The 144,179-nt window shown below is 45.9% G+C and overlaps 2 protein-coding genes across 4 annotated transcripts; one reads left to right on the plus strand and one right to left on the minus strand.

The window, feature by feature from the left end:
* Nucleotides 1-17,031: 17,031 nt before the first annotated feature.
* Nucleotides 17,032-28,618, minus strand: LOC137537030 (zinc finger protein 391-like). The gene is made up of 5 exons (XM_068259185.1): nt 28,583-28,618; nt 24,951-25,029; nt 24,730-24,827; nt 22,866-23,199; nt 17,032-17,968 (listed from the first exon to the last, which is right to left on the minus strand). The coding sequence occupies exons 1-5, from the start codon at nt 28,616-28,618 to the stop codon at nt 17,058-17,060; spliced, it is 1,458 nt and encodes a 485-aa protein (XP_068115286.1). The 3' UTR covers nt 17,032-17,057.
* Nucleotides 28,619-45,761: 17,143 nt separating this feature from the next.
* LOC137535120 (zinc finger protein 135-like) lies at nt 45,762-93,847 on the plus strand. 3 transcript variants are annotated; one of them, XM_068256929.1, is made up of 3 exons: nt 45,762-45,812; nt 74,790-74,922; nt 90,357-93,847. In XM_068256929.1, the coding sequence occupies exons 2-3, from the start codon at nt 74,802-74,804 to the stop codon at nt 91,955-91,957; spliced, it is 1,722 nt and encodes a 573-aa protein (XP_068113030.1). In that variant the 5' UTR covers nt 45,762-45,812; nt 74,790-74,801; the 3' UTR covers nt 91,958-93,847. The 3 variants fall into 3 exon arrangements, with proteins under 3 accessions (XP_068113030.1, XP_068113028.1, XP_068113029.1); XM_068256927.1 differs by lacking the exon at nt 45,762-45,812 and adding an exon at nt 54,213-54,321; XM_068256928.1 differs by lacking the exon at nt 45,762-45,812 and adding an exon at nt 54,213-54,321 and having other exon boundaries at nt 90,360-93,847.
* The last annotated feature ends 50,332 nt before the right edge of the window (nt 93,848-144,179 follow it).

Here is a 144,179-nt window from a genome sequence, read left to right on the forward strand (position 1 = left end):
GTATCTCCTCCTCATGTGTTGGTACTATGATGTTACACTGAGGAATGGAGATGGGCCTTTCATATGGTGTACAGTATCTCCTCCTCATTTGTTGGCACTATGATGTTATACTAAGTAAAGGAGATGGGCCTTTCATATGGTGTACAGTATCTCCTCATTTGTTGGCACTATGATGTGATACTGAGCAACGGGGTAGCTAGAAATCAATGGGCTCCCCTGCAAAATTTTTGGATGAAGCCCCCCATACCCAGCATTATGTAGGCAATATAGGTCACCACATGATATATTTAATATCATGCGGTGACCTACAGTGGGATGTGAAAGTTTGGGCAACCTTGTTAATTGTCATGATTTTCCTGTATAAATCGTTGGTTGTTACGATAAAAATTGTCAGTTAAATATATCATATAGGAGACAAACACAGTGATATTTGCGAAGTGAAATTAAGTTTATGGGATTCACAAAAAGTGCAGAATAATTGTTGAAATAAAATTAGGCAAGTGCATATGGGCACTGTTGTCATTTTATTGATTCCAAAAGCGTTAGAACTAATTACTGAAACTCAAATTGGCTTGGTAAGCCCAGTGACCCCTGACCTACATACACAGGTGAATCCAATTATAAGAAAGCGTATTTAAGGAGGTCAATTATATGTTTCCCTCCTCTTTTAATTTTTTCTGAAGAGTAGCAACATGGGGGTCTCAAAACAACTCTCAAATGACCTGAAGACAAAGATTGTTCACCATCATGGTTTAGGGGTAGGATACAGAAACCTGTTGCAGAGATTTCAGCTGTCTGTTTCCACAGTTAGGAACATATTAAGAAAATGTAAGACCACAGGCTCAGTTAAAGTTAAGGCTCAAAGTGGCAGACCAAGACCATCTCGGATAAACAGAAGCGATGAATGGTGAGAACAGTCAGAGTCAACCCACAGACCAGCGCCAAAAAATACATCATCATCTTGCTGCAGATGGAGTCACTGCGCATCGTTCAACCATTCGGCGCACTTTACACAGGGAGATGCTGTATGAGAGAGTGATGCAGAGGAAGCCCACAGCAGAAACAGAGCCGCTTGAGGTATACTAAAGAACATTTGGACAAGCCAGCTTCATTTTGGAATAAGGTGCTGTGGACTGATGAAACTAAAATTGATTTGTAGGTAGAGAGATGAAGCCGGCACCATCAATAGTATTAATGCTCTTTTAATGGATGAAAAACATGCTGACAGTCAATATGCGACGTTTCAAGGCCCGCAGCCTCTTTCTCAAGCTAGACTGTGCATGACAAATGACTAAAATTAATTTGTGCATAACGGGGCGTTATGCATGGAGGAAAAACAACACAGCATTCCAACAAAAACACCTACTACCTACAGTAAAATATGGTGGTGGTTCCATCATAATGTGGGGCTGTGTGGCCAATGCAAGGACTGGGAATATTGTCAAAGTTGAGGGACACATGGATTCCACTCAGTATCAGCAGATTCTGGAGACCAATGTCCAGGAATCGGTGACAAAGCTGAAGCTGTGCCGGGGCTGGATCTTTCAACAAGACAACAACCCTAAACACAGCTCAAAATCCACTAAAGCATTCATGCAGAGAAACAAGTACAATGTTCTGGAATGGCCATCTCAGTCCTCAGACTTGAATATAACTGAAAATCTGTGGTGTGAGTAGAGAGCTGTCCATGCTCGGAAGCCATCAAAACTGAATGAACTAGAGATGTTTTGTAAAGAGGAATGGTCCAAAATACCTTCAACCAGAATCCAGACTCTTATTAGAACCTACAGGAAGTGTTTAGAGGCTGTAATTTCTGCAAAAGGAGGATCTACTAAATATTGATTTCATTTCTTTTTTGTGGTTCCCAAATTTATGCACCTGCCTAATTTTGTTTAAACAATTATTGCACACTTTCTGTAAATCCAATAAACTTCATTTCACTTCTCAAATATCACTGTGTGTATATGATACATTTAACTGACATTTTAATCATAATAACCAAATATTTATACAGGAAAATCATGACAACTAACAAGGTTGCCCAAACTTTTGCATCCCACTGTATATCATATACAGTGCATCCAAAAAGTATTCACAGCACTTCACTTTTCAACATCATGTTATGTTACAGCCTTACTACAAAATTGTAGTAGGGGTGGATGAACACCCTGTAGAAAAAGTCACAGGAGACAAAAAACGGGAGCCCAGTAGTGCAATATGTCAATGACCACAATAAAAGAAAATAAATTAAAAGCACTACTCACAAAGGGAGGTTGCTTGGGGCAACCAACCACAGGAAGCAGGTGGAGACAATAAACCCGACTCCACTCGGGGTGGTCCTAGCCAGAACCGGAAGGATGGTCGCTCTCTTAGTGGAAAAAAGGGGACAGAGTCCACTGTGGGGACTCCACTGGTGGTCTGCCACCTCCCCTCGGACAGGATGTGTTCGGGGGTATACTTAGCACGTAAAAGGAAAAGAGGCGCCCTGATGTAATAAAAGCATCTAAAATCAGCTTAAAATCGAAAAGTGATATGAGGTAGCTTACCTCAATGACGAAACCTCTGTAGTTAATACAAGGGATTTTTATTAGCACAGGCAACGCGTTTCGCGGGTCTCAGCCCGCTTCATGAGAGGCTCCCTATGCTAGATGATCTTTTCTATTTGGCACTTTTACTGGCCTGATGAAGCGGGCTGAGACCCGCGAAACGCGTTGCCTGTGCTAATAAAAATCCCTTGTATTAACTACAGAGGTTTCGTCATTGAGGTAAGCTACCTCATATCACTTTTCGATTTTAAGCTGATTTTAGATGCTTTTATTACATCAGGGCGCCTCTTTCCCTTTTACGTTACTACAAAATTGATTAAATTCATTTTTTCCCTCAGAATTCTACTCACAACACCCCATAATGACAACGTGGAAAACATGTACTCAAGGTTTTGGCAAATTTATTACATAAACTGAGAAATCCGAGGGGGGGCGGTACCGGAAGCCGTCTGAGCTACACATATGTGAGAGAGCTCCCGCTCTGAAACTAGCTACTACACGAATCCTGCAGAGAATTTGGGCATTTGAACCCGCTGAACTGGGGTACCTGACTACCTACACCTGCGCTGATATCTCTCACATCATCCGAGATGAACACTCGGCAGACAGCAGTGGAGAAACTCAAAGAGTTTGCTCACGTGGATAACCAAGATGGCGCCCGCAAGACGGGGAAGGCCGCGGCGAGTCCTTCTGAAGTTCCTCCTGGCGCCTCTGTCATTCCGGAGAAGGACGCTACACTGCCTCCGAGGACATCTACCAAGCACGGTCAGTCTAAGGGCACTAAGACGGGGGACAGGAGCCAGAACAAAAGTAATGCGTCAGAGCCAGACGCGGAAAAAAACACGGAACTCGCTACCGGACAGTCAGCGGGGGAGGAGTGGGGAATGGCTGCTACCTACGGAGATGACTCTCCTAAAACAAGCGAGGGGGAACAGGAGGCCTCAGAGCCTACTTTAAAACAAGTGGCAGACCAGCTATTAGGAGCCATATCAACCCTCCAGACAGATCTCACGGGGCGGCTGGAAGAGGTGAAAGTCGACATGGGCCTAATCCGTCAGGATTTGCAGAATATCAGATCCAGGGTCACAGATACAGAACGCAGAATTTCTGCACTAGAGGACACTGTCAGCCCTTTACCAGGTAACCACAAAGCATTAGCTAAAACAGTTGAACTCTGGCGACAAAAAGGTGACGACTTGGAAAATCGCTCGCGTCGCAATAACATCCGGATTATAGGCCTTCCTGAGAGAGCAGAGGGTAATGACCCGTCTGAATTTATCGAGGACTGGCTAATTAAGGAATTCGGCAGAGAGAACTTCTCCCGAGCATACGCAGTAGAAAGAGCACACCGTGTACCTGCATCCCCCCTCCCCCCGGGAGCCCCCCCTCGCCCCTTTCTTGCTAGACTCCTGAACTGCAAGGACCGGGACAAAATCCTACAAATGGCTAGGCAGAAGCAAACCATCACTTTTGAAAACGTGTCATTAAGCATATACCCTGACTTCTCCGTTGAACTTCAAAAGATTCGAGCTTCCTTTATTGCTGTCAAGAAACTCCTGAGAGCCAAGGAGTATAAATACTCCATGGCTTATCCTGCCCGTCTCAGGGTCATAGACGGAAGCAAAATCCAATTCTTTGCCACTCCAAAGGAAGCTGCAGATTGGCTGGCAACGAAAGGTACTTTGCCCAGTTCGGAATAAACATTATCGCCTGATACTATGGTTTACCCTGCTGCAGAAAAGCAAATCTTGATTTGTTTTTCCACGCGCGCTTGATCAATAGACCCGAATTATAAGAACAGTCTTTATATATCATCTGATGTAGCTGTTTGCAACTCCAGCATACGTGTGTCTCTGTTTTTGATCCATCTGGGCTAGAAATTGCCTGGGATATTATCCTAAAGGCAATTCCCCCATCTGATCTGCTGCAGGAATCTGCGCTACTTCTTTTTCTTTATAAGTTCCCTCATGTTGAGGAGATGTTTATTTGTTAAATATGCTAAGTTGTCTGCACTGTGGACTCGGGTGGGGAGGGGTCTCTTGAGGTACCAAAATGCCTCTTCTATCCCTTTTAGTCAGTCGCAATATAGAGTTAGTAGGTTTTACCATGGCTGAAATGCTAAGAATAATATCATGGAATGTGAGGGGGCTGGGCGCTGCACAAAAGAGGAGTGCAGTTGTATCACAAATCAAAAGCTATAGTCCTCACATAGTAATCCTTCAGGAAACACACTTCACCAAGGACACCTGCAATAGAATGACAAAATCCTGGGTGCAATGGGCTAGGCATTCCTGTCATACCTCTTTCTCAAGAGGTGTAACGGTTTTGATCCATAAGCGGATAAGATGGGAGGCGCATCGGGTACTCCTGGATAACGAAGGTAGATTTATTTTTATCAACGCGGCTATTAATGGGAAACTATTTAATTTACTATGTATCTATAACCCCCCAGGGACAACCACAGGTATATTGACTAAAGCTTTGGCCTTTGCCACTATGTATCCTAATGCAATTACTATATGTGCTGGCGACCTTAATCTAATGCTTGATCCTAAGTTAGATAAGATGCCATACTCCGGAGGTACTGGGGACGGGCATCTACAGTCTTTTCTGACTGGCGCAGGTTGGTTGGACATCTGGAGGTTTAGAAATCCAACCATACGAGCTTATACTTGTTGTGCCTCCCATAATAACACACTCTCCAGAATAGATTACATACTGGGCTGCCCTGGGCTGGCTACAATAATTCAGAAGGTGGAATTTAAGGTGAGGGGAGTATCTGATCACTCACCTATATATTGTGAGCTGTCCTGTGCGGGTCCTCCAAGACAATTCAGTTATTCAATTCACCCATTCTGGTTATCCCTGTTTGGCAAAAATGACAGAATCCCTGACCAATTGATGCAGTATATTACTGCCAATAACGCTACTGAAGATAAATTAATATTATGGGACTCATTTAAGTCCTACCTCAGGGGATGTGTCAAATCATCTATTTCCTTTATAAAGAAGGACTCGCACAGAATAGAATTGCATCTTGTACAAAATTTAGAGCAAGCTGAAAATCTGTATGCCTCCTCCCCATCTGAAACCAATAAACAACAATGGCTTCAGGCACAACGCTTGTATAAAATTCACACTGACGAGAAATCTAAGCGAAAACTTTTCTTTACCAAGCAACACTTCTTCGAAATGGGGAATCAATCAAGCAGTCTTTTAGCACATATGGTAAAGCAAGATAGGGGGGGGTACAAATGTACTACGTATCAGAGATAAGGATGGCAACTGTGTTACAGATATAACAAGTATTAATGCCAGATTTCTTGACTTTTACACTAACCTGTATTCTTCCTCCCTTAGGGTACCTCAGTCTGAGATTGATGAATATTTAGCCAAAATTGAATTCCCTACTTTACAACAGGACATGGTTAAATTATTAAACAACCCCATTACAATTGAGGAATTGGAGGTTGCCCTCGCAGACATGCCTAACCAGAAATCCCCAGGCCCAGACGGAATTCCCGCTGAGTTATATAAAAAATACTCGGGAATTATACTGCCCTTCTTTAATGAAACACTTCTGCACTGTGTACAGACTAATAACTTACCAGACTCCATGAATGAGGCCACAATAGCTGTAATCCTAAAACCTGGGAAGGATCCAGAAGATTGTGCCTCATATAGGCCAATCTCACTTCTAAATTCTGACTACAAACTCCTCACAAAGGTGCTAGCTAACAGGCTTAAGAAGGTAATACTAAACCTGGTGAACGAGGACCAAACGGGGTTCATGCCAGGACGATCAACCTCAATCAATCTCAGACGGGTACAGGTGGTTGCCCAGATGGCTGGGCAGGAGCAGAGGGAATGGGCCTTTGCCGCATTAGATGCGGCAAAGGCCTTTGACTCTATTGAATGGCCATTCCTGTTCAGATGTCTGGAGAAATTTCAATTAGGGGACAACTTCATACAATGGGTCAAGATGATATATAATCACCCGGTAGCAAACATTAAACTTAATAACCAGCAAACACGAACATTTTCATTAGCCAGGGGCACACGTCAGGGCTGCCCGTTATCACCTATGTTATTTGCCCTTGCCATAGAAGTCTTTGCTATTGTTATTCGAAACGATTCGATATACCAGGGAATAGTCATTGGGGAATTGGAGGAACGCATAGGCCTATATGCAGACGACATGATTCTATTCTTGGATAGACTGGAAATGTCTCTGCGAAGGGCTATTAGGCTACTTGAGGTTTTCGGAAAATACTCAGGCCTACTTATTAACTGGGACAAATCTGTCATAATGTATTTCGGATCTACCCCAATTAATACCCACAGATTGGGGTGCCCCGGCCCCTTAGTTGAAGAATTTAAATACCTTGGAATAATTATAACAAAAAACCCTTCAGATATCCTCTTAAAAAATGTATTCCCATTATTAGATCTAGTGAAGCTTAAATTCAAGATGTGGTCTAAGCTACCACTCTCTGTGGCCGGACGTATAAATTTGATCAAAATGATCCTCCTCCCCAAAATATTGTACATACTGGAACATGTTGCGGTCACTGTACCTGTCAAATTCTTCAAGGACCTTAACTCTTTGATGTCTCCTTTCATTTGGGGCAACACTAGACCCAAACTTAAACTGGCCACATTACAAAAACCAAAAGACTCCGGTGGTTTGGCACTCCCGGATTTTTATCTCTATTATTTAGCTGGACAATTAAGATATATGAAACCCTGGTTTGATGGAACCCCAATGCCGAAATCTGAACGCCACATTGCATATTGCCTGGCCAACTGCCCTCTTTTGGGGTTTCTCGAGGCAAAATCACTTGGGGGTAGAGGAGGCCTTTTAGTCCACAGGCTCAGCCATAAAATTTGGGCACAAATCAAACAGGTGGCAAAATTTTCAAACACTATCCCAGATACCCCTTTATGGTTTAACCCTGCTCTCTCGGAGCTTGTGGCATCTCAGGAAGCCAGATGGTGGATAGCTAAAGGAGTGCAGTATATTCACCAGGTGTATGACGCTAACACCGTCAAAGCTTTTGAGCAGATGCAGCTGCAGTTTAACCTTCCCAGAAACAGCTTTTATAAATATTTACAGTTACGACATGCGCTTAATACGCAATTTACGGGAGAATGCCCATCCCTCTCTGATTTCCCGCTAATAGGCATATTTAAAACGCAGGGCCCTGCTGGACTTACTTCTATCCTATATTCATATGCAGTAATGGCCAAAATTGGTAATGATCTCTCCTATGATAGGTGGCGGGAGGCATTCCCAACCTTAACTAATGAAGAATGGGAAGGGGTATGGGATTTACCTGCACAAATCTCCGTTTCTGCAAATGATAGACTCATTCAAACCTACTTAATACACCAAGTATACCTTACCCCTAAAAGAATGGTAAAAATGGGAAATTCTCAATCAGACTCCTGTCCCAGGTGTAAGTTATATGCAGCAGATTACCTACATATGGTGTGGATTTGCCCGCGCCTTAAAAACTACTGGAAAGATATCTTCACAATAATTTCGCAGGTTATAGAAATACAGGTAGACCCCTCCCCCCAAATTGCCCTTCTTGGTATACTAGATGAAGAAGTATGGACCAAACAGAACAGGGCCTTAATTAGGAAAACCTGCTACTTTGCCAATAAAGCCATTGTCCTGCATTGGATGAACCCTAGACCACCCAATATCGCAAAATGGAAGAGCCTTATAAATGCCAATTTGTTATTAGAGCAGATCACTTACAAAAACCGTGGCTGTATCGGTAAATTCTTACTTACCTGGACACCTTGGATAGACAGTCCTCTCACTGTTGATGTTCACTGAGACCCGTAATACTTGCTAACATTTTGTTAAAATGCAACGCCCCCCCTACAACTGGATAGATATAATAATACGAGAGAGGGTGCCCACCCCGCTTGATTGTAATCTCTATGCTTCATTATCCTGATCACGTACTATAAGGCCCACGGTGCAGATAGATCGTAGATGTTGTTGTTTTAGTTAATGGTTATATTGTATTCCTTCACTATTTTCTACAGGATAGACCTGGTTACAGTGTTTTCTCACACCATTTGATTACAGTGGACACGATCCTACTGAGAAGACGCTTTTGACTTGGTCAATACGCAACCACAAATCTGTCAGTCTCATAAGAATCTTGGTATAAATCTATAATCTATGTCCTCTCTGTTGACCTACACTGTACTGATGGTTGATAATTTGCAATGTACCCTGTAATCTTGTTAGTTTTATATCTTCTGAAGTGGCTTTGTTATATAAATGTGATATAGAACTTTGTTCTGAACGCAATGTTGTAAATTTTTTGATACATTCTTCAATAAAAAGAGTTTAAAAAAAAAAAAAAAAAACTGAGAAATTCCATGTTCATAGAGCCTTTGCTCTATACTTTGTCGATGCGATGCACCTTTGGTAGCAATTACAGCCTTAAAGGGACCCTAAGCAGTGCCAAAAAAGAAAATCTGTACTTACCTGGGTCTTCCTCCAGGTGCCGTTGCCCGCAATGTTTCCCGGCATCCTCTTGGTCCCTTCCGTGGTCCCGCTGGCGGCTCGGGTAATGTGGCGAGTTTGGTTGAAGTTGCATGTGCACGCCCCGGCACGTTATCACGCCAGTCAATAGAAGTGTCCTGGGCATGTGCGTTTCTCTACAGACTGAACCGCGCATGCGCAGGACACTTACAGTGACCGGCATGGTGACGCGTTGGGGCACACACGCATGACTACAGCCAAAGTCACCAGATTACCAATGCTGCCAGCAGGACCACGGATATGACCAAGAGGGTGCCAGGGACCCCTCGCAGGCTACGGGAGGCTGGAGGATGCCCCAGATAAGTCTAGGTTTTTTTTTTGCACTGCTTAGGATCCCTTTAAGTCTTTTTCAATATGATGTTACCAGCTTGCACACCTATCCTTGGCCAGTTTCTCCCATTCCTCTTTACAGCACCTCTCAAGTTCCATCAGGTTGGATGGGAAGCGTCAGTGCACAGCCATTTTAAGTCTCTCCAGAGATGTTCAGTCGGATTCAAGTCTGGGTTCTGGATACTCACAGAGTTGTCCTGAATCCACTCTTCATATCTTGGTTGTGTGCTTAAAGTCATTGTCCTGCTGAAAGATGAACTGTCATTCCAGTCTGAGTTTAAGAGCTCTCTGGAGCAGGTTTTCATCCCAGGATGTCTCCGTACATTGCTGCAGTCTTCTTTCCCTTTATCTTGTCTAATCTCCCAGTTCACACAGCTAAATCAACATACCTACAGCATAATGCTACCATCATGCTTCACTGTAGGTATGGCATTGGCCTGGGTGATGACGGGTGCCTAGTTTTCTCCAAACATGATGCCTGGCATTCGCACCAAAGAGTTAAATTTTTCTCTCATCAGACCAGAGAATTTTGTTTTCTTTCATCTAAGAGTCCTTCAAGTGTCTTTTGGCAAACTCCAAGTGGGCTGCTTTGTGCCTTTTACTAAGGAGTAGCTTTCGTCTGGCCACTGTACTATACAGGCCTGATTGGTGGATTGCTGCAGAGATGGATGTCCTTCAGTAAGGTTCTCCTCTCTGACAGAGTGACCATCAGGTTCTTGGTCACCTCTCTAAGGCCCTTCTTCACCAATTGCTCAGTTTAGATGGCCGGCCAGCTCTAGGAAGAGTCCAGGTGGTTTTAAACCTCTTCCACTTACGGATGATGGAGGCCACAGTGCTCATTTGGACATTCAAAGCAGCAGATTTTTTTTCTGTAAAGTTTCCCCAGATTTGTGCATCAAGACAATCCTGTCTCAGAGGTGTACAGACAGTCCCTTTGATTTCATGCATGGTTTTTGCTCCAACTATCAACTGTAGGACTTTATATAGACAGGTGCGTGCCTTTCCAAATCCTATTCAATCAACTGAATATACCACAGATGGACTCCAATTGCGCTTCAGAAACATCTCTAGGATGATCAGAGGAAACAAGATGCACCTGAGCTCAGTTTTGAGCTTCATGGCAAAGGCCGTGAATCTTATGTATATGTGCTTTCTCAATTTTTTTATTTTTAATACATTTGCCAAAACCTCAAGGAAACGTTTTCACGTTGTCATTATGGGGTGTTGTGTGTAGTACTCTGAGGAAAGAAAATGTATTTGTATTTAATCCATTTTGGAATAAGGCTGTAACATAACAAAATGTGGAAAAAGTGATGCACTGTGAATACTTTCCGGATGCACTATATATTTCATGCAACTACCACCACTACCACTTGCACTCAATGTTTAATCAATGATGCACTGACCCATCATATGGATCTCCGCATTATTGTTCACTGAATATTGAGTACAAAACGCAGGGGGCATATTTGAATCAAATACTGTATATATGATATAGGTTGCGGCATTACATGAACATTGAGTGCAGAGGGAATGCAGCAGGGGGCATATTTTAATAAATTATACATGATGGGTGTCTCAGGCCAGGGGCATATTTTAATACAATACACTTCTGTGTGTCTCTCTCCCCTGGCATCACCGGGTGCCTAAAGGTGCGTACACCGCCGGCAACGCTCAGCGGATCGTTCAGAAACAGCCTTATCAGTCCGCCGACAGCGTGTAGACACGTGCTACTGTCGGCTGAACGTCCGCCCAACGGGAGGGTCCAGCGAACCTGTCGTTGCCGGCGGTAGTGCGTGTGTACGCACCTTCAGGCTAAGTTTCTGCTGAAAGCACTGTGTCAGCATCTCTGAAGCCATGCAGACTCCGCACTTTTTGTTAAGGAATGGCAATGCAAGCAATAGTGTAGCAGCAGATTGCCAATACACTGAATAGTACATTTCCATGGCAACAGAGACTAAACCTAGCTGTAGGCACCCTCCCCCGGTACCCTAATGCATCAGTTTTCTGTATAATAGCCCTAAATCCCTAAAACAGTCCTAACTTTGACTCCTGAATTACAGCTAAAATGGCCGGCAACTGTATAGAACAGAAGGGGATGTTCCTGCTCATTTGACAGAAGAAAACACAATACATTCCACAGCAATTCACCTGGCCGGTGAGATGCTGGCATTTCTGGAAAATGCAAGAAAGTAAATCAGGGTGAGGTAAGATTTTACAATGGGCGAACACTGACTAAATAGTTTATAGTTGTACAACCAATTTTATCCACTTAAGTACATGCAGTACAGTTCCTTTTTAAAGTGGATCTCTTGTTAAAATCCAGCAGCCTTCCCGTAAAAGAAAGATTTTGGCAGTTAAACTGCTGTTCAGAAAATGCTGTTGAAAACAAAGAAAACCCTGAGAATCCCCCATGAGGACATGGACTGGCCCAAAACCTGTCAGTTCTGTCAGATTTTAACTGCCTACTTTTTTCACGATAGTGGTCCTTTAAAGAGACTCCGTAACAAAAATTGCATCCTGTTTTTTATCATCCTACAAGTTCCAAAAGCTATTCTAATGTGTTCTGGCTTACTGCAGCACTTTGTACTATCACAGTCTCTGTAATAAATCAACTTATCTCTCTCTTGTCAGACTTGTCAGCCTGTGTCTGGAAGGCTGCCAAGTTCTTCAGTGTTGTGGTTCTGCTATAAACTCCCCCTTCCAGGCCCCTCTCTGCACACTGCCTGTGTATTATTTAGGATTAGAGCAGCTTCTCTCTTCTCTCTTATCTTTTACAAGCTGGATAAATCGTCCTCTGAGCTGGCTGGGCTTTCACATAGTGAGGAATTACAGACAAGGGCAAAGCTGTTTGCAGGAAGAAAAGAGCAGCCTGAAACTTCAGTGCATGAGAACTGCAGGGGGAAAGAAACACACAAATGATCTCTTGAGATTCAAAAGGAAGGCTGTATACAGCCTGCTTGTGTATGGATGTATTTTCTATGTGTGGACATGCTGTACATCAACCTACTTCCTGTTTTGGTGGCCATTTTGTTTGTTTATAAACAAACTTTTTAAAACTGTTTTTAACCACTTTTAATGCGGCGGGGAGCTGCGAAATTGTGACAGAGGGTAATAGGAGATGTCCCCTAACGCACTGGTATGTTTACTTTTGTGTGATTTTAACAATACAGATTCTCTTTAAGTGATGTATTCTGAAGTGTATTTCTGACAGCCAGCATTGACTTACAGGCTGGTACTCTCATGGCAATGAATGAAAAGGCTGTCAGTTACAGCTAGCAGTACTGGAATTGGTGACCAGAGGGATGACTGCTGGGGATATCATCACCTGTGATGGTTATCTTATATTCTCACTTGTGCTGTAAATACTGCCCAGCCAGCCGGGAGATCTTAGTGCAGGCGGGGCTGAGGGTAGAGGAGGCACACAGAGTAATGGCAGAAGTCAGGTACAAAAGCAGAACACAGATCCATTCATTTATTATTGTTTCATCTTTCTCATACAACAGAATAACCAAGCTAAATGATCCAGAGGAGAAGAGCACACATATTATACGAGAGAACAATAAGAGGTAAAAGAAATAATCATTACAGCCATATAATTAACAATCAACACTCTTTACAGGAGGCATTCGGCCTCCCCCAGATGCCTTTCTCTATGTCTCCTACCCTGCTCCCTGCTCTGCTACCCCAACAGTCCTCACTGGAATTACATCCATGTTCTCTGCACTCTCCTACTGCAGTCTGACATTCCAGCCTGATATTTCTGGCAGGTCTCTTACAAACCCCTGACCGCAATCACTCTATTTTCTACCCATAGAATTAATACCACCACTAATATGTCAGAGGCATTGGCTCAGGAGCGGCGGCGTCAGATGGAGAGGTGTCCTAATTCCTTAAAGTTAACTGAGCACCATTTTTAGCACCCAGGGCGTCTTGAAGGATACCCGAAGTGACATGTGACGTGATAAGATAAACATGTGTATGTACAGTGTCTAGCACACAAATTACTATGCTGTGTTCCATTTTTTCTTTCTCTGTCTGAAAGAGTTAAATATCAGATATGTAAGTGGCTGACTCAGTCCTGACTCAGACAGGAACTGACTACAGTGTGACCCTCACTGATAAGAAATTCCAACTATAAAACACTTTCCTAGCAGAAAATGGCTTCTGAGAGCAAGAAAGAGATAAAAAGGGGAATTCCTTATCAGTGAGGGTTACACTGTAGTCACTTCCTGTCTGAGTCTGGACTGAGTCAGCCACTTACTTACCTGATATTTAACTCTTTCAGGCAGAGAAAGAAAAAAGGAACACAGCATAGTTATTTGTGTGTTAGGCACTGTGCATACCCATGTCTATCTCACCATGTCACATGTCACTTCGGGTATCCTTTAATAACACTTTAAAAAAGTCAAAAACTTCCATTTTACTTTTTACATTTTACATTGAAAGTTTAGCACAGGTTTTATTAGCCTACTTCAGCAGGCCTGCCCATCCGCAGAGATTTCAGGCAGCTAAGGACTTAATTGCATAATTGTGTTCCTTTCATATAGTTCATAGGGCATTCCTCAAGCCAAATACTTTTGTTTTTGTTTTAATACTTTAATTCCCTATAAACTAAACAAGCCTTGCCCACAGCTTTTCAGAGTGCCTTGGCATTTTCAGACAGTAGCAAGCACTTATGGGAGCTCAGTCTGGGCAGGAGAAGGGGGAGGTGTTACTAGCCAGAGATTTCAGAGGCAGAGGGGAGAAGGGGGAATTAGGTTTTCACAGGCTGAGGGCTGGAGATGCAGATCATCTTGCCTGTATGTAATGTTTACAAACAGAACATGGCTGCTCTTATTGTATCACAGGAAGAAATAATAATATTCTGTTGAAGCTGTTTGCAGCTAGATTTGCTGTGTAAACTATCTAAACTTTAGATAAGATATATAGACAAGTTACTTGTTATAGTTAGTTTTTCTTCTTGGATCCGCTTTAAAGAGACTCTGTAACAAATTGTTTATCTTTATTTCTTCTATGCTATAAGTTCCTATGCCTTTTCTAATGTGGTCTGGCTTACTGCAGCTTTTCCTAATTGCACAGTAGCTGTGTTATCTCTGTTATATGATCTAATCTTCTCTCTATAGTCGGCACAGTCAGGCTGAGGCAGTCAGACTGGAATGTGCAGGGCTGCTTGTGATTAGCTAGAAGCTGTACACACCCCCTGCAGGCTCTGTGTGACTAACACACTCTGCTTAGCTGAGCCTATTAGAAGCTGGTTAGTTTGTTTGTAAACACTGCCTAAAACTGGCAATTACAAGCCAGGTTTGCAGCAGAGAATGGCAGAAACAGCACAGAGGGGACCAGGAGCACATAATGAATAGAATGGTATGCTTTTTATTGTAAGAATTTCAGAGTACAGATTCTCTTTAAGTAATTGTTTTATTGCACTCATTACCAAGAAGTAAACAATACCTTTTCATCAACAGAGGGGGGAGGGTAATTAGGATAACCTCTTCAAAAAGCTTATCCAGAGGGAATTTGTGAAGATAGCATCTGTGACTACTGTAAATAAGGAAGGGGGGGCATGGCAGCTCCTATAGCTATTATAAAAAGGAGAAATTCCAGGGAAAGAAAGGGTGCATAGTTCCCTTTAAAGACCAAACAAACCCAAAACTGATCAAGGAAAATTCTCAAAGTAATAATGTTAGAGAGTGTAACTCCTAAAGATTACCTTTGAAACCGAGTTTCTCCATTTCAAAAATACCCCTAGCATAGCTCTGGTAGCTTGGGGCTGTGCACCTCTTCATACAGGCTTATGACTTTTCCTGCCTGGTTAGCTTCCTCTGCTGTACCCCATCTACTTTCTGTGAACCACAAGCCTGTCTGCTCCTGTAGAGGAACAGTTTCTATTGTAATGCAGGGATGCTGGGGAATGTAATCATACCTAACTGGCTTACCCAGAGGAAATAAACTGTACTACAGTGGTAAGCCCATGAAACAGGTGTTCTAGCCATTACTTCACTTCTATACACTGTTTATGTTCACCTGATTATTAGAATATGCCTTGCTTGATTTTGGGTTGAAGAGGGAATCAGCCTTAGCGTTATGGAACATGCATTCATCCTTAAAGGACAACGGTAGTGAAAGGGAGATGGAGGCTGCCATATTTCCTTTTAAGCAAAACCAGTTTACCAGTTGCCTGGCTGTCCTGCTGATCATCTGCCTCTAATATTTTTAGCAAAGACCCTGGAGAAGCATGCAGCAGATCAGAGTTTTCTGACATTATCGTCAGATCTGACAAGATTAGCTGCATGCTTGTTTCTGGAGTGATTCAGACACTACTGCAGCCAAATAGATCAGCAGGACTGCCAGGTAACTGGTATTGTTTAAAAGGAAATAAATATGGCCGCCTCCATATTCTTTTCACTTTAGTTGTCTGAGACTCCGCATTTCTTCTTTGCTCTAAAAGATTATTTACAGCCTACAAACCTAATGCCAGAATAAATTGGTAGCAGAATAGCACTCAAACAGTTAAAGCGGATCCGAGATGAAAAACTAACTAATGTCTATATATCTTATCTAAAGTTTAGATAGTTTACACAGCAAATATAGCTGCATACAGTTTTAATAGAAAATGATTATTTCTTCCTGTGATACAATGACAGCAGCCATGTTGTTTGTAAACATTACACACAGGCAGGCTTATCTGTATCTTGATCACTACGTCTGTGAAAAAAACGTAATCCCCCCTCCTCCCTCCTTTCCTCTGCCTCTGAAATCAATGGCTAGTAACACCTCCTCCACCTCCTGCCCAGACTGGGCTCCCATAAGCCCTTGCTACTGCCAAGGCTCTCTGAAAACCTGTGGGCGTGGTTTATTTAGTTTATAGGGAATTTGAGTATTAAAACAAAAACAAAAAAGTATTTGGCTTGAGGAATGCTCTATAAAAAATAGGAAAGGAACAATTATGCAATAAGTAAAAGTTCACCTCTGATCCACTTTAAGGCCCATTTTCACTGGGAGCCACAGGTGTTTCCGATTTGACTGCGGCTCCCATCCTGCTGAGTTGCTTTAGACCGAATCGCTAGCCGTGCCATGCAAGGTTAAGTTGTTTGGCTGCGTGCTGCAGAAATCTGCACTGAAGTGTGATCTGCATGGCAAGCTATGCTACAGATAGGCAGCATTTCCCTGTGCAGCTTGCCATATCTGCCGCTAGTGGAAACGGGTACTAAAACACAGCAATTTCTTCTTCAGTGGGAAGCTTATTGCCAAAGTTAGTTCTGAACTCAAGTGATTACATGATTTTCTTTGTGTTTGCTTATCAGCTATATAGCCACTAGTAGTAAACATTGCTGTGCAATATTTCAGCTTGCAGGGATAACAGAAGGTAAAAACAGCACAGAAAACTCACTAGGTACATTACAATATACAAATGCAGCAGCTATGCAATAAAATACAATGGCAGCTTTTATAGCAGATAAACTGTACTTTGGGAACTTGAATTCTATAAACAGACAATAATACTTGTGCACAAAAGCAAATATAGTAACTGTATTAGTAATAAAAAGTAGAAAACACATTTTTTATTAAATATTATGTCAGAGTTTAATCTCGCTTTCATACATATGTCAGTGGGCATGCTTTTTCTGATGTGAAATTAGATTTCCTTTCTGGGTAAAACATTTCCCGCATTCTGAACATAAAAAAGGACGCTCTCCACTGTGAGTCCTCTGGTGCACAAAGAGGGCCTGCTTATGAATAAAACCTTTCCCACACTCTGAACACAAGAAAGGTCGGTCGCCTGTGTGAATTTTTTGGTGCCGATGCAGGTGTGAACTGCGAAGAAAATGTTTGCCACACTGCGAACACGAGTAAGTACGCTCATCTGTGTGGATTTTCTGGTGTCGGCAAAGGCATTTACTACGGGGAAAACTTTGCCCACACTCTGAACACGAAAATGGGTGCTCAGCAGTGTGATTTCTCTGGTGCACAAGAAGAGACTGTTTATACATGAAGCATTTCCCACACTCTGAACATGAATAAGGACGCTCCCCTGTGTGAGTTCTTTGGTGTCTAACAAAGTCTTCTCTCTGGATGAAACCTTTTCCGCAATCTGAACATGAAAAACTGTACTTGCCTGTATGGATTTTCTGATGTTTTTGAAGGCTTCCCATCTGACTGAAAGCTTTCCCACACTCAGAACAGGAGAAGGGCCGCTCACCTGTGTGACTTTTCTGGTGCGTAAGAAGGTTTCTCTTCTGTAGGAAGCCTTTCCCACACTCGGAACATGAAAAAGGACGGTCAGTTGTGTGACTTCTCTGGTGTTTAAGAAAGTCGTCATAAGTCGTAAAAGATTTACCACAGACCGAACAAATCTGATCACTTCCAACTCTTCCAGTATCTGAGGTGGTGGAAGATTGAGGAGAATTACACCGATTACTTGATCCATCAGCGGTGGGAAATCTTGAATGGTTATTTGAGGTAAGAGGAAGTGATCTAACAGAAGATTCATCACAATTGGAGAGATCTGATGATCTATCTGCAGGTGAAACCAAGAACATTAAAAGTACACACATTTTGCAATCTTGTGTCAGGAATGTTGCTCCCAAAACCAAATGAAATGTAAATAGACAGGCCTATCATATGGAGTATAGTATATCTACTGCATTTGTTGGGACTATGATGTAATACTGAGGAATGGAGATGGGCCTTTCATATGGTGCACAGTATTTCCTCCTCATTTGTTGGTGCTATGATGTTATACTGAGGAATGGAGATGGACCTTTCATATGGTGTACAGTATCTCCCCTTCATTTGTAGGTGCTATGATGTTATACTGAGGAATGGAGATGGGCCTTTCATATGGTGTACAGTATCTCCTCCTCATTTGTTGGTACTATGATGTTATACTGAGGAATGGAGATGGGACTTTCATATGGTGTACAGTATCTCCTCCTCATTTGTTGGTACTATGATGTTATACTGAGGAATGGAGATGGGCCTTTCATATGGTGTACAGTATCTCCTCCTCATTTGTTGGTACTATGATGTTATACTGAGGAATGGAGATGGGTCTTTCATATGGTGTACAGTATCTCCTCCTCATTTGTTGGTACTGTGATGTTATACTGAGGGATGGAGATGGGCCTTTCATATGGTGTACAGTATCTCCACCTCATTTGTTGGCACTATGATGTTATACTGAGGAATGGAGATGGGCCTTTCATATGGTGTACAGTATCTCCTTCTCATTTGTTGGTGCTATGATGTTATACTGAGGAATGGAGATGGGCCTTTCATATGGTGTACAGTATTTCCTCCTCATTTGTTGGCACTATGATGTTATACTGAGGAATGGAGATGGGCCTTTCATATGGTGTACAGTATCTCCTCCTCATTTGTTGGTACTATGATGTTATACTGAGGAATGGAGATGGGTCTTTCATATGGTGTACAGTATCTCCTCCTCATTTGTTGGTACTATGATGTTATACTGAGGAATGGAGATGGGCCTTTCATATAATGTACAGTATCTCCTCATTTGTTGGTACTATGATGTTATACTGAGGAATGTAGATGAGCCTTTCATATGGTGTACAGTATCTCCTCCTCATTTGTTGGTGCTGTGATGTTATTATGAGGAATGCAGATGGACCTTTCATATGGTGTACAGCATCTCCTCCTCATTTGTTGGTACTATGATGTTATACTGAGGAATGGAGATGGGCCTTTCATATGGTGTACAGTATCTCCTCCTCATTTGTTGCTACTATGATGTTATACTGAGGAATGGAGATGGGCCTTTCATATGGTGTACAGTATCTCCTCCTCATTTGTTGGTACTATGATGTTATACTGAGGAATGGAGATGGGCCTTTCATATGGTGTACAGTATCTCCTCCTCATTTGTTGGTACTATGATGTTATACTGAGGAATGGAGATGGGCCTTTCATATAATGTACAGTATCTCCTCATTTGTTGGTACTATGATGTTATACTGAGGAATGTAGATGAGCCTTTCATATGGTGTACAGTATCTCCTCCTCATTTGTTGGTGCTGTGATGTTATTATGAGGAATGCAGATAGACCTTTCATATGGTGTACAGCATCTCCTCCTCATTTGTTGGCACTATGATGTTATACTGAGGAATGGAGATGGGCCTTTCATATGGTGTACAGTATCTCCTCCTCATGTGTTGGTACTATGATGTTATACTGAGGACTGGAGGTGGGCCTTTCATATGGTGTACAGTATCTCCTCCCCATTTGTTGGTACTATGATGTTATACTGAGGAATGGAGATGGGCCTTTCATATGGTGTACAGTATCTCCTCCTCATGTGTTGGTACTATGATGTTATACTGAGGAATGGAGATGGGCCTTTCATATGGTGTACAGTATCTCCTCCCCATTTGTTGGTACTATGATGTTATACTGAGGAATGGAGATGGGCCTTTCATATGGTGTACCGTATCTCCTCCCCATTTGTTGGCACTATGATGTTATACTGAGGAATGGAGATGGGCCTTTCATATGGTGTACAGCATCTCCTCCACATTTGTTGGCACTATGATGTTATACTGAGAAATGGAGATGGGCCTTTCATATGGTGTACAGTATCTCCTCCTCATTTGTTGGTGATAAGGCAGATTGACGTTTGATGAGTTGCGCAGTATCTATTCCTCATGTATACTGTATTTTTTGGACTATAACACTCACTTTTTCTCCCCCAAAAGTGGAGAAAAAAAGTCATTGCGTCTTATAGTCCAAATGCAGAGAGTTCCTGACTTGTGAATGCATGCCAATACGAGCCTCCAACCTGCCGGCATGTCGGGTCTCCCTGTACTGTGCCCATGCAGAGGAGGACACGGGGACAAATGGAGGACACAGGGGGGCACAAAGGGGCATAGAGTAGGACACAAAGAGGACAGAGGCGGACACATGGGGGACACAGGAGGATACAAGGGGTCTGAGGAGGGCTTAGGGAGACACAAGAGGTACAAGGGGGCATGAGGTACATCCACAAGATGCCCCTTAACCATGGGTGCACCAGGTTTAGTATATATGTTTCCCCCTGGTTTTGTCCTCTAAACTTAGGTGCGTCTTATGGTCAGGAGCGTCTTATAGTCCGAAAAATACGGGTAATACAGGAGTCCAGAATTAAAGTGGACCTGAACTTAGAATGTCCTCTCTGTTCTAAGGCTTCTTGCACACCAAGACGTTGTGTTAGGTGCCACGTTAAGGTCGCATAACGTGCACCTAACACAACGTATGGTGCTGCAAAAGCCGACGGTAGAGTGAGCCGCGTTCGGCGGCTCGATTCCTATAATGTCTCCCAGAGTGGCGCTGATTGGCCAGCGGGACCACGTGATGCGGAGCGAGACACTCCGCATCACGTGGTCCCGCCGGCCAATCAGCTGCCGCCAGTGCAGTGAATATTAAGTAGCCATGTGCGTGGCTACTGTAGCTGGCTCTCCCCGCCTCCTCTCCGCCCCCCACTGCGCATGTGCAAACAGTCTAACGCGGCTATAGCCGCTCCAACGCCGTAGCATGCTGCACTTTGCACCGAACGTGCAGCATTACATGTAACGCAACGTGGGCTGTGTGAACAGCCCACTTGTGTTACATTGCTGTGCGTTGGGGGAGTGTTACAGGCGCACTAACGTGCGCCTGTAACGTCTTGGTGTGTAAGCAGCCTAAAAGAACAGCATAACCGTTAATCAAAAAACATTTCTTTGTTACAGTTAAAAAAAATCCTAAAATATATCTGCACTGTTTCTACTTCCTGATTCATGGAAGCAGACATATTGTTAACATCCTGGACTTTCAAATGAGCTTATCTGCCGTGACAGTCATGTGACACAGGGGAGAGGTCAAATTACAATCACAAACAACTTGTGATTAGACACAAATGAGGGTGAATTAAACAAGATAAACTCTCAAAATACATACAGGGTACATTTCTCTATATTTTCCTTCTGCCCTGTGCAAGAGTTCAGGTCCACCCTATCCACAAAACTCAACTCTCCTGACCTCACCTACCAACCCACCTCCACACCTCTCCTACCCTTCATTAACACACCCAGCCACCTCTCATCTATCCTTACCAACTGTGTAGCCTCTTCTCACACTCCCCTATTCTCTGAGACACCCAGCAATCTCTCATTCATCTTTCTTAACTGTGTAACCTCTTCTGACACTCAGCTATCTACCCAACCCTTATCTATCTTGGCACCATGAAAAGTCTTCTGAACCTTAATAGCCCACCCACAGTCATCTATCCTTTCACCCTCCTCACCACCTCTTCTGATCCTCTACTACACACACACCTCCTAAAGAGAAACTGTCACAAAAATCTTAAAATTTAAAACACGTACAAATAAGAAGTACGTTTCTTCCAGAGTAAAATGAGCCATAAATTACTTTTCTCCTATGTTGCTGTCACTTACAGTAGGTAGTAGAAATCTGACATTACCGACAGGTTGCTAGTCCATCTCTTCATGGGGGATTCTCAGCATGGCCTTTATTCTTTAAAAAGACATTCCCTGAAAATGATTAACACAAAGATGCTGGCCAGCCTTCTTGCTCGCTGCACACTATTTTGGCAGTTGGACGGAGCAACTGCCATTTACTAAGTGCTTTTAAAAATAAAGAAAACCCTGAGAACTCCCCTATGAGAAGATGGGCTAGTCCAAAACCTGTCGGCAATGTCAGATTTCTACTACTTACTGTAAGTGACAGCAAAATAGGAGAAAAGCAATTTATGACTCATTTTAATCTGGAAGAAATGTACTTCTTATGTGTATGCATTGTAAATTGTAAGATTTTGGCGACAGTTCCTCTTTATGCATTATTGCACCTCCTACTCTCCCCCCCCCCCCCCCCCCTGCACTCTTGATACTCTCTTGGCAACTCAGCTTTAGAGTATTCCTCCAATCCTGTCATCACCACCACCCTCTCATCTACCCTAGGATGCCCCATCACCTCTGCAGAACTACATTCCTCCTCTGCCTTTCCACCCCATAAAGCCACCTCTTCTGATCCTAAGCTACCCAGCCACAGTTACATATTGTGCAAACTCTTATCAAAAGCTATGCATTCCTCACTTCCTAACACTTCAATATGTCTACCTCCTCGCTCATTTTACCCATTCTACAGTATGTCTCTTCACTTCTCCTACAGCCTTCAAAACCCCCCAACCTCACCACATTCTTTGGCCACCCTCCTAGTGTCAGCCGGCACTACCCATCCCAACCATCTGACCTGGGCTGTGCCCAACAGGCACATATATTCAAGCTATCCTAAAAGCACAGCATTCTTTCTCCTAGATGTGAAGAAGCTGGCTCGGCCATTTCCTGTCACACTATATATGACACTTACTGAAGAAAAATGAACATGTGAAACACTAAATGTAAGTAGTATTTCGTTACTCACCTGGGCTGCTATCTGGAGAAGAGATCTCTACTTTAATAATCCTCATAATATCATCCTCCTCCACTACTTCTTCTTCCTCTTTAATTTTGACCATAACATCACCCTCCTTCATAGCCTGCTGACCACCTTTCACATATGTCTCTTCTTTTTCCTCTTTAATTTTCCCCATCGTGTCACACTCCTGCAAGCACTGCTGATCACTCCTCACATATGTCTCCTCTTCTTCCTCTTTACTAGTCCTCGTCATGTCACCCTGTTCCGTAGACTGCTGATCACCCCATATGTAAGTCTCTTCTTCTTCCTCTTTAATTTTTATATCAAACTGTTCTTCATGCTAAACAAAAAACACAAATAAGGGTACCTTTAAAAGTGCACCGGAGACGGAAGGATATAATACAAATTATCCATATCTGGGGCTTCCTCCAGGATGATCTCTCCCTTACTGTCCTCCTATGCAACATAGATCCTCCACAATTCAGCCTGGAAAGTCCTTGAGTTGAGGCCAGTCGGCGCAGGAGCAGTTCGGGCGCACACTCCCCCGTTGCTCTCTTTGGCTGGGTGGGTTCTGCACAATACTACTGCACAGGTACAGAATGCTCCGGGAGAATAGATGGGGGAGAGCATGTGGCTGGGCCACGCATGCACAATATGCCCCAGACCAAAGGACTTTCCTTGCCAAATTGCCCCGAAGCTCCTATACGAGAAAAAGCATGGCTGCGCTGAACAGGTGCATGAGGGCTTGTGCATGCGCAGTAGCACAGGGCTGTCGCTTGGGCTCGGTGGAAAAAGCCAAGCCCAGTCAGCTCCGTGCTACTGCACATGCGTGAGCCATGGGCACCTGTACAGTGCAGCTTTGGGGGTCCCAGTGATAGACTGGCGACAAGGAAGCAGACGGGTAAAGCCTTTGGGTTATCCAGAGGCTTCCCTCTACTAAGCTGAGTACCCAAATTGTGCACTTTTTCCCAGGGCTGTGGAGTTGGTACAAGAATCTTCTGACTCCTCAGTTTATGGAACCACGGACTCCGACTTGTGACTCCAGGTACGCAAAATTTGTCATACACCTTGACTCCAGCTCCTCAGTTTAAAGGACTTCCGAGGCCAAAATCCGGGCCCAAAACATAAAAAAAGTTAGCTACCTTCATGACTTTGTAAGGCACGGAGGACGCCGTCCGCGCCCTCCGTGCCGTTCCGCCTGGTCCCCTCTGCTGAATAGCCCCCCGAAAGGCTGCGACCCCACGGTCCGGGTCGGCATCTTCTGCCTCCATAAAGATGGCTGCCGGAAATGGCCACGGCTGCGCAGTCCGCATAGCCGCTACTGCGGCTGCGCAGCTCAAGGGCCAACCCTCCGATCCACGCTGCCTGTTACGTGATCGGGGGGTTAGCCCTAGAGCTGCGCAGCCGCAGTAGCGGCTATGCAGACTGCGCAGCTGTGGCCAGCTCCGGCGGCCATCTTTATGGAGGCAGAAGATGCCGACCCGGACCGTGGGGTCGTAGCCTTTCGGGGGGCTATTCAGCAGAGGGGACCAGGCGGAACGGCACGGAGGGCGCGGACGGCGTCCTCCGTGCCTTACAAAGTCATGAAGGTAGCTTAGAAGGTAGTTTTGGGCCCGGATTTTGGCCTCGGAAGTCCTTTAATACTTCCCAGGGCCATGGAGCTGGTACAAAAATCATCCAACTCCAACCCCTCAGTTTATGAAACCACCAACTCTGACTCAGGTATCCAAAAACTGCTCCGACTCCTCAACTCCAACTCCACAGCCTCTCTTTTTTCCTTCAGGTACACATTAACACATACATATAAATGAATATTTAATATCAATATTGTACAGTTTCTTAACAGTGTTGCACCTTCAACTCCACCTACCTGATAATGGTGGGGGATGGTGGAATCTTCCTGTGTGCAATTCCATTTATGAAGAGGACCTGTACATCTCTCTGTTGGGTTTCTGTGACTGGATCCATCTGTAGGAAGCACACACACTGAGTGAATATATATTATCTCTATGCATCTATCAGATGATGGGGGATCTAGGCGGACCCTCTGTACGGCTCTCTCCTCTACAATAAATGAAAGTCTCCTCTTACCTGGTGATGTGAGGGGCGGCTGATTCTCCATCATGGCATCCTTGTAGAGGTACTTGTGTCCTTCTGTATACAGCCACTCCTGCATGGAGACAGGGACATACTGACACCTTATAGGAACCTGACACATTATGGTACCAACACCATTCAGACACACACCATACACTCTACACACACATACAGACCCTTCACCACTGATGGTCAGCTTGCTTGGTACAGAGGGCATCAGTTGTAACTCCTCAGATACCTAGAGGGTCAAACTAAAACCAAAACATTGGGAAGGAGTGACTAGTATGTGTCATGCACACATACTAGTATAAGTGTTTGTCGTAGGTATTGATAGAGAAATAGGGAGGACTGCTGAAATAGCAGATACCTTGATTAACTATACCTACACATGCAGGCTTCATGAAATTTTGGGATGCAATTTTAGAGATCGAGCGACCTTCTGAACGTTTGGATAGCATTGATGGAGCAGATCGTGAAAAGTCAATTGATTCTATTTAAAATAATTGTATTTTTTCCATCGTATCTATGGGTTTGATTGTTTCCTTCCCATCTCAATTATCGGATTGGAAGGTCAATTTTTCAAAATTAGGTGCCCGTGCTTGTGACTGAAAGCTATATAGGCACTTGTATTGACCTGAAGAAGCGGGCAAGAACCCATGAAACGTGTTGCCTTGTGCATGAATGAATAAATATTTATTTTTCCATTACTTATCGTTTGTCCTTCTGAGAAGGTGAGAAACCACACGTCTCATTAAAAACATGCTCAGTAATAATATATCATCTGACCCCTGTCTACAGAAAGCCTGTCTGCATGTTACTGGAGACGCACTGACCACTGTCTACAGAAAACCCGTCTGCATATTACAAGACACAGACTGACAACCATCTACAGAAATCCTATGTGCATTTTGCAGGAGATGGACTGACCACTATCTAAAGAAAGCCAGTGTCTGCATGTTGGAAACACACTGACCACTGTCTACAGAAAGCCTGTCCACATGTTACAGAAGACAGGCTGACCGCTACCTACAGAAATACTGTCTGCGTGTTACAGGAGACAGGCTCACCACTTTCTACAGAAAGCCTGTCTGCGTGTTACAGGAGAAAGACTAACCGCTGTCTACAGAAAGCCTATCTGCATGTTACAGGAGATGCACTGACTGCTGTCTACATAAAAACTGTTTGCATATTGCAGGAGACAAACTGACCCATGTCTATAGATAGCTTGTCTGCATGTTACAAGAGACAGACTGACCGCTGTCTATGTAAAGCCTGTCTGCATGTTACAGGGACAGACCGACCGCTGTCTACATAAAGCCTGTCTGCATGTTACATTGACAGACTGACCACTGTGCACAGAAAGCCTATCTGCATGTTACACGATACACTGACTGCTGTCTACAGAAAGCCTGTCTGCATGTTACAGAGACAGACTGACAGCTGTGTACAGAAAGCCTGTCTGCATATTACAGGAGATGGAAGGACCACTGTCTACAGAGAGCCTGTCTGCATGTTACAGGAGATGCACTGACAGCTGTCTACATAAAAACTGTTTGCATATTGCAGGAGACAAACTGACCCATGTCTATAGACAGATTGTCTGCATGTTACAGGAGACAGACTGACTGCTGTCTACATAAAGCATATCTGCATGTTACAGGATACACTGACTGCTGTCTACAGAAAGCCTTTCTGCATGTTACAGGAGACAGACTGATCACTGTCTGCAAAAAGCCTGTCTGCATGTTACAGAGACAGACTGACAGCTGTGTACAGAAAGCCTGTCTGCATATTACAGGAGATGGAAGGACCACTGTCTACAGAGAGCCTGTCTGCATGTTACAGGAGACAGACTGACCACTGTCTACAGAAAGCCTGTCTGTATGTTACAGGAGATGGAATGACCGTTGTCTTCAGAAAGCCTGTCTGCATGTTGGAGACACACTGTCCACAGAAAGCCTGTCTGCATATTATAGGAGACAGACTGACCGCTACCTACAGAAACAGTATGCATGTTACAGGAAACAGTCTCACCGCTTTCTACAGAAAGCCTGTCTGTGTGTTACAGGAGACAGACTAACCGCTGTTTACATAAAGCCTGTCTGCATGATACAGGAGATGCACTGACTGCTGTCTACATAAAACCTGTCTGCATGTTGCAGTATACAGACTGACCAATGTCTACAGAAAGCATGTCTGCATATTACAGGAGATGGATTGACCGCTGTCTACAAAGACCCTGTCTGCATGTTACAGGAGACATACTGACCTCTGTCTACAGAAATCCTATGTGCATTTTACAGGAGATGGACTGACCACTATCTAAAGAAAGCCAGTGTCTGCATGTTGGAAACACACTGACCACTGTCTACAGAAAACCTGTCCGCATGTTACAGAAGACAGACTGACCGCTACCTACAGAAATACTGTCTGCATATTACAGGAGATGCCTGAGGGCCCTTTCACACTGAGGCGGTGCAGCATGGTAAATTTACTGCACCCAACTGCTGCCTAATTAAAGTCTATGGGGGAGTTTACACTATCTCACGCATTTCCAAACATGTTACCGTGCGGTTCCTGTGGTGACCTGAGTCGGACCAGAAGTCATGTAAGTCTATGGCAATGCGCATACATTTAAAAAACCTGCTGCAGTTTTCAGCGTTGTGCATGCCTGGAAGCGTATTTTAGCAATACGCTTTCGTGCACGTCATCGGTTGCCCAATAGGAAGTGTGCATCACTTCCTGCTTGGCCAGATGCCAGGCGGGAATTACAGCATACTAATGCTGTAATCCCTGAAGGCCTGTCTGCGGTGTGAAGCCGGCCTCACATTACCATATTAAGTATACTCCTATTTCGTTAAATGGGCAGACGATAGTCTACTTTAAGGGACCCAGCCGGAATTGTCATAAGGAAATTCTGCCAACGTGATTGGGTGAACGGCACCTCCTCAAACTTTTAGGCTAGGGTCACACTAGCCAAAAATCAGGCATTTTCCACAATGAGAAAACGCCCGCAACAACGTACATAATGCTTCCCATAATGCACCATCGCAGTGCACTTGGATCAACGTGCGGTTTTTCACAGCGGGGAAAAAAAACTTGACACTGTTGCTTTTTATCACACAATGGGGTTGATTCACTAAGCTGCGCTGCTACAGCAGTGTTATAATCCCCTGTGCACACTATTCAGCCATACAGTGCGCAGTTAAATTACGCTCGGCTCAAATAGTTTAAAGAGCGCTTCATTATACTCAACGAGTGCTCCACTGAACCTGCCCGGAGCCCAACGGGTCAGTAGCTTCAAAGTACAATATTCCTGATTGCCCCAATAGTCTGACTGTCAAGTGACAGGCCCCATGTGTGTGATTCCCCTTTGCTGACAGTCAGCTCTTCTTGCCTGGCTGCTGGTCAAGAGTGCAGCCGCAAGTGTGACCCTACCTGTAGGTTTCAGATAGGTTGTAGTAAACTACGCTCACACTATTCGGCCAATCACAATGCTTCATGCTGTAGAGGGTGCTGTGATTGGAGAATTGATTCCTATGAGGTTTCCTCCGGGGTCCCCTAAAGCAGACTAGCGCCCACATTTTTTGCCACAGGTCTCATGTACCCCATAAATATGTGCATACCTCTTCAGATAAGCCCCACAGTAATCCTCTAAACATGCCCCAGACAGACCCAACTCCACCCCCCAGATGGCAGTGACCAATAAACATACATGGGGCAGTGATGACATAAGACACATGGAGAATGATGATGACACAAGATACATGGGGAATGATAATGATGGACGCATCACTTTGCTATGTGCAGAGAGGACCATTGACAGGGCTGCAGATATTCCCTTTAGGGGCAGCCAGAGCTGTGATGTTTAATTGGAAGAAGTAGGAGTAATGCCTGTAAATATACAATAATAATATCTTTCTTTAATAAATAATACCTGACATTACCTCCCCTGCTGCCAGTTCCAGCAATGTCTCCTAACTTCTTCCTCCCTTTTCCCCTACAGCTTCCTGTATGTGCGTTCCACCTGTGTTATCTGTGCGTTCCACTGATTATCACTCCGTGTGATCAGATTACTCCACCTAGTGGAGAATTCAGGAACTGCGTGGTTTTTGTCAGACTGCATCATCTTCTACTTCGTTTCAATCAATACACAGCTGAAACCTCACTATTAGTTGCCCGTTGGTGCTAAGAGGTGGGTAGAAGGTGGGTTGCATTTTATATTCCAAGGCTCATGACATGGTGACCTCTATAAATTAGCCAAGTGTCCTATGTTTTGGGAAAGAAGGGGTCTCTAGCTTATCTTCCTCTCCTCTAGTTTCTTTGATGCAGCTCTTCTCTGCCATTCCCTCCACTGGTGGCTACCAATCACCCGAAGGATTCATTTCAAACTCCTAACATTATCATACAAAGCTCTACATAAGTTATCCCCTCCATACATTTCCTTATTATTCTCCAGATATCATCCATGATAGACCCTTCGCTCCTCCAGCTTGGTTACCTCCTCTCACTCTCTCAACCAGGACTTCTTATGAGTTCTTACCTCTCCTTTGGAACTCTCTCCCACAGCTTGTCATAATCCAAGCCTGGAAATTTTTAAATTAACCCTTAAATGAGGCAAAGTTAATAAAGAAAATCTTTACTTACCTGGGGCTTCTTCTAGCCCCTAAAGTCTACCAGGTCCCACACCAAAGTTCTGTTCTGTGTAGCACACTTCACGTGATTGCGCTCCCCTAGCCTGGACCTGGAGCACTCTGTGCAGTTCAAGTCTTTGATCACTAGAGGCATATGCCGCACCTATGCAGAAGACTACAACCCAGCCGCCAGTCTCAATCTTATGGATGGGACAGCGGCGGCCTGGAGCAGAGCGGAACTTTTGCGGGGGAACGGTTATACTTCTAGGGGCTGGAAGAAGTCCCAGGTGAGTAAAACTTTATTCTAAGCTTTGCCTCATCAATCCTTTAACCACTTAAGGACCACAGGCTTACACCCCCAAGTATAAACCAAGAGTTAATGGATGGCATTTTAGGAGCAAAAAATAAATTCAGTTTGTAAAATATATGGTAATTGCTAGGTCACCATAGACTTTTCTGAAAACCAGGTCTGCTATGAGTATGTATTGTAGTGAACAGTCAAGGGGAAATCTGCTCAACCTCTGCAACTGAGGCATTGTGGAGACCAGGCGACTTGGACCCAAAAGACTTTAAGAAAAAAGTGGGTGCCGCACAATGCGGTTCCAAATTACAAATGCTTATATTAAGTTAAGTGTGTGTTTTATATTTAACTTAACAAAAGGTGTTTGTAATTTGGAACAGCATTGTGTGGAATAAACAGCGGTCTTGGCTCTCTGAGTCTCCATCTAAAAGAAAACTCTAGAGACTCTGGCCAGATAGTATAAGTTAGAGGGGAACTCTGTCAGTTATGCATGTCAGCCATGACAGAGGGAGTCATCACTTATGTGCAGTATGAGCTGGGGGCCAATCAGAACTTTGCTTTGATATGTAGCGAGACGTCTGACATCAGCAGGTAACATGTACTTTCACTCTTCTCCCAGCAGGTGGAGACAATTAGTGTTGGGCGAACATCTAGATGTTCGGGTTCGGGCCGAACAGGCCGAACATGGCCGCGATGTTCGGGTGTTCGACCCGAACTCCGAACATAATGGAAGTCAATGGGGACCCGAACTTTTGTGCTTTGTAAAGCCTCCTTATATGCTACATACCCCAAATTTACAGGGTATGTGCACCTTGGGAGTGGGTACAAGAGGAAAAAAAAATTTAGCAAAAAGAGCTTATAGTTTTTGAGAAAATCGATTTTAAAGTTTCAAAGGGAAAACTGTCTTTTAAATGCGGGAAATGTCTGTTTTCTTTGCACAGGTAACATGCTTTTTGTCGGCATGCAGTCATAAATGTAATACATATAAGAGGTTCCAGGAAAAGGGACCGGTAATGCTAACCCAGCAGCAGCACACGTGATGGAACAGGAGGAGGGTGGCGCAGGAGGAGAAGGCCACGCTTTGAGACACAACAACCCAGGCCTTGCATGAGGACAAGAAGCGTGCGGATAGCATGCTTTGTACCACCATGCAGTCATAAATGTAATAAAGATAAGTGGTTCAATAAACAGGGACCACGCGGCAACGCTAACCCAGCAGCAGCACACGTGATGGAACAGGAGGAGGCGCAGGAGGAGAAGGCCACGCTTTGTGAGACACAACAACCCAGGCCTTGCATGAGGACAAAAAGCGTGCGGATAGCATGCTTTGTACCGCCATGTAGTCATAAATGTAATAAAGATAAGAGGTTCAATAAACAGGGACCACGCGGCAACGCTAACCCAGCAGCAGCAGCAGCAGCAGCACACGTGATGGAACAGGAGGAGGCGCAGGAGGAGAAGGCCACGCTTTGTGAGACACAACAACCCAGGCCTTGCATGAGGACAAAAAGCGTGCGGATATAGCAGCAATGCTTTTTGCCGCCATGCAGTCATAAATGTAATACAGATGAGAGGTTCAATAAACAGGGACCGGAAACGCTAAACCATCCCAGATGTTCATCGGTCATGTTACTTGGTTGGGGTCCAGGAGTGTTGCGTAGTCGTTTCCAATCCAGGATTGATTCATTTTAATTTGAGTCAGACGGTCTGCATTTTCTGTGGAGAGGCGGATACGCCGATCTGTGATGATGCCTCCGGCAGCACTGAAACAGCGTTCCGACATAACGCTGGCTGCCGGGCAAGCCAGCACCTCTATTGCGTACATTGCCAGTTCGTGCCAGGTGTCTAGCTTCATGCCCGGTTTCAGGTCCAGCGGTGCCAGCCACAAATCCGTCTGTTCCTTTATTCCCCTCCAAATTTCCTCCCCTGTGTGCTGCTTATCCCCAAGGCAGATCAGCTTCAGCAACGCTTGCTGACGCATGCCAACAGCTGTGCTGCACTGCTTCCACGATCCTACTGCTGCTGGTGCTGGGTTAGCATTTCCGGATGAGGTACAGCTTTGAGATGCGTTGGAGGAGAAGGAGTCAGAGAGGTAGGTGCTGCTGTTGTTATCCAGCTGTTTGCGGCGTGGGCAACACCCGCGCCGTAGCAGGTGAGGAATCGCTGCCAGGCTCCACAAGGTTCACCCAGTGCGCGGTAAGGGAGATGTATCGACCCTGGCCGAACGCACTCGTCCAGGTGTCAGTGGTGAGGTGAACCTTGCAGGCAACGGCATTCTTCAAGCTTCGGGTTATTTAGCTGACCACGTGCTCATGCAACTCAGGCACTGCAGAGCGCGCAAAGTGGTAGCGGCTGGGAACCACGTAACGTGGGATGGCCACTGACATCATGCCCTTGAAGCTGTTTGTCTCCACCACTCGATATGGCAGCATTTCGCAGGCCAGAAGCTTGGCTATGCTGGCTGGCTGTTACTGCCACGGCCCGGGGGTCATTTGCTGGCAATTTCCTCTTGTGCTCAAACATCTCAGAAACAGACAACTCAACCGTAGCGCTGCACACCGAAGGGCTGTTGGTTGTTGTGTTTGATGAACACTGGGAGACCTCAAGAGCACTAGTCCGGAAAGTGACAGTGTCAGCATCGTCTGATGTTTGTGAATGTTGTGAACCACGCAATGGCTGGGCTACTGCTGCTGCTGAGGCGGGTCTGGTGGTGAGTCTGGTGAACCCAAGGGAGGCAGTGTTGCTGGTGGTACCCTGTCCTGCCGCGTTTGCCCACAGAGTGGGATGTTTGGATAGAATGTGGCGGCTCATGCTGGTGGTGGAGAGGTTGTTAATACTTTTCCCCCTGCTCAGGCGGGTCTTGCACACCTTGCAAATCGCCATGGTAACATCCTCAGTGCAGTCTTCAAAGAAAGCCCAGACTTTAACTGGCTGAGGACTCGGACCTCGTGCGTGATGTGCTGGTGCTGCTTAACCCACTGCTGGACGCTTGAGAGGTCATCCAAGTAATTATCTGGTCCTGTTCTTTTGGATCTGTGAGGGTTGTTGTCCTGGACAACATGGGCAGTATTGAGTGGGTTTTCTTGGGTGCTCCCCTGTGGCCTGTACGTGAACCGTCAGGGGAAACACCTCTTCCCTTGCCCCTCCCTCTTTCACCGGATTTCTTCCTCATTTCACTTATCCTTAAAGTACACGCTGACTGGCAGCAGTACAGTGGCAGTACAGAAATGCTATACAGTGGTGGGTGAGCGGTGTACCACTATTGTCAGCAGTGACACAGAGCACAATGCTATACAGTGGCGGGTGAGCGGTGTACTACTGTTCCCAGCAGACACAGAGTGGAAGTAAACACAATGCTATATAGTGTGGCTGAGCCGTGTACACAGAGTGGCATTAAACACAATGCTATATAGTCTGCTATATAGTCACCCCGAACAGGGTGATGTTCTGCAGAACCCGAACAGTGGCAAACACTGTTCGCCCAACACTACTGGGAGGGAACGCAGATTTTAGTACCTAAACACACGATACAACATGTTTTCCGGGGTCGGACTCTGAGGCACATACAGATGGTCCCGATCATCATCCTCATCATACAACTCTTCTCCTGAGTCTGACCCACCCACCACCTCTGCCACCCCAACATCCCCAGACACAGACCCCTCATCGTCCTCAACATTAACTTGGGATGCTGGCCTGAGCCAGACCTCCTCCTCCACATCAGGCCCCATCATCTCCTCAATGGCAGCCCTCATTAATCGCTCTGGCGACGGACTGATGGACACAACGTTCTCCTCCGGGGAGGGCTGCTGCTGACCACTGGCTGCTGGGGTGGATGTTATAGCTTGCGTGGGGCGTTGGCTGTTGCTGTTGTTGGGAGTGCTGCTCACAGCGGAGGTCTCTGGGGAACTCATGTTGAGCTCATATAGTGGTTGACGGTGAGTGGAGTATTACTGATCCCAGCAATATACACACTGACTGGCAGAGTACGCAATGCTATATAGTGTGGCTGAGCGAGGTACACAGAGTGGCAGTAAACAGAATGCTATATAGTGTGGCTGAGCGAGCGGTGTACCACTATTCCCAGCAGACACAGAACAGTGAACAGAATGCTATATAGTGTGGCTGAGCGAGCGGTGTACCACTATTCCCAGCAGACACAGAACAGTGAACAGAATGCTATATAGTGTGGATGAGCGAGCGGTGTACCACTATTCCCAGCAGACACAGAACAGTAAACAGAATGCTATATAGTGTGGCTGAGCGAGCGGTGTACCACTATTCCCAGCAGACACAGAACAGTGAACAGAATGCTATATAGTGTGGCTGAGCGAGCGGTGTACCACTATTCCCAGCAGACACAGAACAGTGAACAGAATGCTATATAGTGTGGCTGAGCGAGCGGTGTACTACTGTTCCCAGCAGACACAGAACAGTACACAGAATGCTATATAGTGTGGCTGAACGAGCGGTGTACTACTGTTCCCAGCAGACACAGAACAGTACACAGAATGCTATATAGTGTGGCTGAACGAGCGGTGTACCACTATTCCAAGCAGACACAGAACAGTGAACAGAATGCTATATAGTGTGGCTGAGCGAGCGGTGTACCACTATTCCCAGCAGACACAGAGTGGCAGTAAACAGAATGCTATATAGTGTGGCTGAGCGAGGTACACAGAGTGGCAGTAAACAGAATGCTATATAGTGTGGCTGTGCAAGCGGTGTACTACTATTCCCAGCAGACACAGAGTGGCAGTAAACAGAATGCTATATAGTGTGGCTGAGCGAGGTACACAGAGTGGCAGTAAACAGAATGCTGAGCGAGCGGTGTACTACTATTCCCAGCAGCGACACACAATGACTGGGGGGGACCCTGGCTAGCGTGGCTGGAGCGCGAACTACCCTGCCTGCCTACCCAAAGCTAAACCCACAGACAAATGGCGGAGATATGACGTGGTTCGGGTATTTATTTACCCGAACCACGTGACAGTTCGGCCAATCAGAGCGCGTTCGGGTCCGAACCACGTGACCCGTTCGGCCAATCACAGCGCTAGCCGAACGTTCGGGGAACGTTCGGCCATGCGCTCTTAGTTCGGCCATATGGCCGAACGGTTTGGCCGAGCACCGTCAGGTGTTCGGCCGAACTCGAACATCACCCGAACAGGGTGATGTTCTGCAGAACCCGAACAGTGGCGAACACTGTTCGCCCAACACTAGAGACAATATTGGGAACAGGTCAGAGGGACACCTTCTTGTACCTTCTCCTTGTAATGTAGAAGATAATGGCGTCACACAGATTCCTCCAGGAATTTCCACCATTCCCTCCAATCATCAGGAAGCTTCTGGAGGGTCACATCCTGTTACCCCAAATATCCCTCCAGGTGTTCACACTGCTGGCAGAGCTAATGATTGGGGTAATTCTCAGGAATCTTCCAGTATGACCAGGTCCAGATTCACCATAAGGCACTTGCCTACAGGCACCTGATGATGGAAAAGTGGCTAACTCCTCTCCCTGAGTGCCTCCCTCTTCTCTTCCCTGTGTAGAGGCCCAAGTTGAGTTTAAATGAGAGGCTACTCACCTGACTCTCGCCATTCCACTGATGAGATTTACCTTCAACTGGGGAAACCTCTAGCTACCTAATACTGAGAGAACCTCTGGCTACCCTAATACTAAATGGCATCGGTAGCTACCTACACCAGGAAAGGGAAGTAAGGGAGAAGTGACAGCTGAGGCAGCCAGCACACTTGCGGTGCAGTTTAATGGGGGTTTGTAGGTTCATGGAGGACAAAATCTAGGGTGCCAGGAGATCTGTGCCTATAGGCTCATGTGATGTAAATCTGGGCCCGAGTACGGCAGATACTGTAACAGGTGACGGCGACAAGAAACATTCATGTCTGCTTTGTGATAAATGTTTTACATCTTTTTTTTTTTTTTTTTTAAATTCTTTATTTTTAGAAAATTTTTTTTTTTATATATAATAACAATACAAATCACATTCACTATATATCAGTCATACCCCACAACAGGGTGAACTTGTTATACATCAAAATAAAAACAAACTCCACAGTACAAATCGCATTTACTTATTATTTCATCCACCTATTCTAACAAGGCCTCTCTCCCTAGAAACTAGTTTTACTGTTCATTTCTGACCCCTCTTTTTCTTTTTTTTTCTTTTTTTCCTTCCCTTTTTTTTTTTTTTTCCCATCTGCTGTGGTCGTTCAAACATCTCCTATTGTCTCTTCCATTCATTCTACTTACATACCCTCTTTCACACTTACTTCCCTTCTCTTCTCTTTTACTTCCATCCTGTGTCATTCTTATCTTTACCATCATAATCTTTTAAATAGCTTGATCAATTTACTGTCCAACATCCGTAGTCACAAATACCCCATTACTTGTCCATACTCCGAAGTTTCACTAAACCTTTCCCATTTCTCCCATATCAATCTAAATTGTTCCTCTTTCTTATTTATTGAGTAGGTCAAACTCTCCATACGCTGGATATAGTGTATCTCCTGGAGCCACTCAACAACCCGAGGAGTCTGATAAGATTTCCAATGTCTCCCGATCAATATCCTAGCTGCATTTATCAAATGACAGCACAAAGTCTTCCTATATTTATTTACGCTCATTTCATTAAAATGTAAGAGATAAAAGGCTGGGTCATCTATAGGTCTCTCCTCTGTTATTTTACTAATATAATTTTTTACCTCCTCCCAATACCCTCTTATCCTTGAGCAGCTCCAGAAGATATGAAAGAATGTACCCTCTTTCTCCCCACACCTCCAGCACATCCCATCAGTGTCTCTATACATCCTCTTTAATTTAACAGGTGTAAGATACCATCTAGTGAGTATCTTATACCCAGACTCATAGATCCTTGCTGAGATCGATGATCTATATGACAATTCTATTATCCTCCCCCATTGAACATCTGTAAAGGAATACTTCAAGTCCTCCTGCCATTCTTGCCTAAATTGGTTAGTTACATCTTCGCAACCCAGTAGTTCTCTGTATATTCTTGTTAGGGCCTTCTTAGTCCCAAAATCGGAGTCACACATTTTCTCAAACCCTGAGAGCTCTCGGGAGAAATCTTCCTTCCTTCCTTTAGATTGTACAAAGTATTGAAATTGCATTAGGTTCCACCACTTAATAGCTGATTCCCCATATTCTTCCCCTATTTCTTTCACAGATTTCCATTCCTCCCCCTTCACTAGGTTCCTAGCTCTTATCCCCTTCCCTCTTCTTAATTCACCATTCTCTTTTTTCTGGCATCCCATCTTAAATTCTGGATTATCCAGAATTGGCATGAGAGGGGACGGAGCTGGCGAGAGAGATTTCTTGTCCCGATGTTTGCTAAATATCTTAAGTGTCTGGTTCACTAGTATACTTGCTGGATGTTTACTCTTATAGGGCCAGGTAAGCCATAACACATTATATAACGGGATTTCCATCATATTCTGTTCAATATCTACCCATAATTTCACCGACCCGCCCCGATGCCAATCCGCGGCCCTTGTCAGGACCGCCGCACTATAATATAGATATGGGTCTGGGACAGCTAGTCCCCCCCTATTTTTTGGTTGCGTTAATTTAGAGAATTTTTGTCTCGAGGGTTTATCCTTCCATATGAAGCGGGTAAACTCCCTTCTAAGCTGTTCAAAATACTTCATGGGTACTGGGATTGGCACCGTTTGAAATATATATAAAAGCCTTGGAATAACATTCATCTTTAGGATATTAATCCTACCTATCATTGAAACCCTAATCTTTCTCCATTTTAATAGATCCTTTTTTAATTTAGCCAAAATTGGGCAATAGTTTAATTGGTAGGTTTTTTGAATATCCCCTGGTACATTTATCCCCAAATACGTAATGGCCTCTTCTACCCATCGAAATCTAAAGTTAACTTTTATCTTCTCTATATCCGTTTGCGTCATATTAAGAAATGTTTTACATCTTATTGGGACCTTGTTAACTACTTTCGGACTGCGCTGAATGAAATCTACACCCTGTTTTGATCCCCTTAGCGCTGCCAGGGCATAGATTTCAATCATCCCACTGTGCGCTCTACCTCCGATCGCTCAGCTCTCTCCCCGCTGCAGATCACTCGCCCTGCTGTCTATATAACGGCAGAACTGTGTGAGCCGTTCAGGATCCGATTTCGATTGGCTCCTTACCCTGTCATTACTGTAAGCCCACCTCATTGGCTTACATTGATAGACAGTGTCAGGAGCCAATGAAAATGGCTCCTGACCTGCTCATACAGCTCTGCTGTCATAGAGACAGCAGAGACGACTGCCTGCGGGGATGGAGGAGCGGCATGATCATTGGTAGCAGCGGGTATGTGTGGCGATTCGTCGGGAGGTGCTGTTCTTCAGTACCAGCGGTCTCTGATCCTTAAGGGCCAGAGACTGCTGGTGCATGAGTGGTTAAGCACCAAAGAAGTCACAAAGAGCTGCAGCCTTTTTCATGTTCAGGGTGGGAAGTGTTTCAATAGTTATAAATTATTTTGTAAACACTGAAAGGATAGATGGGCCTTAGGCCTGTCAGTCAAGTTGCTACATAGCATCTATTTTTATGAACTCTCATTCTCCATCTTGTTATACATCATTCCAGGGCTGGCCCGCTCATGAGGCGGGGTGAAACTTTTGTCTCAGGTGGCACATTTCTAGGGGCAGCATCCGCCCGTCCGTGGGTGCGGGGAGCCGGCCGCCGAGCTGGAGGGGTAGCGGGCAGGACGGGGGTATTGGGCCTAGCGGCGGGGAGGGGGGTCGGACCCCCCCCCTCCCTCGCCTGGGTCCCCCGTCCTCCGCTCCCCTCCAGCCTTAAATAGATCAGAAGCGCTACTCGTAAGAGGCAGTGGGCGGGGAGGACTCACCTCTTCCTTGATCCAGCGTGCGCTCCACTGACGTCACTTCCTGCAACACCGCCCACTGTATTGTAAGTGGACAGCGTTGCAGGAAGTGACGTCAGTGGAGCGCACGCTGGATCGAGGAAGAGGTGAGTCTTCCCCGCCCACTGCCTCTTACGAGTAGCGCTTCTGATCTATTTAAGGCTGGAGGGGAGCGGAGGACGGGGGACCCAGGCGAGGGTCCGACCCCCCTCCCCGCCGCTAGGCCCAATACCCCCGTCCTGCCCGCTACCCCTCCAGCTCGGCGGCGCCCAGCCCCACCCCCCCCCTCCCCACCCCCACTGGGGGAGAGGGCAACAATAATTTTTTCAAAATTTGCCTCAGGCGGCAAAAAGTCTAGGGCCGGCCCTGCATCATTCAGCTTAAGTTACAGAGATATATATTACAGCTTCAAGTTTCTATGCAAGATAAGTTTTTTGTTATTGTAGCCTTTTGCTGTAAATGTTCCAGGTGCCAGAAAATCATAATAGCGTACATTGCTTCAGTTTGAACAAGCTTGCCGCTAGATGGCTAACCATACATTCTGGGCATACTGCCAACATAGGAACTAGCTTAACCACAGCAGCACGACACCAGTGTATCATATTATTCCTTCTCTTCTTAGTAGCAGTAGGGTATTGTACCGTGTTAGCCATCAGTAAAAGCAAGACGTTTTAAATCAGGATGATACCAATAAATGGGTATCATCCTGGGTAAATGGGTGCACCAGGTGCAGGGGTAGGTGAGGGTGACAGGTGAGGAGGCGGGGAGGACAGCGTGAGCCAGCGCTATGCGTCGGCAGGACCCATTCTAAGGTATAGTGTATAAGCATGGATGGGGTGGGGGATGGGCTATATGGTGGGATTTTTTATCTTGTAGTTTTTAATAATGAGCATATGTTTGAATAAAGTTTTGTACTTTTGAATAAGACTGATTTGTATTCAATCAGGTCTCACTCCTCCTTTACTCTATCTCATAGTTTGTAATAGTGTATAAGTAATTGCCGTGGGAGATTTTCAATCAAGGTAATTGAAGATCGCAAGATAGAGGATACTGTATTCGTTGGATCGTTGGTCGTGGGAACAGGTAAGTATTTAGAAGGTACAGGTAAGTATTTCTGGTTAATTAAGAATATTAAAATACTTTTTCGTGGTTGTGTTTTTATTTCATTTAACCTTTTGGGGAAATGGGTAAGGGGTACTTTTTACCCCTATACTCATTCTCCTTGGGAGGGGGGTGGGCATCTGGGGTCCCCTTCTTAAAGGGGACTCCCAGATGCCACCATGAAACCCCCCCCCCCCCAGGGAGTCGTTGCCCCCACCTCCTCCTGAGGCACCGGAGGTGGGGAAGAGCCCCTTGTCCATGGATTGGACAAGGGCTTGGGGGGGGGGGGGGGGGAGAGGGGAAGGCTTGGCCGCCCTCTCCCCCGGAGACCATGCGGGCTGGTATAGCTCAGGGTGCGAAGCCCCAGTCGGCCGGGGCTCCGCATTCTGGCTATCCCAGCCTGCATGGGGGACAAAAGGTTACAGAGGCTTGGGAAGGGGGACCCCGCGTAATTTTTGTTTTTCAGATTTTTTTTTTTAAATATTGTTTCCCACTATATTTTTAACATATCCTGCAAATTTGGTGTTGCTAGGATATAAGGGGGCTTTGCTATTAACTGCTCGGAAATATTTCCCACGATCTGTCACTGACCGGCGTTTAAATGTACTGTTTTTTTCTTGAACTTTTAAAGTCCATTTTCTCAAAAAGTATAAGGTCTTTTTGCTCCCACTTTTCTTAAAGGGATACTGTAGGAGGGTCGGGGGAAAATGAGCTGAACTTACCCGGGGCTTCTAATGGTCCCCCGCAGACATCCTGTGCCTGCGCAGCCGCTCACCGATGCTCCGGCCCCGTCTCCAGTTCACTTCTGGAATTTCTGACTTTAAAGTCAGAAAACCACTGCGCCTGCGTTGCCGTGTCCTCGATCCCGCTGATGTCATCAAAAGCGCACAGCGCAGGCCCAGTATGGTCTGTGTCTGCGCAGTACACTCCTGGTGACATCAGCGGGAGCGAGGACACGGCAACGCAGGCGCAGTGGTTTTCTGACTTTAAAGTCAGAAATTCCAGAAGTGAACCGGAGGCGGGGCCGGAGCATTGGGGAGTGGCTGCGCCAATACAGGATGTCTGCAGGGGACCATTAGAAGCCCCGGGTAAGTTCAGCTCATTTTCCCCCGACCCCCCTACAGTATCCCTTTAACAGAACCTGCAAATTTGGTGATTCTGGCATTTAAGGGGGCTTTGCAATTAACCCTTAGGGCTGGAAGCCACAAGGGCGATTTTGAGAGCATTTTTGGAGCGTTACAGAACGCTAGCGTTTTGCCAAAACGCTCAGCTAATGTAAATGGATGGGGCAACTTCCACTGGAGCGTTTGTGATTCCTCAAATCACAAACGTAGGACATGCAGCATTTTGGGAGCGTTAGCGCTTCAATGTAAAGTATATAAACGCTGGTGTAATCGCTCATCAAAACCTGCACGGAGCGATTTTGCTAGTGTTTTAAGGTTACCACACACTGTAACTAAATTAAAATTAATTGAAAGGACCAATCAGACTTTAAAATGATAATTGCTAATCGCTACACAATCGCTGGCAAATTGATACACTTTGTAAAATCACTTCTTAAAACGCTCAGGAAATCGCTGACAAACTGCTCATACAAAATGCTATTAGCGATAGCATTTGCAGTGGGTTCCAGGCCTTAAAGTCGTCGGGTTTTGAATCATGAATTCGTGATCACGGCCGAATTTTCCCCTGACCCGGATTCGAATCCACTCAAATCGAATTAGAGTCCATTCAAACCAGCCGAATTTGACCCAGATCCGAATTTGAATGTACTCAAATCGAATTTGGGTACATTCGAGCATGCCTGGCAGAGAGGCAGTGGCAGACAAAGACAACAGTGGGCCCATGTGCAGAGTCCAGTAAATGAAGGGGCCATGTCAGTGGCCATAATCAGAACAGATTATGGTTGGCTCCAAATAATGCTGATAACATTAAAGTACATGAATCTAGGTTACATTCTGTAGGCACTGTGTGAATGTAGCACACATTTCATACTTGTGTATGGCTGGGTCACAAGCAAATATCAATTGCATGACGGCCTGGTACAACAGCTGCACCAAGGCTACTCGAGAAGCCCTGCAGCAAGTTGTTAAAACAGCAGAAGCCATTATTGGCACTGAACTACCATCACTGGGACTCTTGTATAATACTCGCAGCATGAGAAGGGCTAAAAACATTATCAAGGACAACACTCACCCTGGAAATGCCTTGTTTGAGCTCCTTCCATCAGGTAAATGTTTTAGATCAATCCGCACACACACAAACACACTGGAAGACAGCTTTTCCCATCCGCCATAAACTTGATGAACTCTGAATCCTCTCTGAAATAATTAACACTGTGTACACATTGATTAAATATCTGTAATACCTGGCATACTTGTATACAGTGGCGTACCTACTGGGGATGCAACCCCATCGGCTGCAGGGGGGCCCGGGGCCCTCTGGGGCCCGCCAGCCGTGTGCGAGGGATGCGCTGCCGCCCCCCGATTGTGGGACCCCCAGCCAGGTGTGGAACTGGCCGCAGCGTCTAATAGACGCTGCACCAGTTCATTCCCCGCAGCCCGCAGTCTCCCGGGAGGCAGAGCCGGGCTACGGCAAGATGGCTGCCGAAGACCTGCACTGGAGACTATTTGTGTCTCCAGTACAGGGCTTCGGGCGCCATCTTGTCATAGCACTGCACACTGCCTGTCAGCACGGGAGATGTGCTGCTGGAGGATCGTCGGGGAGCTGCGCGCCAGATGCCGGGAGAGGAGACTTCTGCCAGGTGAGTGATTTGTTTTTTTTCTTCACAGATGCAATTGTTTTTTCTGGTGCCTGCTGCCCACATTACAATTTTCTGGTGACTGCTGCCCACATTGTGTTTTTTTCTGGTGCCTGCTGCCCACATTATGATTTTCTGGTAACTGCTGCCCACATTGTGTTTTTTCTGGTGCCTGCTGCCCACATTACGATTTTCTGGTAACTGCTGTCCACATTGTGATTTTCTGGTAATTGCTGCCCACATTACGATTTTCTGGTAACTGCTGCCCACATTGCGATTTTCTGGTCTCTGCTGCCCACATTGTGATTTTTTGGTGTCTGCTGCCCACATTGCGATTTTTTTGGTGTCTGCTGCCCATATTATGATTTTCTGGTAACTGCTGTCCACATTGCAATTTTCTGGTAACTGCTGCCCACATTGTGATTTTCTGGTAACTGCTGCCCGCATTGCAATTTTCTGGTAACTGCTGCCCACATTGCAGTTTTCTGGTGCCTGCTGCCCACATTGCGATTATTTTCTGATGACTGCTGGCTGCTGCCCACATTACAATTATTTTCTGATGACTGCTGCCCACATTACGATTATTTTATGGTGACTGCTGCCCACTTTACGATTATTTTATGGGGAAATGTTGCTCACTTTACAATTATTTTATAGGGAAACGCTGCCCAATTTGCAATTAATTTCTGGTGAAATGCTGCCCAATTTACGATTAATTTCTGGTGAAATGCTGCCCAATTTACGATTAATTTCTGGTGAAATGCTGCCCAATTTTTGATTAATTTCTGGTGAAATGCTGCCCACTTTACGATTATTTTATGGTGAAATGCTGCCCACTTTATGATTATTTTATGGTGAAATGCTGCCCACTTTACGATTATTTAATGGTGAAATGCTGCCCAATTTACGATTCATTTCTGGTAAAACATTGCTGCATTAGGATTATTTTATAGTGAAACGCTGCCCCATTACGATTATTTGGCGCCTATGGGGGGGGGTCCCATCCTCATTTTCGCAGGGGGGCCCAGTGATTTCTAGTTACGCCCCTGCTTGTATAATTTCTTCTCTTCCTTGTTACTATCACTATGTTCCCTATATGCACCGTGGAGTTGTCATGAAAAGTAATTTCGTTGTGTTACACAATGACAATAAAGTGAATTGAATTGAATTGTCCCTCCTGGGTTTCAGAGAGGAATACACAGAGAAGAGCCTACAGAATAATCATGCCCTAACTGTGGTGCAGCTGTATGGGCCCTAGAGGCCATCGGGCCCCTGTGTGGCTACAAAGCCTGCACCGGCCTATGTCCGCCTCTGCAGAGAGTAATGTAAACATTCCCTGACAGTTCTGGATACATTAGAATAAGTTTCTGCACAGATACACAGCTCAGAAATCATTACTGGGTACATTACAATATGAATACACCAGTTATGAATAAAATGCAATGGCAGCTTTCAGAGCAAATAAAACTATACTTTGGGAACTTACAATTTCTAAATGAATAATAATACTTATGCACAAAAGCAAATATGATAACTGTATGGGATATAAAAAGCAAGAAAACACATTTTTATTGAAAATTATGTCAGAGTTTAATACCGCTTTAAGTCATATAAATCACACTATTTTTCTTATATAGGTTTTTATTATCTCTGCATACTGATATATACTTCTACGCATGTGCAAAAGATCACATTCTGAAAATATAAGACACTACTCAGCATTCATTAAAGGGAAGGTTCAGGCAGTTTGATAAAAAAAAATCCATATCCACTTACCTGGGGCTTCCTCCAGCCCGTGGCAGGCAGGAGGTGCCCTCGCCGCCGCTCCAGAGGCTCCCGGTCATCTCCGGTGGCCGACCCGACCTGGCCCTCTTCTGCGCTCCAATCTGCGCCTCACGGGGGAGCGCTGACGTCATCGGACGTCCTCCGGGCTGTACTGCGCAGGCGCAGTAGTTCTGCGCCTACGCAGTACAGCCCGGAGGACGTCCGATGACGTCAATGTGCCCGCGTGGGATGCAGAAGAGCCCGTCGTTGGAGCGCAGAAGAGCCCGACCTGGCAGCCGGGCCTGGCCAGGTCGGGTCGGCCACCGGAGACGACTGGGAGCCTATGGAGCGGCGGCGAGGGCACCTCCTGCCTGCCACGGGCTGGAGGAAGCCCCAGGTAAGTGGATATGGATTTTTATTTTTTTTTCAAACTGCATGAGCCTTCCCTTTAAACAGTATGTCTGTCAAGTAACACCATATTGGTTGTTTGTGTGTTTTTTTCTTGGAATACCAAAGAACAAAGGCTGAACACCACTGACCAGTCCTTGGGTTGTCTAATAAAAGGCTCTACTTCCTTTCAAACTTTCCTTGTCAAGTGACAGGCAGCCTATTGGGCGAATCAGAGTGAGGATCCTGTCCTTTATAGTGATTGGACCCGAAGGGGCTCAGGGCGGGAGGAGAAGAGCGCTCCTTATTATCAGTAAGGAGGTTTAAGTTAATAACGTTCACCATGCTGCAATAACCGCAGCATAGCCTGCGCTCCTGTGATTGTGTGCGCTACGCGGCCAATAGCTCGTGTAACATCCAGCACATTACATTTAAAGCACACTGTGGAAATAGCGCGAGTAACCTACCGGTAGTTTCTTTAGTGAATCAACCCCAAAATGTTTTACCAAGAAAGGGAATCTAGTCTCACATAAGATGCACTCCAGGTGACATATACGGATGCATTTCTCAGGATTGATGGGGGTGCCTAACACTAAGAGACTCCGTAACAAAAATGTCATCCTTTGTTCTACCATCCTACAAGTTCCTAAACCTATTCTAATGTGCTCTGGCTTACTGCAGCACTTTCTACTATCACAGTCTCTGTAATAATTCAGCTTATCTTTCCCCTGTCGGACTTGTCGTCCTGTGTCTGGAAGGCTGCCAACTCTTCAGTGTTGTGGTTCTGCTATGCACGCCCCCCTCTATGCACACTCCAGTGTGTGTTATTTACATAAGCCAGCAGCTTCTCTGCTTATCAGTGAAAGAGAGCTGGATAAACATCCTCCTCTGTTAGGCTGTGAAAGGAGCTGGGCTGTAACATACTGAGGAATTACAAAGATACGGGCAGAGCTGTCTGCAGGAAGCCTGTCACTTCAGTGTGAGAGAGCTGCAGGGGGACAGAAGGTAAACACACAAATGATCTCTTGATATTCAAAAGGAAGGCTGTATACAGCCTGCTTGTGTATGGATGTATTTTCTATGTGTGGACATACTGTACATCAACCTACTTCCTGTTTTGGTGACCCTTTTGTTTGTTTATAAACAAACTTTTTAAACTGTTTTTGACTACTTTTAATGTGGCGGGGAGCGACAAAATTGTGATAGAGGGTAATAGGAGATGTTCCCTAACACACTGGTATGTTTACTTTTGTGCGATTTTAACAATACAGATTCTCTTTAAAGGACCACAGCACTGTGAAATGTTAATTAACATAGTAGCGGTTGCGCTAGTAAAGTATTGCAGTCATGTTACAAGTACAGCGTGCAGCACTTAAACAATTGCGCATAACTTAAGAAAAGTACGCTGCACAGACCACACGTAGTGTGCACTGCAATTAACTTGTGCCATGTGAGCGTGATAATGTCAGTGAATAAACCCCAAAATGGGATACTTACCTAAAGAGAGGGAAGCTTTAGGATCCTATTAAAGAGACTCTGTAACATGAAAAACATCCCCTGGGGGGTACTCACCTCGGGTGGGGGAAGCCTCCGGATTCTAATGAGGCTTCCCACGCCGTCCTCTGTCCCATGGGGGTTTCACTGCAGCCCTCCGAACAGCCGGCGACAGACCCGACTGTCAGTTCAATATTTACCTTTGCTGGCTCCAGCGGGGGCACTGTGGCTGCTTTCGGCTCCGAACTACATGGAAATACCCGATCTCAGTCGGGTCCACTCTACTGCGCAGGCGCCGGAAACTTGCGCCTGCGCAGTAGAGCAGACCCGATGGCGATCGGGTATTTCCGTGTAGTTCGGAGCCGACAGCCGTCAGAGCGCCTGAGCAGGAGCCAGGAAGGTAAATATTGACGTCATCTTTCACGGAGGGCTGCAGCGAGACCCCTGAGGGAAGGAGGATGGTGTGGGAAGCCTCATTAGGACTTGGAGGCTTCCCCCACCCGAGGTGAGTACCCCCCAGCGGATCTTGGTGCTCTGATGTCCCCGGTCACAGAGAGCGCCCCCCCCCGAAGATTAGTGACATGGCATATCGATGCCATGCAGCTCCTCTCCCTGCAGCGTGGATGCGCAGCAGCTGCAGAAGCCCGCCTATGCATGCTCACGCTCAGAGACGCGGACATCAGACAACTGAGGAAAGCCTCAATAGGATCCTGAGTCTTCGCTCTCTTCAGGTTAGGTTACTGTTTTTTTTTTTTTAACCCGAGCTTCGGCTCGGGATTGCTTTAAGAAATGTATTATGCAAAATTTAAAGGTGGTTCTTATTAGAGATGGCCCGAACCGCAATAGACTTCAATGGGGAGGCGAACTTTGAAAACTAGAAATATTTCTGCTGGCCACAAAAGTGATGGAAAAGATGTTTCAAGGGGTCTAACACCTGAGTTTTTGCATGGATGAGTGGGATACACGCCAAAAGTCCCTGGAAAAAATCTGGATGTGACGCAAAGCAGCGTTTTAAGGGCAGAAATCACATTGCATTGCTAAATTGGAGGCCTAAAGGGCTTTAAAACATCTTGCATGTGTATACATCAATCAGGGAGTGTAATTAGTGTACTGCTTAACACTGACAGACCAAACTCACTGTGTAACGCACCGCAAACAGCTGTTTGTGTAGTAACGGCCATGCTGGACTGGTGTGCACCATGGCCAGAGTGCAGGCCATGGCGGTTTTTAAGCCCATATGATGGCCGGGCTCTGGTAGCTGAATGATAGAACAGTGACTGAGTGTCCAGCTGATCGAATTTGGTCTGTCCACAATGAAGCAACTACCTTATTATCTAATTTCTTAGGTCAGGTGTGCCCTCCAACCCCAACACACTCATATAGCCGTCGGTCATTGCTTCATTGTGATACGCAAGCCCCTTCACCGCGGCAAGGTAATGATCACGAAGGAGAATTGGCACATGTACATGCCTTTTGTTTTGTTGTTGCAGCTGCAGTGCAGCCAGAAAATTAGGGAGGCATGTACATACACCAGAAAAATTATTGCAGTGGCCTTAAAAATTCAGGAATCTTCCTGGAGTCCTGGTGGACCCTGTTGGTAGTGGAGGAGATGGCAGTCAAGTGGCCTGCAGGCAGAGATGCTGTGTGGGGACCAACTTAGTCTTGGGGCAGGCAGTCACACGGCCTGCAGGCAGAGATGCTGTGTGTGGGGACTGACTTAGTCTTCGGGCAGGCCTGAGCGTGCTTTGCAGACCAGGCATCCGTGGTCAGATGGACCCTTGACCCAACGCTGTGTGCCAGAGATGTCACCACTTGCCTTTCAACATCATGGTACAGTTTAGGTATCGCCTTTGAGAAATAATTGCGGCCTGGTATCTCCCACTGCGGTGTGTGGCTTTGCTTTTGTGTGCTGCTTTTCCTCAGGTGGTCATCCCATTGCAGTTTGTGCTTTGTAATCATGTGCCTTCGGAAGGTAGTTGTCCCTACGTGGGTCTTGGTCTTTCCACGGCTCAATTTTCAGTGGCAGAGAGTACAGATAACATTGCTCTCATCTGAGGCAGACACAAAAAAAATTTCCACACCGCTGAGCCCTGGGGTGATGGCACTTTGGTGGTGGCGGCCGACTGAGTGTTAAGAGGGGTGCCAGAATCAGAGCAGGAGGAAGATATGTCACGCTTCCATGCGGAAGCTGAGAAAGATGAGGTGTTCTGTGTTAAATAGTCAACTACGTCCTGACAATATTGGGGGTTGATGATGGCACGTGCCTTCTTCTGAATACTGTACTTTGGTCGAGAGCCGCACAAAATCATGACAGCGTGACCTCGAACAGACCTGCCAGATGGCCTGCCTCTGGCTCTGCCTTTTGTTTTGTCCATATTGGGGGGATGAAGTGAAAGGTATGCACTGCCTTGACGAATACAATGTACGGTTACACAGGTGCAGTGAACAGATTGCAGTGACTGCTGGTACAACAATGTGCGGTTACACAGGTGCAGTTAACAGGTATGCACGGACTGGTATATAAAACAGCGTGCGGTCACACAGGTGCAGTGAACAGGTATGCAGTGACTGCTGGTACAACAATGGTCAATCTGAGAACAATTTTATGTAATCAATGTTTGACGTGTTTGACTTCAGGCCTCTGCTGTACGGGGTTAAACCCGTGATAGGTCTTTTGTGAGCTGAAAAATCTTGTAAGTGCAAAGAGAGCAGGGGTAAATGCACCTTTAAGGAAGCACACTGCTTTTCTGCCTTTTTTGTTTCTAACCAGCCACCTTACCCAGAGCTGTGAGGTCACCTGACCACAGCAGAGTGTAAACCGTTAGGAAACAGAGTCAAGGACAGGGCAGAGGAAAGTGATGGGAAGTTTGGAACACACACACACACACACACACACACACACACACACACACACACACACACACACACACACACACACACACACACACACACACACACACACACACACACACACACACACACACACACACACACACACACACACACACACACACACACACACACACACACACACACACACACACACACACACACACCTTCCTGATGCTAATTGGCCAATCAGCAGTGAGTGGGGGGCTTGTGAGTTCTAGGAAAGAAGTACTTGCTTTGCTAGTTACACAGTAAGTAGTAGTTCAAAAGAATAGTTCATAGAAGGATTTGAATCTTTTCTACTGTGATAGCATTGCTGCTGTAGGATAATAAGAGGGAGAGGGGGCAGGGCTGCCATCAGAAATTTTGGGGCCCCTCACACATCATTGGGCCTGCCCCCCCCCCCTCTGGGCCCACCCACTGGTTGCTGTACCCGCCCACTAGCCACCCCACCCCAGTATCTGTGCGCGAGGTCGCAGCGGCAAAAAATGTGCATGGCTCTGACACTGAATAAAGCGGCATGCACAGCGTGATGCGGCAAAAAGTGGGCATGACCATGACATGTTGTAGGTGGAGCCAAATACTAGCAAAATACAGGTAGTCCCCGGTTAACAAATGAGATAGGGACTTGTAGGTCAGTTCTTATCCTTTATCCATTCTCTTTTGTCCCCCTCTTTTCATCCTGTGCCTCTTTTGTCCCCCTCTGTCTCACCTTAGTTTGTGCCTCTTTTGTGTCCCTCTGTGTGACCTCATGTTCCCGTCTCATCTCTTTTCTCCCTGTGCCTCTTTTGTCTGCCTCTGTTCCCCCTTTGCCTCTTTTATACCTCTGTGCCTCTTTTATCCCCCTGTGCCTCTTTTATCCCCCTGTGCCTCTTTTATCCCCCTGTGTTACCTCTTTTATCCCCCTGTGTTACCTCTTGTCCCCTTCTGTCTCAGATCGTCTACCTGCCCTAGCCAGGTATAGGTGCCCCTATAGTGCTGGAACGCTGTGTGCTGGATAGTGAGCCACAGGCCCGCAGCCAGTACATGCAGCCTTTCCAGCGCTTGGGGGCAGAGGTGGCCTTAGAGTACGCGGGGCCTGGGGCGAGTGTCATATGCGGGGCCTAGAGACATACAGTGGTGTGAAAAACTATTTGCCCCCTTCCTGATTTCTCATTCTTTTGCATGTTTGTCACACTTAAATGTTTCTGCTCATCAAAAACCTTTAACCATTAGTTAAAGATAACATAATTGAACACAAAATGCAGTTTTAAATGATGGTTTTTATTATTTAGTGAGGAAATAAAACTCAAAACCTACATGGCCCTGTGTGAAAAAGAAATTGCCCCCTGAACCTAATAACTGGTTGGGCCACCCTTAGCAGCAATAACTGCAATCAAGTGTTTGTGATAACTTGCAACAAGTCTTTTACAGCGCTCTGGAGGAATTTTGGCCCACTCATCTTCGCAGAATTGTTGTAATTCAGCTTTATTTGAGGGTTTTCTAGCATGAACTGCATTTTTAAGGTCATGCCACAACATCTCAATAGGATTCAGGTCAGGGCTTTGACTAGGCCACTCCAAAGTCTTCATTTTGTTTTTCTTCAGCCATTCAGAGGTGGATTTGCTGGTGTCTTTCGGGTCATTGTCCTGCTGCAGCACCCAAGATCGCTTCAGCTTGAGTTGACGAACAAATGGCCGGACATTCTCCTTCAGGATTTTTTGGTAGACAGTAGAATTAATGGTTCCATCTATCACAGCAAGCCTTCCAGGTCCTGAAGCAGCAAAACAACCCCAGACCATCACACTACCAACACCATATTTTACTGTTGGTATGATGTTCTTTTGCTGAAATGCTGTGTTACTTCTACGACAGATTTAACAGGACACGCACCTTCCAAAAAGTTAAACTTTTGTCTCGGCGGTCCACAAGGTATTTTCCGACAAGTCTTGGAAATCATTGAGATGTTTTTTTTAGCAAAATTGAGATGAGCCTTAATGTACTTTTTGCTTAAAAGTGGTTTGCACCTTGGATATCTGCCATGCAGCTCGTTTTTGCCCAGTCTCTTTCTTATGGTGGAGTTGTGAACACTGACCTTAATTGAGGCAAGTGAGGCCTGCAGTTCTTTAGATGTTGTCCTGGGGTCTTTTGTGGCCTCTCGGATGAGTTTTCTCTGCGCTCTTGGGGTAATTTTGGTCGGCCAGCCGCTCCTGGGAAGGTTCATCACTGCATCACTGTTCCATGTTTTTGCCATTTGTGGATAATGGCTCTCACTGTGGTTCGCTGGAGTCCCAAAGCTTTAGAAATGGCTTTATAACCTTTTACCAGACTGATAGATCTCAATTACAGTACTTTTGTTCTCATTTGTTCCTGAATTTCTTTGGATCTTGGCATGATGTCTAGCTTTTGAGGTGCTTTTGGTCTACTTCTCTGTGTCAGATAGCTCCTATTTAAGTGATTTCTTGATTGAAACAGGTGTGGCAGTAATCAGGCCTGGGGGTGACTACAGAAATTGAACTCCGGTGTGATAAACCACAGTTAAGTTATTTTTTAACAAAGGGGGCAATCACTTTTTCACACAGGGCCATGTAGGTTTTGAGTTTTTTTTCCTCACTAAATAATAAAAACCATCATTTAAAACTGCATTTTGTGTTCAATTATGTTATCTTTGACTAATAGTTAACAGTTTTTGATGAGCAGAAAAATTTAAGTGTGACACACATGCAAAAGAATAAGAAATCAGGAAGGGGGCAAATAGTTTTTCACACCACTGTATGCTGTGGATACACGTTGTGGAAGCACACACTGTATAGGTTAGATAGGTAGGTGCCCCGCAGTATAGATTAGATAGGTAGGTGCCAGCAGTATAGATTAGATAGGTAGGTGCCCTGCAGTACAGATTAGATAGCTAGGTGCCTGCAGTATAGATTAGACAGGTAGGTGCCCTGCAGTACAGATTAGATAGGTGTCTGCAGTATAGATTAGTTAGGTAGGTACCCCGCAGTATATATTAGATAGGTGCCTGCAGTATAGATTAGATAGGGTGGTGCCCTACAGTACAGATTAGATAGGTGCCTGCAGTATAGATTAGACAGGTAGGTGCCCTGCAGTACAGATTAGATAGGTAGGTAGGTACCCTGCAATATAGATTAGATAGGTGCCTGCAGTATAGATTAGTCAGGTATGTGCCCCGCAGTATATATAATGCTGGATACACACCATGAGTTTCCGCGTCGCACGCGGCCGTCGATACGCGTCGATTCGATTATTTACGAACATTTCCGAACGAATTTCGATGATTTTTAGGTCGAATGCCATGTAAAGTATGGCAAATCGACCTAACGATCTATCGAAGCTTGAATCGGACATGTCGGAAATAATCGAATCGATGCGTATCGACGGCCGCATCGAACGCGGAAACGCATGGTGTGTATCCAGCATTAGATAGGTGCCTGCAGTATAGATTAGATAGGGTGGTGCCCTACAGTACAGATTAGATAGGTGCCTGCAGTATAGATTAGACAGGTAGGTGCCCTGCAGTACAGATTAGATAGGTAGGTAGGTGCCCTGCAGTATAGATTAGATAGGTGCCTGCAGTATAGATTAGTCAGGTAGGTGCCCCGCAGTATATATTAGATAGGTGCCTGCAGTATAGATTAGATAGGGTGGTGCCCTGCAGTACAGATTAGATAGGTGCCTGCAGTATAGATTAGACAGGTAGGTGCCCTGCAATACAGATTAGATAGGTAGGTAGGTGCCCTGCAGTACAGATTAGATAGGAAGGTGCCTGCAGTATAGATTAGTTAGGTAGGTACCCCACAGTATATATTAGATAGGTGCCTGCAGTATTGATTAGGTAGGGTGGTGCCCTGCAGTACAGATTAGATAGGTGCCCTGCAGTATAGATTAGATAGGTGCCAGCCTGCAGTATAGATTAGATAGGTGCCTGCCTGCAGTATAGATTAGATAGGTGCCTGCAGTATAGATTAGATAGGTGCCAGCCTGCAGTATAGATTAGATAGGTGCCAGCCTGCAGTATAGATTAGATAGGAAGGTGGCTGCAGTATAGATTAGATAGGAAGGTGGCTGTAGTATAGATTAGGTGGGTGCCCGCAGTATAGATTAGATAGGTGCCAGCCTGCAGTATAGGTTAGATAGGTGCCTGCAGTATAGGTTAGATAGGTGCCAGCCTGCAGTATAGATTAGATAGGTGCCAGCCTGCAGTATATGTTAGATAGGTGCCAGCCTGCAGTATAGGTTAGATAGGTGCCTGCAGTATAGATTAGGTAGGTGCCCAGCAGTATAGATTAGATAGGTGCCAGCCTGCAGTATAGGTTAGATAGGTGCCAGCCTGCAGTATAGATTAGATAGGTGCCAGCCTGTAGTGTAGGTTAGATAGGTGCATGCAGTATAGATTAGATAGGTGCCAGCCTGCAGCATAGGTTAGATAGGTAGGTGCCCCGCAGTATAACTATAAATTATATAGGTGCCAGCCTGCAGTATAGGTTAGATAGGTAGGTGCCCCGCAGTATAGATTATATAGGTAGGTGCCCTGCAGTATAGATTATATAGGTAGAAGCCCTGCAGTATAGATTAGATAGGTAAGTGCCCCGCAGTACAGGTTAGATAAGGTTGCTGCAGTGCTGGGGAGAGCAGGCATAGTTGTTAAAACTCAGGTGTCTTCACCGATGCTCACAGCTACCATCTAGTTCCTCTCCCAGCATCTGTGTATTGGTAACAGTGCCCCCCTGTAATCTGATCCCTGAGTGAGCTGTGAGTAGTTCCCTTCTCTCACTCACTCACTCACTCACTCACTCACTCACTCACTCACTCTTTACAGCTCAGCAGCTGCAGTTCCCGATTCATCCACTGAACTGAATCGTATCACTCAACTCACAAGGAAGAACAGTTCAAATGAACCTATCTTTCATGAACTGGACAACCTTTGATCTGACAGGGAATGGCTAATAGCCAGATTAACACACATCTGGGGGCAGGACCAAAAAGAAGGAAGTAGCGTTCTAAGGGACACCAGAGTGTCTTTGAACTGCCCTTCAGGTGACACCACTCAGGAAATAGAGCCTTATTCGGGCAGTACCGATATTCCAGCAGTGACCGCGTGTTGATGAATCCTCTGAAAGCTTTGGCCAGGGTAAGCCAGGAACTTAAGCTGTTCTAGGAGTGTAGGGGGAGCTCCAGAACCTTTGTGTGACTGTAACTATTTGTAATATTTGTTTAAATTGATACTATTGTGATTGTAACTATTGTTTAAGATTGCTGGTTTTCTGTAACGATCGGTGTCAACACGCAGAGAGAATCTGATTATTGGTAATCTGCAGAATCACCAGTAATACAGATATACACCAGATTATGGATGATCTGCAGAATCACCAATAATCCACGTATGTCTAACCTCTGGACACCTGAGATATGTGAGTGTAGAATAACTAAACACTTTGAGCGAGACCCACCAGAGGAACTGGAGGTCGGTAGATAAAGGGAGTTCACCCCAGGCTGTTGGTGAATCCCTATAAGCCAAAGGCTCCCTAGGAGAGGGGCCTAGGCTAGGTTGCAGGAAGCCCTGCTGCTAATTGAACAAACTGACCCTACTGGATGAGAGATCCTGGCTCTCTACACCCTAGTGGCGGGCTAAAGTAGAACAGATACACAGTGCTAGTTTTGGGTGTGAGGTTCGTAGTTACAGCACCCTGGAACTAGCATACATAACACTGATACAGTTTCCTAGTCTTGGGTGTGAGGTCCGTAGTCACAACACCCTGGAACTAGTCTATAGTATAACATAGCATTGAGACAGTTCCCTAGTCTTGGGTGTAAGGTCCGTAGTCACAACACCCTGGAACTAGTCTAAAGCATAACATAGCATTGAGACAGTTTCCTAGTCTTGGGTGTGAGGTCCGTAGTCACAACACCCTGGAACTAGTCTAAAGCATAATATAGCATTGAGACAGTTTCCTAGTCTTGGGTGTGAGGTCCGTAGTCACAACACCCTGGAACTAGTCTAAAGCATAACCCGCCGGACTAGACGCGGAAACAGCCGCCACGCCGTCAGAGCACGCGGCGGCTATTCCGCTATCCTTCACATTTTCACCATAAAAGTAGATTGGATAGAAAACTCTGGTAAAGTGGTTTACTCTGTAAAGGACATCTGTAACGAAAGGGATATGGAGGCTGCCATATTTATTTCCTTTTAAACAATTCTAGTTGCCTGGCTCTCCTGCTGATCCTCTGCCTCTAATTCTTTTAGCCATAGCCCCTGAACAAGCATGCAGCAGATCAGATGCTTCTGACATTGTCAGATCTGACAGAATTAGCTACATGCTTGTTTCTGGTGTGATTCAAACACTACTACAGCCTAATAGATCAGGTTGGCTGCCAGGCATCTGGTATCGTGTAAAAGTAATAAATATGGCAGCCTCCATATCTCTCACTTTAAGGGGCACAATTGAGAATGTGAAGGGTTTTTATCACTGCAGAAAATGTGTAGCCTGTGGGCATAGGGGATGCAAGGCACCCTGTGACAAAATGTAACCACTTTAGCCTCAGCTACAGTATATCTATGTGCGCTGTGATTTCATCTGAGCCACAAGGATGCAGATATACACAGGCTATCATTCACAAAGCATTCCCGCATGCGGAAATGCTTAATACCGCTGACTTTACCGACCACATTGCAAAATGTCCATTCATAAAGGCTCTTTCCGCATGCGGAGCTGACATTCCTGTGCAGAGTGATAACTTACCGCCTGGTGCGGTGTTGATACGCAGTTATCCCGAAAAAGTAGCAAAATGTCCATTCATAAACATTACCGCATAGCGGTATGCGGACGGGGATTACCGATCCCCTGGATGTAGGGGGAATCTTGCGGAGTACTTGTAAGTGAATGGGACGGACCTCCCAAGCAGCAGAAGAGAGAGCAGCGCTCAGAGGGAATCGGGCAGCTTTTCTGTTTCCGCATGCCTACCGCCCGCCTACCGACACCATTCTCCAGAAAACCTCCGCACTGCTATCGCACCAGGCACAATTTTTATGAATGACCACCCAGAAGGCTAAACTACCGACGGCGGTATTCTCCCGCACGGGTTCTCCTTACCGCCAGCAAGTTTATGAATGATAGCCATAGTGTACCTGAAGCACAGCTGTGCACGATTGGGCTTGCTTCTGTGCGCACATCCGGGACTATCTGCTGCAGCACTAATTAGTGAAAGGGAATATATGTTCCCTGAGCCAATAAGATTGATTTTCACCATTAAAAATACTTTTATTTTCTCAGTTCATCATGAAAAACACACACTGTAGCTTTCTTTCAGAATCAAATATCCTCACCATAAATTGTGACAGGAACATAATCTTTTTGTGATAAACCGTGGATAAGGCCAAACAAAATTAGATTTTTTTTTTCTACAGTAGCATTTTTATTTTTAAACTAAAATAGGTAAAAACTGAGAAATAATGTGTTTTTTTTCTCTTTTATTGTCTTTCTCCTATTAAAATTCATAAAAACAAAATTGTTCTAAAAAAAAAAAAAGCTGTACAATTGAAGTCTAGTTTATCTTGAAAGAAAACAATATATATTTAATTTGATTGTTATAAGTAGGGATACAATTATTGCTGATAGGGAGATGAATTTTCAGGACTTCATCATATGCAAAACTAAACATGTGGTGTACATGTTAGAATGCCTGTGTGGCCGGGGGGGGGGGGGGGGGGTCTTGGAAAGATGGCGGAGTGAGAAGACGTGTGACGCTGAGCTCTTCCACACCAAATCCTGATGCTGCCATCCTGCTGTATGGTTGCGGGTTATCTTAACCCAGGGAAGCTCCGGACTGCACCCGGGACCCCCCCCCCCCCCAGTATGACTGGTAGATTAAAACGAGCACAAGAACGTGATTTAAAAGCAGCATCGCAGACAAAGGATTGCTACCACGTGACCCGGCCCGTGCAGCTCAAGCATAAGGGGATACAAACTATGGCGGCAGCTTTAGAGGAGGGAGAGGCCCCAGGCTATGAGGCGCTTATGCTGGCCTTTAAGAGCTGCCAGGAGCAACTCACAATGAAGATCGATCATATACACACCGGAGTAGAGCTTATCCGGCAGGATCTCGACCGCATCCGTGAGCGGCTCACAGACAACGAACACCGCATCTCGGTGGTAGAAGGTACTTCAGCACAGCAAACTGCAACCGTGCAAAACCTGAAGCAACGGGTGCTCAAACTGGAAGTGCCGGCGGAAGACGCCGAGAATAGAAACCACCGCTGTAATATCAGAATACTTGACCTGCTGGAGGATGAGGAGGGGCGCTCACCCACTGAATTTACTGAAGACCTTATTAAACAGGTCCTGCCACAAGCTGCCCTATCCCCTTTCTTTGCGGTGGAGCGTGCTCACCACATCCCGGGCCGTCCTTTGCCGGTGGGATCCCTACCTCTTCCTTTCATCCTCAAGTTGTTGAGCTTTCGGGATCGAGATGCCATTTTGTTGGAGGCAAGGAAGGTTGGGCCCATAGATCGAGGTGGCTCTAAACTCCTCTTTTTTCCAGATTATTAGGTGGAAACGCAGAAACAGTGCAAATCCTTTGATGGAATGAGGGCTCGTCTGAGAAACAAGAACATTAAATACTCTACTATCTTTCCCACCAAGCTGCCTGTCCAGGACAGAGAGACACTCCGCATTTTTACCAGCCCGGGAGAAGCCTCTGCTTGGCTGGACACGCTGCCATAGATCCTTTGGATATGGGATTATTCTTATTCACAATGGTGCCTTTTGCTCTCCTCGACGTTGGCGTAAGACTGTCACGGTCTTAGGTTCCCTTCTGAGTTGGGCGCAAGACTGTTGTCCGTCCATCTCGCCGGGTTCCGCATACACGCCGGTGGCGCTATGTCTGACGTCACAAAGGCACATAGCAGCTGACGTCAGACGCTATGCGCCGCTAGCGTGTATGTGGCTTACCCGGCGAGATGGACGGATGGACCCGGCGAGGTGCTACAGGACAGGTAATGTATAAATGCACTACACAACATACAGGTCCTCAAAAAATTAGCATATTGTGATAAAGTTCATTATTTTCTGTAATGTACTGATAAACATTAGACTTTTGTGAAGGATTGCGGAATGGCCGCCGCGTGCTATGGCGGCCGTTTCCGCGTCTGCTCCGGCGGTTTACACGCGGCGACATGTGTCTGATGCTATACAGCCTTCCTGTGCACATAGGCTGCGGAATACACGCGGGCGCGGCAAGACAGAGACTTTATGGGAAGCAGAGAGGGATCAGCTGACCCCGCCGGTCAGCTGATCCAAGGATGGATTCGGATTGGCTGGAAGGGACTGGGCGGCGCTGACCAGCGCTGCACTATATAACCACTTGTCCCTCAGTCTCACATCATCTGCCGTTGCAAATGCTTAACGTGTTAGCACACAGACCTCAGTCAGATCCTACAGTGTGGTTGAACCAGGACGGACCTGGGAATCCACACTGAGCTAGATTACCTTCTCATGTTATGTTATTCTATGTTATGCTTTAGACCAGTTCCAGGGTGTTGTGACTACGGACCTCACACCCAAGACTAGGATACTGTGTCAGTTCTATGTTATGCTTTAGACCAGTTCCAGGGTGTTGTGACTACGGACCTCACACCCAAGACTAGGATACTGTGTCAGTTCTATGTTATGCTTTAGACCAGTTCCAGGATGTTGTGACTACGGACCTCACACCCAAGACTAGGATACTGTGTCAGTTCTATGTTATGCTTTAGACCAGTTCCAGGGTGTTGTGACTACGGACCTCACACCCAAGACTAGGATACTGTGTCAGTTCTATGTTATGCTTTAGACCAGTTCCAGGGTGTTGTGACTACGGACCTCACACCCAAGACTAGGATACTGTGTCAGTTCTATGTTATGCTTTAGACCAGTTCCAGGGTGTTGTGACTACGGACCTCACACCCAAGACTAGGATACTGTGTCAGTTCTATGTTATGCTTTAGACCAGTTCCAGGGTGTTTTGACTACGGACCTCACACCCAAGACTAGGATACTGTGTCAGTTCTATGTTATGCTTTAGACTAGTTCCGGGGTGTTGTAACTACGCACCACACACCCAAGACTAGCACTGTATATCTGTACTTCCTTGGTTCGCTACTAGGCTGTAGTGAGATAGGATCTCACAACCAGATAGGACAAATCTGTTCATATTAGCAGCAGGGCTTCCTGCAACCAGGCCTAGGTCCCTCTCCTAGGGAGCCTTTGGCCTAAGAGAATTCACCCACATCTAGGGGTGAATTTCCTTCTCCTCACTGCCTCCAGTCTTCCTGGCAGTTCCCTCTCAAAGTGTTACTGTGATACTGTACACTCACGTCTCAGGTGTCCAGAGGTTAGACATAGCTGGATTATTAGTGATTCTGCAGATCATTCATAATCCGGTGTATATCTGCATTATTGGTGAGTCTGCATAATCAGATTCTCTCTGCGTGTTGACACCGATCGTTACAACTTTCATATATTTTAGATTCATTACACACAACTGAAGTAGTTCAAGCCTTTTATTGCTTTAATATTGATGATTTTGGCATACAGCTCATGAAAACCCCAAATTCTTATCTCAAAAATTAGCATATTTCATCCGACCAATAAAAGAAAAGTGTTTTTAAAACAAAAAAAAAGTCAACCTTCAAATAATTATGTTCAGTTATGCACTCAATACTTGGTCGGGAATCCTTTTGCAGAAATGACTGCTTCAATGCGGCGTGGCATGGAGGCAGTCAGCCTGTGGAACTGCTCAGGTGTTATGGAGGCCCAGGATGCTTCGATATCGGCCTTAAGCTCATCCAGAGTGTTGGGTCTTGCGTCTCTCAACTTTCTCTTCACAATATCCCACAGATTCTCTATGGGGTTCAGGTCAGGAGAGTTGGCAGGCCAATTGAGCACAGTAATGCCATGGTCAGTAAACCATTTACCAGTAAACCATTTACTGTGAGCAGGTGCCAGGTCGTGCAGAAAAATGAAATCTTCATCTCCATAAAGCTTTTCAGCAGATGGAAGCATGAAGTGCTCCAAAATCTCCTGATAGCTGGCTGCATTGACCCTGCCCTTGATAAAACACAGTGGACCAACACCAGCAGCTGACATGGCACCCCAGACCATCACTGACTGTGGGTACTTGACACTGGACTTAAAGGGAAGGTCCAAGCATAATAAAAAAATGAGTTTCACTTACCTGGGGCTTCTCCCAGCCCCCTGCAGCCATCCTGTGCCCTCGCAGTCACTCACTGCTGCTCCAGTCCCCCGCTGGCAGCTTGCCGACCTCGGAGGTCGGCGGGACGCATTGCGTACATTTTTACGCATTCCAGCTAGTGCAGAAACATTAACACATACATTTTTACGCATTACTAGTTTAATGCGTATTTTTTTACGCATTAAACCAGTAATGCGTAAATTGTATGTGTTAATGTTCCTGCACTAGCTGGAATGCGTAAAAATGTACGCAATGCGTCCCGCCGACCTCCGAGATCGGCAAGCTGCCAGCGGGGGACTGGAGCAGCAGTGAGTGACTGCGAGGGCACAGGATGGCTGCAGGGGGCTGGGAGAAGCCCCAGGTAAGTGAAACTCATTTTTTTATTTTGCTTGAACCTTCCCTTTAAGGCATTTTGGCATTTCCCTCTCCCTAGTCTTCCTCCAGACTCTGGCACCTTGATTTCCGAATGACATGCAAGTTGCTTTCATGCAGATCTTCATACACACCTTGTTTAACCACTTGAGGACCACAGTCTTTTCGCCCCTTAAGGACCAGAGCCTTTTTTTCCATTCAGACCACTGCAGCTTTCACGGTTTATTGCTCAGTCATACAACCTACCACCTAAATGAATTTTACCTCCTTTTCTTGTCACTAATACAGCTTTCTTTTGGTGCTTTTTGATTGCTGCTGCGAGTTTTACTTTTTATTATATTCATCAAAAAAGACATGAATTTTGTCAAAAAAATGACGTTTTTAACTTTCTGTGCGGACATTTTTCAAATAAAGTTAGATTTCCTATACATTTGAGCGCGAAAGTTATTCTGCTACATGTCTTTGATAAAAAAAAACCATTCAGTGTATATTTATTGGATTGGGTAAAAGTTATAGCGTTTACAAACTATGGTGCCAAAAGTGAATTTTCCCATTTTGAAGCATCTCTGCCTTTTCTAACCACCTGTCATGTTTCATGGGGTGCTAAAATTCCAGGATAGTATAAATACCCCCCAAATGACCCCATTTTGGAAAGAAGACATCCCAAAGTATTCAGTGAGAGGCATGGTGAGTTCATAGAAGATTTTATTTTTTGTCACAAGTTAGCGGAAAATGACACTTTGTGACAAAAAAAAAAGTTTCCATTGCTTCTAACTTGCGACAAAAAAAAAAAATGAAATCTGCCACGGACTCACCATGCCCCTCTCTGAATACCTTGAAGTGTCTACTTTCCAAAATGGGGTCATTTGTGGGGTGTGTTCACTGTCCTGGCATTTTGGGGGGTGCCTAATTGTAAGCACCCCTGTAAAGCCTAAAGATGCTCATTGGACTTTGGGCCCCTTAGCGCAGTTAGGCTGCAAAAAAGTGCCACACATGTGGTATTGCCGTACTCAGGAGAAGTAGTATAATGTGTTTTGGGGTGTATTTTTACACATACCCATGCTGGGTGGGAGAAATATCTCCGTAAATGACAATTTTTTATTTTTTTACACACAATTGTCTATTTACAGAGATATTTCTCCCACTCAGCATGGGTATGTGTAAAAATACACCCCAAAACTTGAAAAAAATAACTAAACATAAAGTGAGACTATACCTGACACTTACACATAACCTCGTATTCTTGTCGTTGGCAAGAGTGTATTATGCATTTGTGTCTGTATCTACCCATCCAATTTGCACAGGGAAAGAGTAGGACTGAAAAATAGAGAGAGGAAAGGTGAGAAGGCGAGTGAAAATGTAAAAACGGTGGAAGGTCAATCAAAGAGAAAAGTCAGAAGCATATTTACTTACAGCAGTGTAAAAATACAACAGGATCTCAGGTTACATTTATGGTCAGGAGTAGACCTTAGATTCCAACGTCCAGACAACCCAAGTCTCCAGCAATGTGTTTAGATAGTCTTCTTTCTAAAATGGGGTCATTTGTGGGGTTCCTATACTGCCCTGGCATTTTAGGGGCCCTAAAGGAGTAGTCTTGAAACCAAATGTCGCAAAATGACCTGTGAAATCCTAAAGGTACTCATTGGACTTTGGACCCCTTAGCGCACTTAGGGTGCAAAAAAGTGCCACATATGTGGTACCGCCGTACTCAGGAGAAGTAGTATAATGTGTTTTGTGGTGTATTTTTACACATACAGATGCTGGGTGGGAGAAATATCTCTGTAAATGACAATTGTTTGACTTTTTTTTACACACAATTGTCCATTTACAGAGAGATTTCTCCCACCCAGCATGGGTATGTATAAAAATACACCCCAAAACACATTATACTACTTCTCCTGAGTACGGCGATACCATATGTGTGACACTTTTTTGCACCCTAGGTGCGCTAAGGGGCCTAATGTCCTATTCAAAGGTCATTTTGAGGCATTTGGATTCTAGACTACTCCTCACGGTTTAGGGCCCCTAAAATGCCAGGGCAGTATAGGAACCCTACAAGTGACCCCATTTTAGAAAGAAGACACCCCAAGGTATTCTGTTAGGAGTATGGTGAGTTCATAGAAGATTTTTTTTTTGTCACAAGTTAGCGGAAAATGACACTTTGTGAAAAAAAAACAATACAAATCAATTTCCGCTAACTTGTGACAAAAAATAAAATCTTCTATGAACTCATCATACACCTAACAGAATACCTTGGGGTGTCTTCTTTCTAAAATGGGGTCACTTGTGGGGTTCCTATACTGCCCTGGCATTTTAGGGGCCCTAAACCGTGAGGAGTAGTCTGGAAACCAAATGCCGCAAAATGACCCTTGAAATCCTAAAGGTACTCATTGGACTTTGAGCCCCTTAGCGCAGTTAGGGTGCAAAAAAGTGTCACACATGTGGTATCGCCCTACTCAGGAGAAGTAGTATAATGTGTTTTGTGGTGTATTTTTACATATAACCATGCTGGGTGGGAGAAATATCTCTATAAATGACACATTTTTGATTTTTTTTAAACACAATTGTCCATTTACAGAGAGATTTCTCCAACCCAGCATGGGTATTTGTAAAAATACACCACAAAACACATTATACTACTTCTCCTGAGTATGGCGATACCACATGTGTGACACTTTTTTGCAGCCTAGGTGCGCTAAGGGGCCTAACGTCCTATTCACAGGCCATTTTGAGGCATTTGTTTTCTAGACTACTCCTCACGGTTTAGGGCCCCTAAAATGCCAGGGCAGTATAGGAACCCCACAAGTGACCCCATTTTATAAAGAAGACACCCCAAGGTATTCCATTAGGTGTATGGTGAGCAGTGGTGCTCAAATACCCCTTTTTAAAATTCGAGTTTGGTCGAATTCGAATAGTAAATTATTCGAGGTCAGTCAAATATTCGAGTCGAATAATTTTTACTATTCGATTCGACCTCGGAATTCGAGCTCACTATTCGAGTCGGTATTCGAGCTCATTATTCGAGCTGACTATTCGAAATGGCCTTAAATAGCTTCCAACACTTGTTTTGAGGGTGAATGATGCAAGAAACCTCTTTTTTTCCAAGTAACAACAGCAAGTGATTATGTGGGGATGTTCCTTTAAAAAAAAAAAGGTGAAAAGAGAAGTTGTGTCCAGAATTTTGTTCAGTACTGTATATACTTCTTCTTCTTCTTCTTCTTCTTCTTCTTCTTCTTCTTTATCTTCTATATCTTCTTCTTCTTCTTCTATATCTTCTTCTTCTATATCTTCTTCTTCTATATCTTCTTCTATATCTTCTTCTTCTTTTATATTGTCTTCTTCTTCTTCATCTTCTTCATCTTCTTCATCATCATCATCTTCTTCTTCTTCATCTTCTTTTTCTTCATCTTCTTCATCTTCTTCTTCATCTTCTTCATCTTCTTCTTCATCTTCTTCATCTTCTTCATCTTCTTCTTCTTCATCTTCTTCATCTTCATCTTCTTCATCTTCTTCATCTTCTTCTTCATCTTCTTCATCTTCTTCATCTTCTTCTTCTTCTTCATCTTCTTCATCTTCTTCTTCTTCATCTTCTTCATCTTCTTCATCTTCTTCTTCATCTTCTTCATCTTCTTCATCTTCTTCATCTTCTTCTTCTTCATCTTCTTCTTCTTCATCTTCTTCATCTTCTTCATCTTCATCTTCTTCATCTTCTTCTTCATCTTCTTCTTCATCTTCTTCATCTTCTTCATCTTCTTCATCTTCATCTTCTTCTCCTTCTTCTTCTTCTTCTTCATCTTCTTCTTCTTCATCTTCTTCATCTTCTTCTTCTTCATCTTCTTCTTCATCTTCTTCATCTTCTTCATCTTCTTCTTCTTCATCTTCTTCTTCTTCATCTTCTTCTTCTTCATCTTCTTCATCTTCATCTTCTTCATCTTCTTCTTCATCTTCTTCTTCATCTTCTTCATCTTCTTCATCTTCTTCATCTTCTTCATCTTCTTCTCCTTCTTCTTCTTCTTCTTCTTCTTCTTCTTCTTCATCTTTTTCTTCTTCATCTTCTTCTATATCGTCTTCTTCTTCACTTATTTCTCTTTTCAATTTTTTTTTTTAAAGAAATGCAGCTATTTTTGAGCGTAACAAATAGCTGGTGGCGCACGCATGTTGGAAGCGCCATTGTATGTGCTCCCTGGCAGGGGAAACACACAGACAGCAGGAGGTAAATTCAGCAGCAGGAGGAGGAGGATGAGTGTGTGGCAGCAGGCAGTCAATGAGGCAGGCAGCGTGACATAATAGCCCTGGTACCTAGCGGTGATACCAGGGCTGTAAATAAACACAGCAGGCAGGAGGTCCCAGACAGCGGTCGTGCAGCCCACATTGTGTCCAATACACAACTGGGACAACACAGTTTTCAACCCGGGCACCTCAGAAAAATTAAACCTTTTTTTTGTTTTGTTTTGTTTTGTTTTGTTTTTACAACAAATTACACAGATATAGCTATTTTTTGACGTAATAGCTGGTGGCAGAGTGGCAGCAGAAGGTAAATCTGTGTACCCTGGCAGTGGGAAACACAGACAGACAGCAGCAGCAGCAGGAGGAATGGAGGAGTAATTATGTGTGCAGCTATTGTTTGACGTAATAGCTGGTGGCAGACTGGCAGCAGAAGGTAATTCTGTGTACCCTGGCAGTGGGAAACACAGACAGACAGCAGCATCAGCAGGAGGAATGGAGGAGTAGTGTGAGTGTGGCAGCAGGTAGGCAGCGTGACATAATAGCCCTGGTACCTAGCGGTGATACCAGGCCGTAAATAAACACAACAGGAGGTCCCAGACAGCGGTCGTGCAGCCCACATTGTGTCCAATACACAACTGGGACAACACAGTTTTCAACCCGGGCACCTCAGAAAAATTAAACCTTTTTTTTTTTTTTTTTTGTTTTGTTTTGTTTTTACAACAAATTACACAGATATAGCTATTTTTTGACGTAATAGCTGGTGGCAGAGTGGCAGCAGAATGTAATTCTGTGTACCCTGGCAGTGGGAAACACAGACAGACAGCAGCAGCAGGAGGAATGGAGGAGTAGTGTGAGTGTGGCAGCAGGCAGGCAGCGTGACATAATAGCCCTGGTACCTAGCGGTGATACCAGGCCGTAAATAAACACAACAGGAGGTCCCAGACAGCGGTCGTGCAGCCCACATTGTGTCCAATACACAACTGGGACAACACAGTTTTCAACCCGGGCACCTCTGAAAAATTAAACCTTTTTTTTTTTTTAATGGTTTTTTGGTTTTGTTTGTAAAACAAATTACACAGATATATAGCTATTGTTTGACGTAATAGCTGGTGGCAGAGTGGCAGCAGAAGGTAAATCTGTGTACCCTGGCAGTGGGAAACACAGACAGACAGCAGAAGGGCAGTACACAGCAGCCCACTGTAGGTGTAAAATGTGTGGCTGCAGGCGACGTAATAGTCAAAGTGAACCAGGCTGGCTTAGTGAGCAGGAGCCAGGAGGTGGTAAAGGGTGGTAAGGCACATTAACGATGGTTCTTAGCCAGTTCATGTCCCCCTCTCGCCGACAACAGGGGCCAGGAACTCGCCTTCCACCCACGCCTGGTTCATCTTGAGAAACGTCAGTCTGTCCACAGACTTGTGAGACAGACGTGAGCGTTTCTCGGTGACCACACCACCAGCTGCACTGAAGCAGCGCTCGGACAGCACGCTGGAAGGGGGGCAGGACAGCACTTCCAGGGCGTACTGCGCCAGCTCGCTCCAGATCTCCAGGCGCTTGACCCAATACTCCATGGGATCAACAGGGGCATCGCTGTCAAGCCCGCTGTAGGACCCCATGTAGTCAGCCACCATGCGGGTCAGGCGCTGGCTGTGACCGGAGGAGGATGCTGCTGCATGCACCTCCTCTCTAGTCACTGCTGCCGGAGCCTCTACAGTCCTGTAGAGCTCGTGGCTGAGAGACAGCAGGTCTGTGGGGCGCTTGCTGCTGGATGCAGGCACCTGCTGCTGCCTCTGTGCTGGCTGCTGGACAGTGGGGGTGGAAGGCTGGGGGAAGGCTTCCTCCAAGCGCTCAACAAGGGCCTGCTGCAAGCTCCTTATTTGTTGCGCTGGGTCTCCTCCTGCAGGCGGCAGGAACTGGCTCAACTTCCCCTTGAGGCGTGGGTCCAACATCATGCTGATCCAGATGTCCTCCCTCTGCTTCATCTGGATCACCCTGGGGTCCCTGCGCAGGCACGTCAGCATGTGCGCTGCCATTGGGAAGAGGCGGGCCACGTCTGCTGGCACATCGACGGCAGTGCTGCTGTCCTCATCCTCCTCCTCTGCCTCGTCAGCCTCATCCTCTCTCCACCCCCGCACCAACTCAGCTGCACTGTGCTGCTCCCCCTCATCACCAGCAAGGTCAGGGACCTCCACCAAGTCCTCCTCCTCCTCCCCCTCAGAGGTGGACTATGCAGCTGCTTGCCGCTCCTGCTGGTCCAAGGCTGCCGCTCCCTGTTCCAGCAAAGCATCGAGGGCCCTGTTCAGCAGACAAACCAGGGGCACCCACTCGCAGACCATAGCATGGTCCCTGCTCACCATGTTAGTGGCCTGCAGAAAGGGAGCCAGCACTAAGCACACCTGCTGCATGTGCCTCCAGTCATCATCGGGGACGATGGACGGAATGTTGCTGGTCTTGTCCCTTCTCCGAGCGGCGGAAACAGTGGCCAGGGCAAGGTACTGGTTGACAGCGTGCTTCTGTTCAACCAGACGCTCCAACATTGCCAGGGTGGAGTTCCAGCGAGTCGGAACGTCAAGGATCAGCCGATGGCGTGGCAGCTCCAGCTCCTTTTGCACGTCTTCCAGGCTCGCACAGGCTGCAGCCGAGCGCCGGAAGTGACGCACAACGTTCCTTGCCGTTTCCAGCAGTTCGCCCATCCCCTGGTAGGTGCGCAAGAACTTCTGCACCACCAGGTTCAGCACGTGGGCAAGACAGGGGATGTGGGTCAGGTTTCCCCTGTCTATTGCGGCAACCAGATTGGCCCCATTGTCGACCACCACCTCTCCGACTCTGAGGCCTCTGGGGGTCAGCCAAATCCTCTCCTGCTCCTGGAGTTTGGCCAACACATGGGTTGCCGTCAGCTTGGTCTTCCCAAGGCTGACCAAGTGCAGCAGCGCTTGGCAGTGGCGGGCCTTCACGCTGCTGCTGAGGCGGGGGGGTTTGGCCAGGTGTGCCGGAGGATGGCAGAGGATCGGAGGAACCTGCTGCAGTTCCCCTGACCCTGCGGGGTGGCACCACCCACTGTGTTGCTGCTGCTGCTGTGCCCGCTGCTGCTCTCCCATCCTCACCCCCTTCCACCAAGCTGACCCAGTGGACAGTGAAGGACAGGTAGCGGCCAGTCCCGAAGCGGCTGCTCCAGGAGTCCATGGTGACGTGGACCCTTTCACCAACCGCGTGCTCCAGCCCTCGCTCCACATTGGCCATCACAAAGCGGTGCAGTGCAGGAATGGCCTTGCGGGCAAAGAAGTGTCTGCTGGGGAGCTGCCAGTCTGGGGCTGCGCAAGCAAGCAGCGCACGAATGTCGCTCCCCTCCTGCACGAGCGTGTACGGCAGGAGTTGGGAGCACATGGCCCGTGCCAGCAAGCCGTTCAGCTGCCGCACGCGACGGCTGCTGGGAGGCAGAGCCCTAACCACCCCCTGGAAGGACTCGCTCAAAAGGCTCTGGCGTGGCCTTTTGCTGGCATGGGAATCAGCAGACACAACGGAGGAGGCCACTGAGGACTGGCTGCCAGAACAGGCCTCAGTGTCGGCGGCAGGAGTTGCAGAGGGGGGAGGAGCAGTGCGTTTCCGCACTCCTGCTGGTGCTGCTGGAGGAGCAGGAGGGCGGGTGGCTGCTGTTGCTGCTGCTGCTGAAGGCTGTGCAGTGATGGGTGTGGTGCCACTGCCAGCACCAGATGCCTTCAGCCTCTGGAACTCCTCATGCTGGTGGAAATGTTTCGCCGCAAGGTGGTTGATGAGCGAGCTGGTGCTGAACTTTAAGGGGTCTGCACCTCTGCTCAACTTCCGCTGACAGTGGTTGCAAGTGGCGTACTTGCTGTACACAGTGGGCATGGTGAAATATCGCCAGATTGGTGACAGAAACATCCCCCTACGGCATGGAAGCGCTGCTGCCTGTCTCCCTGTGGTGGTTGGGGGGGGGGGGGGGCTTGGGTGCGGCTGGTGGTGGTACTGGCAGATGCTGCTGCTGCTGCTGCTGAGCCTGAGACACCAGCAGGCTGTGGGACCTGCCTACTGCTGCCAATGCTTGCAATGATGCGCCTCCTTGCAAGGCCCACAAGCGCATCCTCCTCCTCCTCCTCAGAGCTGCTGAGGACGACATCCCCTGGAGGTGGTGGCACCCAGTCTCTGTCTGTCACCGGGTCATCATCATCCTCCCCCTCCTGAAACATGTCCTGCTGGGATGATGACCCCCCAAACTCCTCTCCTGATGCATGGATGGGCTGCTTGACTGTCGCCACAGTCTTGCTGTCCAATCCCTCATCCCCCAAAGTGCCCATCAGCATCTCCTCCTCCAAATCGCCAACAACAGCAGACAATACCCTGATGGTGCCTGGGGTAAAAATACTGCTGAGTGACAGGTCGCCAACTTGTGACGGTGAACTGGCCTCCTCGCCAGACCCTGCTGGGCGGCTGCTGCGAACAGGGGTGGTGGTGGTGGTGGTGGTGAGGGTGGAGGCCTCGGATGCAGAGCTGATGGCGGGCTGCTCATCCTCCGTCATCAGTTGCACCACAGTGGATGCATCCTTTTCCTCAATGGGACGTTTCCGACCCGGCTGGAGGAAAATAGGAGCAGGTGCTACACACTGCTGCTGCTGTGTCTCTGCAGCGTGAGTTGCAGATGCTCCTGCTGGGCGGCGCCCAAGGCGTCCACGGCCAGTGGCTATGGGAGGAATGTTAGCCACTGACGCTGCTGCTGCTGCTGCGGAACTGTGCATGGTGGCGCGGCCGCGGCCTGCCACAATGCTGCTCCCTCTCCTCCTGATTCCCTTGCTGCCCTTCCCCTTGCCCAAACCGCGCTGGCTGCCACTTCCAGACATCTTCGATGTTTTGGGCGTAAAGACAAAAGTTTTTGAAAAGGGCTGGAGAAAAGTGGGGTACTTTAATGGAGTGGGTTGGTGGGTGAGGTGACTGAGTGAGTGTCCCGACTCGCTAGTACAGTAAGTAAGTAGTAACAGTCAGGAAGTACAACTAGCAGCAGTTACAATAATCAGTAGTAATCACAAGGAAATAGAGTGTGTGTACACTACAGACAGTGAGTGCACGCACGCGCAAACACGCGCAGGAGCTGGCCTATGAACAGAGAGTGAGTGAGTGTCCCTAGTACAGTAAGTAAGTAGTAACAGTCAGGAAGTACAACTAGCAGCAGTTACAATAATCACTATCAGTAGTAATCACAAGGAAATAGAGTGTGTGTACACTACAGACAGTGAGTGCACGCACGCGCAAACACGCGCAGGAGCTGGCCTATGAACAGAGAGTGAGTGAGTGTCCCTAGTACAGTAAGTAAGTAGTAACAGTCAGGAAGTACAACTAGCAGCAGTTACAATAATCACTATCAGTAGTAATCACAAGGAAATAGAGTGTGTGTACACTACAGACAGTGAGTGCACGCACGCGCAAACACGCGCAGGAGCTGGCCTATGAACAGTGACTGAGTGAGTGTCCCTACTACAGTAAGTAAGTAGTAACTGTCAGGAAGTAGAATTTACAATAATCAATCAGTAATCAGAAGGAAATAGAGTGTGTGTACAGTACACAGACAGTGACTGCACACACACACGCAGGAGTCCGAGCTAGTAGCCTAGTATGAACAGTGACAGTGAGTGTCCTAGTACAGTTACAGTAGTATATAACAATCACTAAGTAGTAAAGGGACAGCAGAAATACTGTCTAATACTATCTAATACTAATACTGTCTAATACTGTCTAATACTAATGAGAAATAAACTAACAGAGGACAGGAGGACAGCTGCCCACCTGAGGCCTAAAGCTGTAAGCCTGCAGCAGCTGGCCTGTCTCTATGTAACACAAAAGCTACTAACTAAAATACAATGTCTATCTAACTAACAACAATATAGGTGTGTATAGGAGGTGTATGTGAGCAAAAACGCTAGGTAAATGACCACAATAAAGCTCTTGCTAAGCCAAAGCACAAAGGAGCAACTCTCTCTCTATGCAAGTCTCAGGCAAGGACGGAGAAACGGAACATGGCGGCCGCTATTTATAGGGTAGGGGCTGGCCAGGGTCCCCCTCTGTGATTGGCTGCCGTCAGAGGGCCTGGGAGCCCTCTGATTGGCTCTAAGGACATCAATCTGGGCTATGACGCTATTCGAGCTCGGTATTCGAGCTCGAATAGCGCCGTTTGCTCGAATAGCTCGAATAGTGAATGGGCTATTCGCGTTTACTCGAATAGCCCATTCGAATAGCCACAGCTATTCGGAGCTCAAATACCGAGCTCGAATAGCTGAAAAAGAGCTCGAATATTCGAGCTACTCGAATATTCGAGCTCTGCTGAGCACCACTGATGGTGAGTTCATAGAAGATTTTATTTTTTGTCACAAGTTAGTGAAAAATGACACTTTGTGAAAAAAACAATAAAAATCAATTTCCGCTAACTGTTGACAAAAAATTAAATCTTCTATGAACTCGTCATACACCTAACAGAATACCTTGGGGTGTCTTTTTTCTAAAATGGGGTCACTTGTGGGGTTCCTATACTGCCCTGGCATTTTACGGGCCCAAAACCGTGAGTAGTCTGGAAACCAAATTTCACAAAATGACTGTTCAGGGGTATAAGCATCTGCAAATTTTGATGACAGGTGGTCTATGAGGGGGCAAATTTTGTGGAACCGGTCATAAGCAGGGTGGCGTCTTAGATGACAGGTTGTATTGGGCCTGATCTGATGGATAGGAGTGCTAGGGGGGGTGACAGGAGGTGATCGATGGGTGTCTCAGGGGGTGGTTAGAGGGGAAAATAGATGCAATCAATGCACTGGGGAGGTGATCGGAAGGGGGTCTGAGGGTTTGGCCGAGTGATCAAGAGCCCACACGGGGCAAATTAGGGCCTGATCTGATGGGTAGGTGTGCTAGGGGGTGACAGGAGGTGATTGATGGGTGTCTCAAGGTGTGATTAGAGGGGGGAAATAGATGCAAGCAATGCACTGGCGAGGTGATCAGGGCTGGGGTCTGAGGGCGTTCTGAGGGTGTGGTCGGGTGATTGGGTGCCCTAGGGGCAGATAGGGGTCTAATCTGATGGGTAGCAGTGACAGGGGCTGATTGATGGGTGATCAGTGGGTGATTAGATGGCAGAACAGATGTAAACAATGCACTTTGGAGGTGATCTGAGGGTAGGTCTGGGGCAATCTGATGGTGTGGGTGGGTGATCAGATTGCCCGCAAGGGGCAGGTTAGGGGCTGATTGATGGGTGGCAGTGACAGGGGGTGATTGATGGGTGGCAGTGACAGGGGGTGATTGATGGGTGATTGATAGGTGATTGACAGGTGATCAGTGGGTTATTACAGGGAAGAACCGATGTAAATAATGCACTGTCAAATTGATAAGGGGGGGTCTGAGGGCAATCTGAGCGTGTGGGTGGGTGATTGGGTGCCCGCAAGGGGCAGATTAGGGTCTAATCTGATGGGTAACAGTGACAGGTGGTGATAGGGGGTGATTGATGGGTAATTAGTGGGTGTTTAGGGTAGAGAACAGATGTAAACACTGCACTTGGAAGGTGATCTGATGTCAGATCTGCGGGCGATCTATTGGTGTGGGTGGGTGATCAGATTGCCCGCAAGGGGCAGGTTAGGGGCTGATTGATGGGTGGCAGTGACAGGGGGTGATTGATTGGTGGCAGTGACAGGGGGTGATTGACAGGTGATTAGAGGGTTATTACAGGGAAGAACAGTTGTAAATAATGCACTGGCAAATTGATAAGGGGGGGTCTGAGGGCAATCTGAGCGTGTAGGCAGGTGATTGGGTGCCCGCAAGGGGCAGATTAGGGTCTGATCTGATGGGTAACAGTGACAGGTGGTGATAGGGGGTGATTGATGGGTAATTAGTGGGTGTTTAGGGTAGAGAACAGATGTAAACACTGCACTTGGGAGGTGATCTGACGTCAGATCTGCGGGCGATCTATTGGTGTGGGTGGGTGATCAGATTGCCCGCAAGGGGCAGGTTAGGGGCTGATTGATGGGTGGCAGTGACAGGGGGTGATTGATGGGTGGCAGTGACAGGGGGTGATTGATGGGTGATTGATAGGTGATTGACAGGTGATCAGTGGGTTATTACAGGGAAGAACAGATGTAAATATTGCACTGGCGAATTGATAAGGGGGGGTCTGAGGGCAATCTGAGCGTGTGGGTGGGTGATTGGGTGCCCGCAAGGGGCAGATTAGGGTCTGATCTGATGGGTAACAGTGAAAGGTGGTGATAGGGGGTGATTGATGGGTAATTAGTGGGTGTTTAGGGTAGAGAATAGATGTAAACACTGCACTTGGGAGCTGATGTGACGTCGGATCTGCGGGCGATCTATTGGTGTGGGTGGGTGATCAGATTGCCCGCAAGGGGCAGGTTAGGGGCTGATTGATGGGTGGCAGTGACAGGGGGTGATTGACAGGTGATTGACAGGTGATTGGCAGGTGATCAGGGGGGATAGATGCATACAGTACACAGGGGGAGGGTGTCTGGGGGGTGTCTGGGGAGAATCTGAGGGGTGGGGGAGTGATCAGGAGGGAGCAGGGGGCAGTTTAGGGTTAAAAAAAAATAGCAGTGACAGAAAGCGACAGGAAGTGATTGATGGGTGATTAGGGGGGGGGGGGGGTGATTGGGTGCTAACAGTGGTATGGGGGGTGGGCAGGGGGGGTCTGAGGGGTGCTGTGGGCGATCAGGGGGCAGGGGGGGGAAATCAGTGTGCTTGACTAGGATGGCTGCAGCCTGCCCTGGTGGTCCCTCGGACACTGGGACCACCAGGGCAGGAGGCGGCCAGTATAATAGGCTTTGTATACATTACAAAGCCTATTATACACTGTATGTGTGGCGATCCGGGTGATAGTAACCCGCCGGCGCTTCCTGAACGGCCGGCGGGTTACAGCGCGAGGGGGGCGGAGCCAGTCGCCGGCGGCTGATCGCGTCACGAATGACGCGATCACCGCATAACCACGCCCGCAGCCGCCCCCGCCGATGGGCGTATTGCGGCCGTTTAGGCCCGGACTTTGCCGCCTCTCATCGGCTGGGGGCGGTCCTTAAGTGGTTAACAGACATTCATCTGCAGATCAGATCCACCAGGATGGGTTTTTAGATCTGCAGATGATTGTCAGATATGCAGATGACGGGCTTGATTCACAAAGCGGTGCAAACTGTTTAGCACGGGTGTGCTAAACAGTTAGCACGTGAAGTGCTTTTCGCGGACTTTTGCGTGCGCAAAGTGCCGCGATTCGCGCGATCGCGGACTTTTGCGTGCGAAAGTCCGCGATCGCGCGAATCGCGGCACTTTGCGCGCGCAATAGTCCGCGAAAAACACTTCACGTTCTAACTGTTTAGCACACCCAAGCTAAACAGTTTGCACCGCTTTGTGAATCAAGCCCGAAGTCTGTTAAACAAGGTGTGTATGAGGATCTGCAGATATCATAGACTATGAATGCATTTTGCAGGAACGGATCTTTTGCAGGAACAGATCTTTTGCAGATACTGATCTTTTGAATGTGTACAGCATCTTTGTGTAGAGCATCTTGCAAAGAGTTTTATCTGATGGGGAGTTCAGCTCCATAGAAAAGACTGTGTAGAGTATGGCTCTCATACTACATGGAAGGGGGTAAAATTGGTCTGATATCTTTCATTTATCTTTCAAGTGTGTACACACCACACGGCTTAAATGTGGACATGCACATGTATAACGGGCACTCATTTTATGATTGTACACATTTTTTTTCCTCATACACTAACATCTAGGTCTACTTCCTAGGAGGGTGACATAATGAGGACATTTAAAGTGAAAGAAGAAGAGACGTATGTGATGAGTGATCAGCAGTTTATGGAGGAGGGTGACATGATGAGGACAATTAAAGCAGAAAACGTATCTGTAGACATCTGCACACGTAAGTACTAAATGCTATATTCATAAATGTTTCAGATTGTTTTTATTTTTTTTCTATAAGTATAAAATATAGTGACTGGCAATAGCAGAATCAGCAGATCTTTACACGAGGAAGTGCTCTGTAAGGGTATATGTCATCTCACCATCTTTCTTTTTAAAATATAAACAAACGTATGACAGGAATCCTCAAGCACAATCTGGACTCCACCTCCTTACTCCTCACTACTCACCACAACAAGCATCTTCCCTCTACCAAGCATGCACACCTCTCGTGAGATCTCACACATATCAGCGGGGCTACTCCCACTTTCTGGCTTCTTTCCTTTGTGCTGAGGGGAGAGAAGAGGAAAATGTCAAATGTGCAGATTGTTTGTTGCTCCTGTGCAGCAAGTATAATAAATGTTTAGCAAAAATTAACAGTTGTCTCTGTATTATATAATATCATGTTCCCAACAGCTGAGGAGGAGATACTTTACACCAGTGGCGTACCTTCCACAAGGCTGTAGGTGCTCACAGCACTGGGTGTAGCCATGGCTAGGGGTCCCGCTGTGGTGCTTAGCCACTGTGTTCTTCGACCTGGGACCTTTTTTTTATAGTTGGGGCAACATTCGGTAAAATAGCGCAGGCAGTACATGGGACTATACTATTTTCTGCACTAGATGAATCACCCCTCCCCCTTCCTGTCCCATGGGCAATATGTCTCCTCACTCTCTACAAACAGCCTGCAGTGAGTGAATGTGCAGAGCAGCAGGGTGAGTAGAGAGAATGATTGCTGTGCTGCAGCAGGGACATTAGCAGGGAGAGGTGACAGAATGCATTTAGTGCTTGAGAAGTTGACTGTCATTAGTAGCCATGTGCCCTGGACTATTGATTATTCATCCTGATCAGAGTAATTAATCAATAAGGGCCTGTTCTCACTGGAGCGGGAATTGCGCGATTCCCACTCAAGGCAAACTGTTAGCATAAACCGCTGCATAATGTAACACACGGCAGTGTTCTCACTGCCGCGTTTGCGGTTAGCGTTAACCACAAAAGTATTACATGCAAATGTTTGCCGGTAATTCGCGAGTTGCGTTTAGCGATCGCGATTAGCATGACATATTCTGCAGCACTGTACAGAGTTTCGTAATGGTTAGCTCTGTCCACATCCTGACAACTTCCTTTCCTTCAAAACCCCCCAAAATTTGCAGCAACACGCTTGCCACTCCAAACCGTCAACCCTCCCATAAAAAAATGGTTGTTTGGGGTGGTTGTCTGTAAATAATTAGCAGCGGGTGTCAAATTCCCTAGGTACACCATATAAAAGGCCCATCTTCTTTCCTCAATATTATTATGTTTTTATTTATATAGCGCCAACATCTTCCGTAGCGCTGTACATAGTTCAAACAAATAAGGGGGAACAAATATACATGAGAAGTAAAAGACACTGTACAGTCATGGCATTGAATAGAATAAATACAAATACATACATAGTTGATGTGTAGTTGGTACATGTGCATATGTTAAAATTACAGTGGTATGAGAAACACTAGGAGGAGGTCTCTGCCCTTGCGAGCTTACAATCATAGTGCCAACAAATGAGGAGGAGATACTGTACACCATATGAAACGCCCATCTCCATTCCTCAGTATAACATCATAGCACCAACAAATGAGGAGGGGATACTGTACACCATATGAAAGGCCCATCTCTATTCCTCTGTATAAAATCATAGCACCAACAAATGAGGAGGAGATAATGTACACCATATGAAAGGCCCATCTCCATTCCTCAGTATAACATCATAGTACCAACAAATGAGGATGAGTTACTGTACACCATATGAAAGGCCCATCTCCATTCCTCAGTATAACATCATAGTGCCAACAAATGGGGAGGAGATACTGTACACCATATGAAAGGCACATCTCTATTCCTCAGTATAACATCATAGTGCCAACAAATGAGGAGGACATTCTGTACACCATATGAAAGGCCCATCTCCATTCCTCAGTATAACATCATAGTGCCAACAAATGGGGAGGAGATACTGTACACCATATGAAAGGCACATCTCTATTCCTCTGTATAAAATCATAGTACCAACAAATGAGGAGGAGATTCTGTACACCATATGAAAGGCCCATCCCCATTCCTCAGTATAACATCATAGTACCAACAAATGGGGAGGAGATACTGTACACCATATGAAAGGCACATCTCTATTCCTCTGTATAAAATCATAGTGCCAACAAATGAGGGGGAGATACTGTACACCATATGAAAGGCCCATCTCTATTCCTCTGTATAAAATCATAGTGCCAACAAATGGGGAGGAGATACTGTACACCATATGAAAGGCCCATCTCCATTCCTCAGTATAACATCATAGTACCAACAAATGGGGAGGAGATACTGTACACCATATGAAAGGCCCAACTCCATTCCTCAGAATAACAGCATAGTACCAACAAATGAGGAGGAGATACTGTACACAATATGAAAGGCCCATCTCCATTCCTCAGTATAACATCATAACATAACACCAACACATGAGGAGATACTGTGCATCATATGAAAGGCCCATCTCCATTCCTCAGTATAACATCATAGCACCAACAAATGAAGAGGAGATACTGTACACCATATGAAAGGCCCATCTCCATTTCTCAGTATAACATCATAACACCAACAAATGAGGAGGAGATACTGTACACCATATGAAAGGCCCATCTCCATTCCTCAGTATAACATCATAGTACTATCAAAAGAGGGGGAGATACTGTACACCATATGAAAGGCCCATCTCTATTCCTCAGTATAACATCATAGCAGGAACAAATGAGGAGATACTGTACACCATATGAAAAGCCCATCTCCATTCCTCAGTATACCAATATAGCGCCAACATATGAGGAGGAGATACTGTACGCCATATGAAAGGCCCATCTCCATTCCTCAGTATAACATCATAGTACCAACAAATGAGGAGGAGATACTGTACAGTACACCATATGAAAGGCCCATCTCCATTCCTCAGTATAACATCATAGCAGGAACAAATGAGGAGGAGATACTACTGTACACCATATGAAAGGCCCATTTCCATTCCTCATTATAACATCATAGCAGGAACAAATGAGGAAGAGATACTGTACACCATATGAAAGGCCCATCTCCATTCCTCTGTATAACATCATAGTACCAACAAATGAGCAGGAGATACTGTACACCATATGAAAGGCCCATCTCTATTCCTCAGTATAACATCATAGTACCAACAAATGAGGAGAAGATACTGTACACCATATGAAAGGCCCATCTCCATTCCTCAGTATAACATCATAGTACCAACAAATGAGGAGGAGATACCGTATGAAAGGCCTATCTCCATTCCTCAGTATAACATCATGCCACCAACAAATGAGGAGGAGATACTGTACACCATATGAAAGGCCCATCTCCATTCCTCAGTATAACCAGTGGCGTAGCTAAGGAGCTGTGGTCTCCGATTCAAGTTTTACATTGGGGGCCCCCCAAGCACCAAAACCTGCCAATGGCACCTACAGTGTCAGAGGTGGAAGAAGGGGATGGGGAGCAGTTTGATAATGATTACCACTAATCAAAGTATCTATAGAAGTGATTATTATGAGCAGGGGACCAATAGAGAGCTAATACTGAAGTTGAGGGAGGGCCCCTCTGGCCCAAGGGCCCTGATGCAGTCGCAACCTCTGCACCCCCTATTGCTACCCCCCCCCCTCCCCGAGTATAACATCACAGTACTGTACACCATATGAAATGCCCGTCTCCATTCCCCAGCATACATCATAGTACTAACAAATGAGGAGGAGATACTATACACCATACTATTAATATTATTTATTGTATTTATAAAGCACCAACAATTTACGCAGCACTGGATACTATGTAAGAATACATACAATGTAAACAAGGGGTGGCAAACAGAGAGGTTGAAAACAGTTATACAACATAGCACAAGGTTATCCATGCAAACAGGGTATAAGGTGCATGATCATGTGATTTTACAAGACCCAGGGGAAGAAGTTCCATAGAGTGGGGGTGGCTCTTGAGAAACCCTGTAGGTGTGCATGGGAGTGAGAGATGCATGGGGTGCAGGAGCTCAGAAATGTAGGTTGGGCAGGTCTTGTGCACAGAATTGTAGGCCTGGCACAGAATCTTAAAACTGATCCTGAAGCAGATAGGGAGCCAGTGTAGGGCTTCGCAAAGGGAAGAAGTGGATGCAGATGAGTATAGCTGCTGCATTCATAACTGATTGAAGGGCTGTAATGCGTTGGAGGGGGAGGCCGGACAGTAGGGCATTGCAATAGTCAAGGTGGGAGATGATGAGGGCATGAATGAGAAGTGTGGTAGTATCTGGGGTCAGAAAAAGGTGGGTGGAAATTGCAGGCTCTGGTGACATTTTGGATGTGGGGCTGATGGAAAGAGCAGAGTCTAGGGTAACGCCCAGGCAGCAGGCCTGAGAGGTAGGGCAGATGGAAATGCTGTTGATTGTAACGTGAATATCTGGGAGGGCTGGTGCAACGCGGGTTGGGAAAATGAGGATCTCAGTTTTATCTAAGTTAAGTTTCAGGAACCTGGCTGACATACAGGAGGAGATAGTCGAGAGACGGAGGGGGAGAGATCAGGGGTGTGGAGATAGATTTGGGTATCATCCACATATAGGTGGTATTTGAAGCCCAGGGAGGAGCTGACTTTGCCAATGGAGGTAAATTGAGAACAGTATGGTGCCTAGAACAGAGCCCTGGGAGACTCCGACCGAGAGGGGATTGGGAGATGAGGAAAAACCATTGAAAGAGGTTGTGAAGAGGCAATCAGAGAGGTATGAGGAGATCCAGGCCAGGGTGCTGTTGCAAATCCCTAAGGATTGAAGGAGCAGGGGATGGTCAGCTGTATCAAACACTAAGGAAAGCTCAAGGAGTAGTATGATGGAGTAGTTGCCTTCATCTTTGGCAAGGGCAAGGTCATTTACTACCTTGACAGAGCTGTTTCTGTTCATGGAGTTCATGCTGAGGTAATTTGTGATGCATCTAAGGACCAGGCGCTCAAGGAGCTTTAAGGCAAAAGGGAAGAGGGAGATTGAGCAGTAGTTTGAGGGTATGGTGGAGTCAAGTGAGGGTTTTTTCAGCAGGGGAAGTACAATGGCCACTTTAAAAGCTAAGGGGAAAGTGCTGGTGGAGAGGGAGAGGTCCGGGACCATTTCAGGAAAGTGGAGGCAGAGGTTGGCAGAGGGGATGGGGTCGAGGAGGGAAGAGGTGGCAGGGGAAGTGGTAAGGAATAGATTCAGTTTGTCAATGGTGGTAGGAGTTACATAGTTACATAGTTATTTGGGTTGAAAAAAGACATATGTACATCGAGTTCAACCAGAGAACAAAGTACAACACCAGCCTGCTCCCTCACATACCCCTGTTGATCCAGAGGAAGGCGAAAGACCCTTACAAGGCATGGTCCAATTAGCCCCAAAAAGGAAAAAATTCCTTCCCGACTCCAGGTGGCAATCAGATAAAATCCCTGGATCAACATCATTGGGCATTACATAGTAATTGTAACCATGGATGTGTTTCAACGCAAGGAAAGCATCTAAGCCACCTTTAAATGCAGATATAGAGTTTGCCATAACGACTTCCTGTGGCAATGCATTTAACATCTTAATCACTCTTACTGTAAAGAACCCTTTCCTAAATAAATGGCTAAAACGTTTTTCCTCCATGCGCAGATCATGTTCTTTAGTCCTTTGAGAAGGCCTAGGGACAAAAAGCTCATCCGCCAAGCTATTATATTGCCCTCTGATGTATTTATACATGTTAATTAGATCCCCTCTAAGGCGTCTTTTCTCTAGACTAAATAAACCCAGTTTATCTAACCTTTCTTGATAAGTGAGACCTTCCATCCCACGTATCAATTTTGTTGCTCGTCTCTGCACCTGCTCTAAAACTGCAATATCTTTTTTGTAATGTGGTGCCCAGAACTGAATTCCATATTCCAGATGTGGCCTTACTAGAGAGTTAAACAGGGGCAATATTATGCTAGCATCTCGAGTTTTTATTTCCCTTTTAATGCATCCCAAAATTTTGTTAGCTTTAGCTGCAGCTGCTTGGCATTGAGTATGATTATTTAACTTGTTGTCGATGAGTACTCCTAAGTCCTTCTCCAAGATTGATGTCCCCAACTGTATCCCATTTATTTTGAATGGTGCTAGACCATCAGTACGTCCAAAATGCATGACTTTACATTTGTCAACATTGAATTTCATCTGCCATGTATGTGCCCATATAGCCATCCTATCCAGATCCTGTTGCAATATGACACTATCTTCCTGAGAGTTGATGATTCTGCACAATTTTGTATCATCTGCAAAAATAGCAACATTGCTCATTACTGCATCTACTAGGTCATTAATATATAAATTGAAGAGCACTGGACCCAGAACAGACCCCTGTGGGACCCCACTGCTAACAGTCTCCCATTTTGAGTACGATCCATTGACCACAACTCTTTGTTTTCTGTCCATTAGCCAGTTCCCTATCCATACACACAGACTCTTCCCCAGTCTTTGCATCCTCAACTTTTGCACCGGACTTTTGTGGGGAACAGTGTCGAAGGCCTTTGCAAAGTCCAAGTATATCACATCTACAGCATTCCCAATATCCATATTAGCATTCACTACCTCATAAAAGCTGAGCATGTTAGTCAAACAGGACCTGTCTTTAGTAAACCCATGTTGATGCTGAGAAATAAGATTATTTTCTACTATAAAGTCATGTATAGTATCTCTTAGTAACCCCTCAAATAGTTTGCATACAACTGATGTTAAGCTTACAGGTCTATAATTTCCTGGATCTGATTTTTTGCCCTTCTTAAATAATGGGAAAACATGGGCTGTACGCCAATCCACTGGGACTCTGCCAGTTGCAAGAGAGTCACAAAAGATAAGATAAAGGGGTTTATCTATAACTGAACTTAATTCCCTTAGGACCCGAGGATGCATGCCATCCGGGCCATTGAAGGAGGTGTGTGTGTGTGTGTGGGGAGGGGGGGGGGTGCTTTGGAACAGTCTGGATGGAGGAGATGAGGGGGGTGGTGCATGGGGGAGGCTTGGGAGGAGGAGGGGGTGAGGAGTGGGGAGGAGGTGGTTTATAGGGCAGAGCATGGCAGTGACCTGGGGGGAGGTGGAGAAAATTGAAGAATGTAGGAGGGAGATTTCACATTGGATAGCTGCAATTTTACCAGTGAAGTGGATGGCAAAGTCATTGCCTGAAAGGGTGGAGCTGGGGGGGGGGGGAGGGGTGAAATGGGGTTGGGTATGGAGTTAAAGGTGGTGAAGAGACATCCATGGTTGGAGGCTTGAGATCAGATCAAGGCTGCAAAATACTTTTGTTTAGCTTCTGGTAAGGCAGTGTGGAAGAGTGGCAGCTTAGCTTTATAATTTGGAAATCAGAATTGAGATGTGATTTCCTTCATTTCTGTTCATGTCCCTTTCCTGAGAATGCGTGTGTGGGTGGTGTGCCAGGGTTGGGGGTTTTTGGGTTGAAAGGTTAGGGAGTAGCTTCATCTAAGGCTGAAAAACGGGGTGTATTATATTGTGCTGCTGCTTGATTGGGGCATGACAGAGTGGGGAGGGTGGAGGAGAGGGACAGGAGGGGGCCTGCTAAGATGGTTGGGTTCAGATTGCGCAGATCCCTTTGCCATCGACCAGGCTGAGTGGGGGTGGGGGCAGAGGCGAATGATAGGTAGAGGGCAAAGGTGAGGAGGTGAGGGAAGGGTGCAATGTCCAGGTTGGTGAGGGTGGTGGATTTGGAGAAGATGAGGTCAAGAGTATGAACAGCAGAGTCGGTGCCCCATTTGCGTGCTGGGAGAGACCAAGGGAGTTGGTGAAGGAGAGCAGCTGAGTGGTGGCAGGTGTGTTGGGCGCATCTCTAGGAATATTGAAGTCCCTGAGGATGATGATAAGGAGATCGAATGACAGAGTGTTTGGTAGCCAGGAGCCTAGGTTATCAAGGAAGAGAGAACTGTTATCAAGGAAGAGAGATGTGGAGCTAGAAGAGGGGTAGTATAGGACTGCAATGATGGCTGGAAGGGGGATTGCATTGGCCTCAAAGGATAAGAAGTGAAGGGAGGAGGGAGGTGAAAGGAACAGAAGGTGCATGGTGGGGAGAGGAGCACGCCCACCCCTCCTCCAGTCCTGTTCAGCTCTGTGGGTATGACTGAGGTGTAAGCCCCCATAGGAGAGAGCTGGAGCTGCAGCAGCAGTACATTCAGAGGATGTGAGCCATGTCTCTGTGAGGGCAGGGAAGGTAGGTAGGAGGAAGAGCCCATGAATGGATCTGTGCTTATTGCAGGTAGACCTGATATTCCAGAGGCCCCAGGTGATAGGGAGAGAGTGCCTAAGGGTAGGACGGATGGGAATGAGGATATGGGAAAGAGGGATCAGCAGGAGATCAGTGGTGAAGTCGGCAGAAGGTCAACGACGGCAGAAGATCCGGCATAGGCAATTGGTGAATGGGGTGTCTGGATGATGATGACGTAATTTGTCAGGAAATCAGCGATGGTTCAGCCGGTGGGGAGGTCAACAGTGGAGCAGCCAGCAAGGATCAGCAGAGGTGTGGATGGGCGGGCATGGTGACACCATCTGTCGTTTGGTCAGTGGGTGTGCAGAGCTATAAATTTAGCTTCTGTATGTTGAAGAATGTAACGAGGATACCTCTATGCAAAGTATTAGGAAATCAGCAGATGAACAGCTGCACAGAGTTTTGTGCTAGTTATTATTATTATTATTATTGATTTATAAAGCGTCAACATATTCCGTGGCGCTGTACAAAGTAAGAAACAAACATGGGGTACATAATACAGACAATGGTGTACACTAATATACAAGATACATAATTAGTGACAAAGTATAAAAAATGATACAGCATACAGAATACAAAATACAGAAGTGGTAATGACAGTGATAAAAGTAACATGATGAATAAAATGTAAAATAGTTCTCTTCTGTTCCCTTCTGGTTCAATTCTGATCTAATTCGGGTTGTCTAACGTACCCTTAAAATGTATACCCTTACATTTATACACTGCTGACCAAGGTCATTGCTGACCATATGGTCTGCTAATATAGTCCTGGCTAGATTGAGAGGTGAAAAATAAGAGATCGAAGAGGCCCATATCCTAATACCAACAAGTGAGGAGGAGATTTTGTACACCATATGATAGACACATCTCTATTCCTCTGTATAATATCATATCACCAATAAATGAGGAGTAGATACTATACATCACCTACATTAACAGTGGAGGACATTCAAGTCATCGGTGGAGCCCAGCGGTGGTGAGAGCCCGCCTGGGCAATGTATATATTACTCTTAAAGTGAACCTTAAGTCAGAAAAAAAAATGAGTTTTACTCACCTGGGGCTTCTACCAGCCCCCTGCAGCAGTCCTGTGCCCACCAACAGTACATTTTGCAGAAAACCACAAGCATTCACAGGTGGTGTAATTAGTGTCTCAGCAGAGCTGATTAACTACCTCTGTGGATTTCTACAAAACATGCACAGTTGGTGGGCCTTGAGGACAGGGTTGGGGAACACTGGATAGGGCATCTTCTATGTCTGTGTGTGCTGCCACACTGTTGTACTGAGTCATAGAAAAGCACTATCCAGTTGGAGAATACACAGAGTCTGTAGTGGAAACAAGGTGCGGACCAACCGCTAGTTAGCCATCAGTCTTTACACAAGTGGACACTGTTGCCATCCAGAACTACAGCCACTTGATCTACACAGTTCCAGGGTGTAGACACAATTTAAAGAGCAGGCATTACGCAACTTAGCCATGCAAGGCTTAAAGAAACACTTAAGTCAGAAAAAAAATGAGTTTTACTCACCTGGGGCTTCTACTAGCCCCCTGCAGCAGTCCTGTGCCCTCGCAGCCACTCACTAATCCTCTGGTCCCCCGCTGCCAGCTAGTTTCGTTTTTGACGACAGGCCCGTCAGGACTGGCCACGTGTAGCTTTTTCCCGCATTTCCGACTGTAATTAGCGCTATTGCTTGCCGCAATGCAACACGTTGCCGCATATCTATGCGTTTGTAATGCGGCAATGCAATAGCGTTAATTACAGTCGGGAATGTGGAAAAAGCTACACTTGGCCAGTCCTGATGGGCCTGTCGTCAAAAACGAAACTAGCTGGCAGTGGGGGACCAGAGGATTAGTGAGTGGCTGCGAGGGCACAGGACTGCTGCAGGGGGCTAGTAAAAGCCCCAGGTGAGTAAAACTCATTTTTTTTCTGACTTAAGGGTTTCTTTAAGCCTTGCATGGCTAAGTTGCGCAATTCCTGCTCTTTAAATTGTGTCTACACCCTGGAACTGTGTAGATCAAGTGGCTGTAGTTCAGGATGGCAACAGTGTCCACTTGTGTAAAGACTGATGGCTAACTAGCGGTTGGTCCGCACCTTGTTTCCACTACAGACTCTGTGTATTCTCCAACTGGATACTGCTTTTCTATGACTCAGTACAACAGTGTGGCAGCACACACAGACATAGAAGATGCCCTATCCAGTGTTCCCCAACCCTGTCCTCAAGGCCCACCAACTGTGCATGTTTTGTAGAAATCCACAGAGGTAGTTAATCAGCTCTGCTGAGACACTAATTACACCACCTGTGAATGCTTGTGGTTTTCTGCAAAACGTACTGTTGGTGGGCCTTGAGGACAGGGTTGGGGAACTCTGCCCTATACAGCATCCTGTGTTAACTTTTGAAGCAAAAAATCTTTGAATCAAGCCTGCATGACAGTTGCATTGTGGAGTGTCCACTTAATCTGTCAGAAATACTTGAGCATTATTGTTTTGCTGGTATGTGTGAAGTAGGTTGAGAGGTCAGCTGACGTCACAGCTATACATGGCCGTGTATTTTAGGGGGGGGGGGGGTAAGGGTGTTTTATGTGACTGCAATTTGGTTCTGCTTAATAAACTCTTTCTGATATCTGCAAGTAGACACTTCCCCTAGTTTTTTAATTTTTATCATTTCGAGTATATACTATACACCTTGTGAAAGGTCCATCTCCATTCCTCATTATAACATCATAGCACCAACAAATGAGGAGGAAATACTGTACACCATATGAAAGTCCCATCTCCATTCTTCAGTATAACATCATAGCACCAACAAATGAGGAGGAGATCCTGTACACCATATGAAAGGCCTGTTAGAACCTGTTCTATATCACCTTGCTTCGACACCACCGTCTCACAGACTGTGAGATCACTTGACTCTCAACACAGCAAGTAGGAGATAGACTTCCTCAGGCTTCTTCAATGTTTACGTTATTTATTCAAGTAACAGAAATACAGATAGATACAGTTTATCATCTCCTGGCAAAGCAGACTTCCATGTTGTGTTACAGCTGCGTGAGTACCTTCCTGCTGAAGGTACCCAGGTCTTCTTGTATCTACTCTATGTTACATCTAGACTACCTATGTACAGCATACATTATATCAGATTACAGAAAGGAAAAACATACTTAGAGGTCCCAGTCAGCCTTGCTAGCTAGTGCGAAAGTAAGGAGCAGAATGCCCTCTCCATCGCTCACTCCGGGTTTAATACCGACTAGGAAAGAGTTAAATATGACATCATCTTTGCCATCCCCTATATCAGTCTATTGGTGGACCTACTTGTGGTGTCATCATACACACCTACTTGATTAATAATCAATGAGGCTTCTGACCTATATGCAGGAATGTGGATATTTACAAAACATGGCTGATGTTTATTGTTCTAGTGGCGGTACATGCCCAGGTCAGGGAGACCTGCGGCCTTGTCCACAGAACAGCTTCTTGGTATGTTCTAGTTCTGCTGACAGAACTGCAGATTTTCTCTCTCTGAGAAAATCCCCTTAAAGGGCAGGTCTGCTCATCAAGCCTTTTTGACTAACTCAGTCCAAATAACTGAGGCCTACTTAAATTATAACAATCCCCCCTAAAAAGGCTTGACCCGCAGATCCCAGCTTCTGAACCCACCCGTACCTGGTTCCTTTCTTTATGTTTCACTTTTCGATGTTCGTGCTCACACAACTTCTCTGCTCTAGGCGGTTATCCCTGGAAGAGAAAGAGCAAGACCTCTTGGTCTTCCTGTAACCAGGCTCTCTGGGGAGGCCCTATTTCTAAGTCCCTCTATACCACATGCTCAGCATTTGCATCACTTGCGTATCACTCACAAACTTGCATGACCACAGAAAAGTGAAACTCGTTTGTTTGTTACTCAATGGAGCAGTGCCAGGTGCCTTCTAAAAGAGCGCCTTTATACAATCAGCTCCATCCCCGGTACTACTACCTATACCCGTAACCCTGTATATCCCTCATTTTAAAAATATTGGATCATGAGATTGTTTATGAGGCACCAATCTCTGGACCAGGTTAATTTGTTTTACGTAATTTTAACACGCAACCTCACCTGGATAATGATGCCTAAAGTTGTCATCCCCATCCAGACGACCAGTGGGTGTAGAAAGAACTTTGGAACTGCAGAGGCCCAGTCCGAGTGTCCCTGGAACATCACCGGAAACCTTTTCCACCAGGTCAGACTGGAACTCACCTGCTTATTTTTGTGTTCTACCTCGTTAAGATCACCTGGATCATGGTGAAATCTTACCTCTAACTTAGTGTACTGTTTGTTTAACCTTTGTAACAAAGTGTGGTCGTCTTGGGTCAAAACCTGTTCCCCTTTGTCCCATGTCGTGTTCTCTTTCAGGATGGGAACTTCCCGTGAAACTTTGAACTTTAGAGTTCTCTTAACAATTTGAGAAATAACGTCATCCAACCTGGATGACTGGATCCATATGGGATCTCCGCTCACCCAATATGTTCCCCTTGACAGATCCCCCTTATTGGAACAATTATGAACATGTACCTTGAATGTGTCCTTAGACAGGATGCTAAAAAGGGTGGATCTTTTGAATGGTAGCCTCGCATTCTGCGTTATTGAGCCCGCAGACTTCTTCACTAAATTTGACTTGCCCCGGCCAACGCAGGTACTTCTGCAAGAATTGCCCGCATGAGGACAACTCTACTTGTTTCACCTCCCCGTCTAGCACCAAAAAAGGTTGACCTCTCAGGTCCTGGTGGAAGACACGGGTTGAGGTGTTCACCCAAACATCTCGAAGCTGCCATGCAAAAGATCCTTCTCCAGAAAAATCGATATACCTCCCCTTGTCCAATCTCAGTTGCACAGGATCTTTAAGCATCTCCCTGACAAAATATGCCCCCAACTGTCCTGATTGGACCTTTTTAGGTTGTAGGTTAAGTGCAAAGTGCTCCTTCCTACAGGGAGGCAGCCATTTTTTTGTAGTTTAGGTAGTGGCACGGCAAACATTGATCAGAGGGTACAACACACAGAACTTCTAGCAGAGCTGGTATCGCGATGAAGTTCTAGATAAGTTAATGCAAAAATGAGTAAGAGCATTGCAGGCTCACCTGCAAAGCAGTAACAGGTGTGGCATCCGTAATCTGTGCATGCGACGGCCGCGCATGGACAGATAGGGGGGGGGGGGATGTGGAAGGAGCTGCAATGAGGTGAGAGCTTCCAGAGGTGAAGTCCGCGGGAGCGTATTTTAAACATGTTCTAACAAGGCCCATCTCCATTCCTCAGTATAACATCATAGCACCAACAAATGAGGGGGAGATACTGTACTCCATATGAAAGGCTCATCTCCATTCCTTAGTATAACACCATAGTGCCAACAAATGAGGAGGGGATACTGTACACCATATGAAAGGCCCATCTCCATTCCTCAGTATAACATCATAGCACCAAAAAATTAGGAGGAGATACTGTACACCATATGAAAGGTCCATCTCCATTCCTCAGTATAACATCATAGCAGCAACAAATGAGGAGGAGATACTGTACACCATATGAAAGGTCCATCTTCATTCCTCAATATAACATCATAGCACCAAAAAATGAGGAGGAGATACTGTACACCATATGAAAGGTCCATCTCCATTCCTCAGTATAACATCATAGTACCAACAAATGAGGAGGAGATACTGTACACCATATGAAAGGTCCATCTCCATTCCTCAGTATAACATCATAGTACCAACAAATGAGGAGGAGATACTGTACACCATATTAAAGGTCCATCTCCATTCCTCAGTATAACATCATAGTACCAACAAATGAGGAGGAGATTCTGTACACCATATGAAAGGCCCATCTGCATTCCTCAGTATAACATTATAGCACCGACACATGAGGAGGAGATACTGTACACCATATGAAAGGCCAATCTCCATTCCTCAGTATAACATCATAGCACCAACAAATGAGGAGGAGATACTGTACATCATATGAAAGGACCATCTCCATTCCTCAGTATAACATCATAGCACCAACAAATGAGGACACACTGTACACCATATGAAAGGTCCATCTCTATTCCTCAGTATAACCTCTTAGTACCAACAAATAAGTAAGAGATACTGTACACCATATGAAAGGTCCATCTCCATTTCATATGGTGTACAGTATCTCATCCTCATTTGTTGGTGCTATGATGTTATACTGAGGAATGAAGATGGGCCTTTCATATGGTGTACAGTATCTCCTCCTCATTTGTTGGTGCTATGATGTTATACTGAGGAATGGAGATGGACCTTTCATATGGTGTACAGTATCTCCTCCTCATGTGTTGGTGCTATGATGTTATACTGAGGAATGCAGATGGGCCTTTCATATGGTGTACAGTATCTCCTCCTCATTTGTTGGTGCTATGATGTTATACTGAGGAATGGAGATGGGCCTTTCATATGGTGTACAGTATCTCATCCTCATTTATTGGTATTATGCTAGGTGCCCGCTAGCCTCCGCATAAAGGCTGTTATATGTTGCTAGAGGCTCGATAAGTATTTAAGGGGAAGGTAGCGAGGCAAGAAGTCAGGCCCCCCTCCTTACATCCACTACGCAGACCTTAGTGTAAACCGATAGTTAATGGTGGACATTTTAGGAGCAAAAATACATGTAGTTTATAGTTGAGCATATAAAGTAACTGCTAGGTCGCCTTACAGTTTTCTGAACACCAGGTCAGCTATGAGTGTGTATTGTAGTGCATATTCAGAGTGTGTCTGGTGCAATAAAAGAGCAGAGAAAACATTTGAAGCTTATTCGTATGTGGTATTTTTGGCATTAGGGTGAAGTCTGGTGATTATAATATACAGAGGTCTCGACTTTCTGAGTCTCCATGCAAAAGGGAAACTCTAGACTCTGGCCTGGTGTGTGTAAGTTAGAGGGGAACTATTCAGTTATGCATGTCAGCCATGACAGAGGGAGTCCTCACTTATGTGCAGTTTGAGCTGGGGCCAATCAGAACTTTGCTTTGATATGTAGCGAGGCCTCTGACATCAGCAGGTAACATGTACTTTCACTCTTCTCCCAGCAGGTGGAGACAATACTGGGAACAGGTTAGAGGGACACCTTCTTGTACCTCCTCCTTGTAATGTAGAAGATAATGGCGTCACACAGATTCTCCCAGGAATTTCCACCATTACCTCCAATCATCAGGAAGCTTCTGGAAGGTCACATCCTGTTACCCCAAATATCCCTCCAGGTGTGCACACTGCTGGCAGAGCGAATGATTGGGGTAATTCTCAGGAATCTTCCAGTACGGCAGATACTGTAACAGGTGAAGGCAACAAGAAACATTCATGCCTAGTTTGTGATAAATGTTTTACATCTTACTGGGGCCTTGTTAAGCACCAAAGAAGTCACAAAGAGCTGCAGCCTTTCTCATGTTCAGAGTGTGGGAAACGTTTCCATCGTCATAAATTATTTAATCGACACCAGAGAAGCCATGGAGAACACTGGCCTTACTCATGTTCAGAATGTTGGAAAACATTCTCTTGTAGCTCAAGCCTTCGGAAACACCAGAGGTCTCACACGGGAGAGTATCCTTACTCATGTTCAGAGTGTGGGAAAAAATTCTTTAGTAGCTCAAGCCTTCAGACACACCAGAGGTCTCACACGGGAGAGTATCCTTACTCATGTTCAGAGTGTGGGAAACAATTTTCTAGTAGCTCAAGCCTTCGGACACACCAGAGGTCTCACACGGGAGAGTATCCTTACTCATGTTCAGAGTGTGGGAAAAAATTCTCTAGTAGCTCAAGCCTTCGGACACACCAGAGGTCTCACACGGGAGAGTATCCTTACTCATGTTCAGAGTGTGGCAAAAAATTATCTTGTAGCTCAAGCCTTCGGACACACCAGAGAATACACACAGGAGAGTGTCCTTACTCATGTGCAGAGTGTGGGAAAAAATTCTCTAGTAGCTCAAACCTTCGGACACACCAGAGGTCTCACACGGGAGAGTATCCTTACTCATGTTCAGAGTGTGAGAAAAAATTATCTTCCAAAGCAATGCTCCAGATTCACTTGAGAACTCACACTGAAGAGAGTCCTTATTTATGTTCAGAGTGTGGAAGAAACTTCTCTTGTAATACAAACCTTCAACTTCACCTGAAAAACCACACTGGGGAGCGTCCTTATTCATGTTTAGAATGTGGCAAACATTTTCCTTCTATTTTTCAGCTTGAGTTGCACCAGAGAACACACACAGGAGAGCGTCCCTACTCCTGTTCAGAGTGTGGGAAAAAATTCTCTAGTAGCTCAAGCCTTCGGACGCACCAGAGAACACACACAGGAGAGCGTCCTTACTCATGTTCAGAGTGTGGCAAAAAATTCTCTTGTAGCTCAAGCCTTCGGACACACCAGAGAATACACACAGGAGAGCGTCCTTACTCATGTTCAGAGTGTGACAAAAAATTCTCTTGTAGCTCAAGCCTTCGGACACACCAGAGGTCTCACACAGGAGAGTATCCTTACTCATGTTCAGAGTGTGGGAAAAAATTCTCTAGTAGCTCAAACCTTCGGAGTCACCAGAGGACTCACACAGGAGAGTATCCTTACTCATGTTCAGAGTGTGGAAAACGTTTTACTCACAAAGGGCATCTAGTTTCACATTATAAGTCACACTCCCGGTGACATTTTCGGAGGCATTTCTCAGGATAGATCTGGGCACTTAACACTACCCTTAAAGGACCACAATAGTGAGATTTGTAATGTTTTTAGCTCCCCATCGGAGGAAGTCTTATAGCAGGCCTGTAAAAGCTTCTCTATACTTTTTGTGACCAGTATGCCTAGAAAGCAATGTCAGCTAGCAGCACCTCTTGTCTCCCTAGGATCAGCAGTGTACAGTGGGTGATGGATCTCTACTGCTATCTCCTCCCTCAGCTGCTCCAGCAGTCACTGCTCTCCTGCACAGCTTTCCCCTCAGAGCAGACAGTATGGCACAAATTACACACATCTGCCTGTTACTTCTGCTTTAGTGTGTGCCCAAATGTGACTCTCCTTTTCTACAAAGTATTTAGGAGAGCCGGCTGTATGGAGAGTCAGTGTCTGAGTTCCCCATTGTGCTGCAGAGGGAGGCACTACTCTGCTGTGTGATGTGATGGGTCAGAGTCTTATAAAGCCACACAGAGAGGAGCGGTGTATGTGGCTGATCCTGGGAGCTGACAGCTGCTGAAAGCTCACATTTCCAGGCACATTTCTCACACACAGAGTACTGAAGGGGTTATTTGCTTGTTGTTCCCAATATATCCTCCACTATAAGCCGTTCCCATGGATAAGCCAACTCCAGTATTCAACCATCTTCAGCTGGAATGTTTTCCTGACTCAAACATCAGTTGACTCAGGAAAGTAGATGGCTACATTTAGGAAGCTGCTCCTCCCCTCGACTATTAGTAATCGGGGGGACTGGTTTCTATACCCTGTCTTTAGTCATCAGTTCAGCCAGGATCTTCACACACCCCTTCTTGGTAATTTGGTCAGTAATCAGTATTTCCCCCCCCACCCCCCCCAAAGCGGCAGCCTCAATATCTTCCTTCACTTACCCCCTCCCCACACACACACGAAGGGTGCCTGCCTCACTCTCTTCCCCATGTGCATATCTGAGGAGTTCATGCAGCAGAGCACACTAACCTGTCCCACTGCCAGGCACTGGGGCCTTAGCCAGTGGCGTAGCTAAGGAGCTATGGGCCCCGATGCAAGTTTTACAATGGGGCCCCTCAAGTACTCTATACATAACAATTGATACGGCACACCAAAAACTTCCAATGGCAACTACAGTGTCAGAGGTGCAAGAAGGGGATGGGAAGCAGCTTGTTAATGATTACCACTATTCAAAGTATCTATAGAAGTGATTATTATGAGCACTGGACCAATAGAGAGCTAATACTGTAATTGAGGCAGGACCCTTTGGGGCCCCTCTGGCCCAAGGGCCCCGATGCGGTCGCTACCTCTGCACCCCCTATTGCTAAGCCCCTGGACTTAGCAGAGCCCGTACTGAGGAACTAAGGTCCTGGGGAGGGCTCCCATGATAGGGCGGGCCTCGACACCCAGAGGGGAAGGTCCCAAAGGAAGGCAGGCTGGGATAGGGGCATGAGCCCAATCAGAATTTGGGAAGTGGGCTGGCATAGGTGGAGGGGTATTTAACGGGGGGTGGAGAACCCCTTCCCGGCAGGATCTTTCCAGAAGGAAGCTCCCTCCCTTCCTTTAGGTTGTTTTATTTTGTTGTCTGTCGTTCCGTGTTTTGTTTTCTTTGTTATTGCAGCCGGAGGGGAAGGGTATCCGGCGGAGGTCAGAAATGGTGAGGGGAGGTGTTTCACCTCGGTGTTGATATCCCGCTCCGAAGGTTAGCGTCTCCAATGAGTGCCTACTGTTTGGCAAGCAGCTGTCCCTGAGCCAGTGCTTGTGGCTGGGGGCCATTACGGAGCTGCTTGCTGGTTGTATAAGTGGACCTCCGGATTTGCACTATTGTTAATCATTAACCAATAAAGGAAAAAGGCTGCTCTGGCCTTTTTTACACCACCGGAATTTGTGTCCAGTGTTTCCTTTAAGGTTGGGCGGGGCTGTTGGTTCAGAATGCAGAAGGGGTTGTATTTGGGTTTTGGGGTGAAGGTTATGGGGGCAAATAGGCCCTGCCTCATCGTGTCTCCACTTCAGTGCAGCTCAGTTGGTCGTGTATAAGTGTCCCTCCACTGGCTCCTGATGCATGTCATGTGACGTTGAGGGTCAACATTAGGATGTGGTGCATGCTGACCAAGTCACACTTAAAAAGAGAGGCAAAACAAAAGTTTACTTTCCTAAAACAGAAAGAATTTGCGATAATTCAGGTTGGAGTGAGCTTGAGATGTCTCCCAGTGCAACACTGCTGAATATATGCAAATTAACCATTGAAAAAGAGAGGCAAAGGTCCTGGTGCACAATGGAAAAGTTATCTGCATTCCACTGACACTACTCTGCTGACAGCTGCTGAAAGCTCACATTTCCAGGCACATTCTCACACGCAGCGTACTTAAGGGGTTATTAGCTTGCTTCTACCATATATTCTCCACTATAAGCCAAAGCCATGGATAAGCCTATCCCAATATTTCACCCTCTTAGGCAGCAAGGTTTTCCTGACTTGGAAAGGTAATGGCTACATTTAAGGACCAGTAGGGCTTAAAGGAGCACTATCGTGCAAATCGTAAAATATAAAATACATGTAAACACATGCAAATAAGAAGTACGTTTCTTCCAGTGTAAAATGAGCCATAAATTACTTTTCTCCTATGTTGCTGTCACTTACAATCGGTAGTAAAATCTGATATTACCGACAGGTTTTGGACTAACCCATCTCCTCCTGGGGGGATTTTCGTAATTTTGTTTATTTTCAAAAGCAGTTTGTGAATAGCAGTTGCTCTGTCCAACTGCCAAAAAAGTGTGCAGTGAGAAGGCTGGCCAGCATCATTGTATAAACCCTTTTCATGGAATGTCTTGCTTAGAATCAACCATGAAGAGATGGACTAGTTCAAAGCCTGTCAGTTCTGTCAGATTTCTACTACCTACTGTAAGCGACAGCAACATAGGAGAAAAGTAATTTATAGCTCATTTTCCTCTGGAAGAAACATACTTCTTTTTTTTATTTGTTTAAACGTATTAAAAATTTTACAATATTTGCAATAGCAGTCCTTTAACAGCTTCATTGCCAGTGCAGCCAGGAAACCCTCCAGGTCCCCAGTTGCAGGCCATTAACCCTTTGTCATCCAGAAGTGTTGCCATTAACTCTCTTCATCCCCAAATGCAGAAATTATGTCCCCTCCCTTTAATGTGAACAGTATCTCCCCTTCCCCATTTGTAATCAGTGTAGCCACTATACAGTACCCTCCAGCATAGAAATGGCATCAAAAGGCCCCACACACAGAATAACAGGGGATCCAGTGTAGAAACCGCCACCCAGCTGCCACACACAGAATAACAGGGGGTCCGGCATAGAAACAGCCTCCCAGCCCCCACACACAGAATAACAGGGGGTCCAGTGTAGAAACAGCCACCCAGCTGCCACACACAGAATAACAGGTGGTCCAGCATAAAAACAGCCTCCCAGTCCCTACACACAGAATAACAGGGGGTCCAGCATAGAAACAGCCTCCCAGCCCCTACACACAGAATAACAGGGGATCCAGCATAGAAGCAGCCTCCCAGCCCCCACACACAGAATAACAGGGGGACCAGCATAAAAACAGTCTCCCAGCCGCCACACACAGAATAACGGGGTCCAGCATAGAAACAGCCTCCCAGCCCCCATACACAGAATAACAGGGGGTCCAGCATAGAAACACCACCTGAGCACCCACACACAGAACAACAAGGGGTCTAGCCTAGAAACAGCCTCCTAGCCCCCCACACACAGAATGACAGGGGGGGGGGGGCAGCATAGAATCAGCCTCCCAGCCCCCACACACACACAGAATAACGGGGTCCAGCATAGAAACAGCCTCCCAGCCTCCACACACACAGAATAACAGGGGGTCCAGCATAGAAACAGCCTCTCAGCCCCCACACACAGAATAACAGGGGGTCCAGCATAGAAACAGCCTCCACACAAATAAACAGTATATATACAGTATACAGTGGTTTATAACTCATATAAAAGTTTGAATATATATATTCGGACCCCCTCCCTCACCTGGGTCCCCCATCTCTGCTCCCCCTCTAGCTTAACTTCAGCTGCAGCCGCCGCTATTACTAAGAGGTAGTGGGCGGGGATGACTCACCTCTTCCGCGTTCCACTGTCATCACTTCCTGCAATGCCGTCCACTTACAATACAGTGGGCGGCATTGCAGTAAGTGACAACAGTGGCACGCACGCTGGAACGCGGAAGAGGTGAGTTATCCCCGCCCACTGCCTCTTAGTAATAGCAGCGGCTGCAGCTGAAGTTAAGCTAGACGGGAAGCACAGATGGGGGACCAAGGTGAGGGGGGGGGGGGGTCCGACCCCCCTCCTCACCGCTCTGCCACATACCCCCTTCCTGCACACTACCCCCTTATGCAGCGTATGCTACGCCGCGGGTAGGCTAGTATATATATATATATATATATATATATATATATATATATATATATATATATATATATATTGCATAACATGATCAATCAGTAACATAGGCCATGGGTATAATAATAATATTGCACAGTGGATAAATAATAACTTAGTATTCCTCGGTTAGGGATGTCAAACTCAAATACAAAGTGGTCCAAAATTGCACATTAAAACTTAACCATGGGCTAACCTCAAAGTCTACTGGCCACCTTATAAAATTCCCTGATATCTAATTTCCCCCAACCTTCCCGTATACAGTTCCCTAGTAATTAGTGCTTTTCCCCTACCTCCCCCATATGGCGTCCTTGGTGTTCTAGAATCAAGGGCTTCACCTCCTATATAGCCTACCTGGTGATCTAGAGTGGGCCAAACATAATGCAAAGTAGGGAAACCCCTTGGGGGCCAAATTTAATGACCTGTATGTCCTAGGTAGGTGGTTCCTGATTGGACACCACCTGCATGAAACCCGGGTTTCTGAAGTGTGCTTATGAACAATCAGTGCATGACCAGTGAGATGGGTAATATCTCATGTCACTAATATTATAAGTGTGAAAGTTTGGATGTTTGTTACTTAATCACGCAACAATGACTGAACGGATTTGAATGAAATTAGGCACACACATAGTACATTACATGCAATAACATATAGGATAATTTTTATCCCCATAAGTAAAAAGGGGGCGAGACAAATACAAATTTCACTGGGAAAATGTAAACTGCAGCCATTCTTACACTGTTAATGGCAGGGTTCTCAAACTTTGCACAGTTGGTCATTGGGTGAATGGTATTAATATTCAGAAAAGTGAGTGGAGCCTACAAAAGCCAATCAAAATTCACCTATTGATTTCCAAGGGAAATATTTAATTGCTGCCATTCTTGCACTATTATTGGCACAAGCCTCAAACCTGGTACAGTTGGTCCTTTGGTGACTGGGGTTCATATTCAGAAAAGGGGGTGGAGCCACAAGCAACCAATCAGTTCTGTTTCATTTCAATGCAAAGTATTGATGCCAAAGACCACAAAGCTCACAAACTAGGTAATTGAGTAATTGTGGGCTAGGGTTAGAAAAAGTGGGCAGAGCCAACACCAGCCAAATACATACCCGGGCAATGCCGGGCCATCAGCTAGTAATAATAATAAGGGAAAACATTTTAACCACTTGAGGACCTAGGGCTTTACCCCCCTTAAGGACCAGCCACTTTTTTTCCATTCAGACCACTGCAGCTTGGGGTGTCTTCTTTCTAAAATGGGGTCATTTGTGGGGTTCCTATACTGCCCTGGCATTTTAGGGGCCCTAAACCGTGAGTAGTAGTCTGGAAATCAAATTCCGCAAAATGACCTGTGAAATCCTAAAGGTACTCATTGGACTTTGGGCCCTTTAGCGCAGTTAGGGTGCAAAAAAGTGCCACACATGTGGTATCACCGTACTCGGGAGAAGTAGTACAATGTGTTTTGGGGTGTATTTTTACACATACCCATGCTGGGTGGAAGAAATAACTCTGTAAATGGACAATTGTGTGTAAAAAAATCAAAAGATTGTCATTTACAGAGGTATTTCTCCCACCCAGCATCGGTATGTGTAAAAATACACCCCAAAACACATTATACTACTTCTCCCGAGTACGGCGATACCACATGTGTGGCACTTTTTTGCACCCTAACTGCGCTAAGGGGCCCAGAGTCCAATGAGTACCTTTAGGCTTTACAGGGGTGCTCACAATTTAGCACCCTGCCCACTTGCCAGGACAGTTAACAAACCCCACAAATGACCCCATTTTGGAAAGAATACACAACAAGGTATTCCATGAGGGTAATGGTGAGGTCATTGAATATTTTATTTTTTGTCACAAGTAAACGGAAAATGACACTTTGTTAAAAAAAAAATAAAAAAAAAATTCTGCTAACTTGTGACAAAAACTAAAATCTTTTATGAACTCACCGTGCACCTCACATAATACTTTAGGGTGTCCTCTTTCCAAAATGGGGTCATTTGTGGAGTCTGTCCTGGCATTTTAGGGTCTCTGCAATCATTACATGTATGGCCAGTATTAGGAGTTTCTGCTATACTCCTTATATTGGGTATACAAGTAATGCACTCTGGGCTGAAAGGAAAAATGAACGGCAAACATACCTTGCTCCACATCAATGGCAGATCTTCCTCCACATCAACGGCAGTGATAACCTCAGGAGAGAGACACCCCGTGCCACCCTGCACTCAGGGTGAGCCACCAACTTATGTGACTGGGCCTCAGAACTTTAGTGTACAGCATTATGCCTGTAGGATACAGCAATATGCCTGCCAATAGAGATGACTCTGTGTGGCATTAAAGCATCATCATAGGCCCAAATCACATATAAACCGGGGGTGTCCACACTCAAGGGAAATTCAAACATGCCGTCTTATATCGCCAACCCAGGACAGATCAGCAATATCAAGCATGGAGACCGATCCTTCTTCCGACTTTTATGCTTACCCGTTTGGTTTGCAAGCTTACCTCTCCTCTCCCTGCGACAATGTGCAAAAGACCACTGAGTGTGTGCCTACTCCTGTGTCTGGAGTTCCCTAGGTTCTAATAGTGTACCTGCTCGTGGTACCTCTCAAAACACGGCCCTACGCATAGGCCAGGCTGGTCAGGACAGCGGGGACAATAAAAACTGGTGTCATTCCTTCTTCCAGTCCTGCTGCAGACACGACAACGTTTTCTTCGGATGCGATGACCTGGGGCACACGGAATCTGATAGGCGTAATGCCTACCATGCAGTCGGCTAGTTGCATCTGGGGGGGCCTGGCACCTCCTGGATACAGGATGTCCAGAATGATCTGTTCCTGAAATTGGAGGAAAGATCCAGTTCTCCCAGCCTTACTGTAGAGAACAAAGCTGTTGTAAACTGCCAATTGAATCAGATAAAAAGACACTTTCTTATACCAGCGTCTTGTTTTCCGGGTAACTAAATAGGGCGCTAACCTCTGGTCATTGAAGTCCAGCTCTCCCATGTTGACATTATATTCGTGGACGACAAGGGGCTTTTCAATGACCGCAGTTGCCCGTTGAATTTGGACTGTCGTGTCTGTGTGAATGGTGGACAGAAAGTAAACGTCCCTCTTGTCCCTCCATTTCACCGCGAGCAGGTCTTCACTCTTCAGTACGCAAGGCGACCCTCTGCCCCCGTAAAAGTCTGGTGGTAACGAGCCGTTGGGGGAAGCCCTGGTGACTAGGCCGCGCAGTGCCACAGCATCGGATTCCTTCTAACTTTAAGTGCTGAAAGAGGGCCACGCTTGTGTACTAATTGTCCACAAAAAGATGGTACCCCTTCTGGAACAAGGGTGACACCAAGTCCCACACAACCTTTCCACTGCTCCCCAGGTAGTCAGGGCATCCGACCGGCTCCAATTTTGAGTCTTTTCCCTCATAGACCCTAAAACGACATGTATAGCCTCAGCCTGTGGCCCTTTCACAGAGCTTATACAGTTTCACCCCATACCGGGCGCGCTTGCTTGGGATATACTGTTTGATGCCAAGGCGCCCGGTAAAGCGTAAGAGGGACTCGTCTACGCAGATGTTCTGTTCAGGGATATAAGCATCTGCAAATGTTGATGACAGGTGGTCTATGAGGGGCCGAATTTTGTGGAGCCGGTCATAAGCAGGGTGGCCCTTTTCATGACAGGTTTCGTCGTCGTTGAAGTGCAGGAAGCGCAGGATGGACTCAAATCGTGTCCTGGACATGGCAGCAGGGTACAAGGGAACATGATTTACTGGGTTCGTAGACCAATACGACCGCAGTACATTCTATTTCATTAGTCCCAAGTGAAGGATAAGGGCCAAAAAGATTTTAATGTCGGAAACTTGGACTGGTTTCCACCGGAAAGGCTGGGCATACATGCTCTCCGGGTGCTCGGTGATGAATTGTGTGGCTTTACGGTTGGTCTCAACCACAATTAAGTCCAAGAGAACCTGGGTGATGAACAGCTGCAAAAAGTCTAGGGCCGTTCCTAGATGAGCTGTCGCCACCTGGACTCCAGACTGGGCGGTGAAAGGGGGCACTACGGGTGCGGCGGAATCAGGGGATTGCCAATCTGGTTGTGCCAGCACCTCTGGGAGTCTATGGGTACTACGGGCCCGTCTTCTTCTTGGTGGCTGCGACGGGGGTACTACTGCACTTGCCACCGTACCAGTTTCAACTTCCATGCTGACGCTCACCACTTCGCCAGGGTCTACAGAAGTACTGGTACCAAGTCCAGGAGATGCTGCGCTGCTGGTGCCTGCCTCACCAAGAAAACTATCAACAGCGCTAGCACCACCCTGCTGCCCTTGAGGCAGATCCTGCTCCACCTGCGGTCTAACGACTTGGGGTCTGGTACGCCTGGCTCTAGCCGGGACCATAGCCTCATCATCACTTTCGGTCAGGGAACCACTGCTTTCTACAGGTTCAAATTCGGACCCGGAAGATTCGACGGATGATTCTTCCCAAAAGAACTCATCCGACTGGTCCATGTACCTGTATACCTCGTCATCGGAAAGCCCCCTTCTTGCCATTGTGGATTGCTAAATTTATGGGGTTTTCCTCCGAGACTACCCAGAAAAAAAGAGCACCTACCTAGCAAAAAGGGAGTATTTGAGAGGTATTGGGGTTGGTGGGAAGTGGGGTCTCAGAGGCAATCAAACAATCACGGGACAATCAAATACAATTACAGCACAATCGACTCCAATCACAGCACAAGCAAATCTGATGCACTCGGAAGGTGGTGGTTGGGTGTGGTGGGGGGGGGGAGGGAAGGGTTGGTGTGGTGGGGGGGGAGGGTTGGGTGTGGTGGGGGGGAGGGTAGGGTTGGGTGTGGTGGGGGGGAAGGTAGGGTTGGGTGTGGTGGGGGGAGGGTGGGGTTGGGTGTGGTGGGGGGGGGGGAGGGTGGGGTTGGGTGTGGTGGGAAGTGGGGTCTCAGAGGCAATCAAACAATCACGGGACAATCGAAGCCGATCACGGGACAATCAAATACAATCGCAGCACAATCGAATACAAGCGCAGCACAATCAAATCTGATGCACTCGGAAGGTGATGGGGGGTGGTGGTGGGGTGGGGGTTGGTGGGAAGTGGGGTCTCAGAGGCAATCAAACAATCACGGGACAATCGAAGCCGATCACGGGACAATCAAATACAATCGCAGCACAATCGAATACAAGCGCAGCACAATCAAATCTGATGCACTCGTTAGGTGATGGGGGGTGGTGGTGGGGTGGGGGTTGGTGGGAAGTGGGGTCTCAGAGGCAATCAAACAATCACGGGACAATCGAAGCAGATCACGGGACAATCAAATACAAGCGCAGCACAATCGAATACAAGCGCAGCACAGTCAAATACAAGCGCAGCACAGTCAAATACAAGCGCAGCACAGTCAAATACAATGCACTTGGACGGTGATTAGGGGGGGGTCTGAGGGCGATTTGAGGGGGTGGGGGGTTGATCAGGAGCCCGCACGGGACAGACTGAGTCCTGATCTGATGAGAGGCAGACACAGGGGGTTACTGATCAAAGATCAGTTAGTGATCGCTGGGGAGGACAGATGTAAACAATGCACAGGGGATGTAATCAGGCGGGGGGTATGAGGGCAATCGAGGGCCTGGGCAGGTGATCGGTTACCCCCGCGGGGCAGTTAGGGTCTGCTCTGATGGGTGGGGGTGCTGAGGGGTGATGGACAGGTGATAGACAGGTGATCAGAGGGGGATCAGAGGGGGATCAGGGGGTAAGGTAGCTGTATACAGATGTATACAGTATACAGGGGCGTAGTCTGGGATGGGGTCTGGGGGTGATCTAAAGGTGGGGGGGATCAGGGGTGACTAGGAGGCAGTTAGGGACCTAAACTAAGAGGCAGCGTCACTAGTTAGTGGCAGGTGGGGGGGGTGGGGATTTTGCAGGGGTGCAAGGGTGCTAGGCAGGGGTCTGCTGGGGTGATCAGGGGGGGTATGAGGCCTGGGGTGGGAGATCAGGGGGGCTGTGGGTAAAAAAATGCAGTGAGCTGTATAACTTACAAGTGGTTCCTCCTCGCTGGTGGTCTCTGCAACAATGAGACCACGAGGCGAGGAGGAAGCACGTATAAGGCACTTTGTTTACCTAACAAAGTGCCTTATACATCCTGATTGGCTGCTTTTACGGATTCCTCCGCTCGCCGGCTCTGCTAAGTGGCCGGCGAGCAGAGGCAAAATGCCGGGCTTCCGACTCCCGGCGGAGGATCGCGTCACGGATGACGCGATCGCTCCGCCCATGCCCCTACAAGGACCGCCGCCATTTGTCTATACGGCGGTCCTTGCGGGGTGCACTTCCCGGCCGCCATTTGTATATACGGCGGTCGGGAAGTGGTTAAGGTGCTTCTTGATACAAAAAACCAGGAATAAATGCAGAAAACAATTAATAGTGCAAATTTACACAAATGAACAATAATAGAAAAGCTAACGTAAAACTGGAACAACAAGAAGACACAGTGAAAAAGCTTGGCACTGCTAATGTTGATTTATTGATGATGCACTTGCATCCAATTCTTGTCAAAAAAGTTCATCTTGTGCATCTTGTTCATCTTTATCTTGTGTTAATCTGACAATGATGATAAAGATGGAGGGGACATGGGACAGGCCTGTCATGATTCCGCGAACGCCATTGCGGCAAGCGCATGTAAAGGTGCTCAAACGATGATCTGGAGAGCCCCTTTAATTCATATGCCTGGCTTTTAGAAACTCAGTGTTTTTCCATCTCACAACCCCTGCACTAGGGGATGTGAATGTTTGTGTTGTACTTACTGAGAGAAGCCATTCACCCTAAAACCAGACCATTCACACAGGAAAAAGGTTATCTAAAAGGGGGGCAATAAAGATTCTCCAGGAAGTCTCCTATCCTAGTTTTAAAGATAAGGAGAGGAACAGATCCGGGTCGTGAACTCATTAGGACCCATTCACATTCCTGTCTGTCCTGAGAATACCCAGAGACATGTCCCTGGTTTAATGCGCTTTTGATATCTCACTTCATATTAGTCCATAATTCGATGGATATTGCGTAACCGTTTGGGCCCAGTGGTCCACAACTCACAGTGCGCCAATGCGACCAGCGCAGCCCACCTTCTGAGACGTTAATCGATCTCCTAGTCATCTCACAGCCTGAGGTATTGATTACATAGGCAAGGAAGGTGGTACTCCAAGCGAGTTTGATATCGATTGGTTCAGCGCATGCTGACAGAATGTAAAATGTTGGGTTTTATATGATATGTCAGATATCCGCTGAGTTATGGCATACTTGAAGAAACTGCCAATTCTGTCCCTCAGACAATAGGGGCGGACTTCAGCAGCCTGAGGTCAGATTGTTAAGGGTGGAAACCTCTCTTGTTACCATCCACACCCTGTGGCAGAGGAAGAGTTAAAACTGACTGACACTCAGCCTGGAGAGAGAGAGCCCAGCCATCCTGTACCATGATGATAAAAGGATTAATACCTATTCCACAGAACTTTCCAGAATTGGAGTACACATCTTCAGTGGGACTTACCCCAAAGGACACGGTAACTTGACAAACTGCTCAGACTGTAATCAGCTATTATTTTCATATTGAACCCTTATTATTTCTCTATTCATTTGTTTCTATTGCTATATTTTGTTCTGCATTATTTCTTTAAATAAACGATTTAAAAATCGTTCGTCTAAGTGCTGTTCTGAAACAAATCTCCGCCAAAAGAATTCACATCTTCAGAGAGACATGTTACCATAACTGTTTTGATATTAAATATTGTTAGTTTTGCTATCTCTGGAAAGGTTGTCTAATTAACCCTTTTTCCTACAGGAGTTAGCTTGAGTTAGAATAAGTGCATTCGCACGCTTTTATTGCGGATTGGTGGCAGCGACCTGGTCTCTATATGAGAGCACAGATTGTATCGATTGTATATACAATCGAAATTGGACTGTGTGTGGACCTACCAACCAATCCAAAAGGTTACTTTGCCTGCAGTTCTGACTGTCTTCAGGATTCCTTCAGGGTCTGAGGCTTTATAGTAAACTGCAGCAAAGTGAACAGGAATTGGTGGGTGACTGCGCATACGTCACAAGGCCGTGCTCCAGACAGCACCCACTGCCCATCCCACGTCCCCTCCATCCTGCACAAGATAAGTATCATCTTTATTATCATTGTCAGATGAACACAAGATGAAGATGCACAAGATGAACTTTTTTGAGAAGAATTGAATGCATCAGCAAAAAATCAAAGTTAGCAGTGCCGAGCTTCTTCACTGTGTCTTCTTGTTGTTGCAATACACTGCCTTGGCTCTGAGCACGCTGACAGTCTACACACCGCAAGACCCAAATCAAAGCATAATCCCCCAAAGACCGCACCACAATCCAATGTATCAGTAATAATAGTAATAGTATAGTAAGGGCGGTGTTGGCCTGGATACCTACTCGTCTTCACGATTCGCCGCTAATGGCGGCTTCAACCGGGCATGAAGCCGCCATTAGCGGCGAATCGCGAATGCGAGTAGGTCTCCAGGTCCACACCGCCCTTCCTCCTCCTGCTCATGCTGTGGTGAGTTCTTCTATTTCACATCACTTGTTTTTTCACTCTGCCGGTCTGAGTGGCTTATTCCTGGTTCACTTTACCTCGTCTGGGTCCTCCATCATTGGTGCATTTTTTGGCTTTGTTTTCACTGGCTATATTATTCATTTCCACGCATCCTTTGCACAGCTTTTAGCACTTAATTACCTGTTTGCACTATATTAGCAGGTGTCACTTTACCCACCCCTTGCTGTACTGTACGCTTTATTAATGGAGTAGAGGAAGAGGTGGGCTTATTTATGTCATGAAACCTATTTATTGGGGATTATTATTAGTGTGTTACCTGGAACCCCTTTTGTTTTAATTGTTTTTATCCACTTTGTGCAATCATGAATTTATTAATAAAGCTCTTTTGTTATTACTGATACATTGGATTGTGGTGCGGTCTTTGGGGGATTATGCTTTGATTTGGGACTTTAGTTTTGAATCCCTTTTTCTGCACACAATTTTATTGTTATTTATTGTGAACATAATTGAGCTTTAATGACCTTGTACTGGTGCTGCCCTTCCTTTTGTGAGTTACAGTCTGCACACCGCAATCAGAGTTGCCCTCTCCATGTGTGTTTGTTTGCGTGTGCCAACCCACTACTCTCTGTTGTTGTAACGTAAAACTGGAAAGGCCATATTCAAGTGTACAACAAAGCAAGAGTGCAGAGCGCACAGGCAATGTAATGAAAGAGATACTTAGCCCAGGGAGTGCAGAAGATCAAGAGGACCTGAGATCCACCGTGCAGCAAAATACTGGGGACATTGAAAGACCTGGCGGCCTGACATACGTGCCGACTGCTGCATAGCTTTCGGAGAGCACAAATGCCTGACTATTCAGATCCTACTCAGTAGCATAGGACTGGCATTTGGGCTCTCCTAAACCGACATTTCAGCATCTGAAACACATCCCCTATCTATTTATGTATATTGAATGAAGCCCCGCCCTCCCAGTGATGTTTAGCATAGGCTCACTTCCCTGGAGCATCCTGGGAGACCAGGTGTATTTTGTACTGGCTTCAGAACTCTCAGTAAACAAACATTCCACAGAGCTGCTCCTGCCAGGACCAAAGATGTCAACACCTGTGATAAATTTCATAATGTAAATCAGGGTGAGGAAATATTTCACAATAGGTAAACATTGACTAAGTAATTAATAAGGGACTATTGTAACAAAATAAGCAAATTTAATCATTGTTATTTTCACTACAGTTCACATACAGTATTATGCAATATGGGGACTATATATGGCTTTTTAAGTGTTTTTAATTATGATTTGTGATTGTATATACAGTATATTGAATTTTGTAATGAATAATTTAAGACTAAATATGTTCAGTGGTGCTGTCCTTTGGCCTTATTTTTGGGAATATGTTGGTTAACCACTTGAGGACCGTAGGCTTACACCCCCCTAGTGACCAGGCTATATTTTACAATTTAGGCCACTGCAGCTTTAAAAGAGAACTGTAGAGAGAGATGTATGGAGGCCGCCATATTTATTTCCATTTAAGCAATACCAGTTGCTTGGCTGTCCTGCTGATCCTCCACCTCTAATACTTTCAGCCATAGACCCTGAACAAGCATGCAGCATATCAGGTTTTTCTGACAATTTTGACAGATATGACAAGATTAGCTGCATGCTTGTTTCTGGTGTGATTCAGCCACTACTTCAGCCAAATAGATCAGCAGGGCTGCCAGGCAACTGGTATTGCTTAAAAGGAAATAAATATGGCAGCCTCCATATACTTCTCACTACAGTTCTCCTTTAAGGGCTCGCTGCAGGGCCGCACAACTCAGCACACAAGTGATTCCCCCCACCCTTTTCCTCCCAACGACAGAGAATTCTGTTGGTGGGCTCTGATCACTGCTGTGTTGTTTGTTTGTTTATTTATTTATGTCTTTTTTTTAAATAAATTGTACTTTTTTTAAATTATTATTATATCCTTTTTTAAATTATTATTATAATCCCCCAAAGACCGCACCACAATCCAATGTATCACTAATAATAGTAATAGTATAGTAAGGGCGGTGTTGGCCTGGATACCTACTCGCCTTCACGATTCGCCGCTAATGGCGGCTTCAACCGGGCATGAAGCCGCCATTAGCGGCGAATCGCGAAGGACGAAGGCGAGTAGGTCTCCAGGTCCACACCGCCCTTCCTCCTCCTGCTCATGCTGTGGTGAGTTCTTCTATTTCACATCACTTGTTTTTTCACTCTCCCGGTCTGACTGGCTTATTCCTGGTTCACTTTACCTCGTCTGGGTCCTCCATCATTGGTGCATTTTTTGGCTTTGTTTTCACTGGCTATATTATTCATTTCCACGCATCCTTTGCACAGCTTTTAGCACTTAATTACCTGTTTGCACTATATTAGCAGGTGTCACTTTACCCACCCCTTGCTGTACTGTACGCTTTATTCATGGAGTAGAGGAAGAAGTGGGCTTATTTGTGTCATGAAACCTATTTATTGGGGATTATTATTAGTGTGTTACCTGGAACCCCTTTTGTTTTAATTGTTTTTATCCACTTTGTGCAATCATGAATTCATTAATAAAGCTCTTTTGTTATTACTGATACATTGGATTGTGGTGTGGTCTTTGGGGGATCATGCTTTGATTTGGGTCTTACTGTACTTTTGAATCCCTTTTTCTGCACACAATTTTATTGTCATTTATTGTGAACGTAATTGAGCTTTAATGACCTTGTACTGGTGCTGGTAGAATGAACGACTCGGTCTCGACCTGGATTTTAGGCCTGATTGGCCAATTTTATTGTATGTACCACAGTGCAAGGTAGCACAACGTTTCGACCAAAGGGTCTTTATCAAGTGCTTGATAAAGACCCTTTGGTCGAAACGTTGTGCTACCTTGCACTGTGGTACATACAATAAAATTGGCCAATCAGGCCTAAAATCCAGGTCGAGACCCAGTCGTTCATTCTACTTGGACTGTTGCTACACCTTAGGTGGATACGGGTGTGACTGGCCGACTCCCTGGTTGGAAGTATATATCTGGGTTGAAGTATTAAGGTATTTACTTTGCCTTGTACTGGTGCTGCCCTTCCTTTTGTGAGTTACAGTCTGCACACCGCAATCTGAGTTGCCCTCTCCATGTGTGTTTGTTTGCGTGTGCCAACTAACCCACTACTCTCTGTTGTTGTAACGTAAAACTGGAAAGGCTACTCCGGAGGGAACCATATTCAAGTGTACAACAAAGCAAGAGTGCAGAGCGCACAGGCAATGTAATGAAAGAGATACTTAGCCCAGGGAGTGCAGAAGATCAAGAGGACCTGAGATCCACCGTGCAGCAAAATACTGGGGACATTGAAAGACTTGGCCTGACCTGCTGCATAGCTTTAGGAGAGCACAAATGCCATACTATTCAGATCCTACTCAGTAGCATTGGGCTCTCCTAAACCGACATTTCAGCATCTGAAACACATCCCCTATCTATTTCTGTATTGTAATGATCGCTGCTGCAGCAGCTATTACTGGAAGTAGTAGTGCTGCAGCTCAGGCAGTTCTGATCTATTTCCATGCAAGTTGCATAGCTTTGTCTGTCTTTCCCTGCTGTCAGCTTGTGACTGATTATCATTCACCTGTGTGGGAATCTGCATGTCTGCTCCCATTGGATGACCTCAGTATAAAGATCTGCTTCCTGCAGGGTTTCCTTGGGTTTTCATAGCTTCAGCTTAAGCCAGTCTTGCTGTCGCTTTAGCCCCCGATCGTGTTTCTTGTTATAAAGATACTTTGCTGGTCTTTGCATCATATATTGGTTCATTGCCAATATATATGCATACCAGCACGTTTATTATTTTCCTTGTATTTGTGTTACGTGATACATCAGTTTCGCTGATGTATACGTACACGAACTGTTTATATCCTGTGTGCAGTTAGTCAGCTTTCCAGCACGTTTTGGTAGGTTGCGCGTACCGTGACCACCCGTGCTGAGGTAGTTACCCTGCTCCTGGTTCTGTTTGTGGATTGCGTTCATCTCTGCGAAGAGATAACTAATCCTTCTGAATCCTGTTCTGTTACTGTTTGTGGATTGCGTTCATCTCTGCGAAGAGATAACGAATCCTTCTGAATCCTGTTCTGTTACCGTTTGTGGATTGCGTTCATCTCTGCGAAGAGATAGCGAATCCTTCTGAGTCCTGTTCCCTGTATTGCTCCAGTCTAAGTCAGTGTTCCAGCTTATGTCATATATCGGTTCATTGCCGATATATACATATGTTAGTCAGACGTTACAAATAGTTTCATTGATAGCTGTAATTGTAATGCGCTAGGAAAACATACTTATTGTATATTTATCTGTGTTACGTTCATCTATCTTAATCCTGCTATTTTCTGACTATCCTGTCCTGTCTTTGTGAGGCACGCCATCGCCGCATCGCATTGGCTGCCTCATTCCAGTCTGTCTGGTTTTGGACGCTTGCTGTCGCTAAGTAGCCGCTAGCTAGCAAGCGTTCATTCTGTCTACCTGTCCTGATCTCCTCAGTTCTGGTTTATGCGCTCAGCGCTACTTTGCGCTGAGACGTTATAACGAAAGCATTGTTTGTGGCTGTCAGATCTGAACCGGCTCTGTGCGCCACAATCTCCTATTGGAGTCAGTCCTCCCCTCCACTATACTAGGGATAGCCTGTTTCCTGGTGCTAGTGTGTGTACCTCCTCCACGCCAGCTCATGCGTTGCATGCTGACTGTGGATAATACACCACCAAGCCTTACATTATGAAAACCCCCTTACCAATCCCCATTGTGGGGGGGATTCCCAGAAAGTATGACACTGTTAATTATGGTTCCTGTTCCTTTAAGAAATTTGAAGAACTTAGCTCTGAAACAGAAAATGAGTTTTTCTCTGAATGTGCCAGGTTCCTGACCAATCCTGATCTCCAAGCGACTCCTGTTTCAACCTGGGCACTCCAACTAAGTTATATTTTGTTTAAAGGGGAATTATTCCAGTGGGCATTTGATGTTCTCAATCATTCCGATTTGAAAGAGAGACCACTGGAATTTCTAGCGTTTGTGATCCATAACTGGTTGCGCATAGATCCATTGCCTTTTCCTCTTAATGAACTCCTGGCAGCAGGCCAATCAGCTGCTCCTTCAATTGCTTGCAAGAATGAGCAGCAAGCAGAAAGTGTTACTGATAATTTTCCTGCAGCTTTGAATAAATCACCAAAAACCGCAAGGTCAAAGGCAAAACGCAAACGTTCTAAGAAACGTGTCCAATCTGCAGAATCGTTATCCTTAGCGACTGAGACCTATAATGAGATTCTGCCATTAACAGATAATGAAATGCAATTGTCTTTCAGGGGAGTTAAATGGACTTATGAAACTACTAATGAACTTTCCTCCCTGGCTAGGGAAAATAAAGATTTTTGTTTAAAAAAATTATCTGAGTATGATTATGATGAGATATTACAGAGTATTGAACAAATCAACTTATTTGTGAACCAAGGGAAGTTTGCATACACTACAGTTCAACACTTGCTACAGGTATTGGAGATTCTTAAGAATAAGGAATCTGCCAATCACCTGCTAATTAACCCTATACATGTGCCTGCCACAATCATATCTGCAAACCATGATCTGCCTGTTAAGTATGCTTGGAATCCTCCATTTGAGAAAGGAGAGATGGAAGCTCTGGTCAATGAATGGAAGAATGATTCAAGTTCATTTTGTCAATTTTACAGTGCAAAAAGTGAATTGGTATTGAATGCATGCATTAAGTCTGCCTATAACCTAATAAAAACTGGTGTGTGTGTGAGTATGACTTTGTGGCTCCATTGATTGATGTGTGGGAACTGATTTTGGATGATTTTTTTGTGACTCCGAATTCGCAAATTTGGCGTTCTGACCCGCCTGCTTCAGCACCTTTGGCTGATTCAGCAGGTGATTCGGAGCTCTTTTTGTGTGAAATTGAAGTTCCTGCAATTCCACCCTGTACCATGGATAACTCAGTGTTACTTCCCAGTAAAACAGAAGCCACTGATACATTCTTAACCTTGCCCTGCGCAAATTTCTCAGCAGAGAATCCAGAGGTCCTGCTGACTTCCGAGTCCAGCCTAGCCAGTACTCATGACTCTTTGTTTAGTGAAACAGACACCAGAAAAATCTTGCCTGTCTCTGCAAACACTTCTGCAGAAATTACCTGTGTTAATAAAGTTCAACTCCTGTCTGATCCAGCAGATGCGCAAACATTGTGTCTTGATCTTCCTGTTTCTACACCTCGCTCTAGTTTCGTGAATAGCTCAGAGCATCTGCTATGTGAACCTGAAATCGCAGAATTATTACCTTGTTCAGAAAATTTTCCAATAAATTTGCCCTGTACCATGAATTGTGCAGTAGATCTCTCCAATGAAACTCAGGTCACAGAATCATTATGCTGTCCAGCAGGTGCTTCCATGGTTTTGCCCTGCAATATGGAATGTTCAGTGATCCTGTCCAGTGAAGCTGTGGTCGCAGAGTCTTATGCTTCACCCAGTATTTTGGATACTTTAAACCCTCTAGCAGAGGAGGCTGAAGCACTGCTTACCTCAGTTGGTGTTGCAGTAATATTCACTTGTCTAGCAGCTGTTTTGGAATTACAGTCTGCTCTAATAAAACTTGATGAATTTCTGCCCAGCAAAGCAGAAGCCATTGAAATATTGTCCTCGTCAGCAAGTGTGTCAGATACCTTGCCCTGTACACAGTCTGATTTAACCAATGTTGTTGAGTCCCTCTCCAGTGTTGTAACAGCCGAGGAACTCCAGCCCTGTCCTCTGAATGTTTCAGAAGTCTTGCCCTGTAACATGGATAATTCTGATTCTCTGGTCAAAATAATAGAAATCTCAGAATTTCAGTCCGGTCCGATGAGTGTTCCTGAAACCCAGCCCTGTATCTTGAAAGATTCTAGTTCTCTGGCCACTGTGGCAGAGGTTCCAGAGTCCCCTTCCTGTCCAGGGAATTCCTCAGTTTTGCCTAGTCCAGTGGGGGCTGCTGCAATACTGACTTGTTCTGCAGCGCCTCATGAGCTCCAATCCAGTGTATTAAATGAGTCTCTGTCCAGTCCAGAGGTAGTTGTGGAGTCCCTATCTGGTTCAGTGCATACATCAGAAGATTTGTCCTGTTTTGTTGGTGCCCCTGAATCTGATTTGTTACTGACTTTGCTGGAATCAGCGACATCTAAGTCTGATCCAGCATTCTCGTGTAAAAGTCCAGTGGTTGCGAAGTTTAGTCATGATGATTTTTTTTTGGCCAGTCCTGGTTTTGGTCCTGTCTTGGCTGACCCTGAGGCTCACAGTTCCTTGACATGCCCAGAGGTTTCTCTTGTGCCGGTGTGCCCAGATGTTCTTTGTGTGCCAGAATGCCCAAGTGTGTCTAAGGTGTTAGCGTGCTCTGATGCTTCCTTAGTGGGAACACGTTCTGATGTTGCCAGTCTGCCTGCATGCCCAGAGATGGTTCTGGTCCCTGAAAGCCCTGATATTGATGTTTGTCCTTGTGGCCCTGACTCGGGAATTGCCCTAGGTTCCATGGGGGTTCTTGATAGTTCTCCATGTGGGCCTAAGGGGCGTTCTGACATATGGGGATCTCTTTGGAGCTTCAAGGTGTTCTGGGAGGTCTCTGAGAAAACCTGTCCTGGTACCTTGGACTGGTTCAACAGTGGGTTTTGTGTTGGTAAAGACAGTACCGGTGGGCATTGCAAAGGCTTTGGCGTTTCTGAACGGTTCCTGGAAGGCGGTGGGTATCGCTCAGGGAATTTCGGAGGGCTTTCTTCTGGAAATCATGGTTCTGATGGGTGTCACGCTGGGGCTTGTGGTACTGATGGGCGTGGTTCTGTAGGTTCTGGTTCTGATGGGTCCAGTCTTGTGGGGACTGATTCTGGAATTCGGTCTTGCCGGGCTGTCCCGGTCATCATGAATTATCAGTCAGACTGTTTTGTTGGGAATTTCGGTTTTGAAAAGCGTCTGGAATCCGCTTTTAAAGGCGGGGGTACTGTAATGATCGCTGCTGCAGCAGCTATTACTGGAAGTAGTAGTGCTGCAGCTCAGGCAGTTCTGATCTATTTCCATGCAAGTTGCATAGCTTTGTCTGTCTTTCCCTGCTGTCAGCTTGTGACTGATTATCATTCACCTGTGTGGGAATCTGCATGTCTGCTCCCATTGGATGACCTCAGTATAAAGATCTGCTTCCTGCAGGGTTTCCTTGGGTTTTCATAGCTTCAGCTTAAGCCAGTCTTGCTGTCGCTTTAGCCCCCGATCGTGTTTCTTGTTATAAAGATACTTTGCTGGTCTTTGCATCATATATTGGTTCATTGCCAATATATATGCATACCAGCACGTTTATTATTTTCCTTGTATTTGTGTTACGTGATACATCAGTGTCGCTGATGTATACGTACACGAACTGTTTATATCCTGTGTGCAGTTAGTCAGCTTTCCAGCACGTTTTGGTAGGTTGCGCGTACCGTGACCACCCGTGCTGAGGTAGTTACCCTGCTCCTGGTTCTGTTTGTGGATTGCGTTCATCTCTGCGAAGAGATAACGAATCCTTCTGAATCCTGTTCTGTTACTGTTTGTGGATTGCGTTCATCTCTGCGAAGAGATAACGAATCCTTCTGAATCCTGTTCTGTTACCGTTTGTGGATTGCGTTCATCTCTGCGAAGAGATAGCGAATCCTTCTGAGTCCTGTTCCCTGTATTGCTCCAGTCTAAGTCAGTGTTCCAGCTTATGTCATATATCGGTTCATTGCCGATATATACATATGTTAGTCAGACGTTACAAATAGTTTCATTGATAGCTGTAATTGTAATGCGCTAGGAAAACATACTTATTGTATATTTATCTGTGTTACGTTCATCTATCTTAATCCTGCTATTTTCTGACTATCCTGTCCTGTCTTTGTGAGGCACGCCATCGCCGCATCGCATTGGCTGCCTCATTCCAGTCTGTCTGGTTTTGGACGCTTGCTGTCGCTAAGTAGCCGCTAGCTAGCAAGCGTTCATTCTGTCTACCTGTCCTGATCTCCTCAGTTCTGGTTTATGCGCTCAGCGCTACTTTGCGCTGAGACGTTATAACGAAAGCATTGTTTGTGGCTGTCAGATCTGCACCGGCTCTGTGCGCCACAATCTCCTATTGGAGTCAGTCCTCCCCTCCACTATACTAGGGATAGCCTGTTTCCTGGTGCTAGTGTGTGTACCTCCTCCACGCCAGCTCATGCGTTGCATGCTGACTGTGGATAATACACCACCAAGCCTTACATGTATATTGAATGAAGCTCCGCCCTCCCAGTGATGTTTAGCATAGGCTCACTTCCCTGGAGCATCCTGGGAGACCAGGTGTATTTTGTACTGGCTTCAGAACTCTCAGTAAACAAACATTTCACAGAGCTGCTCCTGCCAGGACCAAAGATGTCAACACCTGACCTGTGATAAATTTCATAATGTAAATCAGGGTGAGGAAATATTTCACAATAGGTAAACATTGACTAAGTAATTAATAAGGGACTATTGTAACAAAATAAGCAAATTTAATCATTGTTATTTTCACTACAGTTCACATACAGTATTATGCAATATGGGGACTTTATATGGCTTTTTAAGTGTTTTTAATTATGATTTGTGATTGTATATACAGTATATTGAATTTTGTAATGAATAATAAAGACTAAATATGTTCAGTGGTGCTGTCCTTTGGCCTTATTTTTGGGAATATGTTGGTTAACCACGTGAGGACCGTAGGCTTACACCCCCCTAGTGACCAGGCTATATTTTACAATTTAGGCCACTGCAGCTTTAAAGGAGAACTGTAGAGAGAGGTGTATGGAGGCCGCCATATTTATTTCCATTTAAGCAATACCAGTTGCTTGGCTGTCCTGCTGATCCTCCACCTCTAATACTTTCAGCCATAGACCCTGAACAAGCATGCAGCATATCAGGTTTTTCTGACAATTTTGACAGATATGACAAGATTAGCTGCATGCTTGTTTCTGGTGTGATTCAGCCACTACTTCAGCCAAATAGATCAGCAGGGCTGCCAGGCAACTGGTATTGCTTAAAAGGAAATAAATATGGCAGCCTCCATATACTTCTCACTACAGTTCTCCTTTAAGGGCTCGCTGCAGGGCCGCACAACTCAGCACACAAGTGATTCCCCCCACCCTTTTCCTCCCAACGACAGAGAATTCTGTTGGTGGGCTCTGATCACTGCTGTGTTGTTTGTTTGTTTATTTATTTATGTCTTTTTTTTTAAATAAATTGTACTTTTTTTAAATTATTATTATATCCTTTTTTAAATTATTATTATAATCCCCCAAAGACTGCACCACAATCCAATGTATCACTAATAATAGTAATAGTATAGTAAGGGCAGTGTTGGCCTGGATACCTACTCGCCTTCACGATTCGCCGCTAATGGCGGCTTCAACCAGGCATGAAGCCGCCATTAGCGGCGAATCGCGAAGGACGAAGGCGAGTAGGTCTCCAGGTCCACACCGCCCTTCCTCCTCCTGCTCATGCTGTGGTGAGTTCTTCTATTTCACATCACTTGTTTTTTCACTCTCCCGGTCTGACTGGCTTATTCCTGGTTCACTTTACCCCGTCTGGGTCCTCCATCATTGGTGCATTTTTTGGCTTTGTTTTCACTGGCTATATTATTCATTTCCACGCATCCTTTGCACAGCTTTTAGCACTTAATTACCTGTTTGCACTATATTAGCAGGTGTCACTTTACCCACCCCTTGCTGTACTGTACGCTTTATTCATGGAGTAGAGGAAGAAGTGGGCTTATTTGTGTCATGAAACCTATTTATTGGGGATTATTATTAGTGTGTTACCTGGAACCCCTTTTGTTTTAATTGTTTTTATCCACTTTGTGCAATCATGAATTCATTAATAAAGCTCTTTTGTTATTACTGATACATTGGATTGTGGTGTGGTCTTTGGGGGATCATGCTTTGATTTGGGTCTTACTGTACTTTTGAATCCCTTTTTCAGCACACAATTTTATTGTCATTTATTGTGAACGTAATTGAGCTTTAATGACCTTGTACTGGTGCTGGTAGAATGAACGACTCGGTCTCGACCTGGATTTTAGGCCTGATTGGCCAATTTTATTGTATGTACCACAGTGCAAGGTAGCACAACGTTTCGACCAAAGGGTCTTTATCAAGTGCTTGATAAAGACCCTTTGGTCGAAACGTTGTGCTACCTTGCACTGTGGTACATACAATAAAATTGGCCAATCAGGCCTAAAATCCAGGTCGAGACCCAGTCGTTCATTCTACTTGGACTGTTGCTACACCTTAGGTGGATACGGGTGTGACTGGCCGACTCCCTGGTTGGAAGTATATATCTGGGTTGAAGTATTAAGGTATTTACTTTGCCTTGTACTGGTGCTGCCCTTCCTTTTGTGAGTTACAGTCTGCACACCGCAATCTGAGTTGCCCTCTCCATGTGTGTTTGTTTGCGTGTGCCAACTAACCCACTACTCTCTGTTGTTGTAACGTAAAACTGGAAAGGCTACTCCGGAGGGAACCATATTCAAGTGTTCAACAAAGCAAGAGTGCAGAGCGCACAGGCAATGTAATGAAAGAGATACTTAGCCCAGGGAGTGCAGAAGATCAAGAGGACCTGAGATCCACCGTGCAGCAAAATACTGGGGACATTGAAAGACTTGGCCTGACCTGCTGCATAGCTTTAGGAGAGCACAAATGCCATACTATTCAGATCCTACTCAGTAGCATTGGGCTCTCCTAAACCGACATTTCAGCATCTGAAACACATCCCCTATCTATTTCTGTATATTGAATGAAGCCCCGCCCTCCCAGTGATGTTTAGCATAGGCTCACTTCCCTGGAGCATCCTGGGAGACCAGGTGTATTTTGTACTGGCTTCAGAACTCTCAGTAAACAAACATTTCACAGAGCTGCTCCTGCCAGGACCAAAGATGTCAACACCTGACCTGTGATAAATTTCATAATGTAAATCAGGGTGAGGAAATATTTTACAATAGGCAAACATTGACTAAGTAATTAATGAGTGACTATTGTAACAAAATAAGCAAATTTACTCATTGTTATTTTCACTACAGTTGCTTTTTACACATATTATGCAATACAGGGACTTTATGAGGATTTTTAAGTGTTTTTAATTATGATTTGTGATTGTATATACAGTATATTGAATTTTGTAATGAATAATAAAGACTAAATATGTTCAGTGGTGCGGTCCTTTGGCCTTATTTTTGGGAATATGTTGGTTAACCACTTGAGGACCGTAGGCTTACACCCCCCTAGTGACCAGGCTATATTTTACAATTTAGGCCACTGCAGCTTTAAAGGAGAACTGTAGAGAGAGGTGTATGGAGGCCGCCATATTTATTTCCATTTAAGCAATACCAGTTGCTTGGCTGTCCTGCTGATCCTCCACCTCTAATACTTTCAGCCATAGACCCTGAACAAGCATGCAGCATATCAGGTTTTTCTGACAATTTTGACAGATATGACAAGATTAGCTGCATGCTTGTTTCTGGTGTGATTCAGCCACTACTTCAGCCAAATAGATCAGCAGGGCTGCCAGGCAACTGGTATTGCTTAAAAGGAAATAAATATGGCAGCCTCCATATACCTCTCACTACAGTTCTCCTCTAAGGGCTCGCTGCAGGGCCACACAACTCAGCACACAAGTGATTCCCCGCACCCTTTTCCTCCCACTGACAGAGAATTCTGTTGGTGGGCTCTGATCACTGCTGTGTTGTTTGTTTGTTTGTTTATTTATTTATGTCTTTTTTTTAAATAAATTGTACTATTTTTTTAATTATTATTATATCCTTTCCTCCCTCCCTCCCCGCCAGCCAATCACAGCAATCGGCTGTCATAGACTGAGACTCCCAGGGGGCCCCATTGCAGCGCTGGCATAGATTGTAGCGCTGTACAATGTAAATAGATGGCGGTTTCACCTTCTAACAGTCTCCTAGCGGCAATCACCGCTGGGAGACTGATGATGGAGTGGACATGATGACAGTTATTCAAGCGCAGATGCACGATCTCCTGCAAAGCACACCCCCAGGGGTGTCCTGGGGGTTAAAGAGGCACTGTAGTGCCTCGGGTGGGGGAAGCCTCCGGATCCTAATGAGGCTTTCCACGCCATCCTCTGTCCCACGGGGGTCTCGCTGCAGCCCTCCGAACAGCCGGCGACAGACCCGACTGTAAATTCAATATTTACCTTTGCTGGCTCCAGCGGGGGCACTGTGGCTGCTTTTGGCTCCGAAGTAGACGGAAATACCCGATCTCAGTCGGGTCCGCTCTACTGCGCAGGCGCCGGAAACTTGCGCCTGCGCAGCAGAGCAGACCCGACAGCGATCGGGTATTTCTGCCTACTTCGGAGCCGACGCCGTCAGAGCGCCTGCGCAGGAGCCAGGAAGGTAAATATTGACGTCATCTTGCACGAAGGGCTGCAGCGAGACCCCTGAGGGACGGAGGACGGCGTGGAAAGCCTCATTAGGATCCGGAGGCTTCCCCCACCCGAGGTGAGTACCCCCCAGGGGACGTTTTCACGTTACAGATTCTCTTTAAGCAATTTTCCTGGTTTTAGCAACAGAAACATTTTCCTGGTTTTAAAAGCAACATAAACAGTTCTTATATCTACAATATATTGCTGTATGTTGGTATGAACCACATCCCTTACAGTGATGCTTACTTAGCCAAGGGTGTTTAGCTATGCAGAATTCCATCCCCAGAGCATTCTGGGAGACCAGGTATTGTCAAGGACCGCAAGGGGCGATCCTTGATTGGGTTAATCGCTCAGAGTGAGAAACTCTGTCTTGCTGTCGCTTTGCACATAGATGCCCAATGTGGATCCAATCTATGAAACAACTAGCCGAGAGGAGCTTTCCATGCATACCATGCTCCTCAGTATTTACTACGATCATTTCAGACTTGGTTCTGTTTTCCCCTGGGGCTGGAGGTGTGTCAGTACGTTTCAACAGCTCACTCCCAGCACCAGTAACTTCTGAACCATCAGAGTGCTCTTTCAGCATCTGATCCGGCTGGGTATCCAGTTGCAATAAGTCCTGGATTAATTCCGCTTTTGTTTTATTGTAAGTCTCAATGCCTCTTTCATCACACAAGTTTGTCAGATCAGGCAATTTCATTTGCTTGTATCCCCCTGCATCAGCCATTGTTGCAAAATAAAAGATAAGATAACAAAAATGGGGGAGGGGCAGAACGATGTGCTATACGTTTAGTCTATATAAATGGTAATGCATTGGTTATCGACCACAGATTTCGATCTGTTCTGGCAGGTTAATCAAATAATGTTGACGTTGATGTTCTGAACATACACAAATCCCAATAAGCTGCCAACCAATTGTCAAGGACCGCACAGGCCGATCCTTCATTGGGTTAATCACTCAGAGTCAGAAACTCGGTCTCGCTGTCACTTTGCGCATAGACGCCCAATGTGGATCACAATCTATGAACCGACTAGCCAAGAGAAGCGTTCTGACTCACAATTCAAATGCTTGCCACCATGTGCGAGTCAGCGCACAACTGTAACTATATTAACACACTGAGAACACTTAAAGGGAACCTTAACCGGCGGGAAAAAATAAATTCACTTACCTGGGGGCTTTCCCAAGCCTCCTGCAGCCGTCCTGTGCCCGCGCCGGTCCTTCGGTGCCCTCCGGTCTCCCTCCGCCGCTAAGTTTCGTTTTCGGCCGACCGCCAGTCGTCCTCCGGCAAAGCGTCCTCTTCTTCCGTATTCCTCTTCGTAAAGAGCCGTAAAGCGCGTCCGCATGCCGCGTTTGGCGTCATGCGGACACGCTTTACGGCTCTTTACGACGGGGAATGCGGAAGAAGAGGACGCTTTGCCGGAGGACGACTGGCGGTCGGCCGAAAACGAAACTTAGCGGCGGAGGGAGACCGGAGGGCACCGAAGGACCGGCGCGGGCACAGGACGGCTGCAGGAGGCTTGGGAAAGCCCCCAGGTAAGTGAATTTATTTTTCCCCGCCGGTTAAGGTTCCCTTTAATTAACCCTTAGCAGTATGCAGGGATCTGTCTATCTGTGCCCGATTGAAGCATATGAGTTGTAGATGCAAAATACTATAGAACACGCTTTCGGAGGAGCTGGTATGATTGTGTATGTTCAGGAACAGGTCATAACCGTTAAAACGATTTTTAAATGTTATAATAACAAAACTGCATTACACACATTTACATACACTAATTAACATATACACACAAAGCTTTAAAATAAAAAGGGAATAACTGTGAAGGTTTACTTAACTGAATGCAGTCCATGTGGGATAGAAACAAATCAAGTCCAGTTCAAATTCAGGCATTGATATCGTAAGTCCTTATCTGGCATGCGTTCGGTCCTCCTAGGAACGCATGCCTGGAGAAAGTTCTTTGTTGGTGGAATTTTGGAAGACAAAGATGGTGGCTGAGGGTCCAGATTTTTATAAAATCTGACTTGGTGGGCGTTTCTACCACCAGCGGAGCAGGATAGGCAGAGTTTTGTACAAGCACAGAATTACACAATTTACCAATAACCTGCACCATTTCTGTCTGGATTGGCGCACAGCGAATCTGAGGGCAGATTTGTAACCTGCGGCCGATGTTCCATCAGATGACACCAAATATCCGAAGGGTAACATGTGCGCTCAGCGAATGCAGAATAACTCAATTTCCATAGCCGCTAGAATGCTATAAGTTAACCAAGTTATTATTCTAATTTTTAGAAACCAAAAAATGTATTTGTTTTGCTCTCTATGATAACCCCATCTTGAATTATTAATAAATGGGATCTTCCTATTGTCCTGATTCAGCATTTCGGAGGGAAGTTTTTTGGAGGGGGAATGTTATCTGATGCTGTTGCCTTCCCAGAGCAACATTTGTCACTAATGGCCCATACTCACGGGCTACTTTTGTGTGTGCCCTGTCGCCAGCACAAGGGAGCGTGTGCGCGACAGATCGGCGACAGCTCGTCGCCAGGTCCCTCCGCGTACACATGCGGAAGAGGGATTACTGAAGCGATGGAAGCTGTTGCCGACGTTCCTCCCCTCCGCCGGAAGCGCTGTTAATTCTTTATTGGTTGCTGTCGCTAGTCCGCATACTCACGTGGACTAGCGACAGTTGCGGCGAAGTTGCGGAGGCAACTGTCGCCATGCGATTGACCGCTGCCAATTGCCTGGCGACAGCAGCGACGAGCGACGGTTCGGGGTGCGCGCCTCAAACTCACGGGCGACTTGTCACCGCAACACGCGCGTGCCATGTGGTTGCGGCGACAATTGTAGCCCGTGAGTATGGGCCATTAGGTGTGAATAAGACTCTGCTCTCATTCAGTGTGGGTGATGGGGAGGAAGCAAAAAAAACTTCTAAGTCCATTTGAAAATGAAACTGACATTAGCCTTGCTGGACTATACGGAAATTGTTGGCGATTACGCACGACTTTCCGTATTGTTCATGACAAGTATATCTTGAGCTGGCTTCAGAACTCTCAGTAAACAAACATTCTGCAGAGTACACCTGACAGGACTAAAGATCAAATGCCTGTGAGAAATTTTACAATGGGCAAAAACTGACTAAATATAGGTAATATACCTGTTGTTAATGATGATTCCCCCGAGACCCGATCGGATTCCGCCTCTTCCAGGTCTCGGCGCTTGTTCGGCGCTGAAGACGCTGCCGGCGGCTCACAGGCCACACATTCTGATAGGCAGAGGGCGCGTTCCCAGTACGCCCTCCGCAAAGGTTACCAATAGTCAGCTGACTCCGGTCAGCTGACAGAGCGATGTCAGCTGACTTTACAGCTGACACCTAGGCAGGGCCTTGCTGTATGATTGGATGTGCGGAGTGTGGCCGGCCACTGATTGGATGATGTATTGTATTTAAACCTGCAGAGTGCTCCCAGTCATCGCCCATGATAAGCATAGCTTTGGCTAGTTGCTGGGTGTGCACTCAATTGCTATTGATACTATGGAAATTGACCTTGGCTTGTAGTTGACTACTCTGTCTGTTGTGATTAACCTCTGCCTGATTCCTGGAAATCCTTGCTTGCTGCCTGAACTGACCTTGGGCCTGATTCACAAAGCGGTGCAAACTTTTTCGCGGACTTTTGCGTGCGCAATTTGCCGCGATTCGCGCGATCGCAGACCTTTGCGCGCTCAATTTGCCGCGATTCGCGGCAAATTGCGCGCGCAAAAGTCCGTGATCGCGCGAATCGCGGCAAATTGCGCGCGCAAAAGTCCGCGAAAAAGTTTGCACCGCTTTGTGAATGAGGCCTCTTGTCTGTTATTGGATACCCCTTGCTTGCTGCCTGGACCGACCTCTGCTAGTTACTGGACACCCCTTGCTTGCTGCCTGGACCGACCTTGGACTGTTACCGGATATCCCTTGCATGCTACTTGAACTGGACGATAAGTATAAGACCACTTTCCTTATCAACCAACTAATAGTGTGCATGTAGTCTCGCATAAACTTTGTCACATATCATCTGGAACATGTGTTACCTGTTGAATAACTTTGCATGCAGACTAAAAGGAACTGTGTCATAACTTGCATAAAACGGCATAATACTGCATGCAAACCTGCTCAAACTACCGTATTTTTCGGAATATAAGACGCACTTTTTCTTCCCCAAAACTAGGGGAAAAAGTGGGTGCGTCTTATATTCTAAAGGTACGGTATTTGGGCCCCAAAACATACTTACCGGTTCCTGCAGCCGCGATCCTGTCCTCCTCCGTCTGACTGCCGACTTCCAAGGGTCATCCGAGGATCCCAGCTGTGGTCATCTGAGGGTCCCAGCCATCCCATCCAGAATCCCGGCTCTTCAGTGTCCCAGTCGCCAGATCGTCTTCACTGCAGACAGCAGCCATGCGGTAATCACGCGCTGCTGCCTCGCCGACACCCTCCATGGTAACGGCGTCCTCTTCCTAGTTACGGTGCCCCCTTCTGTGTGACGAGCGGCGCATGTGCGCCGGGTCACGCATGACTTCAGGCGCACGTGCGCCGGGGTCACGCATGACGTCAGGCGCACATGCGCTGCTCGTCACACAGAAGGGGGCACCGTAACTAGGAAGAGGACGCCGTTACCATGGAGGGTGTCGGCGAGGCAGCAGCGCGTGATTACCGCATGGCTGCTGTCTGCAGTGAAGACGATCTGGCGACTGGGACACTGAAGAGCCGGGATTCTGGATGGGATGGCTGGGACCCTCAGATGACCACAGTTGGGACCCTCAGATGACCCTTGGAAGTCGGCAGTCAGGCGGAGGAGTGTAGTGTAGTTTGTGTTGGGTGCAGGATTTAGTTAGTGTAGTGTAGTTTGGGTTGGCTGCAGGGGTTAGTTAGTGAAGTGTAGTAGTGTAGTGTAGTTTGGGTTTCTACAGGGTTACTTAGTGAAGTGTAGTGTAGTTTGGGTTGGCTGCAGGGGTTAGTTCGTGTAGTGTAGTGTAGTGTAGTTGGTGGGGGCAGCAGGGGTAAGTGAAATGTAGTGTAGCAGGATTTAGTGTAGATGAGCAGTTCAGCTTAGATAGAGACAGTTTTGGGGGGTTTAAAGGTCCATAAGACACCCCTGCAACATAGACGCACCTAGGTTTAGTTTTTTTTTTTTTCCTGATTTTTGCCTTCTAAATCTAGGTGCGTCTTATATGCCGGAGCGTCTTATATTCCGCAAAATACGGTATTTCATAACTCAGATCAATCATCATCACCTGTTGAATAACTTTGCATGAAGACTTATCTGAACTGCATCATACTTGCTTGACTCATTACCTGAACTTTGTCAGTAGACTGCTTGCTCCCTCTCTTGTTACTGGATCATCTGCAATTGATATCTCTGCTATTACTCACACACGACGCTGATTGCTTCATTTCTCTGAATTTAGGTAGAAACCTGTGTGAGGGCTGGAACCCACTTGAGCGATTTTATGAGCGTTTAGGGAGCGATTCAAACCGCTAGCGATTTCCCTAAACGCTTAGCTATTGTTAATGGATGGGCCAAATTCCACTGGAGCAATTGCGATTACCAAATCGCAAAACGCAGGACATGCAGCATTTTTGGCGTTTAGCATTAGCATTATAAACGCTGGTGTAATCGCTCATCAAAACCTGCACAGAGCGAGTTAGCGATTGCGATTAGCGATAGCGTTTTGTAGTGGGTTCCAGGCCTGATACTGCTGAACTGTTGAACTGTGTTTATTAGCCTCATTAGGGCTCTTGGTGATTGGTCTGCCTTCTACATCAGCTTGTATGCCTTGCTCGCCTAAGTCCTAATTAGGGCCAGCTAGTGGTGTGCCAGGCAGGGATAGCTAGGAGAAGAGTGAGACCTCTAGCCTGGGGCATACACGCTGACTCCAAGAGTTACCACAAAGCCCCCCCTTGCAGCCGCTGCACAACCCAGACTCTGAGTGGAACCGACCCCTGAGGCCGCTTTACACTGTATATCTGTGGCTGCGGTGCGAACCACACCACACCCTAAAAAAAAAAATGTATTACTCCCTGTCTGACAGCGGGCCAAGCAGGAAGTGACCAGGGATGCTCAAATAACGAAATCGGGTAAAATCCAAATAGGTGTTATTCAGATTTCATCCAGGTAATTAAATCACCTGTGCGGGTGGGCGAGGGGGGTTAATCTTACCCATCAGGCGTCTTCTTAGATCCGTCCCTCGGCGCCTCCACGATGCGTTCCAAGCGTGTCACGTGACTACAAACACTTCCTCCTTCAACCCGGAAGGAACACTTCCTCCAGGAACCTGGAGGGAAGATAAATTGTAAGTTAATAAATAAGGTGAGATAATTTAACAGGAAAGCTTTGTGAATCAGGCCCTTTATGTCTTATACCTCTTGGGGAATTTGCAATTATAATTTAAATGGAACGATCACAATCTGCTAGTATTACTATTCACATAGATACTTAAAGTGATTATTCTACTGTATTGTGTTCCCGAGAAGCCATTATTCCTTCCTGGACTACATGTGTATTTATAAGTCTTCTCATTCTGTAGTTATGGCAGATAGAACATCTCTGATTCAGAGTCTAGCCAAAGTAGTACCATATATAATGGAAAATGTACTATTATATTACTTGGCAATATACTAATGGGTTGACTCCGCCCCCTCAACCCTGATAGGACCATGTCTATAAAAACTTTTACCTGTCGGCCTACGGCCATTCTTTTGTATATTATCTCTCCACTAGGGAGGGCAAGTATATTGCCATAAACATGCACCAGGAAAGGAAAATTACCGTTAGGTAAGTATAAAATTTTCAGTTTTCCCTGGTGCCTCCATGGCAATATACTAATGGGATGTATATAGCAAGAATCAACAGAAAAAAATATCAAACAAGGGTGGGTTATGCTAAAACAAACAAACAAATCTTTATTGAACAACAGTATCATTTTGCTGGTAAAACAGCCTTTCCAAACTGCACAGTGGTTAAGGCTGCTGGATGTATACGTATATGATAATGTGAGATGAAAGTATGCACTGTTGACCAACTTGCTGCCCGACAAATAGTGTCAGCTGACACTTCTGCATGTGCGGCGCCCAGGAAGCAGCTATTCCTCTTGTAGAATGTCCTGTTATTTCTTTTGGCGGTTCTAGGCCTTTTGATCTATATGCTCTTTGAATAATCTTTGTGATTCAAGCTGAGTGATATTGTTCGAGTCGATGCTGATTGTCTTTTTTTTTTAACCCGAGGGTATTACAAACAGTTGTTCTGTAATGTTTTTCTAAAGTCTTTTGTTTTCAAAATGTAATTTTTTAGAACATTAGAAATGTCCAAGGGATGCTTTCTGCTTAGTGTTTGATCTGAAGATTGTGCGATAGAGATGGGCCGAACCTCCGATTTTAGGTTCGCGAACCGGGTTCGCGAACTTCCGCGGAAGGTTCGGTTCGCGGTAAAGTTCGAGAACCGCAATAGACTTCAATGGGGATGCGAACTTTGAAAAAAAAAAATAATTATGCTGGCCACAAAAGTGATGGAAAAGATGTTTCAAGGGGTCTAACACCTGGAGGGGGGCATGGCGGAGTGGGATACACGCCAAAAGTCCCCAGGAAAAATCTGAATGTGACGCAAAGCAGCGTTTTAAGGGCAGAAATCACATTGAATGCTAAATGACAGGCCTAAAGTGCTTTAAAACATCTTGCATGTGTATACATCAATCAGGTAGTGTAATTAAGGTACTGCTTCACACTGACACACCAAACTCACCGTGTAACGCACCGCAAACAGCTGTTTGTGTAGTGACGGCCGTGCTGGACTTGTGCGCACCATGGCGAGAACAGGTATGCAGTGGCGGGTTCACTGAACAGTACAGGTATACAGTGGCAGGTTCACTGAACACAACAGGTATGCAGTGGCGGGTTCACTGAACAGTACAGGTATACAGTGGCAGGTTCACTGAACAGGTATACAGTGGCAGGTTCACTGAACAGAACAGGTATACAGTGGCGGGTTCACACAACAGGTATGCAGTGGCGGGTTCACTGAACAGAACAGGTATACAGTGGCGGGTTCACAGAACAGGTATGCAGTGGCAGGTTCACTGAACACAACAGGTATGCAGTGGCGGGTTCACTAAACAGGTATACAGTGGCGGGTCCACTGAACAGAACAGGTATGCAGTGGCGGGTTCACTGAACACAACAGGTATGCAGTGGCGGGTTCACTGAACACAACAGGTATGCAGTGGCGGGTTCACTGAACAGGTATACAGTGGCGGGTTCACTGAACAGAACAGGTATACAGTGGCGGGTTCACAGAACAGGTATGCAGTGGCAGGTTCACTGAACACAACAGGTATGCAGTGGCGGGTTCACTAAACAAGTATACAGTGGCAGGTCCACTGAACAGAACAGGTATGCAGTGGCGGGTTCACTGCACACAACAGGTATGCAGTGGTGGGTTCACAGAACAGGTATGCAGTGGTGGATTCACAGAACAGGTATGCAGTGGTGGGTTCACAGAACAGGTATGCAGTGGTGGGTTCACAGAACAGGTATGCAGTGGTGGGTTCACAGAACAGGTATGCAGTGGCGGGTTCACAGAACAGGTATGCAGTGGTGGGTTCACTGAACAGGTATGCAGTGGTGGGTTCACAGTACAGGTATGCAGTGGTGGGTTCACAGAACAGGTATGCAGCCAGGGAGACAAGCTAAGCCTAACTAATCTTTCCCTATGAGAGGAGTCTGCAGCAGCTCGCCCTACTCTCACTAACGCAGGCACACGAGTGACCGTAATGGCCGCCGCTGCCTGCCTTATATAAGGGGGGGTGGGGCTCCAGGGGCTAGTGTAGCCTAATTGGCTACACTGGGCCTGCTGACTGTCATGTAGAGGGTCAAAGTTGACCCTCATAGTGCATTGTGGGGTGAACCGAACTTCCGGAAACGTTCGCCTGCGGGAGGCGAACGCGAACCACCGAAGTTCGCCGGGAACCGTTCGCCGGCGAACCGTTCGGCCCATCTCTATTGTGCGACAGTCTCTTCTTCAACTAGTAATATTGGCAAAGAAATTTCTCTATTAACGTGAAAGTTTGATATCACCTTAGGCAGAAATTGTGGACAAGGCCTTAAAACCACTCGATCATTGAAAAATGATGTATATGGTTTATTCACCACAAAGGCTTGTATTTCTGAAACTTTCCTGGAGGATGCTATAGCCACCAAAAACACAGCTATTTGAGTTAAATTTTATAATGAACAGTCCTCGGTTGGCACAAAAGGTTCTTGTTCCAGGAATCTCAAGACCAATGGTAACTCTCATTTTGGGTATATGTTCTTCTTTGGAGGTCTTAACTTCATTACAGCTCTTAAAAATTGTCGTATTAAGGGATCTTTAGACCATTGAATTCCTGAAAACGCTGTGATCGCTGATACTTGGACTTTGATCGAACTTAGGCTTAACCCTAAGTCTACTCCGGTCTGCAGGAACTTTAGAATGTCTGAAACACTGGGCTTGTCTGCATCTGTACTATTACTTCTTGTGTGCTCTACAAATTTCTTACAAATGTTGCAATAAACTTAATTGGTTGTCTTCTTTCTTGCACTTTGTAGTGTTTGTATGACTTGATCTGTACAACCTAAACAAATTAATTTCCTCTGTTCAGTTTCCAAGCCGTTAGATGCATCTTCTGAGGATTGGGGTGAAGTATATCCTGTTGAGAAAGTAGATCTTGAAGTGGAGGGAGTGCTATTGGTTCTGTAACTGCCATCTTCAGAATCAACGTAAACCATGGCCTCCTCGGCCAGTAGGGTAATATCGCAATTGCTGTTACCTTCTCCGACTTCAGTCTCTGTAGAAATCTTCCGATTAGTGGAGTTGGGGGAAAGGCATATACAAAGGCTGGCCAAGGTTGGGTTAGTGCATCGTACCCTGCTGCACCCTGACACGGGTATCTGGAATAGAAGATCTGAAGCTTCATGTTGGCTGCTGTTGCGAAAAGATCTATTAGTGGCGTTCCCCATTGTACTGTCACTTGTTGAAAAAATGTCTGATTTTAGAGACCATTTGTGATGATCCACTCAGCTGGCTGCACAGGCAGACAGCTGTTTGTCCATTCCTCTAGTCTGTGGGCTGCAGGTCTCTGGAACAGAGACCTGTCTTTCCATTGCAAGTTTCTGGTCTGTTCTCTTGCTGGGGAATTTGCATACATTCGTTATGCAAATCCCCTACCTGCCTTCTTTGATGACTGGCACTATAAGAGCTTTATGTTTCCCAGAATGCTTGGCTGGACATTTCCCTTCCATGGTCTGTTCCTGATGGACACTGCTGGACTGTCAGCTATTGCTATCTAGTATAGTTAATTCCTGGGGGTTGCTTTAGGCTCCCCTTCTAGCCCAGTCAGGTTGTATTATCTGTATTGCCTGTTCTGTCTTGTCTTGCCTGTTGCCATTGTCCTGTCCCAACGGTGGTCGACAGGAAATGGTTCTGATTTCTGTTCTTGGAGTATAGCTGGTGCAGCGGTTGCTACCAGCTATCTCTTCTGTTCTGTCTCCTGGGATCGCGCTAGCTACTTTTTGCTAGCGCTGGGGATCCTTCTGTTCTGCTATTCTGTACCTGGATCGCGCTAGCCACTTTTCGCTAGTGCTGTGGATCCTATCTCTCGTTTGTCCCTGTTTTCGTGTGTCTGTCTTGTCTGCTACGCTTGCTGGAGGCTCGGTGAGGTAACCGTTAAGCAAGCGCTCGCGTCCTCTGTTTCATGTTTGTCTGTTAATGGTTAGTTAGGCGTGCTTGTCTCTATTGTGCTTATCACGTGGAGATCGCGCATAACCGCGTGCACTGTTGCGAATGAGTGCGGTGTTCGCAGTTAGCTAGCGTTTGTTATTTTCTGTATCTCCTTATTGTATTATTTGCTGTGCCTTTGCTACCCTCGTATTCTGTTCTGATCTGCCTTGTGTCACGTCTGGCGATCGCACCTCTCGCAATCGCGTTCCTGTTTCATATCTGCTGTTGTGTGTTCGCGGTCGCGGGGTGGTGACTGGATTGGCGCACACACATACAACCTGTCCCTTTGCTCGTTCTCATTCGCAATCGCCTCTCTTGCGATTGCGTTCTGCGCTTCGTACAATTCCTGTCTGGCATTTGTGGAGGTACAGAGGATTGGTTCCTCTGCACTCCCCAGCGCCATCTGCCGACAGGAATTTCCCTCTACAGGTGCGTAGCACCTTTTGCTGGGTGCCTGCAAATATACGCTTGTGGAGGATTTCCGCCGTGTCAGCGCACGCGTTGTGCGCTGATCACGGAGAAAGTTCCACAAGCGTTACAGAATGTCCAGCCCAACCCAAAACCCCAGTGTAGACGGAATTTCCGATTTGTACGATTTTGTCGAATATGGCTCTTGTACCTTTAAGAGATTTAAAAAACTTGAACCTGAATCAGCAGACGAATTTTTGTCTGAGTGTACGAAACTGTTAGCGAACCCTGAATTCCAATGCACCCCAGTGTCTACCTAGGCCCCCCAAATGGTCTACATTCTGTTGGGGGGCGAAATGTCAATGTGGGGTTATGATGTGTTAGATCATACCACCCTGAGCCAAAGACCCCTGGAATTCTTGGCCTTTTTAATTCACAATTGGCTGAGATTACCTCAATTACCATACCCCCTTAATGAGTTGTTGTCAGCAGCTCAATCAGCTGTTCCATCTACTCTTTCATCCACAAAGCAGCCATCCAAAGCCTCTAAAAGTCTAAACGTAAAAGATCTAGGAAGGTTTCCCAGCGGAAAGATCTGTTGCCCATGGCAACCGCAGATAGAGAGGTTATTTCTGTCAAGTCTGAAATGGGCAAAACCATGCAGTATGATAATGATGTTTATAATGCATCTGCTGATTAGTTTCCAGGTTTTTTGCCCCAATCCAAAGCTCATGTGGATCCTGCCATAGGTAGGATCGCACACTACATTAAAGCAGTTAAAAAATCTGTTCTTGTTCCTGAACTCCACCCCTATGGAGATTATCTGGATACTGGCCTGTTTGAACCCCCATTTGCTTCCTGGGATGTTGGGGCCTTGCTGGAGGAATTCGATTTTGATTGGAAAGTCTTTTGCGATTTTTACATCGCAAAAAGCGAAGATGTCTTGAATGCTTGTCTTGATTCTATGTACCTTCTGATTGATTCCAATGAATGTGACAAGGATGATGTGGATCTGGTGATCTATGTATGGCAAACGATTTTGGATGAGTTGCACACACACCAACCAATTGATTCCAATAAAGAGACATCGTTGTCGGATGATTGTTCTTGCCTTTCTGGGGTAAAGCATGAGAGTCTTGACTTTGTGCAATCTGAAATGAATGAGTATGCTGCTGTGGTTGATTCCTGTGCAAATCCTGAAGGATTCTCTCCTGACAGTGTGCAGTTTGAATCTGTGCGATCTGATGCCTGTTTCTCGGATGTTCCTGCAGATTGTGATCGGCATGAGTCTGCCAGTTTCCTTAAGGATGTGTGGGATCCTTTGTCATTTAGAAACAGATCTTTGAGATCTTCCATCTGTGACCCTGCTATGGGGAAAGTTTCTCGACTGTGCAGCATCAAAAGTAAAAGTAATATGCCTAATAAAGTTTATCCTGTTGATGTCGCTATTTCTTCTGCAAATGATTCCCTGTCTCACCCTGTTCTCACCTGTAAGGGCCCGTTGCCTGGAGACAGTTGCTCCAGTGTTTTCGGTCTTAGATGCCTTGCAGTCTGCTCCGCAGATCGCGGAGGTTTGCGCTATGGAAGCATCAGTTTCACAACCTAAAGTGAATTTTGATTCGCAGGTTTTGCGTTCTGACTCCTCGGATTCGACATTGTTAGCCGAATCTAAGAGTGAGACAGCGCTTCGGTTTTGCGAATCTGATGCTGAGCCTTCTTTGCCTTATTCAGAGACGCTTTCTCTGAGCCTGCCCTGTACCATGAATAACAAAACGATGTCCAATCACACTGACATTTGGGAGTCCCTTTCTTGCTTTGAAGAAAGTTCTGACTCTCCATCCTGTACTCTGGATGAGTCAATATTGCCTTGTACAATATCTCCTGCCCTGCCCCTAGAGGCTCGTCTAGGTATTGCTGCTATTTTTACCTGTCTTTCTGCAGTTTTGGAGTTGCAAGCTAGTTTGACTACTACGCAGAGTTCTGGGTGCAGCGAGATTAAAGTTAGGGAGTCAGTGTGTGGTCCAGTGAATATTCCTGTACGTTCCACTCATGATGATGAAATTCAGTCTCAGTTTATGGTGGAACCTTCCCTGGGACATCTGCCCTGTTCTCAAAGTAAAGTTCCAGTTTTGCCCTGTAACATGGATAGTACAGAATCCTTCTTAGACAACTTGAAAAATGATGTTCCTGAGGTCTTGTTTGATGATCTGGAGGTCTCCGAGTTCCTCCCAAAGGGTGCAGAACTTGTAGGAGATGTCTCCTGCCCCCCAGGTCCTTCTGAGGTGTTGCCCACTTCAGTAGGCATTGCTGCCTTGCTGACTACTTTTGCAGCTCTTGTGGAGCTTCATTCATGTGTAGTCAATGATGATATTACAGTTACAGAAAATTCTGAATTTGAGTATGAGTCTTCTTTTGAAAGACCAGTACCTGTGACCTTTACTCGTGATGATTTTCTGCCCGGTACTGGTTTTGGTCTTGTCGTGTCGGACTCTGAGGTTGGCAGTTCCCCGACATGTCCTGAGGCTTCTCCTGTACTAGTGTACCCTGATGTGCTCTGTGACCCAGAAAGCCCAAGTGTGCCTCGGTTACCAGCGTACTCAGATGCTTCCTCAGTGGAGACATGTTCTGATATAGCCTGCCTGCTCGCATGCCCAGAAGTGGTCCCTGAAAGTCCTGATCTTGATGGGTGTCCTGCTAATTTTGAGTCTGGAATGATCATAGGTTCCATAGGGGTTCTTGGTGGTTCTCCATGTGAGCCTGGTGAGCGTTCTGGCTTCTTGGGATCTCTGCGGAGCTTCAAGGCGTTCTGGGAGATTCCGGGAAAGGTTTTGCTTGGTGCCCTGAATACGATCAGCAATGGCTTTGGTGTTGTAAGGGACACTTCGAACAGGTATTGCGGCAGGTTTAGTATTCTTGGACGCTCCTTGGAAGGTGGTGGGTATTGTCTGGAGGGTGTCAATGGCTTCTTCTCTGGTGTCCACAGTCTTGATGGGTGTTACGCTGAGACTTGCAGTGCTGATGGGCATGTTTCGGTGGCTTCTGCTTCCGATGAGGTCGGTTTCGGATGGACTGACTCTGGAATTGGGCCTTGTCGGGCTGTCCCGACCTTCATGAGTCTTCAGTTAGAGTTTTGTGATGATACCAGTTTTGAGGGATGTCTGGAATCCATCCCTAGAGGGGGGGGGGGGGGGGGGGGGGGTACTGTGATGATCCGCTCAGCTGGCTGCACAGGCAGACAGCTGTTTATCCATTCCTCTAGTCTGTGGGCTGCAGGTCTCTGGAACAGAGACCTGTCTTTCCATTGCAAGTTTCTAGTCTGTTCTCTTGCTGGGGAATTTGCATACATTCGTTATGCACATCCCCTACCTGCCTTCTTTGATGACTGGCACTATAAGAGCTTTATGTTTCCCAGAATGCTTGGCTGGACATTTCCCTTCCATGGTCTGTTCCTGATGGACACTGCTGGAGTGTCAGCCATTGCTATCTAGTATAGTTAATTCCTGGGGGTTGCTTTAGGCTCCCCTTCTAGCCCAGTCAGGTTGTATTATCTGTATTGCCTGTTCTGTCTTTTCTTGCCCGTTGCCATTGTCCTGTCCCAACGGTGGTCGACAGGAAATGGTTCTGATTTCTGTTCTTGGAGTATAGCTGGTGCAGCGGTTGCTACCAGCTATCTCTTCTGTTCTGTCTCCTGGGATCGCGCTAGCTACTTTTCGCTAGCGCTGGGGATCCTTCTGTTCTGTCTTCTGGGATCGCGCTAGCTACTTTTTGCTAGCGCTGGGGATCCTTCTGTTCTGCTATTCTGTACCTGGATCGCGCTAGCCACTTTTCGCTAGTGCTGTGGATCCTATCTCTCGTTTGTCCCTGTTTTCGTGTGTCTGTCTTGTCCGCTACGCTTGCTGGAGGCTCGGTGAGGTAACCGTTAAGCAAGCGCTCGCGTCCTCTGTTTCATGTTTGTCTGTTAATGGTTAGTTAGGCGTGCTTGTCTCTATTGTGCTTATCACGTGGAGATCGCGCATAACCGCGTGCACTGTTGCGAATGATTGCGGTGTTCGCGGTTAGCTAGCGTTTGTTATTTTCCGTATCTCCTTATTGTATTATTTGCTGTGCGAAAGTTCCACAAGCGTTACACCATTCTAGATTGTTTGGAGTATGTCTAGATAGGAAGTTTGCCATCACATTTTCTCTCCCCGGAATATAGAAAGCTCTGAGATCTTTCAGATTTCTCTGTCCATGTCATTATCTGCGACATTATCTTCATTAAAGTTCGACTCCGAGTTCCTCCTTGTCTTTGCAGATATGCTACTACTGTACAATTGTCTGATTGTACACATATTGACTGTTGGTAAATCTGTGGTTTGAATTGTTGTAAAGCTAGAAGTACAGCTGTTAGCTCTAACTCGCTGGACACTTCTGACCCTTTTACAGTCCAATGACCCTGTGCTGCATGCTCTCCACAAACTGCGCCCCATCCCTTCTGACTTGCATATGTTGTCAATATTATCCATTCGACTGGTTGAAGGGAAGTTGAATTTGTGAGGTTCTGATAGTCCGTCCACACAAGGATGCTTTCATCTGAGGCGTAATTCGTATTAATTGCTGATAATCCGTCTTTCCCCATTGTTGTAGAAAACTTAATTGGAATGTTCTGATGTGCCATCTGCTCCACCTGATCATTGGGATCACAGATGTTAGTATTCCCAGTAAGCGAAGGCATTGTCTTGCAGTGAGAGACTGGACTGTTTGAACCTCTTTCACAGATTCGATTAGACTCACTGGCCCATATGCAATTCACTTTTTCTCCCGACTTTTAACCTAGGTGATATTTTTAAACTTGTCAATAAAATGCCCTTTAATCCACCAGAGAACAAGAAAATGCTCAAAGTAATTTTGATATTAGTTTTTCACCTCCTTTTTGGTACTATTTTAGTTAAACTGTGCTGGAAAGTTATTTTAAATCGAAGATGAAAAATTATAACCTAGGAGAAAACTCAGGTGAAAAAGTGAATTGCAAATGGCCCACTATCTTTTCCGGGGGTATTGATACTGTATTTCTTTAAGTGTCGAATAGGGCTCCTAGATATATTAGGCATTTTGAAGGTGACAGTTGGCTTTTTTCTTGGTTTATTAACCATCCGAAATCCGTTAGAGTCTTCAGTACTACTTCTCGATTTTGTAGGATTTCTTCCTCTGATTGTGCCAGCAATAACAAATCGTCTAAGTAACTGTAGATTCTGATCTTCTGTAGTCTGAGTAATGCCACTAGTGCTTGTAGTATCTTTGAAAATGTTCAGGGAGATGTTGAGAGTCCAAATGGGAGACATGAGAATTGTAGATGACTGCTTTCGATTGTAAATCTTAGAAACTGTTGGAAGATCTGATGGATTGGAACATGGAAGTATGCAGCTCGAAGGTCTATTGAAAGCATGACATCTGCTGGTTGTACGGCTGTTATTATTGTGTGAATTGATTCCAACTTTAATTTTTCCAGTTTTATGAAATCGTTTAAGTATCTCAGATCGATGACCGGTCGCCACCCTCCTGATTTTTTGAGAACTAAGAACACATGCGAATACACCACCATAAACTTTTCTTTCTCCGATACTTCTTGAACTACATCTTGAAGCAGTAGATCTCTTCTGAATTGACGTAATACATCTTGCTTTTCTGTTGAAATTGGCATTTTAGTTTGGCTGAAATTCATCATTGGTTGCCGCTTGAAGGACCAAGTGTGACCGTTTTGATTGTTGATAACACCCATGAATCGTCTGTTTTTTTTCCCAGATCTGACTGTAGCTTTTTAGTCGGGAGCCTACTGGAAAGATCTGCCAGTGCATACCATCAAAAATGTTTAGTAGCTGACTGGGGATTAGACCCAGTAGGTTTATTACTCTTTTGTCCTACTGGTTGGTTTACTCTCCAGGTTCTTCAGAATTCTCGTCCTGGTTTATAAGTCTTGGCATCTTTGAATTATGATTGTGTCTGATTTTTCTGAAAAAAATATTTGTCTTCTACCTCTCTTATCTTGAGGTATTAAAGTGGACTATCCTCCAGTAACACGTTTAATCGGTTCTTCCAGTTTAAATCCAAATAAATTCTTTCCATCAAACGGTATTTTTACCCATACCTGTTTGGAGGTCGGGTCAGCTGCCAATGGTTTTAGCCAAAAGGCCCTTCTAGCCGTAATTGACGATAACATGGATCTTGAGGATGCTCTTATAGTGTCTATAGCTGCTTCACTTACAAATTCTGCTGAAATTTTAATATCTTGGGCTGCTGACAGGATGTCTTCCTTATCACCTCCTGCGTTCACAGCATCTTCAATAAACTTGGTCCAGGCTTTGATAGCCTTCGCTACAGACGTCAGGGCTATTGCCGGTCTCATCGTTCCAGTACAAGAAAAATAATTTATCAGATCATTATCGATGCGTCTGTCCAACCCATCTCTGAATGCGACTGAGTCCTCCATAGGAAAGGTTAAATGTTTCACAAGAGTGGAAATAGATGCATCCACCACCGGTGAGCTTGATAAGAATGGTACTTCCTCTTCAGGTATAGGATATAGTTTTGACCACCGATTCTGTAAAGAGGGCTTCTTTTCCAATCGTTCCCAATCATCTGTCATTAATTCTTTAATTTCTTCCATCAATGGGAAGGATACCGTCATTTTCTTTAAATGAGGATATTATTTCTTTTGATTTTTTTGTAGGTGCTTCAGCATCTTCCCAGTGAATAGCAGCCTTGACCGCTAATATTAAAGGTAGGACAAAAGCAAAATCAAAATTGCATGAAATTTCTTCTACTTCTTCCTCATCTTCATTTGTTTGATCTTCTTGCACCTCTCTTGGTGTGACTGTATCCATCCCTTCTGTAGGCGTTTGAGACTCTGATGGATTTGTTGCTTTAGCCTTCATCTCTTCCAGTACCGTCTGCTTAATAATAGCTATCAGACTTTGTGTATCTAGTTGTTGTCCTGATGTTCCAGGATATTGAGATTCTGTATAATGTCGTAAAGATCTATCTCGTGATCTTGAACGAGATCTTGATCTTCTCATATCATCATGTCTTGGTGTTGATCTTGAATAATGCTTATTATCGTGACGTGTAGATAGAGATCTCTCTTCATATCTTGATGATCTGTGAGAGAATCTTGATCCTGCTTTGGAATGTCTTTCCCTTGACCGAGATCTTGACCGATTAAGATCTATGGGAACTAACAAAAATATTTAAATCACTATTAGTGATCATAATATATAGAGGTATATACACCTCCTCCTTTTTTATTTTTTATTTATACCCATTAGAAGACTTGTTCCTAGATCTTCCCATAATTTCAGGCACAGTACACCCTCTATAGAAAAAAGAAAAGAAAGGAGAATAATAAAATAAAATTTATAAAATGATCATAAAAGCCTAAGAACCACGTCAGTTCACTAGAAGAATGACTACATACTTTCAGAATAATCTGCTGCTGCTGCACCGCTCTCCACGCTGGTCTGGCGTCTCCAGAGATGATCAGAGCCCTTCCCCGCCATCCTTTTAAATGCTGCTCCAATCAGCAGCTAGAACGCCCCCTTTGCCATCAACCAAGATGGCCGCTATGACAGTTGCCCACACTGCAAGCACCAATGGGGGAACAGGAAGCCTATTGACGCACTTCCGCTTTCGCTCGTGAGACCGGAAGTGTCATGGCCGCCGCCACCGAACGCTAGAACGCCCGGTGTTTCCCCAAATTTTCAGGGTAGAGAGGGGACCTCCCGAACTACCTCTATACCAAATTGCAGCCCTTGAGACCCGCTGGTTCCCTAGATAGATTTCTCTAATCTATCTCCTGAACCAGCGGGTCTCGGGGGCTGCAATTTGGCATAGAGGTCGTTCGGGGGGTCCCCTCCCTACCCTGAAAATTTGGGGAGTGTAAGAGGTGTGGGAGCGGAGATATTTCGTATTTTATCTCCAGTAGCATCATTAACTTCACACTGAGCATGCACGCTACTTAGTGTGGAAGGGAGCTTCCGGGCAGCGCAATCAGACATTACACCGGATCTCCGAGAGCTCGGCCCCCGGCTCATCTAAGAGGGGCGCAGGCATTTCCTGGCTGGGCTCTCCTTGACAGCCACACTATAACCAGGTTAGACCTGCCCTGGCAGGGTTTTGATTTACCAGCACAAGAATCTCAGAGCGCCATTTCTTTCCTTACTTCTTATTGGGGCCTTGTTAAGCACCAAAGAAGTCACAAAGAGCTGCAGCCTTTTTCATGTTCAGTGTGGGAAGTGTTTCCATCATTATAAATTATTTTGCAAACACTGAAAGGATAGATGGGCCTTAGGCCTGTCAGTCATGTTGCTACATAGCATCCATTTTTATGAACTCTCATTCTCTGTCTTGTTATCATACATCATTCAGCTTAGGTTACAGATATATATATATTACAGCTTCAAGTTTCTATGCAGTATAAGTTTTTCATTATTGTACGTGTTTGCTGTAAATGTTCCAGGTGCCAGGAAACCACAAGGGCGTACATGGTTTCAGTTTGAACAAGCTTGCCACTAGATGGCTAACCATACATTCTGGGCATACTGTCAACATAGGAACTAGCTTAACCACAGCAGCACCACATCTGTGTACCGTTTCCTTTATATCATATGATTCCTACTCTTCTTATAAGTCTTTTAAGCCATATAAATCACACTGTTTTTTATATAGGTTTTTGTTATCTCTGTATACTGATATATACTTCTACGCATGTGTAAAAGTCCACATCCTGAGAATATAAGGCGCTACTCAGCATTCATTAAACAGTCTGTCTGTCAAGTTACACCACATCTGTTGTTATTTTCCTGGTATACCAGAGATCAAGGGCTGAACACCACTGACCAATCCTTGGGTTGGCTAATAAGAGGGTCTACTTTCTTTCAAACACCAGAGAAGTCACAGAGACCACTGACCTTATTCATGTTCAGAGTTTGGGAAAAAATTATCTTCTAACTCACACCTTCAGAATCATCTAAATATTCACATAGGAGAGTGTCTTTATTCATCTTCAGAGTGTGGGAAAACCTCTATTCTAACACAAACCTTCAGAGTCACCTGAAAACTCACACTGGAGGGTGTCCTTTTTCAGTTCTGAGTTTAGGAAAAGTTTTTAAAAACCTCTTAGATGTCATGCAGGAGAGCAGGATGATAAGTACTATTCATGTTCACAATTCAAACCTTCAACTTCACCTCAAAATCTGCACTGGATAACGTCCTCATTCATGTATAGAGCGCGGGGGGGGAGGGGGGGGATTATTGTAATGCAAGCCTTTGGGGGGCCACCAGAAACCTCGCACTGGGCAGCATTCTCATTCATGTTCATAGCACAGAATGGGGTTGAATCGCTAAAGAAAATAGCATGAGTAACCTCCTTTTACTGGTATTAATTCCACAGCGTGCTTTCAATATAATGTGCTGGACACTACGCAAGCTATTAGCCGTGTAGCAAGTGTAACAATAGGAGCGCATGCTGTGCTGCAGTTAGTGCAGCATAGCGAACGCTATTAACTTAAGCCTCCTTCCTGCTATTAAGGAGCGCCCCTCTCCTCCCGCCCTGAGCCCCTTTGGGTCCAATCACTATAAAGGCATGATCCTTGCACTCTGATTGGCCCAACAGAAAGGACTCAGGGTGGAAAGAGAGGAGCGCTCCTTATTAGCAGGAAAGAGGCTTAATCCCCCTGGTGGTAATCCCGCACTGAACTCGGCCTCTACTTTGGGAGCTGGAAGCGGTAAGCCCGAGCTCAGTTCGGGCTGGTTAAAATCCACTGCGCGCTGCCTTTTCTTGGGTCCCGCGCGCAATCAGCACTGACCAGCAGGACCCAGGCTTCTCTCCCACGGCCGCTGGGATCAGCTTAGCTTCATTCTTTTTCTAGGGATCCCCGGCGGGCAATCAGGATGGCCGGGCCGCAGTTTGCGCTGGTGCGGCATGACGTCACGTGGGGAGGAAAATTTAAAGTGGACCTGGACACTGGACCCTGATGTGTGTATATACTACATATATATATATATATATATATATATATATATATATACACACACATCTGATCTCTCCCCTGTGTCACCTGACTGCCATGGCAGATAAGCTCATTTGAAAGCACAGGATGTTAACAATATTAGCCATTTGGTTCCCAACTGCTCCTGAGCTAAGTGCTTCTGCCTTAGGGCCTTGTTTCCACTGCACACAGATTGGATGCAGAATGGATGCAGAAAAACTGAGTCCAATGAATGCCTATGGGAAAATCTGCATCAGAAAAATTGCGTTTAGTGGATACAGGCCCCTAGACATTCATTGGAGTCAGTTTTTCTGCATCCAAACTGCGTATAGTGGAAACAGGCCCTAACTGTTACTGAATTTTGCCTGGATTTTGACTACTTTCTACCTGCCGCCTGCACCAACCTCTGCCTGGATTTTGACTACTCCCAGTCTGTCTTATTTGTATACAGTTTCACAATTTTTTAAGTTTATTGTGTTCCAGTCTTTTATCTACATGCAGAATGTCTACCAGGCTTTTATTCTGATACATTTTGTGAGTTAAGACTTAAAGTGAATGGGAACCCGTTTTTAAATAAAAAAAGTCAGATACTCACCTAAGGAGAGGGAGGCTCTGGGTCCCATAAAGCGTCCCCTCTCCTCTCCCGGTCCCCGCTATTGTCCTGGCTCCCCCGTAGCGGTATTTGACCGTTTCGGTCAAATACCGCTGTTCCCCCGCCGAAGGGAGGCTTTGGAAATGCTTCGGGAGCCTGAGTGCTCCCGAAGACAGGCCGATCTACACTAAGCACGCGCGAGCGCCCTCTATGACGCACTGGCGTATACGCAGTGTGGAGCCGCCTGTCTTCGGGAGGACTTGGCTCCCGAAGACTTCCGAAGTCCCCTCGGCGGGGGATGTGAACGGGGGAGCCAGCTCAGCACGGAGTGCACCGGGGGAGGAGAGGGAAGGCTCATTAGGACCGAGCCTTCCCTCTTCTGAGTATCTGACTTTATTTTATTTTCATATGGCTTCCCATTAGCTTTAAGCATTGAATGCCTAAAATTCTTGAAAAAAATGTACCATTTTTGACTCATAATTTCAGACAGAAATGCACCGCCAGGGAGGTTAAGTTAAAGAGACTCTGTACTAGAAAAAAAAAACGGAGAACTGCTAGTGCGCCTGTGCAGGATTGCGGTAGGTAAATATTTACCTCGCCCCTGTTCGGGGGGCTGCAGTGCTGGATTGCGAGTAACAGGAGGTTACTTGCGTTATTTTTCTTTAGTGAATCAACCTCAAAGGGCTTGATTCACAAAGAGGCGCTAACTGTTAGCACGCTTGTGAAAAGCCCCTTAGCACAGCTAAACATACTTTGCGCGCGCTAAGTTTTGCGTTCATGCGCTAAGTTTAGCAATGCCCGGTGAGCGCGAAACGTCCAATGCGCCATTTTGGGCGCATCGGGTGTGCCATTTTCATTGCACCCGATGAGACGTTTCGCCGCACCGGGCGTTTCGCCGCACTTAGCGCGCGAATGCGAAGCTAAACTTAGCGCGCTAACTGATTTAGCTTGGTGCGTGCTAACTACTTAGCACCCTAGTTAGCATGCCCAAAGTCTTTAGGCGTGCTAACTAGGCTAGCACCGCTTTGTGAATCAGGCCCAAAAATGTTTTACCAAGAAAGGGAATCTAGTCTCACATTATAAGATGCACTCCAGGTGACATATACGGACGCATTTCTCAGGATTGATGTGGGTGTCTAACACTAAACTTAAAGGACCACAACACTGTGAAAGTCTCTGTTAATTAACATAGTCGCGGTCGCGCTAGTAAAGTATCGCAGTCATGCTACAAGTACAGTTTAGGGCACTTAAATGATCGCGCATAACTTAAGGCAAGTACGCTGCACAGACTGCACGTAGCGTGCGCTACAATTAACTTGCGCCGTGTGAGCGTGATAACGTCAGTGAATGAATGCTGAAATGGGATACTTACTTAAAGAGAGGGGAGCTTTAGGATCCTATTGCTCTGATGTCCCCCGTCACTGAGCGCGGCCCTGCAGAAGATTAGTAACAAGGCATATCGTTGCCGCGCAGCTCCTCTCCCTGCAGCGTGGACCCGAAGTAGCTGTGCAAGCCCGCCCATGCATGCGCAGTAAGCCTGAGGGGCGTGGCCCCGATGTGTAGCAGAGCCGTGCTCAGCGACGGGGGACATCGGACCACTGAGGAAAGCCTCAATAGCATCCTGAGGCTTCCCTCTCTTCAGGTTAGGTTACTATCTTATTTTGAACCCAAGCTTCAGCTCAGGATCGCTTTAAGCAATTTAATATGCAAAATTTGAGGAGGTTCTTAGGGTATAAAGGAACCCTGGAAGCTGGATTTGCCATATTCTCAGAAAGGACTCACAGTGGTCCGTTGGTATGCCAGCTTTTTTACATTTTTTTTTCATCACATATGTGTTGCAATTTTTAACTGAAAACAATTGTATGTGATTGATGTTGTTGGAAGTATTGGACCAGGCCTTACTGCATGGGGTCAATCTGAAAACAAGTTTATGTAATCGAACTTGGAAGTGTTGGACTTCAGGCCTCTGCTGTACACAGGGCCGGATTTCTGGAAAGGCCACAAAGGCCACAGCCTAGGGCGATAAAATCAGATAAGATAAGAAGGGCGGCATGACTTGGAGAGAGAAGAGGTCATATGTCAAAATTAATCACCTCTTCTGGTCCCGCAGCGCAGCCAGCCAGCGCCCTGCTCTGCACTAATAGCTGAATTCCAGAGTTCCCCAATTCCAGCAAGTATCTCTCTCAATCAACATCTGCTGTCACCTCATCTGATGATCAATTCCTCTTATCATGATCATACAAGTTGATGTGAGAAATACCAGGGATTTACATTACAAAGCAGATAGAACTAAGTTCCGCTGAGTTTTAATGCAGGCATTCAAAGACATCAGTGAACCCTGCTAATTTCTTCACTTTCTCCTTTACAGTTTTGACACTGACCCCAGCAGCTGTTAATTACACTTTCTTATCTCTAGTCTACTTAAATTTATGGCTTTAGGGGTTTTTTTTCTTCCTAGCCAGCAGTGGTCTCAGTTAACTCTTTCCTGACTCATTTTCTGTTCCTACCATCTATGAGAGGAATAAAAATGCTGTTTGCTTTACTTTCATTGCTAAACTGTCACGGTCACCTGAGCTGTTACTACCTCTATGCTAGTGTGTATGGTTTGGCATCCTTCTCCTTTCCTGTAGCAGTAGAGCATTGTACCATTTTAGCCACAGTGAAAGCAGAGAGTTTTGAATGAGGATGATACCATTTATTGGCTTAAAAGAAAAAAAGTAATCTTTCTGTGAATAAGCCTTCTTAAGACTTTGTCCCCGTATACTGTCAGTATGTTAGAGCAAACCTCCATATGTACTTTCAACATTCAAAAGAGATACATAGATTTTTCAAATATAAATAAATATCATTCAGATGCTTTAAAGTGGAGCTGAACTCTTGCACAGGACAGAAGGAAAACATAGAAAAATCTACCTTGTATTTTTTTAGAGAGCCTGTGTAATTCCCCCTCATCTGTGTCTAATCTGACGTTGTAATTTGATCTCTCCTGTGTCCCCTGACTGCCACAACATCTAAGCTAATTTGAAAGCACAGGATGTTAACAATATGTCTGCTTCCATGAAAGCAGGAAGTAGACACTGCCGATTGATTGCAGGATTTGTATCAGCTGTAACAAAGAAATGTTTTTTTAAAGGTTATTATGTTATTGTGTATCTTTTGAAGCAGAGAGGAAGTTCTGAGTTCAGGTCCGCTCTAATTACAACCAAACATCCAAAGTGGGTATTGACAGGATGTTTGCTACTTACCTGTTCTCTGTTTCTCTCCATTGAGCTGTCCTGTCACCTGTTTGTGGCTATACAATACAATACAATACAATAACATTTGTAAAGCGCTTTTCTCCCATAGGACTCAAAGCGCATAGCTGTGTCTCAGATTAATACAGGGTTTCAGGCTGGGTTGTGTTACAGAGGAGATAGTCAGATGTTCATGAATGCCAGACTGAAAAGGTAGGTTTTCAGTTTAGACTTAAATGTTTCCAGGGATGGGGCTGTCCTGATTGGGTGTGGCAGGGAGTTCCAAAGTGTAGGGGCAGCATGACAAAAGGCTCTGTCTCCAAAGGTTTTGAGGTGGACTCTGGGGGTGACCAAGGTGTTACGTCCTTTTGATCTAAGATTGTGGGGGGTGTGATGTAGTTGCAACAAGTCCTTCAGGTATCCAGGGCCCAGATTGTGCAAGGATTTGAATGTCAGTAAGCCAATCTTAAACAGAATTCTCCATTTTATCGGTAGCCAGTGGAGTGAGCTCAGGGTTGGTGTTATGTGGCAATGGCGGGGTTGGCTCGTTAACAGCCTTGCGGCGGCATTCTGTACTAATTGCAGGCGGCGTAAGTCTTTCTTATGCAGGCCTGTGTAGAGGACGTTGCAGTAGTCTAACCTTGATGTGACGAAGGCATGAACTAGGGTTGGAAGATCCTCTGAAGGAATTAGGTGTTTAATCCTTGCAATATTCCTTAGGTGAAAGAAGGAATGTTTCACAACAGCTGAGATTTGATTCCTG

The sequence above is a fragment of the Hyperolius riggenbachi genome, chromosome 10, assembly GCF_040937935.1.
Source record: "Hyperolius riggenbachi isolate aHypRig1 chromosome 10, aHypRig1.pri, whole genome shotgun sequence".
NCBI classification, from domain to species: Eukaryota; Metazoa; Chordata; class Amphibia; order Anura; family Hyperoliidae; genus Hyperolius; species Hyperolius riggenbachi.

Bases quoted from the DNA above. Each gene is read 5' to 3' on its own strand.
- LOC137535120 (XM_068256927.1), top strand. From the start codon at position 54,295: ATGAATCCTCTGAAAGCTTTGGCCAGG. The intron at 54,322-74,789 runs GTAAGCCAGGAA...TCTACTTCCTAG, and splicing joins CTCTGAAAGCTTTGGCCAGG to GAGGGTGACATAATGAGGAC. The intron at 74,923-90,356 runs GTAAGTACTAAA...CTCTTCTCCCAG, and splicing joins ATCTGTAGACATCTGCACAC to CAGGTGGAGACAATACTGGG.
- LOC137537030 (XM_068259185.1), bottom strand. From the start codon at position 28,618: ATGTTTAGAGGATTACTGTGGGGCTTATCTGAAGAG. The intron at 24,828-24,950 runs GTAAGAGGAGAC...TGCTTCCTACAG, and splicing joins GCCGCCCCTCACATCACCAG to ATGGATCCAGTCACAGAAAC. The intron at 23,200-24,729 runs GTAGGTGGAGTT...TTTTTTGTTTAG, and splicing joins CCATCCCCCACCATTATCAG to CATGAAGAACAGTTTGATAT.